Source organism: Ochotona princeps, chromosome 16, assembly GCF_030435755.1.
Source record: "Ochotona princeps isolate mOchPri1 chromosome 16, mOchPri1.hap1, whole genome shotgun sequence".
Classification (NCBI taxonomy): Eukaryota; Metazoa; Chordata; class Mammalia; order Lagomorpha; family Ochotonidae; genus Ochotona; species Ochotona princeps.
Window position 1 is genome coordinate 53264372 of NC_080847.1, and position 117147 is coordinate 53381518.

The 117147-nt window shown below is 50.0% G+C and overlaps 2 protein-coding genes across 2 annotated transcripts; one reads left to right on the forward strand and one right to left on the reverse strand.

The window, feature by feature from the left end:
* Nucleotides 1-1544: 1544 nt before the first annotated feature.
* On the reverse strand, nucleotides 1545-37975 carry IGFL4 (IGF like family member 4). The gene is made up of 4 exons (XM_058673941.1): nucleotides 37862-37975; nucleotides 17617-17749; nucleotides 17268-17527; nucleotides 1545-1664 (listed from the first exon to the last, which is right to left on the reverse strand). Exons 1-4 carry the CDS (start codon nucleotides 37973-37975, stop codon nucleotides 1545-1547), a joined length of 627 nt encoding a protein of 208 aa, XP_058529924.1.
* Nucleotides 37976-38263: 288 nt separating this feature from the next.
* On the forward strand, nucleotides 38264-50672 carry LOC105942444 (insulin growth factor-like family member 3). Its single transcript, XM_012930330.2, has 3 exons — nucleotides 38264-38312; nucleotides 50274-50324; nucleotides 50416-50672. Exons 1-3 carry the CDS (start codon nucleotides 38264-38266, stop codon nucleotides 50670-50672), a joined length of 357 nt encoding a protein of 118 aa, XP_012785784.2.
* The last annotated feature ends 66475 nt before the right edge of the window (nucleotides 50673-117147 follow it).

The following is a 117147-nucleotide window of genomic DNA, read 5'->3' on the forward strand; positions in this document are numbered from 1 at the left end:
GCCCCAAAAGCAGGAAACTGGCAACGCATGTTTTTTCTTTATTTTTGACAATCTTTACATAGTTGATTAGGGCACAAAAGGTCAAGGGTTACAGGAAAGGGGGTAAGACCATTGTTTCTACATTATTGTTTTTTCCTCCCTCCCCGTATCTGGGGTAAAGAAGGAGATAAAGGGAGAAGCCCCACCCAGTCTCCCACCCATCCCAGGTTCCCGATGTGGGGCATGCTCTGAGGGTCCTGCTCAAGTGGTTTTGATAACTCAACAGTTCTGAATTGCTGCCAATCTCGCCATGCCAAGCACGATGAACTCTCTCCAGAATCCACTGGCTGACATAATCCACCTTAGAGTCTCCGTTTGTCCAGATATTTACTGCCAACACATGGCTGGGATAGTTGATAGATTCCTTCTGTCCTCCGTCCTCTGTTGTGGTACCAGGTGTCCTCTGCAGGTTCCGATGCACTGCCATATCCTCCGTGTGCACCTGGATATGCTGTCCACTCTTCTGTCTGAGCCTCTAAGGAGGCTCAGCTTAGGCAAGGCATTTTGCACAGAAGCATCAAGAGCAGGTTAGCAAACTTATGCAGGCCTGAGCCAAAGTGACTCTATTTCACACTTGCTTCTAGGGAGCCCTGGCCTGCTGAGTGGGGAGCAAATGTGAATTCTACTGCATGTGGTTTGCTGTGCCCCACCTTCCTTCTTTCCTTCCTTTTTTTTCTTTCTTCCTCTTTTTCTTTCTTTCTTTTTTAAAGGTTCATTTTATTGCAAAGTCAGATATACAGAGAGTAGGAGAGACAGAGAGGAAGATCTTCCATCCAATGGTTCACTCCCCAAGTGACTGCAGCTGCTGGAGCTGAGCCGATCCAAAGACAGGAGCCCGAAACTTCCTGTGGGTCTCCCATGCGGGTGCAGGGTCCCAAGGCTTTGGGCCGTCCTCGACTGCTTTCCCAGGCCACAAGCAGGGAGCTGGATGGGAAGTGAGGCTGCCGGGATTAGAACCAGCACCATGTGGAATCCCAGTGTGTTCAAGGCGAGGAGTTTAGCTGCTAGGCCACAGCTCTGGGACCCTTTTTTTTTTTTTTTTTGTTTTTTGTTAAAGCTAATATACAGAGGAGGAGTGATAGGAAAATCTTCCATCCACTGATTCATTTCCCAAGTGGCCACAATGGCTGGAGCTGAGCTGATCTGAAGCCAGGAGCCAGGACTTCCAGGTCTCCCACGCAGGTATAGGGTTCCAAGGCTTTAGGCTATCCTTAACTGTTTTTCCAGGCCACAAACAGGGAGCTGGATGGGAGATGGGGCAACCGGGATTAGAACCAGCACCCCTATGGGACCCCAGTGCGTGCAAGGCAAGAACTTGAGCCACTAAGCTATCGTGCCGGACCCTGCTCCTCACCTTTCTCTGCAGATCCAGGCTATTATGGAAACGACCCAAAATTTTCTGCGTCACGTGAGGGACAGACACGGCTGAGTAGCCGCTCTCCTCTTCCCAAGATCTGGACTTGGCCTTGGTCTGGGCGCGAAGACGCCTCTCGCTCCCGGCATTCTCAGTTCCCGCCGCCAGAGGGCGCGCCGTCCCCGGGAACGCGCAGCAGGTGCTTCTCAGCCTGGCGGGGGTCGCGACCTGAGGCTTCCCTGAGCACCTGCTGCTTTCGTTGCAAACAAACCTGAGGAACGAAACAAAGAGCGAGCAAGTCTGACCCTGACGTGCAAAGTCAACTGGGCGTCGCTCCACAACTCTGCCCAACTCTGCAGGTGCGGGGAGTGCGGGGGTGGTCCCGCAGCAGCTTCCCGTGACAGCAGAGGCAGGAGAAGGGTGGAGCTGGCGGCAGGTGTGGAGAACCAGGGCTGTGTGTGTGGAACGGCGGAGGCTGAGCAGACCAGCAGGGGGTCAGGTCACTTGGGGATCCGAGGTGGGGCGCAGTGAACAACAGGCGGGCTCTTCAGGATGATGCATTTTGGGGAGTTCTCACCTAAGAATCAACGCGCTGGGGCCGGCTTGGAGGTGTAGCCTGTGCCACCCGCATCCCATATGAACACTAGTTCATGTTCCAGTTGCTCCGCTTCCCATCCAATTCCCTGCTTGTGGCCTGGGAAAGCAGTGGAGGACGGCCCCGAACTTGGGTCCCTGAATCCACGTGGGAGACCCAGAGGAGTCCTGGTTTCAGCCTGGCCCAGTTCTGGCCATTGTGGCTATTTCAGGAGTGGATCAGCAGATGGGAGATCACTCTTGGAATATGTCTTTCTCTTTCTGTCTGCAAATCTGCCTTCCAGGACCCAACGCGGTAGCCTAGTGGCTAAAGTCCTCATCATGCATGCGTCAGGATCCCATGTGGCCACCAGTTCGTGTTCCAGCTGCCCTGCTTCCCTTCCAGCTCCCTGCTTGTGGCCTGGGAAAGCAGTAGAGGACATCCCAAAGCTTTAGGACCCTGTACTCACGTGGGAGATCTGGAAGAAGCTCCTGGCTTCATATCGGCTCAGCTACAGCTCTTGTGGTCATTTGGGGAGTGAACCAGAGGATGGAAGATCTTTTTCTCCTCCTCTCTGTAAATCTGACTTTCCAATAGATAAATCTATCCAAAAAGCAAAGCACTGGGCCTGGCACGATGGCTCAGTGGTTAAATCCTTGCTTTCTATGTGCCAGAATCCCATATGGGTGTCAGTGAATGGAAGAGCTTTTGTTTTAAATTTTGTTTTGATGATTACATACTTGCGAAGGGTGCATGCCCATTGGGACCACTGATGAGGGTGGGAAAGGTTGAGGAATAGGAGAGGGTGAGTGAGATCATTGTTTCCAATTTTATTTTTCTTCTTCCTGTACTGGGGGAAGGGTGGAGAGAAGGGGAGAAGCCGTACCCAGCCTCCCAAGCTCCTCAGTACCCGGGGGTGGGGGACGGCCACCCTGCGTCATCCCAGGGTCTCCGATGTGGAGCGTGTCCTGAGAGTTCAAGTTTACCTTGCTGGTCCCTGGTGAGGAGAGAAACCAAAAAGAATGGGGACTGTGGAGGGTGGGCAGTGCTCTCTTGGGCAAGTGAAAAGTTCATTTCCAGGGTTCCAGTTTATATACATTCAGCAAAGCAACAGTTCAAACACAATCCAGCTCAGTTCAAACATGGCTTGCAATGATCGGGTTAGATATACAACACGTGTCACATGTGTGTGAGCAGGGAGTTCCAGGACAGCTGGCAAGGCACCATTGGTGAGAGACATTGATAAAGAGCGCTGCTTTGATCTGGGATAGTTGGCTAATTAAGCACAGATGTTCGCCGTATATCAGGGAAACATGAAAGCGCATCCAAGGACTCACTGTGGGTGGGACGCCCTCGGAGCCTCTGCTCAACACACAGGCCTCTGCTGGCCCAGCTGCCCTGTTGGATGGATTCCGACAGAGAGTGCTGCTTAAGTGGTCTTAATAATTCTGAAATGCTGTTGATTTCATTGCTCCAAGGATGAGAAACCCTTCCAAGGTTCATTGGCTGACTTAGTCCACCTTGGAGTCTCCATTTGCCCGGATACTTGCTGTCAAAGCTGGTGCTGGGAGAGCTGTCCAATTTGTTCTGCCCTCCATCCTCTGCTATGGTACTAATTGTCCTCTGCAGGCATCAATGAACTGGTTGTCATGCCCCCCACATGCATCTGGGCGTGCTGTCGACCTCAGCAACTGAGGAGACCCAGTTCTGATGCCTGTATGCCCCGGTCAGATCACACATTCTGTGATTTTCCCTGTGGTTGGAGTTCTGAGTCCAGCAGTTCAGTTGGGAGGGTACCCAAAGAAATCTCACCAGAGGTGAGCCCAGACCTGACCCCTGTGTGCCAGCCAGTGTGGGTTCTGGCTCGCCCATCACCCACATCAGCCTGCACACACACCGGTAGTTGCAGCTGTTGGGTCAGTTCTGTCTCCAGCCTCATCTCACACACCAACCAATGGATAACTGCCGCCCAGCCTAACCTTGCCCACAACACACTTGGCCCTCATGCACACCAGCGAGAACTGAAGCCCACCAGGGGGGAACCAACAGTTTCCCTGCCAGGCCCACTCCCAGCCCTGGATCTCACACTTTCCGGGTGGTTCTGTAGTTTAGCTGGGCAGGAGTTGCTTGCATTCCCAGCCCTTGCCAGCTGATGCCAGTCTGCATTTACTCTGGCTCAGGCATGCATCGGTGGATACAATCACTTAGCCTGCCCTGCCTCTCCTCCCCCTAACCCAGTTCATACACGAATGGCTTTGGTAGCCCTGCCCAGCCTGGTCTGCCCCTGGTCCCAGTTCTTATACTTAACAGCAAGAGCAGTGGCCCAGCAAGATTCACAGGCCGCCTACCAGACTTGCCTTCTCCCCTCATTCTTACGTGTGCTACAGCCCAGACTGGCAATGGCCCACCTCACCTTGGCATTTGTTGGTGGGTGCTGCAGCCTGGCCCACATGGCCTGCTCCCAGTTCCAGCTCATGCTGGTGGGTGCTGTAACTTAGCCCAGCCTGGACTTCCCCCAGTCCCGGCCCTAAAGTGAACTGGCTGGCATTGCAGCCAACCTGGCCTGTCCTACACCCACTGCTGGTTCCCAAATCTGCCAGTGGGTGGTACAAACTGGCCCAGCCTGGGCCGCCCTGAGACCTGACCGGCGGGTACTGTAATCTGGCTTGGTCTGGACTGCTCTCTGTTACAGGGACCGTGTCCTGACAGAGGAGTTAGAAGATCTTTCTTTCTGTCTCTCCTTCTCTCTGTAAATCTGCTTTTTCAATAAAAACTTTTTTTTTTAAAAAAAGCAAAACGTTGAGCAGAACATAAAGGCAAACAGGTTTCTGAAATATAAATGGGGCTTGATGCTGGGCTCCGCTGCTGGTAAAAGTCCCTGGAAAAGTCTGAATGTTTATTTCCAATCCCTAATCCCACACACAGCCCACCAACACGCACGCAGGCTGAAACTGGCTCAGCCATATCTGAGAGTTCCCACGGGGCCTGGGAATGCCCTCACATTTGCACTGCTCCCTCTGTGTTCTTTAATTTCCCTGTGGTGCCACTGGGGAGCTGGCTTCCAGGCACGGCCAGAGAGAGCAGCCTCGCCACAGGCACTGGTCAGTCCTGACCCAGTGGTGTCGAGGTGAGCCAGGATGTGGGCACGATCACACCTTGCCTCCGTGCCACACATGTGGGAGACCAGTTGCAAATACGCCAGGGACTTCCCGCTGTTGAAACTAGCTCCTACATGAAGGAAGGCTGGGCCTTGGGAGAAGGATGGGTAGGAGGAAGAAGCACCTGCAGCTCCCACAGGGTTTACCAGAGTTGCTGGTGGAGTGATGGGCAACATCTTCCCTCTTATGCCAGTTAGCTTCAGACACTGTCTCAGTGAGCCCTGTCAGGTGGGCCTGCGTCAGCATCGAGCACTCCTGGAGGAGAAGGGGGCATCCAGGATGACCTGTTTATATATCTGTACCGGTGGTGGGAGTTTGAAATCAGCGAATACTTGGGTCATAAAAAAAAAAGTATTGCCTTGGAGAAAGTTCCAGATCAATCATTGAAATAAACATATGCAAGAATTGGACAAGGTGAGCAACTTTTCTACTACTTTCCAAGGGTTGTCATTTTTAGCACACTATTTTCTTCATTATTTTTGAGACAATCCCTTTTAAGTCTGCGTTATAGTTAAAAGTCAAACACACCGCTAAGTAGAACTCATCAAATCAAATGCAAGGAGGCGCCAGTTCAGCTATCAGCAATAAGCAAGTATCCAATACTGAATAGTCATATACAGCAAGGTGGTCAATGTAAGGAGAGCAGAGCAGGTTGGACAGCTCTCCTGGCCAAGCTTTAGCAGCAAATGTCTAGGTGAGTGGACGCACTGGGGTGGACTCTGTCAGCCAGTGGACCTTGGAAGGATTTTCTCAACCTTGGAGCAACAAAACCAACACCATCAGAACTATCAAGATCAGTCAAGTAATACTCTTGGAACATCCTTTTCTACATTGGGGTTTCTAAGACGACATCAAGTGGACATACCCATTCCCCGGGTACTGATGTAATTTGGTGCTGGGAGCAGCCCCATCTCTTTCCTTGCTCCTCCTCCATCCCCCACCACACACAGCAGAAGAGTGAAGAAGCGGGAACTTGGAAGCATTTGCTCCCTTACCTTCCCCCGTACCTTGGTCCTCCCCACCCTGATCGGTGATCCTCATGGACATGCATCCTGGTCAACTATGTAAACAACATCAAAAATAAAATAAAATAAAATAAAATAAAAATGTAAAAAAGGATTGGGATGTCAACAGATGAACTTTCTTCTTATTTTTTTTAGTGCAAATATTCAGTCCATATTTACCCTGAAACCTCTTGAATTCTCTGTAGTCTTGAGTGTACTCCACACACACACACACACACACACACACACACGTAGTTCTGTGTCCAGATGTAGTGGCACTTACCATGTGGCTGATTGTGACAGCCCTGGCTCTTCTTTTTCCTCCTGCTGTTTCCAGGCATCTTGTCTGTGATGGTTTCCCCCAGGAGTCTGGGAGAGGGCAGAAACCAGAGATTTATCGCATCCGAGCCTTTGGAAATGCAGACCTAACCACTTAAGGAAAGGTGTTTAATGCCAGGTTTGATGAAGAACAGACAGATGTTGAGTGTGGTTGGATAACGAAGAATGACCTAACTGTGATGGTGGACTGGACGAAGCAGGCCCTGACTGTTCAGATGTGTCTGGGTGACATGCACAGCTTACCTTCCTCCCTGACTATAGCCAGGGCCCCCTCTTTGAATGAGAGTCCCCTGGCCTAACCTCCAAGAGCTTCTTTGTGGCTTTTACCCAGAGGAGAAGAGCCACAAGTCTGAGTAGCACTGCAGGCTTTTTTTCTTTTTCTTTTTTTGAGATTTATTTATTTGTATTGAAAGGCAAATTTACACAAAGAAAGAGAGGGAGAGACGCAGAGAGACATTCTGTCCACTTCAGAGCTGAGCCGATCTGAAGCCAGGAGCTTCTTCTGGGTCTCCCATGTGGGTGCAAGAGCCCAAGCACTTGGGCCACGCTTTGCTGGTTTCCCAGGTGCATTAGTAGAGAGCTGGATCAGAGGTGGAACATTTGGAACTTGAACTGGTATCCACATGGGACGGTGGCACCACAAGTGAAGGCTTAGCCTATTATGCCACAGCGCCAGCCCTTATTGTTGGGTTTCTGAGTGGTTATGGAAGAACTTGAGAGGGAGAGCAGGATGGATAGAGGGTAAGAATGGAGAAGAGGAGGCTGAAACATGGAAAATCTCCTACTGTTCACCACTGCAGTGACAGAAGTCATTTGGGTGGCAGATCATTTGGAGATCCAATTGAGTTGTTGTCTAATTTGTGTTGAGTCCAAGCCGCATCTCAGAAGAAAATTACTTGTGTGGCTGCAGGTTTGAGAGTGACAGGGTGTTAAGATTTAGGGGAGTCAGGCAAGTGGCGATTCTGTAGGGGGCTTGAACTCTCCAGCCTGGCTGGGATGGCCAGAGGCCAAGGTGGTGAAATTTGTGCAGCCTCTGATTTTCTTTTTTTTTTTTAATTTTACTTCCTCTTATTATCATTTTGGTGTACAGTTCCATAGGCTCTGGGATTTCCCTTATCCCCTCTCCAATTCTCTCCTCCTTCACTGAGTTCCCTATATCATAACTATAGGATAGTTCTTTATACAGTTATATGTCCATTATTTGTGAGCATGGAAAACGGCAGAGAGTCCAGCATCCGATTGTCAAGATACAGTAGACAGTTTCATTGGGAGTCCATCTTTGTCTGGAAGTAGAGATGCAAACTGCATTGTAGCCTCACATCTGGATATGATAGTCTCCATTACACAGTTACTATACATCCCCATAAGTGAAAAGCCATGAAACAAAATCAACAACAGGAAGAAAAAAAGAAATTTACAAGCTGAGAAGTTAAATAACATGCTGCTAGATATGGTAGTCTCCATTACACAGTTACTATACATCCCTTAAATGAAAAGCCACAAAGCAAACTCAACAACAGGAAAAAAAAAAAGAAATTAGCAACACCATGAAGTTAAATAACATGCTACTTAATGACTAATGTGTCACTGGAGAATCAAAAACAAAATCAAGAACGATCCTTCATGAAGAAAATGATGCTACTATATGGTCTATGAGTCATTGAAGAATTTAATGAGGGGCCCGAGCGTGGCCTAGTGGCTAAAGTCCTCGCCTTGAATGCACCGGGATCCCAGTGGGCTCCGGCTCTAATCCAGGCAGCTCCCCTTCCCATCCAGCTCCCTGCTTGTGGCCTGGGAAAGTAGTGGAGGACAGTCCAAAGCCTTGGGACCCTGCACCCCTAGAAGAAGTTCCTGGTTCCTGGCTTCGGATCTACATAGCACTGGCCGTTGCGCTCACTTGGGGAGGGAATCATCGGACAGAAGATCTTCCTCTCTGTTTCTTCTCCTCTCCGTATATCTGACTTTGTAATGAAAAGAAAATAAATCTTTAAAGAAAAAAAGAATTCAATGAGAACAAAGTGTTTTGAAGAGGTGAAACTAACAAAAAAATAAAAATTCATAAGATACAGTTTGTGCTGCGGATCTGGACCTCCTCAGCGCGCCATGTGGCTGGAGTGGGGGAGGAGCTCCCGCGCGGTTTCCAGATTGCCGGAATCCTGGTTTGATGGCCCTCTTTTGGGAGTGGGAGGGTTGTCCCGGGACTCTGAGAAGCAGATCTGGGCCTCCTCAGCGCTCCATGCGGCTGGAGTGGGGGAGGAGCTAGGAGGATCCGGGCGGAGGCCTGAGCGTCTCAAACCTCGGGCAGCCATGCTGCCCGGGGTGCTCGGGTGCCCTGCCACGAGTCCAGCCTAGCACAGCCAGGCTTACCACCATGTACGTAAGTACATGGGGTGAGCCGCTCCTCGCGGGCGGCCAGTGCGCCACATGGCACCAGGCTGCGCCTGCTGGCCGCCCAGCCAGGAAATTCTGGAATTTGATTCCTTTGATATGCTACAGGAGTCACTCCATGCTGAACCCACAGTTCTCTGAGAATGTGTATCAGTCCTTAAGAGTCTCACTAGCAGTAAATCTTCCTCTGAAGAACCTGTAGTCACTTTATAGTGCAGATTACCAACATTAGTCCCTTCAAAAGCAAAATTCTGGGCTTGTCCAGCAGGATACCCCATTACCTGATAGGAGGAGGGATCAGCAGAGTGGTCACAGAAGGCAAGACTATGACATTGTCTGGCATTTGAGAACCATACTCAGGGCTAGAATGTGTCAGGTATGGGTAGACCAATCCCTGTGCAAACTCTGACCCCACTGGATGGTTTAGAAGGGCCGGAGGAGTTTATGCAGGAGGCATGACAGTTTATGGGGCACGCTGGGCTGACCCAGAGCAACCTCTGGCATACTTAACACTGGCTGGGAACAGGCCTGGTTGGGGAGCTTGGGGAAGGCCTTGGCTGGGCGGAGGTTACCAGTAAGGGGCGCAGGTACTGGAAGGGGGCTGAGTTCTGGTCGGGTCACAGTTGTACTCCCTTGGCACAAACATGTATTCGGACTTGACGCACCATGCTGGGTTAGACCGCAACACAGTTTGGTGCTCTGGAGGACCAGGGTAGATGTGGGACGGACTCGGCTAGGTTTCAACCCCAACTGAGCCATATATGAGCTATATGTGGGTATGGACGAGCCGTGGCTGGGCTGAAACTCTCAACAGCAGGAACCAGAATGGGTTGAAGAGTGGTGCTGGCCCATGGACCTGCTGGTATGCATGAAACCTGACACCAGGAAGGGGTCTGATGGAGGAATCTGAACAGTTCCTCTGACAGGACAATGACCCTAGAAATAAACGCAGGAAGTATGGAGGGAAACAACCCAGAAGAGGCTTTGGAAAGTGACCCACTGGCATATATTTGGCTCAGGTTGGGGGCAGACCAGGCTGAGTCGGTTCACGTCATCCACTGGCAAATCCAAGTGCTGGAACTGTGAGGGGACCTGGCCAGGTTTGGTTGCGATAACAACAGTACAAAACACCAAATGCCAAGGTGAAATGGCCTGTGCCAATAGGGAATGCAGCACCCAACCAGCACACCTCCCACTGATTTAGGTGAGGGTTGAGCGTGTGATGGGCAGAGCCGGGAAGAGCTGCAATACTGATTGGTTCTGATGGAGGTCGGGGCTCAGAATAGAACCAACCCAGGGATTACAACCACCAGCTGATCGGAGTGATGGACTGTGGCGGGCACTGTGCTTACTAGTAGTGTATTTAGGAGCCTGGACTGGGAACACCTCAAAGTTTCTTTGGGGATTCCCCTGAACAAAATGGAGGAATCAAAACATTAACCAAGAAAAGATAGAAGATGGAGTAGATCAATCAACCACCTCAGCTATATGTTTGCAGCGAAAAACTGGACAAGGGGAAACTCTAAGATGGACTATGTCAATAAGTGGACTCTGCACCAGTCTCATCGTACCTGGATTGTTGCTGATCTAATTGATCGAGGTGATGCTCTGCTGGCTCTGCCCTCAAACCTGAGAGGGCCTCCCTAAGAGGCCGTTGAACTTGACTGGACAAGTGGGATGCTGGACTCTGTATGGTGTGAGCTTTTAATTAGGGAGTCTCGGTGGAATTTGGGCTGTGGTTATGCATCAAGGTGGGGGGACTCACCATGGGGGAGGGGTTTGGGGTGAAGTGGGGAGAATCCCAGTACCTATGAAATTGTGTCATGTAATACACTGTAATTAATGAATAAATGAATAGAAAAAAAAAGATACAGTTTGTGCTGATCTTTGTTGGTAAGGTGTGTCTCCTGTAGGCAACAAATAGATGGCTTTGTTTTTTTAATCCAGTCTACTAATCTGTGATGTTTGATTTATGAGTTTAAGCCATTTACATTCAGAATTAATATGAATGAGCAGTAATTTGGTCCTGTCATTTTAGCAATGGGTTGTTCATTGGTTTAGTCTTCTGTTGTCATTTTCCTGGAATGTTCTTCCCATTTGCCTTTGGTTTTGGTGGTCGCTATTCCTTTTCCCTGTCAAGGGAACATCTTTAAGTATCATTTGTAGGGCAGGCTTGTAAGAGGCATATTCTTTTTTTTTTTTTTTAAGACTTTATTTATTTTATTACAAAGTCAGATATACAGAGAGGAGGAGAGACAGAGAGGAAGATCCTCCATCCGATGAGCCACTCCCCAAGTGAGTCGCAACGGGCCGGTGCGCGCCGATCCAAAGCCAGGAACCAGGAACCTCCTCCAGGTCTCCCACACGGGTGCAGGGTCCCAATGCATTGGGCCGTCCTCAACTGCTTTCCCAGGCCAGAAGCAGGGAGCTGGATGGGAAGTGGAGCTGCCGGGATTAGAACCGGCACCCATATGGGCTCCCGGGGCTTTCAAAGCGAGGACTTAAGCCGCTAGGCCATGCCGCTGGGCCCGAGGCATATTCTTTTAACTTTTCTTTAGTGTGGAAGAATTTTATTCCATTTTCAAAGACAAAGGAAAGCTTTGCTGGGCATGTTATCCTGGACCAACCATTTTTTGCTTTTAGAATCTGGAATATGTTGCTCCATTCTCTTCTGGCATGTAGAGTTTCATGTGAGAGGTCTCCTGTGGGTTTAATTGGCATTCTTTATATGTCAGTTGGTTTTTATCATGTGCTCATTAAAGGATCTTTTCTGTCACCACCTTGCAGCGACATTAAAATGGCGAGGAATTTTGAGGGCCTAGAAAAAAACAGGAACCGCCACCGCAACTGGCACACACACCGCACGAACACACAATCGGCCAAACCAAGAAAGCAAAGGCCAACGAAAAGGGGTAGCAGAAGGAAAAAAGGAAACAGCTCTTTATTGCCGAAAGCGGGCTGCTTATATATCACTCTTCCCCAATCACCTTTTTCCCGTGGGCCCACTGGGTGCTACCTGATTGGCCAGGCCCTGAAGAGGAGGCAAATCTGCCTCACCTGCGACCTCCAGGCCAGGCCTTGGAGAGGAGGCAAACTTGCCTCACCTGCGACCTTCTGTCTTCCTGCTGCCTCCTGGCCTTGAGCCAGCCGCCATCTAGAGGTCCCTCATATACGTGGGTGGTCAGCTCCTGGGTCACTGCTCCCCACACTTTTCCTTATGCTCAATTGAAGAGAGCTTGATTATCATGTGTCATGGTGAAGATCGCTTTTGGTCAAGCCTGTTGGGAGTTCTGTGCCGCTCCTGGATGTTGTTTCAATTCTTTCTCTAGATTAGGGAAATTTTCCCTTATTATTTCATTAAATCTATTTGTAAACCCAGCATCTCTTCTGCACCTTCTGTGACTCCCATAACTCTTCTATTTGGCCTTTTAATAGTGTGTTTCAATTCTTGAATACTCTTTTTTTGGCCTGATCCAGCTCTGCTTTCAGCTTTTTGTTTGTTTCCCACTGGTGACAGGAAATATCTTCTGATTTTCAGATCCTTTCTTCTGCCTCCTTCATTTTATTTTGGAGACTCTCCACTGTACTTTTGCTCCACTGTAATCTTTGTTTCTGACATATCAGCTTTCATTTGATTCATTTTCAGTGTGACATATTCCTTGAATGCCTGCTTTACGTGCTTCTTGGTGTTGATAAGAAGTTTTACCACTAGTGTTTTGAATTCTGTATCCCCCATTTTCTCAGTGTCTTCTTCAGTTAACTCTGAAGTTGGCAAAGGCTTTTGCTCCTTTGCAGGGGAGTCTTCAGTAACATTCATTGTGCCTCTGTCTCTTATTTTGTTCTTGGTCATTGTATTTCTCATTATCACAGTCTTCTCCTTGGGGCAGGCTTCTAAGCTCTGTCACTCACAGGTCTTCAGTTCTATTTCACTAATTGCAGTTGGTACACGGCTCTTTGTTTGCAGTCACTTGTGCCACTCCCTCCAGTGAGTTCCAGGTCTGGCTTCTTATGTTAAATTTCCACCATGGTCTCCATAGCCCCAGCTCCTGGCTCACCAGTCCCCACCTCCTTTGATACCGTGCTGAGGCTGCCCAATTGTCTGTACAACCTTTCTCCCACTTGTGGTTACAGTAGGTCCCAGGATTAGGGAGACACCAGGTGTTCTAGATACCTAGGCTGTTTGTGGTGCTGATCTTGCCAGAACCTGTTGGCCATTATGTCTGAGGGCCACATGGACCTACTTTGACCCATACAATGCTATAGTCAGTATTAGTTTCCTGTGGGACCAGTGCAATGTACTGACCTCAGTGAGTTCTCGCCAAGCTCAGCACATGTGCAGCTCACTGTTGTCCCCTGCAGTCTTAAATTCTTTGCCACACTGTAAGAAATGGCGCCTGATGTGCCACTATCAGAGTTCTCGATCTGCTGGTCGTCAGGTCTGAGGGCTACCCAGACCTATCTTGGGTGGAACCTGCAGGATGCACGTTGTTGCAGTTTGCTGAGTCAGAAATTAGTTCAGTCCTAGCTCCATGTATGCACAGTCCTGCCCCATAGCCTTTGCCTGCTTAAACAAAATGGTGCCTAATTTAGCTCTAGGAGGTGGACTGGGCTGTGAAATCCACCCTGTTCCCGCACTGCCCGTCTGGGACCTGCCACTCTGTCTCTGTTCCTGGTCAAATCAAACAGGCAAGCAGGATGAGCAGTTCTTTGTCTGGGTTCGTCTCCGGAGCTCCCGGTAACCACCCCTTTCCACCTAGTAGAGTTGCTAGTAGAGTTCCAGCTGCCAGTGGAGTTCAGATTGCTACTCACTGAATGCCATTGGGGTATCAGTCACTACAACATCACACCGTTTTGTCCTCTGCTTTCCTGTGTCTGTCAGTCTCCAGGTACCCCTCTGCTGTCTGTCCTCTACGATTTTCTGGAATGTGCCCTCTTTGCTTCACACTGGCTAATATTTCTCCATCTGTTTAAACGTGTCCTTACCCTATTCCACCATCTTTATTCCCCTGTGTCTCTGAATTTCATAGTGGGCAAAGCTCAAGAATCAAAATGTGGAGAGGAACCTGTTGACAGGGGGAGATTTTACACTCATCCATCACCCTCAATGATTAGTAGGCTGTCATTGATCTGATTAGAGTAGCACATTGGGTCAGCAATGGTTGAGAGACTATGAGAGGATTCTATCACAAGCCTTTTGGGTAGTGATCTGAGGAATTGATTGTGTGAACCCAGACAAAGAAGAAAGAACTGCTCATGCTGCTGGCCTGTTTGATTTGAACAGATCCCCCCATGGGAAGAGCAAACAAGAGACCTTCTTTACACAGAGAGAAATGAAAGGGAAGAGAGAGAGGAAAAAGGCAAGACGGCAGGGAGGGAAAAAGACAAGATGGTGGAGAGGGTTCTTCACATGGAGATAGCCTGGCTGGTGCTTTTCCCAGGTGGGTAGAAGAGTCTACAGAGGCTGGGAGTTTGACACTCATCCTGTGGTCCTCACCTTTGAATTGCATACAAAGAGAACTTGTAGGCAGAAAAAGAACTCAGAGTAGAAGATGGATTCCTGAGGGTGAGAAATACTTGGGTTGGTGAGCAGGCAGAACAAAGAGAGGGTTTCTATCAGAGATAGAAGAAAGCCTGGGCATCTTTTCCATTTCTTAAGTGCAGAAATTGAGGAGATCTTGTAGGTTAGTGAGCTCCGCTGTGCCAATAAGCAGCTATTTGGGAGAATTATCCAAAATATTGAGGGTAAATTTGATTACATGTGGGTGCAGTGTCCCAAGGCTTTGGGCCGTCCTCAACTGCTTTCCCAGGCCACAAGCAGGGAGCTGGTTGGGAAGTGGAGCTGCCGGGATTAGAACCGGCGCCCATATGGGATCCCAGTGCGTGCAAGTGGCCCCAACGGCTGGAGCTGCGCCAATCCGAAGCCAGGAGCTTCTTCTGGGTCTCCCACGTGGGTGCAGGATCCCAAAGCTTTGGCTGTCCTCCACTGCTTTTCCAGGCCACAAGCAGGGAGCTGGATGGGAAGTGGGGCCACCGGGATTAGAACCAGCACCCATATGGGAATCCAGCACGTTCAAAGTGAGGACTTTAACCACTACGCTATCGCACCAAGCCTGATCTGAGGTTTTCTACAGGAAGCTAGGATGAAGGTAATGCTCTGACTCTGCCACCCTCCCTATCAGTCCTCACAGGAATTCTGGTAGTGTGATCTCCGTAGTAGGGATTCTGGAAAAGAAAATGAAAGAAACATATAGTCTTTTTTTTTTTTTTTAAGATTTACTTATTTTATTACAGCCAGATATACAGAAAGGAGGAGAGACAGAGAGGAAGATCTTCCGTCCGATGATTCACTCCCCAAGTGAGCCGCAACGGGCCGGTGCGCGCCGATCCGATGCCGGGAACCTGGAACCTCTTCCGGGTCTCCCACACGGGTGCAGTGTCCCAATGCATTGGGCCGTCCTCAACTGCTTTCCCAGGCCACAAGCAGGGAGCTGGATGGGAAGTGGAGCTCCCGGGTTTAGAACCGGCGCCCATATGGGATCCCGGCACGTCCAAGGCGAGGACTTTAGCCGCTAGGCCACGCCACCGGGCCCGAAACATATAGTCTTTATGAACTATATTTCTGTACTCTCCTTGATAACATCAACCCTACAAGAGCTAGAAATAAGCTAGTGCCATTTCAGCAGAGATGTTTTCTGGAGTCTCTTTAGTGGGGATTTTAAAGATGAAAGTCATGTTTACAGCTGCCTCAGTCTACATCATGTTGCTGTCACAAAGTCCCCCAGATGGAGTCACATGTCAGCAGGGGACAGGACTGGTCATTGTGGGTGTGAAGACCTGAAGATCCCCACCATATGGGACTCAATACTATTTGAGAATTTGCTTCCCTAGGGTGGTTTTCGTAAGCTTCACACACTCTTCAAGTTTAAATTTTGTTTTTGATTTATTTATTTTATTTTTATTAGAAAGGCAGATATACAGAGAAGGGAGACAGAAAGGAAGATCTTTCATCTGTTGTTTCACTCCCCAAGTGGCTGAAACAGCTGGAGCTGAGCCAATCCAAAGTCAAGACCAGGAGCTTCCTCCAGATCTCCTACATGGGTGCAGGGTCCCAAGCCTTTGGGCCATCCTCCACTGCTTTCCCAGGCCACAGGCAGGGAAGCAGGACTGCTGGGATAAGAACTGGCGGCCATATGGGATCCCAGTGCATGTAAGGTGAGGACTTTAGGGCCCAGCAGCGTGGCCTAGCAGCTAGAGTCCTCGCCTTGAAAGTGCCAGGATCCCATATGGGCGCCGGTTCTAATCCCAGCGGCTCCGCTTCCCATCCAGCTCCCTGTTTGTGGCCTGGGAAAGCAGTCGAGGACAGCCCAATGCCTTGGGACCCTGCACCCGCGTGGGAGACCCGGAGGACGAGGACGTTCTTGGTTCCCGGCTTCGGATCGGCACAGCACGGGCCGTTGCGGTCACTTGGGGAGTGGCTCATTGGACGGAAGATCTTCCTCTCTGTCTCTCCTCCTCTCTGTATATCTGACTTTGTAATGAAATAAATAAATCTTTAAAAAGAAAAAGGTGAGGACTTTAGCCACTAGGCTATGATGCTGGGCTCCAGGCTCAAATTTTGTTGTCTGCCAATCTACTATAATTTCTTAACTCTGTTTCACCAATCCGCTGTAATCTCATGGTGCCTTACTAACAGCCCTCTCCACCAACTCCTCGAGGCTCCTCCTCCAAATCTCCACAACACCTGCTAATTCCCTGTGACTCTAACAATCCTATCCACCAATCCCTCACAGCCCTGTAACACCTGCCCTTGGACACGAAACATGCACACTCCTGCAGACATGTTCCTTTTTGCATGCTGCCCCTTCCCCTGCTCATCTCCTGTCTCCTTTATTTTGCTCCACTTTCTTTCCTTTCCCTTGCAATCCCCTCCTGCCACCATGGCAGGAGACATCCCCCTTCCTTCTCTCTCTTCCTGCCTCTGCTCCTGTTCCATGGCCCCTATCCTTTTGGAGTAAAGAACCCTACGTGTCTCGCTGCATCTGTTGTTTTGGCTTATTGTGGCAAACTTATCCTGAAGAGAGAGTTTAGCTGTGTGAAAGGACTAACAGTGGCACAGTGGGTTAAGCTGCATCCTGCACTCCAGGCATCTGAGGCATGCCCTTAAAGCGCAGCAAATCAACCCAATAGACCCTCAACTATCAGATGTGGGGTGACCTGGGTCTGTGTTCTCTAGAATAGTCTAGATGACATCAGATGTGGCAGAAACCTGGCTGGACGATTTTCCTGCAGAGAAATGGGGTGGGGTGGAGGGAAGTTGGGGTGGAGAGAGACAGGAGGATGAGAGCTGGTTCCCCCGAGATGGGGAGGTGGGGTATGCACACCTGTCCTCTGCTCACCTCCGGGACCCTCACCTGGGCACAGACCCTGGAGAGCAGGGACGACCTGCAGTCGGACTTGGTGCCGGGGACCTTGAACCTCACCATCCTCCGCTCGTGTGAGCCCTGCGATTCCAGGCAGCAGAGTTGGAAGCAGGGCCAGTAGGGGCAGTGGGGGCCGCAGAGGCGGGTCTGGTTGAGCGGCAGGATGGTGTCATTGTCACAGCAGTGCTCCAGGGGGTTGTAGGCCTGGTCCCCACACCTAGGTGCCGGTTGGCACATCCACAGGCCAGAACCTGCCAGAGCCAGATGGGTGGGCTTCAGGAAAGCCACCAAGACCAGCTCCACCCCATCCCATATCCCTCCTCACCACACCTGTTCTCACCTGGGACTCCTTCCAAAGCCGAAGCGAGGGAGGCAAGAAGCAGCACAGCAGCTGTGGGGCAGAAGCGGTGAGGGTGATGGTGGGACCAGGGGTTCAGGCACGAGGTGGCGGGAGGGAGCTGCCTGATGGCTGCCTGCAGTCAGGGTGGATCTGAGCTGACATGGGTGTGGGTCCTGGGGTGTGGACAGGCAGGTGAGGATGTTTCCGGAGGGGAAGGAGAGGGCTCCAGGGGGAATAAGGATCAGAGCCTGCAGGTTGGGAGGCTGAATATAAAGCAGTCAAAGATGCAGTGGTTGTGGTTATGAGAAGAAGGCTGAGAACTGACAGGGAAGAGAGAGTTAGGCCAGTTTCACCAAGAGAGAGTGGTACAGTGGGTTAACCTGCTGCTTGCAACACTGGCATCCTGAATGAGCACAAGTTCTGGTTCTGGCTGCTCCACTTCTAATCCAGCTGTCTGCTAATGCACCTGTAAAAGCAGCCGAGGATGGCTAAGTGCCTGGGCCCCTGTACCCAAATAGGAGAACAGATAGAAATTGCTGGCTCCTGGCTTTGGCCCAGCCTGAGCCTGGCTGTAGGAGCCATTTGAAAGGTGAGCCAGAAAATGAAGGATCTCTCTCTATGTTCCTCTTTTCTCTTTCTTCTCTCTTTATGTAACCCTGGCTTCCAAATAAACAAACCTTTTAAAGCAAAAACAGCGTTAGTTTTCCAGCCCAGCAGTGATTAGGGCCGCAAGAACAGCCTCCTCCCAGGAGCTCCTGGGAGTCTTCTTACCCCGGATGCTGGGCAGCATGGTTCTGATCTGGTCACAGGGCATTGGGAGGCAGAGCAGCAGCACCTGGTGTGGGGACCAACTGGGCTCTGTGTGGTTTATATACACCTGTGCACAGCTCATATCTAGGGAGGGCCCCTGCCAGGCATGCTGCAACACAGGTCTCAGGGGTGGGAGAGGTGGGGCTTAAGGTGCAGAACCAAGTGTGACAAGAACCCACACATCAATGATTGAGAAATGTGTGCCTGCATCAGGTCCAACAGCTGCCGCCTTCTCAGCTCCTCCTGAGCCCCTCCCCAAGCAGCCTTCCCAGCTGAGTCTGGCCTGAGCCTTCCCTCTGGCAGACACTCCTGCTCCTCCCTCCACAGCCGAGCTCCCCTTCACCTCCCCTCCCCCCACCACCCTCCAAGCAGCTGTGCCCAGGCTCCTGGTGCTGCTTTGTCCCTGGAGGTTCCCAGGGACCTGTCTGTCCCCTCTGTGCCATCCCCAGACCTGTACAGTTCTCACTTTTGTGGAGTCACACTTAGAAATTGGCTATTGAGGAACAGTGGACCTGGAGGGTCTGGAGGGTCCGGGCTACAGACCATCAGCTGGGGAGATGCTGGGGACAGTGACCAGGCCGACCCTGGGGGCCACAGGGCACATGGCAGGCAGAGCCTTTTCATTATTTGTGGGGTCCCTAGCACTGTTCCACCCACACCTTCCACTACTGTCTGACTGTCCCCAGCAGATCATGTGACCACAGGACATGGGGAGTGGGTGGTTTCCTGATCTGTGCTGTTGGCTCTCTGCCTGGGCCGGGGTGCAGGGGCTGGGAGGGTCCTAGAGAGGTGGGGCATGACTTCAGGGTGCTGTAAAGGCACATTGATGGCATGAGGGAGCCCCTGTCTCAGATCTGAGGTGCCACACTTCCTTCACGTGGTCTCAGACTTGCCTCCCTCTCCCATCCTGCAGCTGTGGGTTGGCGACCCAGGTCCCCACCTGCCCCCCCTCTTGTGCATCCCACATGGACATTGTTTTAGGCCTGGTTGCTCCACTTTCCATCCAGTTCCCTGCTTGTGGCCTGGGAAAGCAGTCGAGGATGGCCCAAAGCCTTGGGTCCCTGCACCCGTGTGGGGGACCTGGAAGAAGCTCCTGGCTCTCATTACACTGGGTCAGCTTTGTCTGTTGTGATCATTTTGGAGAGTGAACCAATAGATGGAAATTCTCTCTCTCCTGACTTTCAAGTAAAAATAAATCAACATTTAAGGATGAAAGAGAAGTCCCATGGGGAGCAGAGAAACTCCTGAAGGTGGAGGACCATCATCAGCCAGGCTCCTGGAACTTATCGGTGCATCATTAACTCGTCTATGTAGGAACTCGCTGGGCCCTGCCGAGGAGCGAGAGGCAAGGCTGGGAGATAGACTTGGCACAGACTGAGCCTTTAACGTGTAGACTGTTCACTGCCGTCATGAAGAGAGGAGGCTACTGCAGGTGCCAGACACCTGTGTCCCTTGACACCAGTGACACTGAGACTAAAGCAGGCAGGTGACTGAGCAAGAATGACAGAGCACTCGGGGAAGACCTTTGGTACCACAGGTAACATGCTGCTTGGGACCCCTGCATCCCACACCAGGTGCCTGGGCTGAGATCCCAGCTCCACTCCTGGCTCCACCTCCCTGCTAACACTAACACTGGGAGATGTGAATAGAGCTTCTTGTTTCTCTTCAGCTGGGCTCAGCCTTGGCTGTAGGCATGTGGGGAGTGATCCAGAAGGTGGCTGTTCTTTCTGCCTCTGCCTCAGAAAACAATCAGTTAAAAATGATAAAACCCTAGAAGAGTTTACAGCTTCCCCTCTGTTGTGAAATACTCTGCAATAAATCTAATGACCATGAATAGGGTGTGTGTATAGGTGAGGAGCAAACATCTCAGAGACTTGGCAGAACACGAGGGACATTTGCCTCCGTGGAGGGCAAAGAAGTCCACACAGAGCTGCTCATGTTATTACCCTTAGGGAGCTTGACAAGGAGGACACACTGGGATACAACTTAGTGTGGAGGCCATGGTAAGGTCATTTGCAACAGGCACAAGCAAAAACACCAGTGGCAAGGCAAAGTGGCTCAGGGTTCTTGAAATTACCTTGGCATTTGTGAAAGAAATCACAGCTTCCTTTACCCTGTGACCTTGCACTGTGACCACTGGCCATTCACCCAGAAAGGGCAGGAAAAAAATGAAAGAAAGAAAGCTTAAGTGTTCCAGTATTCTTATTTGCAATAATGGGGAACTGGAAATATCCCATGCGCTGCTCATGATACAAGCTGAGGGGCTAGCAAGGTGGTACATAAAGCCACCACCTGCAGCACTGGCATTCCCATATGGCACCAGTTCAAGTCCCAGCTGCTCCACTTCTGACCCAGATCTCTGCTAATGGCCTGGGAAAGCAGCAGAAGATGGCCCAAGTGCTGAGATCCCTGTATCCACATGGGAGACCAGAAGGAACTCCTGGCTCCTGGCTTTGAATCAGTCTAGCTCTGGCTGCTGTGGCCATTCAGGGAGTAAACCAGCAGATGCAAGACATTCTCTCAATCTCTGCCTTTCTCTAGCTCTTCCAAATAAAAAATCCCTTCTTCCAAAAAAGAGAAGCTGAGCTGTCTTTGGCCTCCCTGAGGGACTTGCAGACATTTGGGAGGAAGAGAGAGAGAAAGAGAAAGAGAGAGAGATAATATTCTCTGGTTTACTCTGCCAGGCCCAGGTAAGGCCAGAAGCAGATGCCTGGAACATGATCCAGTCGCTCATGTGGGTGACAGGGACCCAGCTGCTTGAGCTGCCACCTGCTTCCTCTCCCAAATGCATCACCAGGGAGCTGGATTTGAAGCAGAGACTGGACTTGGCCCAGCTCCTCTGGCATGAGCTGTGGGCATCCCAGGCAGTAGTTTGGTCCGCTCCCCCATCCCATCTGGTGTATTCCATGAGCATAACATTTCCAGAAAGGTCTACTGTGAAGGTTGAGTGCAGACTGGATTTCTAAGTTAGTGGGCAGTAGGGGTATGTGACCTCAAAGGGACGTTAACGAGGGGTATGGTGGAGACAGATGCTCTGTGAAGATCACGCCTCCAGAGCCCACAAGTAGGGCAGGCTTCAGAAACATGGGTTTAATTACTGCCACCAATGCCCGTCTCTGCCAAAAGAAACTTTTTTTTTTTCCCACAAAAAGGTGGGAGTGGAGATATGAAGTCTTATGCAAAAAAGAAAAGGTCCAGTTGTTAGGAAAATATAGAGACTATGAGAGCACAGCAGAGAGATTATGAAACATAGAATTAAGAGATCAAATTTTAAAAGGCTGAACTTCCTTTCTCGACATAAGCTTAGTCAAGTTTAAGACCCAGTGTTATTGGTTCCAGTGGAAGACAGGGCTGGAAATAGAACCAACCCAGCAATTGCAACCACCAGCTGATCAGGGCAATGGACTGTGCCGGGCCCTGTACTTGCTAGTAAATATAAGAATCTGGTCTGGGAACACCTCAGACAAAGTATCTTTGGGGATCTCCCCAATCGAACTGCCGGACTCAGAGCCCTAACCATGAAAAGACAGAGGACAGAACAAGTCAATCAACCACCTTAGCTCTATGCTGGCAGTGAAAAACGGGGCAAACGGAGACTCTATGAAGGACTATGTCGATCAGTGGATTCTTCAACGACCTCATAGTGCTTGGAGTGGCGAGACTGGCAGTGATTCATAACTGTTGAACTATCAAAACACTTGAGCAAGACCCTTGGAGCTTGCCCCACATCAGGGACCTGGGGTGGGTGGGAGACTGGGTGGGGCTTCTTCCTTAAAATCCCCCTTTATTTCAGATATATGAAGGAAACAATATGGAAATAATAGTCTTACCCATTTTCCTGTAGCCTTTGAACCTTTTTACCCTAATTAATTATGTAAATATTGTCTAAAAAATGGAAAAAAAGAGAAAAAAGGACCCAATGTTAGTGTTAATATCAGATATTTAGTATAGTGCTAAAGAAAGGAGGTTTTTTGAGATTTAACCAAGATGCTGCCATCTTGTATTAATAAGCTCAAGAGAAAAATGAGCTTCCTCCAGACAATACTTCACTGTGTCTTATTTCAAAGGCAGAGACAGGGGGAACCAGAGAGACATTCTGTCTGCTGGTTCATTCTCAAACACCAGCAACAGCTGTGGCTGTGCCAGGCCCAAGGCAGCAACAGGAACCCAGGCTGGGACTCCCATGTGGGTACTGGTGACCCAGCCCCTGGGCCATCGTCTACTCCCTCCCAGGTTGTGAATTAACAGGGCTTTGGGATCTATAATGCACCCAACCCAGTGTGTAGCTTTCTGGTGTTCTTTTTAAGGTGTAATTTTATTTTATATGAAGGTAGATTGACAGATCTCTCTCTCTCTCTCTCTCATATCCAGTGTTATCACTACAGAACCAATGATGAGATCAGCAACACCCAGTTATGAGTGGAGATGGGGGTGCCTGGAGGTTCAGTGTCCTGCACCTGGGGGAGGCATCGATAGGTTTGCCTTGCTTGCCTCCATTGGCACAATCACTGAAACCTGCCTGTTGTGGCTGGAACACAGACTCATTTTTAATTTCAATAAAAAAAGAAAAGATTTACAGAGGGAAGAAGAGACAGGCAGAGAGATCTTCCATTGTCCGGTTCACTTTCTGAAAGGTCACAATGGCCAGAGCTGCGGCGATTTGACGCCGGGAACTACTTCTGGGTCTCTCGCGTAGGTACAGGGCTTCAAGGACTTGGGCCATCCTGTGCTGTGTCCAAGGCCTTTAGCAGGGAGCTGGATGGGAAGTGGAGCAGCTGGGAAACTTACTGGTGGATCATATGGATGCTGGCACAGCTGTGGCTTAACCTATCACACTGTAACACTGGCCTGGAGAAACATTTCTAGAGTAAAAACTCACCACATTCCTGACTCTGGCTCTGAGAGAAGGACCCGGCTGGGGTTTGCAGCTGGATCAGGAGGAGCAGGGAAAGCACAGTGAAGCATTTTGGTATCTGGAAATTCTTAGCATCACAACATTAATTCCCAGCAAATCAAGGTCAAAGATTCCAGTCACCGCTTCTAGCGCACAGGGTGAGCCTGCAGCCGATGGGTCACGGTGGATACCAGCTCTGCCTGGCCAGGGAGCCTGGGTGCTCAGGGCATCACTGTCAGTCATAGGAAACCTTCTGGAGGACCCATGGATACCACCAAATATTCCTCTTTCCCTTTGCAAAAGGAAACACACTGACATGCATGGGACAAGCCCAGGGACACACATACACTCACTTATGTCATGGACCTCTATCCTCATTCCTGTCCTCACCTCAGTTCCAACAGCACCTCCTGGGGTGGACATTCAGCCCAGTGGCCAAGAGGCTGCTCAGGACTCGGGCGTCCCTGCTGCAGTGCCTGGCTTTAAGTTCTGGTAAGCCCTTGACTCCAGCCTCCTGCCCATGCGCACACTGGGGAGAGAGGCAGGGCAGCACCAATGGCTCAAGTAGTTGGATCCGGCTACCCACCACGGTGTAAGAGCAGGATGGGCTCTGGGCTCCTGGCTGTTGCAGGCATTTGGGGAGTCAAAGGATGAATGGGAGCTCTTTCCTTCTGTTGGGGTGTTTACCTCTTAAATAACGAAAATATCTTTTCAGAAAGTCTCAGTCCCCATCCCCATAGAGGCCGTCTCCCATCCCAGTTTTTCTTATTTACAACTACCCTTGCTGTAACCAGCTCTGGGTCCTCGGGAGGTTTGTGGGAGTGTGGCTGCAGATGCAGAGAGAATCCTGACTTAATCGAACCACAAGGAACAGCAACCCCCCCTAAACAGTGATTCACCAAATGGAAGCATAGGAGACCTCAGCGGGCACAGCCTCATTCACTGCTGAGAGAAATGAAAGAATATAAAACTGAGTGCTGAGAGATCCCAGGCTGGGGGTACGGATGTCCACATACACTTCTTCCCACTGGTAACTAACATTTGAATCTTACTGATGAGAGCCTGAACAAACCCCCGCAGTGACCCTGCGCTCGCCCCACAGCGCACCTTGTCCTGGAGAGCACTGCTGTGTTCTGGAACCCTGGTTTCCCACCCAGCACCATCACAGACAGCCCTCTGCACTGGACCACCGCTGGCAAAACCCAGGACCTGAGCAGAGGTGAACTCTCTGGAATCTCAGAGGATCTTGCTTCAACTTTAGGAACACGGGGAGCTGAAGTGAACGGATAAGACATTCAGGGAATGAAGTTGTGGTTGCTCTGGGAGACAAAGCCAGGAGGGTGGGGGCTACAAAGACAGGAGCCATGGCTCAGACCCTTCCCCACCCCTGCTGGTGCTCCCCTGAAGCTGCACCTTGAAGAAGGGAACCCCAATCCCTCACCCGTCACTGCCAACAGCTAGCATTGCAGCCTCCACATCACGTTCAGCCCAGGGCCCTCACCCCCATCTTCCTGGCCCTGCATGCCCTCAGCCCCAGTGACAGCTGGGAGCCACCATCCCTTCCCTTCACCCTGGAATCATACACAATGCTGGGCCTCACCTTCCCACCCTAGCCCCAGGCCTGTTCCCAGGGACGCCACCTGTGCTGATGAGCCAGAACCCAAAGATTCAGCCAGGAGACTGTGTGATGTGGCTGGATAAGTTGCCTGCAGCACCAGCATTTCTTGCACATCCTTGTTTCAGTCAGCAGTTACTCTTTCATTCCAACTCGCTGCTAATGTGTTTGGGGCCTGGCACCCACATGGGAGACCTTGAAGAAGCTCCTGGCTTTGGCCTAGTCCAGCCCTGCCTGGTGTAGCCATTTGGGGAGGGAACCAGCACATGGAAGACCTCTCTCCCTCTTTCTGTATTTCTGTCCCTCTCTCTCTCTGTGCAATTATTTATTTATTTATTTATTTGAAAAACAGAGAGAGTGAGAAAGAGAGGGATCTTACGCTCACCGAATAACTCTCCAAATGGCTATAACAATCAAGGCTGGGCCAGGGAAGGCCGAGACACAGGAACTACTTCTAGGTCTCCCACATGGGTGCAGGGCCCAAGGACCTGGGCCATCCTCTGCTGCTTTCCCAGGTGTACTCGCAGGTGGCTGGATTACAAATGGAGCAGCCAAAACTTGATTCAGTACCCATAAGGGATCCCGGCATTGCAGTCAGTGGCTTAATTTGTCACACTACATTGCTGGCACTATCTTTCAAATAATTAACGTAAATTCTTTTTTTTAAATATATTTTTATTTTGAATTTTGAATAGTGTGGTACAATTTTGTATAGGCTGGGATTACACCCAAACTCCTACCCACTGAAGTAAATTCCTTAACAAGCATCGATCTCAAACTACCTCTGAGTTTCTGACAAAAGCAAAACCAATCCACGCCATCCCGAGGCAGGGCAAGAGAATGTAAGTCACTTCTAACCCCACTCTCCCATAGGCCTCTCTGTTCTGCTCAACTCAGGACCAACCCAGAGGGCGGTTCCTGGTTGGGGGGAGGGGTGGGAAGGGAGATGGATGGAATGATTGTGACGGTTCCGACTTGACCCAGATTGGAGGCAAGGTTTTCTTTTATCTTTCCTGACACTCCCACCCAGCCTATTCCCCAGGACAGAGCCAGGCAGCCCCCAGGGGAGGGAAGTTGGTCTAGGACAGGGCCAGCTGTTGCATGGAGTGCCCATGGAACCTTTGCCCACCTATGGAAGCCAGGGAGGCTGTTTCCTGCTCTGAATTATTCAGACGCTGGAAAGGGCCTGAGGTGACCTGTGACTATCTGTGTTTTCCCAGCATCAGGGAAGAGCAAGAGGGAAGTTACGCCCAGCGGAGGGGTGTGCACAGATCAGCAGGGAGGGAGTGTCCAAGCCAGTCCCCAGTCTTCCCCAGCAGCTCTGTGTCTGCATCTCTGAACCGAATAGCTAGCCTCTGTTTCTTTCTCTGCAGAAGCAGAGCAAACCCGTCCTGGCAACCAGAGCTGCTCTCACTGGCTGCAGCATCGAGGGAAGTGGGTGTGCTGCACCCGGGTGGGTGGGCACATACATGAGTGGAAAACCCAATACTGATGTCTGCTCTGACCCCCATGGCATTCAGCACCGAGCAGCTGGGGTGCAGGCTCCCAGGATGCAGAACAAAATGGGCTTCCTCTTCTGTTGACGACTGTATCTGCCAATTTAGGGAACATTGGCTCAATTTTAGCTTGTCCTTTCCTTGTTGTTCCACAAGGGTTCAGGGTTCAAGAAGACTCAAGGGTTTCCAAACCTGTGAAGGGTGTGGGGCACCCACCTGCAGAATTACCCTCTACTACTCTTCTAAGATACCCAACCCACATCCTCGTCCCACAGAGGAATTCTTGGGCACTGCAACAGGCAAATGACTATGCAGTGGAAAACCACTCTCAGGAGCAGGTTGAGTGTTTGCCTTCCTACACTCAGGGGAGCAAGTGCCTCACCCGTGTGTGCCCCACCTCCGCGTCAGGCCTGGCCCCTCCACTCTGAGCCCTGGGGTGCTGCAGCTTTTTGCCCAGCTGACTTCTGCCAGGACTGAGATGAGGGGTCAGGTCAGGGGGCCCAGTTGTCCAGTGTCTGGGAGTCTCCTGTAGGGCCTTGCTGAGGGCAGGCTCTGGGGCTGCAGGTAGCACCCCTAAGAGCTGTCCAGTCAACACTGTGCAGAGCAGAGGAATCCTACACACAGGACTGACCAAACCCAGACAAGCGGGGCACCATGGGACTTGTCTCCAGGGCCACCCCAGGCTGCACACTGCCCATGACAGGAGCAGAATCTCACCTGCCCCTCGCCGCCTCCCCTCTATCTGGACTTCCTATTGCTGAGAGCACCTGCTCTGCCTTCCTCAACCCCAACTCCCATCCTGTCCCTCCCACTCTCCAGCTAGTTCAAGGTTCCCAGTCTCAGGCATCACTAGAGTCACAGCAGGTGGTGGATGCGAGTGTTTCATGGAGTCCTGCTCAGAGGTGGATCCCTGGAGAGCATCATGTTTGGGCCTCACCTTCAACTCACTTCCTCCTCTCCCCTGCAGGGGAAGGTGCATACCCTGTATGGTCTGTCTTTTCCCATGAAGCCCACACAGATGTCCATGTAGACATACAGGTGTGCCTGGGGTCTGTCTTCTCACTGCTTACAAACAGGTTAATATCAAGCCCAAGCCCTGAAGCAGTGGACGTTGAGTGCTGTTGAGATCTCCATTCTGGGCTACATGGGGATGTATTTCATGTGTCTCTGCATGTGTTCCCAACGTTTGTCCCTGTCCTGAGCACTGCAGTACATGTCTGCCGGAGTCCAGCTCCAGCCGAGAGTTCGGAGCTCAAGAAGGGTGCGTGAGATAGGCGTAGAGAGAAGAAGAGAGAAAGAAAGGAGAAACGGACCACTAGGATTCCTTGATGATTGTGGACATTGCGAGAAAGCTGTCCGCTTTATTTATACAGAAGCAGTACAAAGTTTTCTTTTAGGGGCATTTTGACATAGCTTCAGGGGGGCACAATTTACAACTTCTTGAGAAATGATTGAGGAAGGATCCCACATTCCTTGCTTATCTTGGTTTGCCAGTCTTCAACCGCTCTCCTCTGGTCTGGGCTCTAACCTTGGCGCCACCTGTGACAACCAGACCCCTACCTTGAATTATGTATGGGTTAGTAAGTCTGGGGTCTTGGTGTATGGGGATTACGGGCCATTGGCACTAAAGGCCATTAGGTCAGCAAGCTCACACAGTTTGTTAACTGAACAAGTAAAGCAAGAGTTATAACGGCGGAAAGAATTGTAATTAGCAATGAGCCAAGTTTACTCCATTTAAGTTTCAGTTCTACAATGGACAAGTGAGTGTTTCCAAAGACAATTCTACAAATGTTTCACCTTAAGACAGGGCATTATCCATTCCAACGTTGCAGCCAAGAATTTCTCAGTAGGCAACACATCTTATTCAGTAATACACTCTTGCTACAATTCTTATTCTACAACTTAACCATCACTTAATGTGAGGAATACATCAAAAGAGAAAAAAACAAAGATCTAAGACAAAAGGTTCCAAACATTAAGTTCCTCTACAACTGCAGGTTCTACAGCCTCATAAGTGATCAAACAATAATCAAAAGTATATCTTTGTGATATTAGTGAAATCAGCCTATATTTCCTCTAGTTAGAAATTATGAAAGCAGCTAAAGCAACTACAGTTTCTACGTTCTAAAGAGTTGCAAGGACAGGCTAACCCTTAAGGTCACAGTAACTATATTTTTTGCCTTAGCAGGATAGCCTTTAGGGTCCCAGTAACAGGATAGCTTTTAGGGTCCCAGTAGCTATATTTTTTGTCATGGCAGTTTTAACCCATACTCCCATCATTTCCATTAGTATGTAAAATTCTTATCAAGCCATTTCCCAGAAAGCATGCTAAATGTCCAGGCCAGATTTTGTGGCAATGGGTAGGTACACAATAAGGTGTCTGGAAACAGCATGGGCTTGATTGTACTCCTGTGTGCAGTTAAAGGCCCACTCACCAGGACATTATCAGTAACATTAACTATTAAGCTCATGTTGGTTGTAAAAGCCATCTCACAGGGGCAGACAATGCCTCAATACAAAATTCTTAGTGGGGTGGTTGAGTGCCCATGCGAAAGGGAGTGAAAACTACGTCAAGGTGGTCAGAGATGAATCCGCTAGGCTCTGCCAAGTAGCTGGAAGCTCCCTGGGCCCTGCCATGCAGGGAGCTGTTCTCTTCACACCTTTATGTTATTCACACCTACTGCATGGACCCCAGCACATGTCTCTGTACCTGTGTCCCTGGGCCTGTGTCAGTGTCCTGTCAGCACCTGTACCTTGGAAAATAGAGAACACACTATGCAGACAGGAAAGTCTACGTCACATGTAAGTAAACAAGTAAAAGTGCTTGATGAGTATCTTGATCAGCGTAACCATGACAGTCAAGCAAGGGCAGGTCCTGGTTTCAGTTCTGAGGATATTTGTGGACTTGTGCCATTGCTAGCAGGGTGTGCACTGACTCAAACACCCACATGCGCAGGTACACTTAGGGCTGCTGCCCATGGCCGTGAATTCTGCAGGTGAGTGAATTGGTGCCTGGTCTCCCACCCCCTGTGCAGAGAAGAAGATCCCAGCACAGGGCTGTCTAGCAGACGCGTGCTCCCTGGCTCTCCATGTCTGAGTCCCTTGCACCTGCTCCCAAGCAACATCATCTTGCTCTTCTCAAAAACGGATGCCCAAGTTAGGGATCTGGGACTTCCTGCCTCTTCTCCTCCCTCATGGTGCTCCTGGTGTGAGGAATGTGAGGAAAAACTACCTGTTTCTTTTGCAAAGCCAGATGTTTAAATGTGGGGTGAAACGAGCTAGTGCAACAGCCAGACCTCATGCCAGGACACACTGAGAAAGGGGCTGCCGGCTGGGCAGTGAGCAGCTTGCTGTGAACCAGCAGGGGAGTGAGCAGGGCATGGAGGCTTTTCTCTCCCTGTCTCTCTGTAACTGTTTTCCAAATAAATAAATCTTTTAAAAACGTATTTATATTTGAAAGAGAGAGTTACAGAAAGAGATGGAAGGAGATTTTCCATCTGTTGGTTCACTTCTCAAATGGCTAAAACAGCTGGAGTTGGGCTAGTTCAACTCCAGGATCCAGCAATCTCCCAAGTGGATGCAGGGGCCCAAGCACTTGAGCCATTTGCTGCTGCTTTCCCAGGCATGTCAGCAGGGAGCTGGATCAGAAGCAGAGCAGCCGGGACTCAAACTGGCACCCCTATGAAATGCCACTGCCAGAGATGGTGGCTTTACCTGCGCTGGTCTCAAAATAACTTTGAAGAAAGAGAATGCTGACAATTGCTTTAGAGAGGTGAAGTGAGCTCAGGGGCCTGTGCTGTCCCAGCACCCCTGGCAGCAGCAGTGGGGGCTGCTGTTAAAGGCACAGAGAAGGTTCCAGGCAAGGCAGCTGTGGGTGCCTGCTGCAGTGGCCTCCTACACCACAGGAGAAGACTTTCCTGCCTGGAGCCATGAGGGCCACAACTGGGCCAAAGGGGCCCAGGTAGCCTGCATTTCTCACCGGCAGGAGCAGGAGGCAGGACTGTGAGTAGAGGCCGTGGCCGGTCAGTAGAACCAGGCTGAACCTGACTAGAAGTAGCATCAGGACCGTGAGAGTGACATTTAAATATGGAATCAGCACACCTCCTGCTCATGCATGAACATCAAGCCCCAGTACTTCTGCTCCCTCAGTGCTGTGTATCCAGAGCACCTGGGCGTTGGTGTGGCCTGGGAACACTGTGTTGGATCACATTCAGAAATACGTGCATCTCTAGCGATAGTCTGTATGTTTGTTTATCAATTATCTATCTATCCATCCATCCCACATAACTCTGACCACAGCCCAGTCACCATGTCAACTTCTTTTATAGATTTAAAAGATATCCAAGTGTATTGGATGACTGGAAACATTTTCTACTCTCAGAGACACATTACTGTGACATTAAAATGGAGCCATTGTCCCCCCCACCCCCAGCCTGATTCCCCGATCCTGGTTTCACAGCATCTTCCTCCTTTGTCAGCAGCTCTCTGTCCCTTTCCTCACACGCATCTCACAGACTCAGGACTGGGGAAGACAGAGGGGAAAGGGGAGATCATCCCTGCTCACAGCTTGGAGTTGGAGATTGCAAGGGACCTTGGGGAGGAGATTCCAGAAATCTCCATGGCAGGATGGGCTGGGGGCTCAGCACATGCCCTGGTGAGGGGCCTCTCCCCTGGGATCCTCCCAGCCCTGCAGCTGAGCACCATCAGCCCAATTCTTTTATTTATTTTTTAAGATTTAGTTTATTTTTATTGAAAAGGCAAATATACAGAGAAGAGAAACAGGGAGGAAGTTCTTCCGTCCAGTGGTTCACTCCCTAAGTGACTGCAATGGCTGGAGCTGAACCAATCCAAAGTCAGTAGCCAGGAGCTTCTTCCGGGTTTTCCACGTGGGTGCAGGGTCCCAAGGCTTTGGGCTGTCCTTGACTACATTCCCAGGCCACAGGCAGGGAGCTGGCTGGGAAGCGGGGCTGCCGGGATTAGAACTGGCACATATATGGGATCCTGGCACATTCTAGGTGAGGACTTTAGCTGCTACGCATTATGCCAAGCCCCATTGGCCCAATTCTTACCAAATATCCTGAGTGAGGAAATCCTGTTGCTGACATGGAAGCAGCGTCAGTTTCACCACATTCTACTAGTCGGGGTCACCAGGAAGGCAGGACACGATTTAGGAGGAGGGCAGCAGAGTCTTTTAATGAGAATAAAAAGAATTTCTGGCTATTTTAAAAAGATTTATTCATTACTGGAAATGCAGATATACAGATTTACAGATTTACAAATTGAAGGAGAGACAGTGAGAAAGATCTTTCATCCACTGCTTCACTCCACAAGTGGCTGCAATGGTCTGAACTGAGCCAATCTGAAGCTAGGAGCCAGGAGCTTCTGGGTCTCCTATAGGGGTGCAGGGTCCCAGTGCTTTGGGCCATCCTCTACTGCTTTCCAGGCCACAAGCAGGGAGCTGGATGGGAAGTGGAGCTGCCGGGATTAGAACCGGCGCCCATATGGGATCCCAGTGCATGCAAGGTAAGGATTTAGCCACTGGACCATTGCACTGGGGACATCCTCTCTCCCCCACATTTTTTTAAAAAGTTTTGTTTATTTGAAAGGCAGAATTACAGAGAGTGAGTGAGAGACATTGAAATCTTGCATCTGCTGGCTCACTCCTATTTATGAATAACCACCACCACTGCTGGGGCTGGGCCAACCTGGAGTCTCACCTGGTCCTGTCCCCATCTGCCAGAGGCAGGGGCCTGAGGACTTGCCCTGTCTTCCTCCATGGACTTCCCAAGTGCATTAACAGGGATCTGAATTAGAAGTGGGGTGCTGGCTTCACTGGGGGATTCATTTATCTGCTACACTACAATGTGGTTGTCTTGATCACCTATATAGTTCTTAAAATATTTACGTATATTGATTATATAATATCGAGTTAGTTTCCTGGTTTCAGAAACTGTTCTAGATTATGTCAATGTGCCCATACAGGAACTGATTTGAATGACAGATAGGAAAGCTACAACCTGCAAAATTGTTCCCGTTATTGTGAAACTAATTTAAAAATTTTTTAGTTATCTTTATTGCAAAGTTAGATATATAGAGAGAGGAGGAGACAGAGAGAAATATCTTCCATCTGATGATTCACTCCCCAAGCGACCACAACAGCCGGTGCTGCGCTGATCCAAAGCCAGGAGCCAGGAGCTCTTCTGAGTCTCCCACATGGGTGCAGGGTCCCAAGGCTTTGAGCCGTCCTCCACTGCTTTCCCAGGCCACAAGCAAAGAGCTGGATGGGAAGTGGGCCGTCAGGATTAGAACTGGTGTCCATATGGGATCCCAGTGCGTTCAAGGCGAGGATTTTATCTGCTAAGCTACTGCACTGGGCTGTGAAACTAATCTTTAAAATTAGCATTAGGTTTAAAGAAATTTGAGAAGTTGCTACTATTTATATACCATGAACTACTCCTACTATTAGTAGTTATTTCTTATATCGTTGTGGGGCATTTGTTATTAATTTTTTTTAAGATTTATTTTTATTACAAAGTCAGATATACAGAGAGAAGGAGAGACAAGAGGAAGATCTTCCATCCGATGATTCATTCCCCAAGTGAGCTGCAATGGCCCGGTGTGCGCTGATCCGAAGCCAGGAACCAGGAACCTCCTCCAGGTCTCCCACGCGGGTGCAGGGTCCCAATGCATTGGGCCGTCCTCAACTGCTTTCCCAGGCCACAAGCAGGGAGCTGGAAGGGAAGTGGAGCTGCCGGGATTAGAACCAGCGCCCATATGGGATCCCGGGGCGTTCAAGGCGAGTACTTTAGCCGCTAGGCCACGCCGCCGGGCCGGCATTTGTTATTATTAACCCAACAGTGTCTAGCAGTACTGTTACTAACTAGAGATCACAGTTCTATTAACATTCCCTTCCTTTCACTTAACATTCCCTCAGAGGTCCAGCATCCTCACTGTGGTTAGTGTCTTCAGCCTCCTGTGTTAGAGGAGCATTGGTTTTTCTTTTTCATGTTGTTTGATATGTGTGGGGAGGAGAAACTAGAGAAACTTCTTCTGTCACTTCTGTCCCCAGTTACTCACAGCATCCAGGACTGGCAGTGTGAACGGGAATAGAGACTTCACCAGGTCTCCCACACGGGTGGCAGGGACCCAGGTATTCCAGTCAAAAGTTGCCCTATTAGGGTTTGTTCCCAGGCAAGAGGAGCCTGCCATGGAACCAGCACCCCCACACCAGCTGTGGCTAAGCCAGGTCACACCAGCAGGTGTCCTAGTTGATGTCCCAAATCCCCACCCCATCCCCAACCTCCTCTGGACTCTGATGGTTTCTCAAACTTCCTGCTAGTGTTGACTTAGCAGCTTTGAGGAACACTGTCAAAGTGTTTTGCAGCCTGTCTCTACTGGGAGTTGCAGGGTTCTCTTGGGGTTAACCTGGGGTCCTGAGCAGTTGAGAGGAAGACCATGGAGATGAAGAGAAGGTTCTATGACGTTATACCAGGGACACCTGTCAGGATGATTTATTTCGGGGAGCGCGACCCTGTGACTGCTGGTGCAGTCTGTCTCAGGGTTCTGTAGGGTGAAGTCGCCGCCTCCCTCCCCTTTCTAACCCCTCTTTCTAATCCCATTCCTTGAACCCAGGCATCATTAGGTGCATGGAGTTTCCCTCTTTTTCTCTGTGGGTTTGGCAGCCACACCAACTGGGAGTCTACTGCCTTGGAGAACTGCCAATTTCCTTCCCAATTATTTGTCCCTATTGGCCTTGCCCTCCAGGGGCTTACATGAAACCCGGTGCTGTCCTAGCTCATCCCCACTACACTAAGATACCGGCCAGAGGGTCATTTGTAAACATCAGAAACTCGCTTCTCACAGCGCTGGGGGAGAGATCATTCAAGGTCAAGTCAGTAGTTGACACAGACTGCAGGAAGGGCTGCTGTCCCCGCCCTTCACCCTCACCCCATGGGCGTGGAACAAGGAAACAGGGTCCTGGGAACTCCTGGGAACCAAATAATAATAGGGAATTCCCATGAACTAATCATGACTGCATGTGGGCTAGGTTTTAGCACGAAATGTGGAAGGAACACAAGCCTTCCCATTAAGGCAATTTTTCCCCTTCTATTTTATTTTAAACTTTATGATACAGTTCCACAGGTTCTGGGATTTCCCTTTCCCCTCCCCACCATTAAGGCAGTTTCTAAACATCCTGCCTGAAGTGTCCACTGCAGTGGCCCCAGCTGTGGCCCTCGGGGCTCTCCCACTTGCCACCTGTCCTCCTCTGACATATTCTGATGTGGGGTTTATTGTCACTGAGTCTTCACTGAACTCAATGCTTAACTTCTGGCTGAAGATGATCCGGGGCGATCTGGTGTATTTCCTGTCCTTGATAGCTCTGCCATTTGTCACTTGTACTTTTTTTTTTTGGAGGAGGGGTGGTGAGTTTTACAGCTCTTTTGGTTTTTCAAATTTATTTCCTAGTTCTTGTTCCTTCTTGTCTGGGCAATAGTGGCTCTCATCATATAATTCTCTGGGGTCATTCTTTTTTTCAGATTTTTAAAAAATTTATAAAAGTACTAATTTATAGGAAATAAAGAGTTATAGAGGGAGAGAATTGGGTGGGCTTCCATTCACCGGTTCACTCTGCAGATGATGCAACAGCCAAAACTAGGAGCTTCTTCTAGTTCTGCCGTGTGGGTGCAGGGGCCTATGTATTTGTGACATTTCTGCTGCTTTCCCAGGTCTTAACATAATTAATTAGGGTAAAAAGGTTCAAGGGCTACAGGAAAGTGGGTAAGACTATTATTTCCATATTGTTTCCTTCATATATCTGAGATAAAGGGGGATATTGAGGGAGAAGCCCCACCTAGCCTCCCACCCATCCCAGGTCCCTGATGTGTGGCATGCTCCGAGGGTCTTGCTCAAGTGGTTTTGATAGTTCACCAGTTATGAATCGCTGCCAATCTCGCCACTCCAAGCACAATGAGGTCGTTGAAGATCCACTGATCGACATAGTCCTTCATAGTCTCCGTTTGCCCCGTTTTTCACTGCCAACATGTGGCTGAGGTGGTTGATTGACTTGTCCTGTCCTCTGTCTTTTCTTGGCTAGCGTTCTGAGTCGGGCATTTCGATTGGGGAGATCTCCAAAGAAACTTTGTCTGAGGTGATCCCAGAACAGATTCTTGTATGTACTAGCAAGCACAGGGCCTGGCACAGTCCATCGACCTGGTTGCAATTGCTGGGTTGGTTCTGTTTCCAGCCCTGTCACCCATGGGAACCAATGGGTGTTTGCAGTCCAGCCTGGTTCTGCCCAGCACACACTTGTCCCTTACATAAACCAGTGGGGGCTGCAGCCTAGTTGGAGCGACCCACAATAACCCCCACCAGGCTTGCCCTCTACCCTGGTTTGCCAGTATGTGTAGCAGACTAGTCCAGTCTGTCCCACATCCCATTTGGCTCTCATACATGTCAATGGGTATTAAAGCCTAGTTCCATCTAACCAGCTCAACTATGCGGCCCACACGGATGTTGTTGAGTGCCTCTCTGTCTAGCCACTCCAGACCCTGTCCAAGTTTTCGTGCCTGCCCGTGGGAGTGGTAACCCAAGAGGGAGGAGCCCACTATTTCCCTCCCAGGCCATTCCTACTCCTGGATTATGCACTCTCCAGGTGGTTCTGTGGTTTGACTTGACAGAATTAGCCCCCAGTGCCAGCTTTTGCCACCTGATGCTGCAGCTAAGCCCAAACAACCCTCACCCGCTCTAATTTTGTTTGCACAGGAGGAACAATCAGCCCATGCTGTCTTTTCCCTGATCTAGTCCACATGAGGGGCACAGGTGTTGTAGCCCTGCTTGGTCTGGTCTGCCCCCATCCCAGCCCACACTCTCCAGTGGGAGTAGCTGTCCAGCAGGGGAACCACCCCTTATTCCCCTGTCGGCTCTGTCCCTCCCTTCTTGGTTCTCATGCGTGCTGGATGGGTGCTGCAGTCACATCCAGTACAGGCAACCTCACCTTGGCATTCCATATTGTGCATTGGTTTTTGTCACGACCAAACCTGGCTTGACCCACACTCTGTTCTGGTGCTCAGATTTGCCAGTGGGTGATATCAACTGATTCAGCTTGGTCTGCCCCCAACCCATGCCAAATGTATGCCAGTGGGAAACTTTCCGTGGCCTGTTCTGGGCTGTTTCCTATTGTGCTTCTTGCGCTTACCTGCCGGGACTGTGTCCTGCCAGAGGAGTTGCCCAGGCTCCTCCATCAGAACCCCTCCCAATGCCAGATTTTGCGCATACCAGTGGGTCCATGAGCCAGCCCTACTCAGTTCACCTCCTGTCCTAGCAGGAACAGTGGCCTTTCCTGACTGGCCTTCAACCCAATCTGGTTCTTACTGTTGGATGTTTCAGCCCAGCTACAGTTCGCCCATATCCACACACAGCTCACACATGGCTCAGTAGGGGCTGAGACCTAGCCTAGTCCATCCCACATCTACCCTGGTCTTCCTGAGCACCAGATGGTGTTGGGGTCTGGCACGGCTTGGCACGTCCAGTCTCAGTCCACACTTGTGCCAAGGGAGACTGCAACCGTTTCCTGGGTAGAACGCAGCCCCCATTCCAGCCCACGTGCCCCTTGGTGAAAACCTCAACCAAGCTAGGATGTCCCCTTAGCTCCCCAACCGGGCCTCTTCCCAGCCGTAGATCACGTGCAGGTCAGTGGTTACTCTGACTCAGCTTGGCATAACTCCTCACCTATCCCAACCCAGATTTACTCATTTCTAGTGCAAAGTCAGATATATATACAGTGAGGAGGAGAGACAGAGAGGAAGATCTTCCATCTGATGTTTCACTCCCCAACTGGCCATAATGGCTGGAGCTGAGCCAATCTGGAGCAGGAGCCAGGAACCTCTTCCAGGTCTCCCATGAGGGTTTAGGGTCCCAAACTTTGGGCCGTCCTCAACTGCTTTCCCAGGCCACAAGAAGGGAGCTGGATGGGCAGCAAGGCTGCCAATATTAGAACCAGCGCCCATATGGGATCCCGGCTCATTCAACGCACAACTTTAGCCGCCAGGCCACGGCATCAGGCCTGCAGGTTATTCTTATTTTACGTATTTCCTTGTGAATTAACTTACAAGGTCCCATAAATACGTAAACATGAAATGATAATCTTTATATAGGCTCACTCCTCCTTTCCTGCGAACCCGAAAGCAGGACCTGGGAGGCAGGCCTCTTCTCACCAACTGCGCAGCCAGTGCTTCCGTCCCTGCATCTTCTCCACAGCTCAACCGGTTTCAGTTTATTAGGGCCCTGAGCCTTGCACCATGCCGCGCCCAGACCTGTGGGCACCATGGGAACACCCCTTCGCCTCAAGATGCCAGGAGCTCACGTAGAAACTTCAATGCGGCTCGGACAGAAACGCATCTCTACTATTTCTGGGTGCGCCCTCTCGCCCACTCTGAAGCGCCACTGCCCAAGCCCGCAGGCAGGTGCTCCACGGGCCTGGCACAGGCGCAGGTGCAGCTGAACCCACAGCCTCGCCACACGCTGGACCCCGGGCACTCCGGCCATGACCAGCGTCTGGCTGAGGGGCCACGGAAGCCCCTCTGAGCACCCCCAGCCTAGCGCCTGACTCGCGTCTCCGCGCCTAAGGAGTTTTCGGCGCCGTCTCCAACCCACCAGGCCCACGCGCCTGCCATCACTTGTACCTGCGACAAAACAGGCGCTAGACCGGGCGTGAGAGTTCAGGCTCCACGTGGGCGCGGGCACCGCCACAGCTGACGCCCCAGGGAGCCGGGAGCCCACTGCGCTCTGCCAGTCGCTCCATCATTCACTAGGCGACGTCAGAGCCCAGCGCCCATGCGCCTGCGCGAGCTCTGCCAGAGGCGCCTGCGCTGTGAGGGCCGACGTTGGTCTCCCTTCTCGGGGCAGGACCCTGTCGCCCCCTAGTGGTGTCCTCTGGGATGCCAGGCTTGGAGCTCCATGGGGAGATGAGGTGATTCAGAGACCTTGAGTGCAGGTGGGAACTCGAGTAGGGAAGAAGATACACTGTGATACAGCCATACAGAAGAACACTGCACATCCCTGAGAAGGATGAGGTCTTGAACGCTCTAACTTGAATGACATCATGTTATATGGAATCAGGGAGTCATAAGGGAGTTTCACTACGTTATACATAATGCTAGATGATATAAGGTCGACATCGGTTATGGTTACATGTGGGCAGTGACCCTCAGGTGAATGTATTCATCTCTCTCCATGTCACTCCCCTATTACCTCCCACAGGTTCCAGTCTTAAATTTAGTCTCCATGTAACTGCTTTTTTAAAAAATGTTTTTAATCATGTTCATTTTGCTTATTTGCTTTACTTACCGGCCAAATTACAGGGGGAAGCAGGAGAGACACAGAGAACCTTCCAACAAGTTTGATGGGAAGTGCAACTCAAACTCAAACTGGCGTTCTTACAGGATGCCAAGTTGCAGGCAGAGCGATAGCACAGGCACTTTAATGCACTCCCCAAAGGTTGGTCCTTATCTTTCATTGTTGTACAACATATTAGAGCCCTTTTCGTACAACTGAGAATTTTTTCTTAATAAACATCTCTGAGAGCTCCACATTTATTTGTACTCATGCACACAAATATACAGTATCTCCAAATGACCACTCGAGACAAACTTCCACGGAGAAGAACAAAGCCTCGTGAACCCTTCCATCCTTTCCTCCAAACACTTCCATAGACAGATTTACAAGTTGAATGCAAGCTATACAGCTTTTATCATCAGAAGGGGAGCTAACAGAACTAGAACCTGTGTTCATGTAGGATACTGATGCTTGCAAGTGGAAGGTTAGTCACCAATGTTGATCCACCGCGACTTTCCGTGAATTTTTTAGACACTGTTATAAAATCGGCCAACCGTGTGGTGATGGCACGCTTACAGTGCACCTCAAATGAGGCAGCACTTGGCGTTCCCACCTGCACTCAAGGTCTCTGAATCACCTCATCTCCCCATGGAGCTCCAAGCCGGCATCCCAGAGGACACCACTAGGGGGCGACAGGGCACTGCCCCGAGAAGGGAGACCAACGCCGGCCCTCACAGCGCAGGAGTCTCTGGCAGAGCTCGCGCAGGCGCATGGGCGCTATTGCGTCGCCTAGTGAATGATGGAGCGACTGGCAGAGCGCAGTGGGTGCCCTGCTGCCTGGGGCGTCAGCTCTGGCTTTGCCCGCGCGCACGTGGCGCCTGAACTCTCACGCCTGGCCTAGAGCCTGTTTTGTCGCAGGTACAAGTGATGGCAGGCGCGTGGGCCTGGTGGGTTGGAGACGGCCCCAAGTATCATATAAGCTCCTGGAAGGCAAGACAACAGGCAAATAATTGAGAAGGTAATCGACAGTTCTCCAAGGCAGCTGACTCCCAGTTGGTGTGGCTGCCATACCCTGAGACAAAAGGGAGAGAAACTCCTTGCACCTGGGAAGGGGCTCATGATGCCTGGGTCCAAGAAGTGGGGTTTAGAAAGGGACATTAGGTGGCAACTTCACCCTACAGAACCCTGAGACATACTGCACCAGCAGTCACAGGGTCACGCTCCACCAAGATAAATCATCCTGACAGGTGTCCCTGGTTTGACATCATAGAGCCTTCCCTTCATCTCCATGGTTTTCCTCTCAACTGCTCAGGACCCCAGGCTAACCCCAAGAGAACCCTGCAAATCCCAATAGAGACAGGCTGCAAAACACCTTGACAGTGTTCCTTAAAGCTGCTAAGGTCAACACTAGCACGAAGTTTGAGAAACCATCAGAGTCCAGAGGAGGTTGGGGATGGGTGGGGATTTGGGACATCAACTAGGACACCTGCTGGTGTGGCCTGGCTTAGCCACAGCTGGTGTGGGGGTGCTGGTTCCATGGCAGGCTCCTCTTGCCTGGGAACACAAACCCTCAAAGGGAACAGGTTGTGACTTCTGGGTGCCTGCCACCCATGTGGGAAACCTGATGAAGTCTCTTTTCCCACTCACCCTGATCAGCCCTGGATAGCCCTGCATGCTGTAACTGCAGAGGGAAGTGACAGAAGAAGTTTCTCTAGTTCTTTTTCTTACATGTATCAAGTCACATGAAAAAGAAAAACTGATGCTCCTCTAACACAGGAGGCTGAAGACACTAACCACAGTGAGGATGCTGGACCTCTGAGGGAATGTTAATAGAACTATGATCTCTAGTCAGTAACAGTACTGATAGACAGTTTAACATAACAAATGTCCTACAACAATGTAAGAAATGATTACTAATATTAGAAGCAGTTCACCATATAGAAATAGTAGCAACTTCTCACATTTCTATAAACCTAATGCTAATTTTAAAAATTACTTTCACAATAACAGGAACAGCTTTGCAGGCTGTAGCCTTCCTATCTGTCATTCAGATCAGTTCCCGTGTGGGCACATCGACATAATCCTAGAACAGTTTCTGAAACCAGGAAACTAACTCAATATTATGCAATCAATATACCTACATATTTTAAGAACTATATAGATTATCAAGATATCCATATTGTGGTGTAGCAGACAAATAAATCACTGGTAAAGCCAGCATCCCACTTGTGATTCAGATCCCTGTTAATGCACTGGGAAGTCCATGGAAGACAGGGCAAGTCCTCAGGCCCCTGCCTCTGGCATGGGGGGTGGGGGCGGGAACAGATGAAGCTCCTGGCTCCTGGCTGGCCCAGCCCCAGCAGTGATGGTTATTCATAAATAGGAGTGAGTCAGCAAATGAAATATTTCATGGTCTCTCCCTCAGTCTCTGTAATTCTGCCTTTCAAATAAACAAATCTTAGAAAAGGTGGGGGGTCCAGGGTTATCCCCAGCACAATGGTCTAGTGGCTATATCCTCACCTTGCATGCACTGGGATCCCGTATGGGCACTGGTTCATGTCCTGACTACTCCACTTCCCATCCAGCTTCCTGCTTGTGGCCTGGAAAGCAGCAGAGGATGGCTCAAAACTTTCGGACATTTCACTCACATGGGAGGCCTGGAAGAGGCTCCTGGCTCCTGGCTTGGGATTGGTTCAGTTTCAGACCGTTGCAGCCACTTGGGGAGTGAAGCAATGGATGGAAGATCTTTCTCACTGTCTTTCCTTCTGTTCATAAATACATATATCTACCTTTCCAATCACAAATAAATAAATCTTTAAAATATAGCCAGAAATTCTTTCTATTTTCATTGGACTCTGCTGCCCTCCTCCTAAATCCTGGCCTGCCTTCCTGGTGACCCTGACTAGTAGAATGTGGTGAAACTGACGCTGCTTCCATGTCAGCAACAGGATTTCCTCAGTCAATGATTAGTTTTCAGAGATTCAGTAAGAATCGGGGTGATGGCGCTCAGCTGCCAGGCTGGGAGGTTCCCAGGGTAGAGGCCCCTCACTAGGGCCTGTGCTGAGCCCCCAGCCCCTCTAACACAGCAGATTTCTGGAAGTTCTTCCCCCAAGGTCCCTTGCAATCTCCAACTCCATGCTGTGAGCAGGGCCGACCTCCCCTTTCCCCTCTCTCTTCCCCAGTGCTGAGTCTGTGAGATGCGTGTGAGGAAAGGGACAGAGAGCTGTTGACAGAGGAAGATGCTGTGAAACCAGGATTGGGGGATCAGGCTGGGGGTTAGAGGACAATGGCTCCATTTTAATGTCACAGTAATGTGTCTCTGAGAGTAGAAAATGTTTCCAGTCATCCAATACACTTGGGTACCTTTTAAATCTATAAAAGAAGTTGACATGGTGACTGGGCTGTGGTCAGAGTTATGTGGGATGGATGGATAGATAGATAATTGATAAACAAACATACAGACTATCGCTAGAGATGCACGTATTTCTGAATGTGATCCAACACAGTGTTCCCAGGCCACACCAACGCCCAGGTGCTCTGGATACACAGCACTGAGGGAGCAGAAGTACTGGGGCTTGATGTTCATGCATGAGCAGGAGGTGTGCTGATTCCATATTTAAATGTCACTCTCACGGTCCTGATGCTACTTCTAGTCAGGTTCAGCCTGGTTCTACTGACCGGCCACGGCCTCTACTCACAGTCCTGCCTCCTGCTCCTGCCGGTGAGAAATGCAGGCTACCTGGGCCCCCCTTTGGCCCAGTTGTGGCCCTCATGGCTCCAGGCAGGAAAGTCTTCTCCCGTGGTGTAGGAGGCCACTGCAGCAGGCACCCACAGCTGCCTTGCCTGCAACCTTCTCTGTGCCTTTAACAGCAGCCCCACTGCTGCTGCCAGGGGAGGGAGTGTGGGGCCAGCACAGACCCCTGAGTTCACTTCACCTCTCTAAAGCAATTGTCAGCATTCTCTTTCTTCAAAGTTATTTTGAGGCCAGCGCAGGTAAAGCCACCGTCTCTGGCAGTGGCATTTCATAGGGGTGCCAGTTCGAGTCCCGGCTGCTCTGCTTCTGATCCAGCTCCCTGCTGACATGCCTGGGAAAGCAGCAGAAAATGGCCCAAGTGCTTGGGCCCCTGCACCCACTTGGGAGACTGCTGGATCCTGGAGATGAACTAGCCCAACTCCAGCTGTTTTAGCCATTTGAGAAGTGAACCAACAGATGGAAAATCTCCTTCCATCTCTTTCTGTAACTCTCTCTTTCAAATATAAATACGTTTTTAAAAGATTTATTTATTTGGAAAACAGTTACAGAGAGACAGGGAGAGAAAAGCCTCCATGCCCTGCTCACTACCCTGCTGGTTCACAGCAAGCTGCTCACTGCCCAGCCGGCAGCCCCTCCCTCAGTGTGTCCTGGCTGACGTGGGTGGGGTTGCTGTCATCTGCCCATGAGCTTCAGCCACTGGGTCACTCACATCCCAAGAACCTTCAGGAGCATGAGGTCTGGCTGTTACACTAGCTCGTTTCACCTCACATTTAAACATCTGGTTTTGCAAAAGAAACAGGTAGTTTTTCCTCACACTCCTCACACCAGGAGCACCATGAGGGAGGAGAAGAGGCAGGAAGTCCCAGATCCCTAACTTGGGCATCCGTTTTTGAGAAGAGCAAGATGATGTTGGTTGGGAGCAGGTGCAAGGGACTCAGACATGGAGAGCCAGGGAGCGCGCGTCTGCTAGACAGCCTGTGCTGGGACCTTCTTCTCTGCACAGGGGGTGGGAGACCAGGCACCAATTCACTCACCTGCAGAATTCACGGCCATGGGCAGCATGTGGGCGCATGTGGGTGTTTGAATCAGTGCACACCCTGCTGGCAATGGCACAAGTCCACAAATATCCTCAGAACTGAAACCAGGACCTGCCCTTGCTTGACTGTCACGTTACGCTGATCAAGATACTCATCAAGGGCCCGGCAGCGTGGCCTAGCAGCTAAAGTCCTCGCCTTGAAAGCCCCGGGATCCCATATGGGCGCCGGTTCTAATCCCGGCACCTCCACTTCCCATCCAACTCCCTGCTTGTGGCCTGAGAAAGCAGTTGAGGGCGGCCCAGTGCATTGGGACACTGCACCGGCGTGGGAGACCAGGAAGAGGTTCCAGGTTCCTGGCTTCGGATCGGTGCGCATCAGCCCATTGCAGCTCACTTGGGGAGTGAATCATTGGATGGAAGATCTTCCTCTCTGTCTCTCCTCTGTGTATATCTGGCTGTAATAAAATGAATAAATCTTTATTAAAAAAAAAGATACTCATCAAGCACTTTTACTTGTTTACTTACATGTGACGTAGACTTTCCTGTCTGCATAGTGTGTTCTCTACTTTCCAAGGTACAGGTGCTGACAGGACACTGACACAGGCCCAGGGACACAGGTACAGAGACATGCACTGCAGTGTGCTCAGGACAGGGACAAATATTGGGAACACCTGGAGAGACACATGAAATACATCCCCATGTAGCCCAGAATGGAGATCTGGGCAGCACTCAACGTCCACTGCTTCAGGACTTGGGCTTGATATTAATCTGTTTGTAAGCAGTGAGAAGACAAACCCCAGGCACACCTGTATGTCTACATGGACATCTGTGTGGGCTTCATGGGAGAAAACAGACCATATAGCGTACACACCGTTACCTGCAGGGGAGAGGAGGAAGTGAGTTGAAGGTGAGGCCCAAACATGATGCTCTCCAGGGCTCACCTCTGAGTAGGATTCCATAGAACACTTGCATCCACCATCTGCCATGACTCTAGTGATGCCAGAGACTGGGGAACTTGGAATAGCTCGAGAATGGGAGGGACAGGATGGGAGTTGAGGTTGAGAGAGGCAGAGCTGGTGCCCTCAGCAATAGGAAGTCCAGACAGAGGGGAGGCGGCGAGGGGCAGGCGAGATTCTGCTCCTGTCATGGGCAGTGTGCAGCCTGGGGTGGCCCTGGTGCCCTGTTTTTGGGGAAATGGTCATTCTTGTTGTAGGATTCCTCTGCTCTGGGCAGTGCAGACTAGACAGCTCTTCTGAATGCTACCTGTGCCCCAGAGCCTGCCCTCAGCAAGGCCCTGCAGGGAGGACTCCCAGACACTGGACTACTGGGCCCCCTGACCTGACCCCTCATCCCAGCCCTGACAGGAAGTCAGCTGGGCAAAAAGCTGCAGCACCCCAGGGCTCAGAGTGGAGGGGCCAGGCCTGATGCGGAGGTGGGGCACACACGGGTGAGGCACCTGCTCCCCTGAGTGTAGGAAGGCAAACACTCAACCTGCTCCTGAGAGTGGTTTTCCACTGCATAGTCATTTGCCTGTTGCTGTGCTCAAGAATTCCTCTGTGGGAAGAGGATGTGGGTTGGGTGTCTTAGAAGAGTAGCAGAGGGTAATTCTGCAGGTGGGTGCCCCACACCCTTCACAGGTTTGGAAACCCTTGAGTCTTCTTGAACCCTGAACCCTTGTGGAACAACAAGGAAGGGAAGAACCAAAATCAAACATATGTTCCCCAAATTGGCAGACACAGTCGTCAACAGAAGAGGAGCCCCATTTGGTTCTGCATCCTGGGAGCCTGCACCCCAGCTGCTTGATGCTGAATGCCATGGGGGCCAGAGCAGACATCAGGACTGGGTTTTCCACACATGTAAGTGCCCACCTACCCGGGTGCAGCACACCCACTTCACTTGGTGCTGCAGCCAGTGAGAGCAGCTCTGGCTGCAATGCCGGGATCCCTATGGGTGCTGAAACAAGTTCTGGCTTCTCCACTTATAATCCGGCCACCTGCTAGTGCACCTGGGAAAGCAGCAGAGGATGGCCCAGGTCTTTGAATCCCTGCACCCATGTAGGAGACCCGGAAGTAGATCCTGTGTCCTGGCCTTTCTTGGACCAGCCTTTCTTATTACAGCCATTTGGAGAGTTATTCAGTGAGTATAAGACCCTTCTCTCTCTCTTTCTCACTCTCTCTTACTCTGTTTTCAAATAAAGTAATAAATCTTACAAAAAAAATAGAGTTGCACAGTGAGGGAGGGAGAGAGGGATAGGAATACAGAGAGAAAGAGGGAGAGAGGTCTTCCATGTGCTGGTTCCCTCCTCAAACGGTTGCACCAGGCAGGGCTGGGCTAGGCCAAAGCTAGGAGCTTCTTCAAGGTCTCCCACATGGGTATCAGGCCCCAAACAGTTGGGCCATCCTCCACTGCTTTCCCATGCACATTAGCAGAGAGTTGGAATGAAAGAGTAACTGCTGGGCCCAGTGTGGTGGCCTAGCAGCTAAAGTCCTCGCCTTGAACACACCAGGATCCCATATGGGCGCCGGTTCTAACCCCCACAGCCTCGCTTCCCATCCAGCTCCCTGCTTGTGGCCTAGGAAAGCTGTCAAGGACAGCCCAAAGCTTTGGGATCCTGCATCCATGTGGGAGACCTGGAACAGACCCCTGGCTTCAGATTAGCTGAGCTCCAGCTGTTGGAGTCACTTGAGGAGTGAATCATCAGATGGAAGATCTTCCTCTCTATCTTTCCTCCTCTCTGTATGTCTGACTTGGCAATAAGAATAAGTAAACCTTAAAAAACAAAAAAAGAATATTGGAACGCTCAAGCTTTCTTTTGTTTTTTTTCCTGGTCTTTCTGGGTGAATGGCCAGTGGTTACAGTGCAATGTCACAGATAAACAAAGGGTAAAGGAAGCTGTAATTTTCTCAGAGAGGCCAAGGTGATTTCCAGAACCCTGTGCCACTTTTTTTGCCACCGGTGATTTTGCTTGTGCCCATTCTAAGTGACCTCACCGTAGCCTCCTCACTGGGTTGTATCCTAGTGCAGTCCTGCATGTCCAGTTCCCTAAGGGTAATGGCATGAGCAGCTCTGTGTGGACTTCTTTGCTGTCCTCAGCAGCAAATGTCCCTCATGTTCTGCCAAGTCTCTGACCAAGGTGTTTACTCCTCACCTATATGCACACCCTGTTCATGGTAATTGGACTGATTGTAGAGTATTTCACAGTGGAGGGGAGGCTGTAAAGGATTCTAGGATTAATCATTAATTGTTTTCTAAGGCAGAGAGACAGAAAGAACACCCACCTGCTGGATCACTTCCCACATGCTTGCAGCAGCCAGTGCTGACCCAGGCTGAAGTCAGGAGCAAGGAACTCTAGTCATGGGCCCATGGCTTAACAGCTTAAGTCTTCGCCTTGGATGCACCAGGATCCCATATGGGCATTGGTTCTGATCCCGGCAGCTCCACTTCCCATCCAGCTCCCTGCCTGTGGCCTGGGACAGCAGTTGAGGACTGCCCAAAGCCTTGGGACCCTGCACCCGTGTGGGAGACCTGGAGGAGGATCCTGGCTCCTGGTTTTGGATCAGCACAGCACTGGCCGTTGCAGTCACTTGGGGAGTGAATCATGAGACACAATATCTTCCTCTCTGTCTCTCCTCCTCTCTCTGTATATCTGATTTTGCAATAAAAAAAAAAAAAAAAGAAAGAAAGAAAAAGAAACTCTAGTCACATCTCCCAGGTGGTTGCAGGGACCCATGTCCTTGAGTCATTGCCTGCTGTCTCCCAACATGTACATTAATAGGGAGCTGGAGCTGGGGTCCTTGCCCAGGCACCTGGTGTGGGATACAGGGGTCCCAAGCAGCGTGTTACCTGTGGTACCAAAGGTCTTCCCCGAGTGCTCTGTCATTCTTGCTCAGTCACCTGCCTGCTTTAGTCTCAGTGCCACTGGTGTCAAGGCACACGGGTGTGTGGCACCTGCAGTAGCCTCCTCTCTTCATGTTGGCAGTGGACAGTCTACACATTAAAGGCTCAGTCTGTGCCAAGTCTATCTCCCTGCCTCTCGCTCCTCAGTGAGGCCCAGGGAGTTCCTACATAGACGAGTTAATGATGCACAGATGAACTCCAAGAGCCTGGCTGATGATGGTCCTCCACCTTTAGGAGTTTCTCTGCTTCCCATGGGACTTCTCTTTCATCCTTTTAAATGCTGGTTTATTTTTACTTGAAAGTCAGAAGAGAGAATCTCCATCTATTGGTTCATTCTCCAAAATGATCACAACAGACAAAGCTGACCCAGTCTATCGGGAGCCAGGAGCTTCTTCCAGGTCTCCCACACGGGAGCAGGGTCCCAAGGCTTTGGGCTGTCCTCGACTGCTTTCCCAGGCCACAAGCAGGGAGCTGGATGGGAAGTGGAGCTGCCGGGCCACCAACAGTGCCCATGTGGGATGCACAGGAAGGGGGGCAGGTGGGGACCTGGGTCGCCAACCTCCACAGCTGCAGGATGGGAGAGGGGTCGAGTCTGAGACCATGCAGAGGAAGTGTGGCACCTCAGATCTGAGTCAGGGGCTCCCTCACGCCATCAATGTGCCTTTACAGCACCCTGAAGTTATGCCTCAACACCCGGGACCCTCCTAAGCCCCTGCAGCCAGGCCCAGGCAGGGAGCCAACGGTACAAACCAGGAAACCACCCACTCCCCATGTCCTGTGGTCACATTTTTTTTTTAAAGATTTATTCCATTTTTATTATAAAGTCAGATATACTGAGAAGAGGAGAGACAGAGGAAGTGGAGCTGCCGGGATTAGAACCAGAGGCCATATGGGATCAAGGCGAGGACCTTAGCCACTAGGCCACGCTGCCGAGCCCCCTGTGGTCACATTTTGTGATGGTGATGGTCAGACAGTAGTTGGAAGAATCGGTTAAGCAGTGCTGTCAGGAGCCGTGCACTATAGCCACACTGAAGCCATTTTGAATATAGACCTATGGGACAGTGGAAACCCCCGGTTGGCTAGATGCTTGGGAAAGAAGTTATGAAACTAATCACACGCTTAGCTTCAATTGTTCCTAGCAACTGTTTCAGAATGTGATTGATGCTGTACTTACCAACATCTTGTTACTGATTACCTACGCTATTGTCGATATGTTGGTTACTATTGTTGATATGGTGGCTGCTCAAGAACAATCGGTCTTGAGACCATGGCTTGCGTCCCAGCTTCTCTTTCCCTGAGCCTTAGTTACTGAAGAATATAAAAACCCTCAGTTGAAATCAATAAACTGACAGCTTGATCAGACCTACTGTCTTGCTGTCCATTCTTCGTGTCTCTTGTCCCTTCATTCTCTCCTAGGTGACTGCGACCCCGTTGACTGTCCTGCTGGGCAGGACACAGTGCTAGGGACCTCACAAATAGTGAGAAGGCTGTGTCTGCCATGTGCCCTGTGACCTCTACCAAATCTCCCTGGTTACTGTCCCCAGCATCTCCCCAGCAGGGAGTCTGTAGTCTGGACCCTCCAGAACCACTGTCCCTAAATAGCCAACTTCCAAGTGTGACTCCACAAAAGTGAGAACGGTGCAGGTCTGGGGATGGCACAGAGGGTACAGACAGGTCCCTGGGAACCTCCATGGGCAGAGCAGCATGGGGAGCCTGGGCACAGCTGCTTGGGGGGAAGGGGAGGAGAGAGGAGGGAGCCTGCAGAAGGGAGGAGCAGGGAGCATCTCCCAGAGGGAAGGCTCAGGCCAGACTCAGCTGGGAAGGCTACAGGGGGAGGGGCTCAGGAGGGGCTGAGAAGCCGGCAGCTGCTGGACCTGATGCAGGCACACACTTCTCAAGCACTGATGTGTGGGCTCTTGTCACACTTGGTTCTACACCTTAAGCCCCACCTCTCCCACCCCTGAGGCCTGTGTTGCAGCATGCCTGGCAGGGGCCCTCCCTAGCCATGAGATGTGCACAGGTGTGTATATAAACCACAGAGCCCAGTTGGTCCCCACACCGAGGTACAGCTGCTCTGTCTCCCAGCACCCTGTGGCCAGATCAGAACCATGCTGCTCAGCCTCCCTGGTGAGGAGACACCAACCCTTGGGGGGTGGGGGGAGGCTGTTCCTGCGGCCTTAATCACTGCTGGGCTGGAAAACTAACGCTGTTTTTGCTTTAAAAGGCTTGTTTATTTGGAAGTCAGAGTTACATAGAGAGAGAAGAAAGAGAAAAGAGGAACATAGAGAGAGATCCTTCATTTTCTGGCTCACCTCTCAAATGGCTCCTACAGCCAGGCTCAGGCTGGGCCAAAGCCAGGAGCCAGGAATTTCTATCTGTTCTCCTATTTGGGTACAGGGGCCCAGGCACTTGGCCATCCTCGGCTGCTTTCTCAGGTGCATTAGCAGAGTGCTGGATTAGAAGTGGAGCAGATGGAATTAGAACTTGTGCTCATTCAGGATGCTGAAGTCATCAGCACCAAAACCCTGGCTTAACTCTCTTCCCTATCAGTTCTCAGCCTCCTCCTCATAACCACTCTCGCCGCATTTCTGACAGCTTTACAATCAGCCTCACCATCTGCAGATTCTGATTCTTATTCCTCCTAGAGCCCTCTCCCTCCCCTCTGGGCACGTCCTCACCTGCCTGTCCACACCCCAGGACCCACACCCTGTGTCAGCTCAGATCCACTCTGAGCTGTGTGCAGCCATAGGACAGCTCCCTCCCCCCACCTCATGCCTGGACCACCTGGTCTCACCATCACCCTCACCCCTTCTGCCCCACAGCTGCTGTGCTGCTTCTTGCATCCCTTGCTTTTGCCTCGGAAGGAGTCCCAGGTGAGACTAGGTGTGGTGAACAGGGAGATGGGATGGGGTGGAGCTGGTCTTGGTGGCTTTCCTGAAGCCTACCCAGCTCTGGCTCTGGCAGGTTCTGGCCTCTGGATGTGCCAGCCAGCACCCAGATGCGGGGACCAGGTCTACAACCCCCTGGAGCAGTGCTGTGATGACTATACCGTCCTGCCACTCAACCGGATCCGCCACTGTGGTCCCCACTGCCCCTACTGGCCCTGCTTCGAACTCTGCTGTCCGGAGTCTTTTGGCCGTCCGAGATTCGTTGTGAGGCTGAAAGTGCTGGGTGTCAATTCCCAGTGCCACTCCTCCCCCACCTCCAGGATCTGTGGCTAGTGAGGACCCCTGGACCCAGGTTGTGAGACTCGGGTAGGGTGGGAGATGGAAAGGGAGTCAGAGTGTCCACCCCACTGTTTGAGGAACTGTGACTCCAGTCTAATTTCATGTAGCCGATCTTTTCTTCTGATCTGTGCATGGTAATTTCTTGGTTTCTCTTTGCCTTGGAAACACATTTTCCTTGAGATGAGAAAAAGAAATCACCCTCTAAGGCAGCAGGGGTAAGCTTCAGATTAAGTGTAATAGCTGGGAGCAGCATAGTGGTGTAGTAGGCTAATTCTCCTCTCATTGCACTGACATCCCATATGGGCACCAGTTCATGTCCCAGGTGCTCCAGTTGCAATCCAGTTCCCTGATAATGGCCTGAGAAGACAGCCTTAGTCTCCTCCACCCATGTGAGTGAATTGCTATGCAGCTTCTGGCTTCAGACCAGCTCAACTCTGGCCAACGCAGCAGTTGGAAGATCCTGCTGCGTGTCCCTCCTTCTCTCTTTCTCTGGGTCTGGCTATCAAATAAAATAAATGTTAGCCCAGAGGACCAGGGGGCAGACAAAAAGCCTGTAGGTGGTGCCAAAAGTTCCTGCTGAGAATAGCCACCCTAGACTCATTTAAGTGGAGCTGACCAATCAGAAAACAACATATACCTTTACATCAAGCCCTGTCACTACTGCTACTTAACAAATGCAAGGCTTAGTGCAGGTGCAACTTCACCAGCACGCGAACCTCAGCTACCTCACAGACCAATGAACCTTGCCCAGGAGCAGGTTTCAATAAACCTGGTTTTACCATCATTGTGATTTCAGTAGTCCTGCTATTTTGGCGCAGTTTTGTTTTCTAACATATGATGCATTGGCCGGGAAGGGGTGCAAGAGCTCCCTCAATTGATTTGAGATTTTCCCCTTCCTCTTCTGACCTGTGGACTGCTGACTTGTGCTGCCATTTCCAGACTACTGACCTGTGCTGCCCTTTCCTGCCACAGTAGGATAAACCATGAGGTAAGCCTCTGTGCCCATCTCCTCTTTTCCCAAAAAGTCCTCCAAACCTCCTCCGGACCTTCCAAACTGGCCATGTAAGGTCCTGCTATCCTGAGCCCTCAGCGAGGTGGGAGATGCGCCCCCTTGCTGACCCACTCCATCCCAGAACCAGGTGCCCTTCAGATCTGAACTCTGAAGTTGTGGTGCTGCCTTTGCATTTGGACTTGACATGAGGTGCTTTTGTCAGGACAGGATGGTTAGTGTCAAACTGCAGGTGGAAGACACTTTTTCACTTTAAAATCCTCACAGAGTTGGGCAATTTTCTTTTCACCACAACAGCAAGAAGTCTAAGCTTTTGAAATCTTCTCCTGCCTCTCCCTTATTCCATCTACTCCCATCCTTGACTTTGTTCCTCTTTTTCCCCACTGTGCAGAGGATCCTTGCCACTGCAGCCTCACAGAGGGTCCCTGTCCTTGCCCAAGGACCTCTCTGACCCCTCTACCTCCCATTTTCCTTGGTTCCCCTCCCCCTTCAGAACCTTCTTTCCCTATATCCTCAATTCTTGCGCAGATGTCATGTTCCCAAGGCCCTTTTCTCCACTTCCTGCTGACACAATGTTCCCAGGTGGCCTCCTCTTCTCCACGGTGGGATTCTGCTTGCCATCATGTCTTTCTCCTCCATGTGATAGGATCCTGTCCGCCATCTTGTCTTTCTCCACTCCTACCTCCACCCTCTGCCGAACCTGCTCTTCCTCGTGGGTTCTTTTGACTTAATTCCAATAATGCCTGTTTCCCTGCTGCTGCTGTCAACCCCACACCCAACCCTTAGCTAAGAGGGGTGGCGTAAGAGATAAGCTAATTAACGTCTTTTTTTTTTTTTTTTTAAGAAAAACCTGTTACTTACCAAGCTTGTTTTGTAGTTTAACATTTGTATATCAGGACAAGTGCCACTCCTCACAGTGTGGCGGCTGTGGGGGGTGCCCCTGCCAGGTCGGACCCAATGCTGGGCGCTCACGCCAAAGACACTGCCACAAGGCAGTGAACGAGTCCTCGGCCTCACCCAGGGCGGCCAGTGCACCATGTGGTGCCAGGCTTTGCCTGCTGGCCGCCTGGCCACCTGCTCTGGGGTTTTTTAAGATATGTTCGCTGCCTGGGGACACCCATGACTAAGTCCAATTTTAGTGTAAGTGAGTACTGAATCTTGGGTGATTCCCAGTGACAGGGTCGTAGAAGTTTTAGGCATGCGTGGGGACTGAGACCTGGTGGTTTGGAGGGAAGTACCCAGGAGACAATTACGGTTAGTCAGATACACCAACCCAATTCGGAATACAGAAATGGCCTGTTTGCCTAGAACATCACTGATCGTCACACACCAGCCCACACCAATACTATGGATGGGGGCCTCTTTGGCAGTGATGGGTACCATTACCCAACTGTTTGGTGGTGTGGTGGAGTGGTCACATTTGGCAGGGTCAAGACTGTATCCAGCACGCGAGAGAACTTGGTCTGGGGGTAGACTCTATGGGGTTGTTTGGGACCAACCCTGTGGAAATACAAGTTCCCCTAGTTGGACACTCTAACAAGGTTGAGGTTCCCACCAAGGGGCGCGTGTGCTGGAATGGGGGCTGTGTTCTATCTAGGAAACAGTTGCAGTCACCCGAGGCACTAGTGTGGGCTGCGATTGGATGCACCAGGCCAGTTCAGATCTAACACCATCTGGTGTCATGGAGAACCAGGGTAGATGTGGGACTGACTAGTCTGGGTCTCAACCCCCTACTGAGCCATGTGTGAGCTGTATGTGGGTATGGACAAGCCATGGCTGGGCTGAAACATCCAACAACAAGAACCAGAATGGGGTGAAAGCCAGCCGGGAAAAGCTACTGTTCCTGCTAGGACAGGAGGTGAACTGAGTAGGGTTGGCTCAAGGACCCCCTGGTATGCACAAAATCTGGCATTGGGAGAGGTTCTGATGGAGGAGCCTGGGCAACTCCTCTGGCAGGACACAGTCCCTGCAGGTAAACGCAAGAAGCATGATAGGAAACAGCCTAGAATAGGCCATGGAAAGTTTCCCACTGGCACACATTTAGCATGGGTTGGGGGCAGACCAGGCTGAGTCAGTTCATGTCATCCACTGGCAAATCTGAACACCAGAGCAGAGTGTGGGTTGAGCCGGGTTTGGTTGCAACAAAACCAGTACACATTATGGAATGCCAAGGTGAGGTTGCCTGTACTGGATTTGACTGCAGCACCCAACCAGCACGCGTGAGATCCAGGAAGGGAGGGACAGAGCTGGCAGGGGAATTAAGGGGCTGGTCCCCTCGCCGGACAGCTACTCCCACTGGAGAGCATGGGCTGGGATGAGGACAAACCAGACTAAGCAAGGCTGCAACACCTGTGCGCTGCATGTGGACTAGATCAGGGAAAAGCCAGGCTGGGCTGATTATTCCTGTGGGTGCAAGCATAAATTAGAGCGGGTGAGGGTTGTTTGGGCTTGGCCACAGCATCAGGTGGCAAAAGCTGGCACTGGGGACTAATTCTGTCAAGTCAAATCACAGAACCACCTGGAGAGTGCATAAACTGGGACTGAGAGACCTGGAAGGGAAGAAGTGGGTTCCCCTTCCTGGGTCACTAGTCCCACGGGAGGGCATGAAAACTCGGACAGGGTCTGGGGTGGCTAGACAGAGAGGCACTCAACAACATCCGTGAGGGCTGGATGGTTGAGTTGGTTAGATGGAACTAAGCTTTAATACCCATTGACAAGTACAAGAGCCAAATGGGATGGGGGACAGACTGGTCTACTACTACACATACTGGCAAACCAGGGTAGGGGGTGGGCCTGATGGGGCTTATTGTGGGTCGCCCCGACTAGGCTTCAGCTCCCACTGGTTGATATAAGGGCCGAGTGTGTGCTGGGCAGAACCAGACTGGACTGCAACACCCTTTGGTTCCAGTGCAACTTGGGACTGAAAAACAGAATCCACCCAGCAATTGCAACCACCAGCTGATCGGGGTGATGGACTGTGCCGGGCCCTGTGCTTGCTGGAACATACAAGAATCTGGTCTGGGAATGTGAGAGGAGTTAGACTGGGTGGTAGGCAGTTAGGGTATTCTGGGTCCCCAAGTCATTTTTCTTCCCAAATATAAAGGGGTATTTTCCCCACCATGTCTTGGATTCACCAGAACACGTCTCTCCCAAGACAAATGCATATTTTATCAGGAGTGCTTCCCCCAGGAGACAAGGGTGACATTAACATATCTATTCCCCACCTGAAGCCTCCACCCAATTCTGTCTCCAGCCATTGCCAAGGGGGAGGGCTTCAGACTGGCCTCTTTATCATTAGAAAGGGACCAAGGAAGTTGGCCAGTGACACCTTTCTGGCCTTTTGTCCCAAGGCCAGGTACCATGGAAACCAGGAATTTCCTTTGTTTATGGAGAAACATCTTTGAGGGGAACCTTTAAAAGATGCTTTCTCCACCATTAATATGGGTTTTTCTCTCTTGCCTTTGCCCCTGCCACTATGGCAGAGGATCTCGAGGCCCCCTCCCATCACTAGGATGGGAGTCTACTTTCTCAACTATTTCTAATAAATCTTACTTTAAAACTAAACTGTGTCCGCATGAAAATTCTTCTTTCCTGCGAGACAAGAATTTGAGGTTGCTGCAGTATTCGGGGTTCAAAAACCCTACAACAGTTTTGGTGCCGTGACTCGGATCCTACCAGTGAAATTTCTCCAGCCAGCCTGCAAACATCCATCTCGTCGGACGGTGAGCAAAGCGGACTTTCTATCCTGTGTTTCGGAGACACTAGTTCTCCACAATTAGTAACTCTTGGAAAAAGAAACACCGGGTCCCTGACGGCCAAGTAAATGTGTCTAGCGCGGCCGCCGGTCTTAAGACTCAGGGGCGAGGCTTGCTGAGTTTGGCTAAATTGATCCCCTGGAGCTGGGACACTTTTCTGATCTTTTCTTGCTGCCCGCTTCCCGTGGATCTGCGCCACAGGAAGGACAGGGAAAGCCTGGACAAGTAGGGGTCCTGGCCAGGGCACTCCCTGGTGTTCCCCGAAAGCTCAACGGCTAACCCTGGTCCCCACAAATGCCCGGTGGGCTAGGCGCTGGGAAACGGCTCCTCTCGCTTCCGTGGATCGGCGCCGCAGGGAGGGCAGGCCTGGACGACTAGGGGGTCTGGCCAGGGCACTCCCTGGCGTCCCCTGAAAGCCCATCAGCTGACCTCAGTCCCCAAGAAGCCCAGTGGGCACGGCGCCATGAAATGCCACCCTGGCGGGTTGGCCCTTGGTGATGTGGGAGAAGGCTTGGACGAATAGGAGATCTGGCCAGGGCACTCCCTGGCGTTCCCCTAAAGCCCGTCTGCCTGACCCTAGACCTCTAGCGAGCAGAGGACCGTGAAGCCCTTCCTGATGGGAAAGGTACCTGGGCGCTCAGTCTAAGGAAGCTGGGATTCTACCTTTCTCTCTCCTCAGCTCCAGGAATGTCGGTTTTGTTCAAACTCAGTTTCCTTTTCGCGGACTAAGCCCGTCACGCGAGACTGTGGGGAAGTCTTAGGGTGCCTCAGAAATTGTGGTCAGGGCCACTCCCTGATGTTTTTCGAAAGGCCTCTGGACTGTACCCCGGACTCCGACAGCCCGTCAGGGTGTCGGGCTGAAATCTGCACTGTTTCCTTCCTTCCGCGGGGACTCTGTTGTCAGTAAGAATGGGCGCAACCCACGGCGAGGCCAAGAGCCCTGTGCTGCGTGCCTCAATTCCCAAACTGCCCCAGACACTGACAAGTCCGCCGCTTCCTTTTCTGTTAGGATCTCCTCAAAAGCTTTTCCTCACTAAGTCTCCTCACTTCTTATGGATTCAGGCTTTGGGTTTTGCTTTACTGGTCAGTATGTGCTAAAGGTCAATTGGACTGTGATAGGGAAAAGGGAAAAGCCATGCAGGGCTTCTTTCTAGGCCCCTCTATCAGTAAGATGAGCAATGGAGATAGACTTGAGGGAAGAATGCGTCACACCTTTAATCCCTTCGCGAGGCAGGCAGCAGAGACAGTTCCTCCAGGATCGTTCTTAACAAGTGTAGTCGCTAATGTGAGCAGAAAGCTAGAGTCAACACATTCTTCCCTAGCCTTAGTTAAGGACACAGACTTATAGAATCAGGCCGAAGTTTGAGGTCAGGCTTGTCAACTTGAGGTTAGAACAAATTTCAAGGGAGAGCATATTTGTCCGGCAGAAGTCCCAGATGCAGCATGGCGCAGGGGTTGGCACATGCTGTTTCTGACTTGTATGTTCTCCAAGACATTGGAATATATTGGACCAGGCAGAGGCCTAGGTCTAGCATGGCGCAGGGAACAGGAGCGGATTGTTCACTCCTGGCACATGCTGTTCTGAGACACATCCCACAAGGCGTGGAAGGTCGAGCGACGTGAGTCAAGTGTACTGACTTCACTCCCACCTTCCTCCCTTCTTCTGTGGTCTTCAGTAGCGCACACCTGGACACCACGGGCGAGCTATAGGAGTCTTAAGAGACGTCTTACGAGTATGTCTAGGTGCAACTTGTACTGGCAGGAGTCCCAGAGCTAACATGGTCACAGGAATGGAGGGCTGAACGGAGATACCCCTTGAGGTGCCTCCACAAATACAGGGATGCCACAGCCTGGCTGCCAGCTTTGAGCTTTAGAGTAGAGTTAGTCTGAATGGGCCTTTTTGCATAACTATGCTGCTGTGCTGGCTCCATCACCACGTGGAGCACACAACTGGTTTTTACCTTGGCTCCTCCCAGTTCTGCCTTTTAGTCAAGTCTCCTGACTGCACCCTTTATTGTAAGATATCTAACAGGAGGTAGAAGTTCATTTTGTCTCTCCTTGGTCACTGATATCAGAAAGGAATGGGTATTTTGCTAGTTAACAAAGGATCAGACCCCAGACTCCCGCACCCCAGGAGAGAACTTAGAATCCATTAACTCTTTCTAGCCTGAGATTCTTTCCCTTTGCAGTTCCCTCTGCCCCAGACTAGGAGTATTTCATTCAATGCGCCTTTTGTTTCATGATGTATCTCACTGTTAATGCTGTGTTCATGTGCTAAATCAAGTTTTTTTCTGTGTTATTGGAACTAACTTCAGTGATAAACTCTCAGTGTTTTACAATGTTTTCCGCTACTTTTGTTGCTTTTTGGTCTTGAAGTTTTAACTATCTACTGGTTTATAGTGCCATCCCAGCTCTGATCAGATCTGGCCTACAATGTTTACACCTAGAGCAGTGCTTGCTAAAGTTTCAAAAGCTGCTAATGCATATACTGGTGCTTATGTTTATTGGTCAATTTGTCTTTTAATTGTGAAGTTGTACCAAGCTGTGAAATTATTTGTGTTCCTGCATTGTCGATTATTTATGTTCTAACTTGCAAAGAGCATCATTTGTGAGATTTTGTCTTACAGGAAGACAGCAAGTTCTTAAAGGATGTATGGTATGATTGAACATATTGTGTGCAACATATTCTAAATGTTCATCTTTGGTACAATGGAATTGAAATCTGACTCTTTGTCAAAGCGATGTTTTCTTAACTTATTTTCATCTTAATGGCGACTAAATCTGCTAGCTAGCTCCAGCATAATTATGAAATATTAACAGACTGCTATTGGTACAAATGAGAAAACCTCACTAAAGTCTAATAATCTTATTGCATTATTGTTTACAGCTGTTATCCTGGTGAAAAAGGCCTAGAGGCCTAAACAGTACAAGTGTGTGTGTGAGTCTTACAGGTGGTTCCACAATGTGCCCTGTACAGTAAATAGATGTTTACATTTGTTATTTTAAAATTCTAACAATGAATGCTTCATCTTCTAGTTTCAACAGATGCTATTGCATCCATTGCAGATAGCGCTAAAGCTAAACAGTAAGCTACAGGTTCCAACTAAAAGAGTCTTTAACTAGTGTTACTAAGAGCAAGATATAATTCTAAATAACTGGTAACTTTAACACAAAAGATTTTTTCAAAAAACTGTTACAAAAGCTATTTGTTCTTATAATGTATGTTATCTGGTATACATGTACATGTTTATGTGGCAAGCTATGTAGTCTATTTCAATTGACTCATAAAGTGTTCGTAAATGAGAATTTCTAAACAGGATCTTTTGATTTAAACAAATCTCTGAGATTAAGAGCCACAGAGATCTCCAAGCTTCTTAACATGCTTGAGGAGTAACTTTCAGTATATTCCATTAGATTCTATGTAGAACAGAATAGGTGACAGATTCTTAACTGAAGCTCAGAAAAGAAGTTTTTCTAGGGAAAAGTCAGCCTGTAACTACTCAGTCTGCAGCACTGACCAGGCTCCCGACCGGCATGTTTGCCATCTCCCTCTTCAGTTTTTACTAGACTTCACCGGATAGGACACCCTCACTATTCTGAGGCAGGGTTCATGTCTTCCTCATTTACTAAATTATTGGGGATTTCTCTGTCCGTCTATTTAAGACTCTTGCATTCTCCAATTGTCAACATGGCTTGTAGCAACTATAGGACTAGTTCATTGCTTGCCTTTGCCCCCTAATGTGTGAAGTCTTGTGAATTCTTACTAGATTGCCATCAACTCCTGGGTTATTGTAACTCACAACTAACTTAATCTCTTGCCATCTATGCTATGATCCAGATAAGTCTTGTAATGAAATGTTTTAAGTGTCATGCTTTATGCTCTAGGCTCAATGTCTTCTGATACTCTTAGAGTTTCCAGCAACTGGTAAAGTACAATTTTGTTTTTTTTAAACCACCACTTCTATATAAAGCAACTGTAGTATTCTCAAAAGCCAAGTAAGTTTAAATCTTAATTCAGAATTGTCATTGCTAGACGAAATTATAACTCCATGGAGACTTAACGTTTACATGCCCTGCATGGGTTCATGTCCTATTGCCACATGTTAGTCTTGTCATTGTCTCTATGTTCTAATGGACCTAGATAACAATTTCATATAGCTCAGTTTCATGTGTTGTGTTCACTGAGTTTGTTTCCAAACTTGAGCTTAAAAGGAATTATTTCAAACTAAAAAAATCTAATCCATAACCTTAAGCTAAACTGCTCAAGTCCAATGTTAAACAAAATGTTTCTCATATCTAAGTTCTAAAATGCAAACATTCAAATTAGTGTTTCCAACTGATCCCATTACACACTAGGTTGGGAAAGATTATAATTGTCTTTGTTTTGTCATCTAGACTTCAACAAGAAAAAACACTCGAGCCCAGACAACCCACCAGGCACCTCCGATGACTTCTGCATTCTACTGGGGACCCTTAGACCGGCCCCCAGAGGAGTACCTAACTGCTGCCCTTGAACTACGTCCTCTGTCAGCGGGAAGCAGTTAAGAACGAACGACGTCCCTGTTCCCCCTTAACAGCAGTTAAGGTCACTTCTTCTGGGGGGCGGAATGTGAGAGGAGTTAGACTGGGTGGTAGGCAGTTAGGGTATTCTGGGTCCCCAAGTCATTTTTCTTCCCAAATATAAAGGGGTATTTTCCCCACCATGTCTTGGATTCACCAGAACACGTCTCTCCCAAGACAAATGCATATTTTATCAGGAGTGCTTCCCCCAGGAGACAAGGGTGACATTAACATATCTATTCCCCACCTGAAGCCTCCACCCAATTCTGTCTCCAGCCATTGCCAAGGGGGAGGGCTTCAGACTGGCCTCTTTATCATTAGAAAGGGACCAAGGAAGTTGGCCAGTGACACCTTTCTGGCCTTTTGTCCCAAGGCCAGGTACCATGGAAACCAGGAATTTCCTTTGTTTATGGAGAAACATCTTTGAGGGGAACCTTTAAAAGATGCTTTCTCCACCATTAATATGGGTTTTTCTCTCTTGCCTTTGCCCCTGCCACTATGGCAGAGGATCTCGAGGCCCCCTCCCATCACTAGGATGGGAGTCTACTTTCTCAACTATTTCTAATAAATCTTACTTTAAAACTAAACTGTGTCCGCATGAAAATTCTTCTTTCCTGCGAGACAAGAATTTGAGGTTGCTGCAGTATTCGGGGTTCAAAAACCCTACAACAGGAATACCTCAAGGTTTCTTTGGAGATCTCCCCAATCGAACTGCTGGACTCAGAACTCTAACCAAGAAAAGACAGAAGACAGAACAGGTCAATCATTCATCTCAGCTATATGTTGGCAGCGAAATATGGGGCAAACGGGGACTTTATGATGGACCATATTGTGAGAGGAGTTAGACTGGGTGGTAGGCAGTTAGGGTATTCTGGGTCCCCAAGTCATTTTTCCTCCCAAATATAAAGGGGTATTTTCCCCACCATGTCTTGGATTCACCAGAACACGTCTCTCCCAAGACAAATGCATAATTTATCAGGAGTGCTTCCCCCAGGAGACAAGGGTGACATTAACATATCTATTCCCCACCTGAAGCTTCTGCCCAATTCTGTCTCCAGCCATTGCCAAGGCAGAGGGCTTCAGACTGGCCTCTTTATCATTAGAAAGGGACCAAGGAAGTTGGTCAGTGACACCTTTCTGGCCTTTTGTCCCAAGGCCAGGTACCATGGAAACCAGGAATTTCCTTTGTTTATGGAGAAACATCTTTGAGGGGAACCTTTAAAAGATGCTTTCTCCACCATTAATACGGGTTTTTCTCTTTAGCTTTTCCTCCTGCCACCATGGCAGGGGACTAGGGTTTTTCTCTCTAGCTTTTCCTCCTGCCACGATGGCAGGGGATAAGGGTCTTTTCTATCTCAGAACCCCCTCTCGTCACTAGGACGGGAGTCTCCTTTCTTAGCTTTTCTAATAAATCTTACTTTAAAACTAAACTGCGTCCGCATGAAAATTCTTCTTTCCTGCGAGATAAGAATTTGAGGTTGCTGCAGTATTCGGGGTTCAAAAACCCTACAACAATATCAATCAGTGGACAACCTCATCGAGCGAAACTGGCAGCGATTCATAACTGGAGAACTATTAAAACCACTTGAGCGTGGGGGGGAATAAACAAACAAACAAACAAACAAACAAACAAACAAAAAACCACTTGAGCAAATATCTCAGAGCATGCCCCACATCCGGGAATTGGGATGGGCGGGAAACCGGGTGGGGCTTCTCCCTCAATATCCCCCTTTACCTCAGATACATGATGGAAACAATATGGACATAATAGTATTAGCCACTTCCCTATACCCCCTGAAACTTTTTTTTTTAAATATTTATTTTATTTTTATTACAAAGTCAGATATACTGAGAGGAGGAGAGACAGAGAGGAGGTGGAGCTGCCGGGATTAGAACCAGCGGCCATATGGGACCAAGGCAAGGACCTTAGCCACTAGGCCACGCTGCCGATCCCATGAACCTTTTTTTTTAATCGCAATTAACCATGTAAAGATTGTCAACAACAATACAATACAATAAAAAAAATTTGTATATCAAAATAATCCAGTTTAGAGTTGCTCTAATCCACTGCTAACTTTTTCCAAAGCATGAGAGAAATACATGTGCTCTTACCAAATTTTTTTTTTAAAGATTTATTCATTTTATTACAGCCAGATATACACAGAGGAGGAGAGACAGAGAGGAAGATCTTCCGTCCGATGATTCACTCCCCAAGTGAGCCACAACGGGCCGGTGCGCGCCGATCCGAAGCTGGGAACCAGGAACCTCTTCCAGGTCTCCCACGCGGGTGCAGGGTCCCAGTGCATTGGGTCGTCCTTGACTGCTCTCCCAGGCCACAGGCAGGGAGCTGGATGGGAAGTGGAGCTGCCAGGATTAGAACCGGCGCCCATATGGGATCCCGGGGCTTTCAAGGCGAGGACTTTAGCCACTAGGCCACACCGCTGGGCCCATCTTACCAAATTTTTTTAAAGCTTTATTTATTTTTATTGGAAAGGCAGATATACAGATATATACAGATATAACCGAGAGGAGGAGAGATAGAGAGGAAGATCTTCTGTCCCCAAGTGACTACAACAACTGGAGCTGAGCTCATCTGAAGCCAGGAGCCAGGAGCCTCTTCCGGGTCTCCCACGCAAGTACAGGGTCCCAAGGCTTTGGGCCATCCTTGACTGTATTCCCAGGCCACAGGCAGGGAGCTGGATAAGAAGCGGGGCTGCCAGGATTAGAACCAGCGCCTATATGTGAACCCGGTGCATTCAAGGCAAGGACTTTAACTGCTACATTATCATGCGGGGCCCCTCACCAATTGTTTTACAAGATATTTCCAGGGTAGTATGAGGAGTTATTTGAATATCCCACCGTGGACCCTACGCCATTTCCTCTTTCTCAAGCTCATGAAATTCCTGCCCCGCTGGAATAAACCTCCTAACATACCTCGTTGCATCTGGTGTTTTCAGCTCATAGTTAAGAACGAGGTTACAGGAATTAGCTGTGCATAATAATATAACATTGTATGAACTAACCTTTTTAAAATAACTAACATTTGGTGCCGTGACTTGTCGGTTGCACCCGGTACTTGACCATGCGGCCTTAGGGCCTTTGGACATTGGGCCACTACCAGGATCCGAACCATGAGAACTGCGATCCATCTGTAACTGTCTTCATCTGTGCCACTGAGACTCATTAGCAGCCATCAGAATCCAGCTGTAGCCGCCCGCTGGTTCATGAATTTATCTCCAAAGGCCTGTTCCTGATTTCGCCTTCTTTGCCTGCCAGTTCCAGAAATCTCTACCTCCTCGTGACCCGTTCCTGAATTCATCTTACTTGACCATGCTAGCATCTGTCTCCATCCAGCAACGACATAGCCCAGATGCTTGCTCCTGGTACTCCATTGAAGAACTTAGATGTTTTCTGCTTTTGTGATTCTACCTTAATTGCTTGGCTGGGGGCTATGTGAACTCTAGACCTGATCATCTATGTGACACCCGGCAGGACACCTGGCAGGACACCTGGCAGGTCATAGTTCACGTAGGCAGACCACTCCTCAGGAAGAAGGTACCTGGTGTTTGATAAGATCCATTGCCCTATAGCTCATCAATTTGTACCTTTTGAAAGTTGCTTGCTTCAAACCCACCAATAGAAACCTGCTAAATCATGACTATAATTAATAGCCTGAAATGTATAAGAACCGCTGGGAAGTTCAACGGGGTAGGGGGTTCTCTCATTCTTTTCTGTCCTCCCTGCTGGGCTGGGGGAGGTGGCTGGGAGACCTAGGCTAACCTGAATAAACTATCATTATGCCTTAGCACCAACTTCAAACTTGATGATTTTCTGGGGATATCAAAATCCGGCACAACACCATCTCCACGTGGAGCACAAGAGGTATTCCCCATTTTTCTGAATGCCAAGTTGTTGCATGAATACACTGTTACAGGTAGGGTTCCCTCTCTTAGCCCTTGGATTTCTGGGTGTGGCTTGGCACATTTGTGCTCCTCCAACTAGGTCTAATTTTTTACTTTTGGGAGCTTTTAGGAGATTGGTTCTGTAAACTTGTAAACTCTAGCCAGGTGCCGTGTCTCTTAGCCACTGTGCTGGAAGTCCCCTGACCACTGGGTCACTGTGGGGGCCCCCTGTACCTTCAGTTTTTGCTAGATTGCACTGAGGTAGACTCTGAGAACAGCTGTCAGTCACCTGTGCGGCCAGTGCCTGGATTTTTCCCTAGGAGGCGGTAGGAGACCACAGACATTGCACTGGTGTCAGGGCAATGGGACACTGGTGCGGTTAAGATGCAGGGACAGAGTGCTGGATGTGCAGATGGCAGAAAGGCACCCACGTCCTCCGTGCTGGCTAGGGCTGGCAGAAAAGAAGAGGGAGCCTAGATTAAGATGATCATTTTGTTTTTACTTGCAAAAGGCCAATAGGAGGGAGGCAGCAAGCAGGCGCAGTTTTGGTAGTAAGCTGCTATGGGCTCCAGAGTGCACAGGCACCACCCCCGCAGGGGAGAGAAAAAGGAGACAAACAGGCTCCTGGGAACACCTGTAGGAGGAACTAAACTTACTTACTGAGCAGAATCTCCTCTAATCCCCTTCCAGTAGGATTGCATGTGGGTTGGGACTTAGCATAAAATGTGGAAGGGACACAAGCCTTCCCATTAAGGCAATTTTTTTCCTTCTGTTTTATTTTTAATTTTATGATACAATTCCATAGGCTCTGGGATTTTCCTTACCTCCTCCCCACCGTTAAGGCAGTTTCTAAACATCCTGCCTGAAGTGTCCAGTGCAGTGGCCCCAGCTGTGGCTCTCAGGGCTCTCCCACTTGCCGTCTGTCCACCTCTGACATATCCTGATGTAGGCCTTATTGTTTCTGCGACTTTATTGCCTATTTGTAGAGCAAATGATCCAGGACCATCCAGTGTATTTCCTACCACCGGCATAGATTTACCACTTCTCCAAGGACCCTGTAGTTTCTACCTGTTGGGGGTAGGAGGAGGGGGAAGGGTTGGGCAAAGGTTGGTAGTTTATCTCTTTCTTTCAAATTCATGTTGTTCTAACTCCTTCCTGTTTGGACCACATTGAATTCCATCCTACGAGTTTATCAAGTTTATCATGTCACTTTTATTTCAGGGAAATCCTTGTGTGATTAGCTTAAAAGGTCCCAAGAATGCATAAAAGCAAAACAATAATTTTGATTTAGGTTTCCTCCTCCTTTTCTGCGAGCCTAAAGCCAGGACGAGCGAGATCGGCGCCTTTCTCAATATCTGAACATCCAGCGTGTCTGACCAGGCATCCTCTAGGCTACTCAATCGGCTTCCCTTTGTGCGGGACCCTGAGCTGCCCCGTCCAGCACCTCCGAGGGTCCCGGGGGCTCCCACACTTGCTAATGCTGACCCGGAAGTTAGTGTGCCTGGACTCTGTCTGCGCGTGTCTGTCACTGGCTCACTGCAAAGCGCGGGCAGGTTCCTCGGTGAACCAAGTGCAGGCGCGGGCACAGGTTCAGCTGAACTGCGCAGGTGCCTCCGGTAGACTCTCACAGGCGCATGGGCGCTGGGTTCTGAAGTTGCAAAGAAAACCACAGAGAGAGCGGCCAGAATGCAGTGGGTGCTGCGGCTGCCTCTAGCAGTGCCTGCGCCCACAATGGAGAATGAGGACTCGGACCAAGACTCGAGCTATGAGATGCCAGTGCTGTAGGAGACAGCTTTACCTTCTGTGTCACAGCACTGGCCCCATCTGCAGAGGACACCTGGTACCACAACAGAGGACAGAGGACAGAACAAATCAACTACCCCAATCACGTGATGGTAGTGAAAATCTGGACAAAACGGAGACTCTAAGGTGGGCTATGTCAACCAGTGGAATTCTGGAGAAAGTTCATCATGCTTGGAATGGCAAGATTGGCAGCGATTCTGAACTGTTGAATCATCAAAATCACTTGAGCAGGACCCTCGGAGCATGCCCCACATTGGGGACCCTGGTGTGGGTGGGAGGCTGGGTGGCGCTTCTCCCTTTATCTCTCCCCTTACCCCAGATACAGAAAAAAAAATATGGAAACAATGATCTTACCCACTTGCCTGTAGCCCTTGACCCTTTGTGGCCTAATTAACTATGTAAAGATTATAAAAATAAAATAATTACAACAAAAAAAAACACTGGTCCCATCAAAAACTTTTGCACTAAAATAAACTCATCCCATCTCTGTAACAGGTATGTACAGGACCTGACTGGAGGCTCTGGGAAGGAAAGTACATTAATTAGATAAGAGTCTCTAGTAGTGGCACTGGTTTTCCATGAGGGCATTGGTAAAGGCCCCATTTCCAAAGCAACTCCCTGCTTATTCCCTGGGATGGCCCAAACTCTTGGGATCTTGCACTCATGTGGGAGACCAGAAAGAAGCTCCTGGCTTCTGAATTTGGACTTGTCCAAATCTGCCCACTGTGGTCATGTGGGGAGTGAACCAGTGAATGAAAAAATCTCTCTCTGTTTCTCCTTGTACAAGTCTGCTTCGCAAATAAAAATAAAAAATCTTTAAAAAAGAGAAAAATCCCTACAGGATGATATGAACTCTGTTAAAGCTGAAATGGCAGCAAAGACCAGGTTTATGTGAAGCCAAGGTGGGGGGGAAGGGGATGGTGAACTCACTGTGGCTTTATGAAACTCACAGGCATAGCACCTGCAGAGAACTCAGTAGACCAAAATGAATCATTCCTCCGGGATGAGATTGGCTGGGTTGAAGTTCACAGTGACAGCCCAAACCCATGACAACTCTGGCAAAAATCTCATTTGTGCTCTAACTGAAGGAGTCAAAGGATTCACAGCACAGATACCATCACAGCACTGCTTCAGCACACCCAGTCCTCACCGGGATGAAATGAGGGTGAACTTGCTGTTCCAGGGAAATGAACATCAGTAACACCCAGAGGAGATGCAGATAAGACCGCTGTGTTCAGTGAAAACTTTAAACTAGTGGTGTTAGTGTTAACTGTCTGATATGATCAGTGGGCGCCATGTACCAGGGTTGAAATATTGCACTGCATTAAGAAATTTGCAAATGGCACGTGGATTAATAAAAACTTCAAAATGAAATTTTCCCAAAGTGGTGTCGAGATCTTCAAGCTCTGCTTTGAAGAACCGAAGCAGGAGATGCAGCGTTGGCTTTCCCAGCATAATCCAGAGAGTGGCAAACAGCAGGTGGACATGAGCCAGGCAAAGCACACGTGGACCAGTCAGTTGCCAAGTTCACAGCGAGAGATATTGTGGAAGCCCAAGGGGTTTTGTTGATTAAGTTTCTAGAGGGTGGCACACAACAATGGCAGCTGCTTACAGGGAGAATATGGCGAGGAGTCAGGCCAACACTGCAGCAAAGAAAGATCTGGAGAAGCTTCATCAGAGGTTGCTGTGACATCAGCGCCGTGCCCCTTCCTGCCCCTTTCTCTCACTAAACAAGGATGACCATGTGAGAATTTACATAGGAAAGGGTCAGACATTGCCATCAACTAGTAATTTGTTATTTGCCTTCCAATCTTTAGAGTGGATTTCTGGCATGGTGTTTTCACAGCTGCTTGGGACATCCATCTCCCACATTGGGGTACCTGGGTTGGGTGGATGGTGGTCCTGAACCCCTGATAATTCACAACCTGGGAAGTAGTAGACGATGGCCCAGGGGCTGGGTCACCAGTACCCATGTGGGAGTCCCAGCCTGGGTTCCTCGTTCCTGGCTTGGGCCTGGATCTGTATCAGCTGTTGCAGGCCTTTGGGAATGAACCAGTATATGGGGGGAGGACTGTCTGTTTCCTCCCATCTCTGTCTTTGAAATGAAGCAATTTTACAGAGTAAAGAACTGTTTGAGAAAGGAAGTTCAGATTTTTTACTTTGATCTCTTAATTCTGTTTCATATTTTCTTCATTGTCCCCTCATGTTCGCTATATTTTCCTAATAACCTTTTTTTTGGAAGATTTATTTACTTTATTGAAAGGCAGATGTTCAGAGGAGGAGAGACAGAGAGGAAAATCTTCCACCCAATGATTCACTCCCCAAATGACCACTACGGCAAGTCTTGTGCCAATCCGAAGCCAGGAGCCAGGAACCTCTTCCGGGTCTCCCACACAAGTTCAGGGTCCCAAGGCTTTGGGCCATCCTCAACTGCTTTCCTAGGCCACAAGCAGGGAGCTGGATGGGAAGTGGAGCTGCCGAAATTAGAACTGGTGTCCATATAGGATCCCGGCGTGTTCAAGGTAGGGACCTTAACCATTACGCTATCACGCCCAAAGAACTCATACCTTTACTTCCACTATTTTTTGTGTGATTAAAATAAGCTTCTGTAGGCCTGGTGCAATGGCCTCCTGGCTTAAGTCCTCACCTTGAATGCCCGGGATCCCATATGGGCGCCGGTTCTAATCCCAACTGCCATGGAGACCACGGGGAACTGGAGCGCCTTCAGAGGCCAAGAACTCTGAGGTCATCCACCCATTTGGATCTCCCACATGGGATGGAAGAAGCCCAAATCCTTCCTCGCAGGAGCCAATGTCATCGGAACAACAGCCAGGAGCCCTGAGTGGTCTGCAGAAACAGAGGAACAATAAGCTTCCTTCGGGACTAGGGAGAGGAGCTTTCTCTGTTCCTTGCCTGGTTCCAACTTTGGATCCCCACCCTCTCTTGCAATGACCATCAGGGTCGCTCCGGAGCCCCCCACCCCAAAACACACACACGCACGCACACACACGAATTGGAATAGATAGAGAGAGAACAACAAGGAAAGCTCAGTACCAGACAGGAAATGGTCAGCGTGGACTGACACATGTCTTACTAGGTAGGACACAGAGATATAGTTACTCCTCACTAAGGTATTAAAGATTTCTCTGCACACCCCTCCTAAAACTGTTCTGCACTTCAACTGTTAACATATGCTTTGTTAGAGTTACAAGCCAGTTTAGACTATCCCAAAATCTGCCAAGTTCAACAAAATTAAGCTTTAACACTATAAACTGCTGAATGCTAAAATAAAAATAGTCATGAGACAGCTGAATAGTACCCTATAGCCATTTTAAGGTATATAGCAGCCAGTTGTGTATAAACTGAAATTGAAATGTCAATGAAGTAGTCACAGGATGTGGTTAAGAACTTGAATTTTTAAACATATTTGTTACTCAGTACCATGTCAATTAATTCCATAATGTTGTAAATTGATGTTGATGTTTGTTGTGGCTTTTAATTGATTGGGATGATATTCTGCCAGCTCTGCTTTTAGACCAGAGATGGTCTCCCCAAGAAACCATTGAATTTATCGGACGATAAGATGCTGGACTCTATGCTTGCAATGAAAGAAGCTTGACTGAATTTGAACTGTAATACTGCAATAAGGTGGAGGAATCCACCACAAGGGGAGGATACGAGGAGGGGTTGTGGGAATCCCAGAGCCTATGAGACAGTGTCACATAATGCAATGTAATCAATAAAAAATAATATATTAAAAAAAAAACCTCTATGACATAGCACTCTGCCCAGACATGTCCTTAGCTGACGCTGTGAACTTACTTAGGACTCACCATTCCAAGGTTATCACAGGTGTCACTCAACCAAACTTCTAGTTAGAGTACAGTGAGTTAATCTCTTCTCAGATGCCAAGTCCATTGTCCTTCGTTCTTGTAGCTTTCACCAAAACCAAAATGAGGGGGCCCAGCAGTGTGGCCTAGCGGCTAAAGTCCTCGCCTTGAAAGCCCCGGGATCCCATATGGGTGCCGGTTCAATCCCGGCAGCTCCACTTCTCATCCAGCTCCCTGCTTGTGGCCTGGGAAAGCAGTCAAGGACGGCCCAATGCACTGGGACCCTGCACCCGCGTGGGAGACCTGGAAGAGGTTCCTGGTTCCAGGCTTCGGATCGGTGCGCACCGGCCCGTTGCGGCTCACTTGGGGAGTGAATCATCGGACGGAAGATCTTCCTCTCTGTCTCTCCTCCTCTCTGTATATCTGACTTTGTAATAAAATATAAATAAAATCTTAAAAAAACAAAAAAAACCAAAATGAGGCCCTTCTAACCTTTGAGAACTTTCTGCAAAACCTGTCCCCAATTCAGACCCGAACCAAAGCTGCATGTTACAGCAACTGCTCAAGCACTCACTAATCTCTTCATTAAAAAGAAACAAACATGCCACAGCACTGTGTTATCTTATATAATAATATGTTATAGATGTTGTGCAACATAATAACCACATTGTGTTATTTCTATTTGTTCTGTGCATCAACAGTGAAAGAGGAGCTTGGTGCTATGGCACGGAGGGCTGAGCCACCACTTGCAGCACTGGCATCCCATATTGGTACTGGTTTGAGTCTGGGAAGTTTTGCTTCAGCTCCAGCTCCCTGTTGCTGTGCTTCAGAAAGCAGCGGGATGTGTGTAAGAAGCAGTGCTAGGACAGAACCCAACAAACACCCAAAAAGTGCTGCCTGCAACGTGTCCTATGGCCCTCGCGGGTGTCTGAGTCATTATCCCAGCGTTTCCCCAGCAAAGTAGCCCCAGAGCCTCCACACTTGCTGCCAGCCTCACCTTCCCTCCCTCCTGCCCCCTGCCCTGTGGGTGACTCCACAGAAGCGGGAAGCGTGTGGATTTGGAGATGGCCCAGTGCGGGCAGGTGGAGCCCTGGAAACCTCCGGGGTGAGAAGCATGAGGATCCTGGTCACAGCCACTGTGGGTAGGGAAGCAAGCCTACAGAGGGAAGGTCAGGGAGTGTCTCCCAGAGGGGAGGCTCAGGCCAGATTTAGCTGGGAAGGCTCCAGGGGGAGGGGCTCAGGAGGGGCTGAGAAGGCGGCAGTGGCTGCTGGACTGGATCCAGATTTGCACTTCTCAATGACTGATGTGTGGGTTCTTGTCACACTTGATTCTGCACCTTCAGCCCCACCTCTCCTCCCACTGCAGCCTGTATTGGAATATGCATGTAGTGGCCCTCTCTTGACAGATATATGTATGCATTAGTTGTTCCTGACTCAGAAAGGTCACTACTCTTCCTTCCAGCATCCTATGACCGGATCAGAAGCATGCTGCAAAGCTTCCCAGGTGAGAAAACCCCGGCCCTGGGTGGAGGCTGTTCCTGTCGCCCTAATCACTGCTGGGATGGAAACCTAACACTCTTCCTTTTCAGGCTTTCTTTCATATCCCTGAAAGGCAGAGACAGAACGAGAGAGAGAGAGAGATCTTCAATTCTCTGGTTCATTCCCTTAATGGCTATAATGGCACTGCTTGGCCAGGCCAGAGACAAAACAGGAGCTTCATTTGATTATCCCACATGCGTGCAGGGGCCCAAGCACTTGGCCATCCTCTACTGCTTTTCCGGATACATTAGGAAAAATGCTGAATCAGAAGTAGAACAGCCAGGACTAGAACCTGCATTGCAGGTACCAGAAGGTTAATCCACTAAGGTAAAAAGCTCGCCCAACCATCTCTTTCCTATCAGTTCTCAGCTTCCCTCATCAAAACCATGCACACTGCATCTTTGACAGCTTTGCAATTGGCCTCACAACCTGCAGGCTCCGGGTCATAGATCCTACCCGAACACTTTCCCTACATATTGGGCACATTCTCACCTGCCTGTCCACACCCCAGGACCCACACCCATGTCAGCTCAGATCCACCCTGAGCTGTGTGCAGCCATAGGACAGCTCCCTCCCGCCACCTCATGCCTGGACCACCTGGTCTCACCATCACCCTCACCCCTTCTGCCCCACAGCTGCTGTGCTGCTTCTTGCATCCCTTGCTTTTGCCTCGGAAGGAGTCCCAGGTAAGATCAGTTGTGGTGAGCAGGGAGATGGGATGGGGGTGGGTCTAATCATGGTGGCTTCCTAGGAGGCCCTGCAACTTCTGCTCTCCCAGGTCCTGGCTTGTGGATGTGCCAGCCGGTGCCCAGATGTGGGGACCAGGTCTACAACCCCCTGGAGCAGTGCTGTGATGACTACACGGTCCTGTCACTCAACCGGACCCGCCTCTGTGGTCCCCGCTGCACCTACTGGCCTGCTTTGAACTCTGCTGTCCAGAGTTTTTCACCCTTCCAAGATTCGTTGTGAGGCTGAAAGTGCTGGGTGTCAATTCCCAGTGCCACTTTTCCCCGGTATCTAGGATCTGTGACAGGTGAGGAACCTTGGATCCTGGTTGTGAGACTGGGATGGGATGGGAGATGGGGAGTGGAATCCAAATGTCCACATCCCTATTTTGAAAGACTGAAAAAACATGATCCCCCACATGGCTGATCTTTTCTTCTTGCGTGTGTATTATTTCTTGGTTTCTCTTTGCCTTGGAAACAAATTTCCTTGAGAGATACAAAGAAATCACCCTTCCTCTAAAGCAGCAGGAGTAAGCTTTAGACTATGTGTAATAGCTGGGAGCAGTATAGTGGTGTATTAAGCTAATCCTTCTCCTGTGGCACTGGCAGCCAATAAGGGTGAATGATTGTGTCCCAGCTGCTCCACTTTCAATCCAGTTCCCCGATAATGGCCTGAGAAGCCAGTAGAGGACCCAAAAGCCTTAGACTCCTGCAGCTATATGAGAAAATTGATATGCAGCTCCTGACTTCAGACCAACTCAACTCTGTCCATTGCAGCCGTTGGGGAGTAAATAGCAGATGGAAGATCCTTCTCTCTCTCTCTCTCTCTCTGTCTCTCTCTCTCTCTCTCTCTTTCTCGGTCTGGCTATCAGCTGTAAGTTAATAAGGTTTTTTTTTTCAACTTGTTTTAAAGATTTATTTATTTTATTGGAAAGTCAGATTTATATAGAGAAAGATCCTCCATCCACTGATTCACTCCCCAAGTGGCTGCAACAGACAGAGCTGAGCTGATCTGAAGCCAGGAACCAGAGCTTCCTCTGTGTCTCCCACGTGGGTGCAGGGTCCCAAGGCTTTGGGCTATCCTCCACTGCTTTCCCAGGCCACAAGCAGGGAGGGAAGTGGAGCAGCCAAGACACAAACCAGCTCCCATATGGGATCCTAGCATATGCAAGGCAAGGATTTTAGCACCTAGGCTGCTGTGCCAAGCACTAAGTAAGTCTCTCCTTAAAACACTTTAATTGATGTTTACATAGTCGATCAGGGTGGGATGGATCTAGGGTTAGGGAGAAGTGGATGTGATAATTGTTTCCAAGCTTTCTATTACTTCTTCCCATTTCTGGGGGGAGGTGTGAGATGGGGGATAGGTCATACCCAGCCTCCCAATCATCCCAGTACGCAAGGATGAGGAAGGCCCACCCAATATCAACTCAGAGTCACAATGGCACATGCTCTGAAGGTTCTGCCCAGGTGGATGCAATAATTTCGAAATGCTGTTTATCTCACCAATCTATGGATGAGGAATCCCTTCCAATGTCCATTGGCTGAGACCATCAACCATATAGTCTACAATCACCCAGATATTAGTTAGTCATCATTTGTCTAGGGTAGTTGTCCATATGTTCTGTTCTCAAGTGTCTGCTATGGTACCAAATGTACTCTGCAGCACTCAATGAGCTACCATGTCTTCCATGTACACCATGGTCTGCCATCCAGAACTCAATCCTCTAAACGGAGGAGGACCAGTTGTCCTAAGTGGGCTCATGGACTTGAGCCAGGTGACCAGGACTCATGGACCTGGTCCTCACCACACAGACAGGCTCAGTAACCTGGACCAGGAGACCCAGGCCCATCCGGCCTCCCCACCTCTGGGGCACATAGATTCAGCACCCACTGCACAGGCAGGGCCTAGGTTCTGAGCCAGATACCCAGGACCCCCCCATTCCCAGGGCTCACGGACTCGACACCCATTATGTAGCTGGGCCCTGGAAGCTGGGCCAGGGCCAAACCGGACTCCTCACCCCTGGGGTTCATGGACCTGACACCCACCACCTCCAGACTGACATGGCTCATCTTTCCTCAGTATCCACCAGTAGGTACTTCAGCTGCAGAGTCAGCCCCCAATCTTAGCTTGAGTGTGACCTGGCTGATGATGCGGCCTGACTTGGTCCCTCCTGTACCCCATCCTGGTTCTTAGATCTGCCAGTAGATGTTATGAACTGACCTGGCCTAGCCCGTCTTATGACCTGATCCACATGTATGCCAGCAGGTACTGTAACCTGGTCTAGGTTGGGCTGCTCCCTGACTCGGTTCTTGCGCTAATCTTCAGGGACTACACCCTGACAAAGGAGTTCACCAAACTCCTCTGTCCAGTCTTCTCCTGGGGCAGATCTTATACATACCAGTGGGTCCCTGGCCCAGGTTGACTCTGTCTACCTGTTGTTCTGGCAGGAATAGTTTCCTTGTTCAAACAGCCCAAACCCTTTCCAGTTCTTATTGTTGGGTGTGTCAGCCCAGCAACACTTGGTCCACACCCAGACACAGCTCTCACATGGTTCAGTGGGAGCTGAGGCTAGCCAAGCCCAGCCCCCCTCAAACCCAGGTTGCACCTGTGCTGAGAGAGAGTACAGCCATGTTTAGCCCAGGACAATGCACTAGTTCTGACACTTGTGTTCACCAATGGAATTCCAGGCCAACCTGGGTGTCCCCTTAGCTCCCCAATCAGACCTATTCCCAGCCACAGTACTTGTGCGTGCCAAAAGATATTGCTGTTTCACATGGGTGAACCTACATATCGCCCTTCAGATTCTACTCCCAAACCTGATTCACTCACCTATTTGTCAATTTCATGGCCCAGCCTCACAAACCTTTTCTGACACTGTCTGGTGAATTCCATGTTGTAGCCTTTCAAATACGGTGGTCTTGCCCATGGAAGTTCCAGAGAAGACATACCTCATCTGGATCTGGACCTGATGAAAGGGTTAATTGTAAAGGTGACTATACTCCTGGAAGTCTGGGATCTAAAGCTCCTGTTCCTGAAACACCAGAAGGAAGATAAGGAAAATCTTGTAGTTTTTAGATTTACAGGAAAAACAGCTACCTTTGAGACATGCTATTTTATTACTGTCTACATTGAAGTGATATGATCAGGACCTCCAACCTATACATTGTAAATTCCTATTGCATGCTTTCTGCATGTACTTGCTCACTGTCACATAGCTTTTGATTCTCTGATAGATAATTACTATAAAAACCCCACGATTATTTCATTTGATGCACTCTTACTTATGACAAGAAGTTGCCCCTTGACTAGAAACTAAAATAATTTCACTCGCCTTGGAGTCTCACTTGGATGCATTGAACCCCAACAACTGGCGCCCAGTGTGGGGCTTCCTGAAAGACACTGAAACCAAAAGGAAATTGGAACACTCAAGGTATGCAAACTTTCGTGATTTTATTTAAGAAGAGGAATTCTAGATAAAGGCAGTGAAACCAAAAAGGAAAAAGAATGCTCAAAGTAAGCAAACTTTTGGGCAAGGGAAATTCTAGTTCAGTCTGGGAACAGTATGTTAGAACTACTCCAGGGTTTGCTACAGGGAACTGGAGTCAAGGTAAAGAAGAGTCAATATAACGCTTTGTTTTCTTTAATTACTAAGCAGTGTTATTGGTATAAATCTATTGGTAAAGGTGTGTTAAGTTATAAAGTATGGAAAGAGATATTAAGAGTTCTCAGAAGAGCACAGAAAAAAAATAACAAGAAGAAGAAGAAGAGCACAGCAGCAACGAGAAAAAAAATTTTCTGTAAAAGTTTATGTTCCTCATTTCATCAGCCTTTCAGCCACTGAAATCAGATTCAGAGGTTTTCTGAGAGATATTGTCAGAAATGGAGTCTTCTCTGAAAAGGAAAAGTTTTGCCTGCTTTCAAAAATTTCTAGGGTAAAGTAAAGCCTAACGATAATGGAATATGAACAAAGAAGCAGTAAAAGGTGAATGTTTGCAATTTTGTTCATGTGTCTAGGTTTTCAATGTATGTCTCTCAGGAATATTTTATAATGCTGAGGAAGCTGGAAAACAGGTCTTGAGGTTAATGGATGGATTCTCGGTAATGACCATTTTTTCCTCTCAAGGTTTTGGTTCAGACTGGGTTATCATGGTGACTTTTCTTTTGATAATTTCTAGTGGACCATGCCATCACCAATGTTAGTTATTAAAAACTCCTTAAGAAATCCTAGGTTTGTCGGGCATGGTTTTACTCATGCCCTGCAACATTTTGGAGGCCCCAGTCAGAGGACAGTGACCATTCTGAGCACCAGAACCTGACTTGGTATTCTGGGGAGGCCATTGTGGTGATTGACACGGCCCCAGCAACCACGCCAGAAAACCTGGCTTGCAGGATTTGCACTGACCTTTATTCAAAGGTGCCATCTAATTAGTTTATTAGAACTCACATAGGACCCAAGAAGATTGGATGCTCTTGAGTCAGAGTGCATGAGGGCCCATCAGATTTCTGGATTGTGTGTAGTGGCTGCTTGTCTGGATTGTGTGTATTTGTCATTTATCTGTCTTTTTGTTAAAACTGATTCTACATGTGTGGCACACAGATGAAACTTCTAATCAGAGCTCTATATTGATAGTTCCCTGGGGTGAATATATATTTTGCGTAAAAAGAGACGTAATTTTCAGTAACATTGTTTCGTTTCAATGCCTCATGAGATTGAGCAAGGAATGCTCTTTCAGTAAATTTTAGGCTTATACCACTCTTCCAGCTAAAGTTATTTTAGGAAAAATCTCAAAAATTGTTACTATGGGAGTCCTGCATGATAGTGTAGCAGTTAAAGTCCTCGCTTTGAATGAGCCAGGACCCCATAAGGGTGCCAGTTCTAATCCCTGCAGCTCCACTTCCCATCCAGCTCTCTGCTTGTGGCCTGGGAAAGCAGTCAAGGACGGCCCAAAGCCTTGGGACCCTGTACCTGCATAGAGACCTGAAGGAGGTTCCTTGGTCCTGGCTTCGGATTGACTCAGCTCCAGCCATTGTGGGGTGTGAATCATCGGACGGAAGATCTTCCTCTCTATCTCTCCTCCTCTCTGTATATCTGCCTTTCCAATAAAAATAAATAAATCTTTTTAAAAAATTGTTGCTATGTTACTATCTGTGTTTGCTGGTAAGGAAAGGTTAGACTTTCTGTTTGTTGTGAACTAGTTTTTTGAGTTTCCTGTCACAGAAAAAGTATTTAAAAAGGTAAATGTGCTGGTTTGTATGATCCATAAGTCATCTTAGCACAATTAATAAGTTCAGATTGGGCAAAAATAAAAGGCTATTTGGGTTTTTTGAGTAACAGGTGGCTCTTCTTGTTGATTTAAGGTTCCAGCCACAATTGTTTGAGATTTGATGTGTTAAACCTTTCTTGTAATCGATGTATTTGAGCATCAACATTTTAATATAGATACTTTCAAAGAACTCAAAAAAGCTATAGCTTCATATGGAATGCATTCCACCTTTACCAGAGGACTACTAGAACAATTGGCTACTCAAAACTGCATGATTCCATATAACTGGAAAAATTTAGCCAAAATAGTTTTAGAACGAAATTTGTTTTTACAATTTAGAGGTTGGTGGCAGGATGAGACTCAGCAACAAAAAAGGAGAAACCATAACACTGATCTACATGTTGATGCCTCCACTGCACAGCGTGTAGGCCAGGGAAAATTCTTGGGAATGCAAGCTCAACTCCAATATAATGATGAAGCAATCACTCAGGTTCAGAGATGTGACTTTAGGGCCTGGGAAGGGTAAAGGATTCAGAGAAACCTCACCAATCCTTTTCGAAAATTCGTCAAGGCATTAATGAGGCCTACACAGATTTCATAACCCAATAGACTGAAGCTATCCCCCTTGCCATTTCACAAACAGATGGCACGAGAAATGTTTTCCCAAACTTTGGCTTATGAAAATGCTAATAGAGACTGCCAAAAGGCCCTATGCCCTACCCAAGCAGCATGGGTCAACCTTAATGATTATATTAAAACTTGTGCTGATATTGGATCAGAAACTTACAAAGCCAATTTATTAGCTGCTGCTCTAAATTTAGAAATGAAACAAAACTGTCTTAAATGTCATAGTTGTGGAATGTTGGGACATGAATGCTGTAGTTGTCGAAAGGACGAAACGTCTAACTCTTCCATGCTGGTCTGCTGAGATCCAGCTCCAGCTGAGTTCAGAACTCATGAAGGGTGTGTGGAGTAGGTGTAGAGAAAAGAAACAGACCACTATAATTTCAGGATCATAATGGACAATGCAAGAAAGCTGTCTGCTTTATTTATACAAAAGTAGTCACAAGCTCTGGCACAGACTTTTTATGTCATGGTCAAGTGGGTGTTTCCAAGGATAATTCTGCCATTTGTTTCACCTAAAAATTCTCAATAGATGGTGCGTATCAATCAGTAACATATTCCTACCACAATCCTCATTCTACAACTCAATCTTGAATCAGTTAAGGGAAGAAATGTATCACAAAGAAAAGAAGAACCTAAAAATCAAGGAAAGAATGAAACCCTAAACATAGGTCCCTTGATTAGCATAAGGTCGATGGGGACAGCCAAGACAGCATGAATAATAAAAGGCCCTTTTGCAAAACATTATTAGCAACATTAACCTCCAAGCTCACATTCATAGTAAAAAGCCAACTCCACAGCAGCAAACAAGGCCTGAATGGATTACAGAATTCTTCTGCAGGATAGTCCAATGTCCATGCAAAGGAAGGTGGAGCTGCATTCAGGTGGTTGTAGAGACATTGACTGGGCCCTGCCATACAGCAGGAAATTCCTTGTGGCCCTGCCTGCAATGGAACAATACTCTTCACACCTTCGTGTCCCCCACATCCACTGCATGGACCCCAGCACTGATCTCTAACATAGCAAGCTCTGATCCTCCTCTGGGGCCTTGGCCAGTGTGTAAGTAAGGATTTCACTGGGCTAATGATTGTTGCTCTCACTATGACTCTACTGGAAATCCCCTTTCAGAAAATGGACAACAGGGGCTAAGGGTTCGGAGACCCCTCTATGAATAAAACCAGACTAATCTCGTTCAAAAACTCCATGTGAGCAATGAGATCAGGCATGCCAGAGAAACCCACCTGTCAGTACAGTAGTCTTCTTGTTCCATTTCTGACCTCACCTTGAGGCTGAGAACACTGCCACCTCTATGCCTGATATAAAAGAGGAGGCCAGGCCAGTATGGTGGTGTGTAGCAGGCAACCTGTTGTGCTGGCATCCCATTTGGACAGTGGTCTGATTCCTGGCTGTTGCACTTCTAATACAACTCTGCTAATGTGCATGGGAAAGCAGTGGAAGAAGGCCTGAGAGTGTGAGCCCTTACCATCCATGTGGGAAACTGCAGTGAAGTTCCTGGCTGCCAGCTTCAACCTGGCCCTGTCCTGGCAGATGCAGCTATTTGTGGAGCAAATCAACAGTGGAAGATCTTCTGTCCACTAGCTTACTCCTCAAGTGACTGCAACAGCCAGAGTTGAGCCAAACTGAAGCCAGGAGCCAGGAGCTTCCCCTGGGTCTCCCACGTGGGTACGGGAACCTGAAGCTTTGGGCCATTCTCTGTTGTTTCTCCAGTCCACAAGCAGGGAGCTGAGTGGGAAGATGAACAGGTGGGACATGAACCACCACCCATACGGGATCCCAGCTCACTCGAGGCGAAGATTTAGCCACTGAGCCATCACACCGGGCCCATACAACATGGCCTGTTTCATTACCTGCTTCCTTGGAATGGGATGTGGAGTAGGTCAAGTTCATGTATAACAAATCCTCCTTCAAGGATAGATGTAAATGCAAGAGAATAATTGCCCCACTTACCATATGAAGGAGCAAATCACAGGTTATTATTAGTTTAGAATTTTCATTTCATTTGAGAGAGAATTTTCCACCCCTCCTGCTTACTTGGCTGCAATGGCTAGGACTGGGGCAATCTGAAGCCGGGAGCCAAACACTTTCTCTGGTTCTGCTATGTGGGTTCAGGGTCCTAAGGCTTTGGGCCGTCCTCGACTGCTTTCCCAGGTCACAAGTAGAGAGCTGGATGGCAAGTAGAGCAGCTGGGTCACGAACCAACACCCATATGGAAAGGTGGTGCCACAGAAGGAGAATCAGTTTGCTGCACCACCTTCCAGCACCTTCCAGTTTTGATTATCAGAACCTAGAGCTTTTACTCACATTCTAGGAGATGCTCAGTTGTCAGATGGGCCTATATGACCCCAAAGGCCTTGCTACTCTGCACCTGCTGGCTGCTGTACAACTCCTAGAGGACAAAGGCCCTTGACACTGCCCTGCCTAGTATTCTTTATGACTACAATTTCATGCAAGTCTCTGTGGAAACATGGCTTGCCCACCTGTCCAAACTGTTGTCCTTGAAGTTTCTCAGAAGGAAGTTAAAAGCCTGAAACTTAGGCCTGGGTCAAACACATGGCACCTACAGCTCAAGCAGAGAGCAAGAGATACCAAGAGAAGGGACCCAAGCAAGGAGGTTGATCTCCACTGCTTCACCAAGTAAGGAGCTGGATCAGAAGTGGAGCAGCTGGGACTGGACCAGTTCCTATAAGAATGCCAGTACCACAGGTGGTGTGGTGCACTACATCACAGTACATGCATGGTGTCAAAACTTCCCTCTTGCCCCATGACTCCAGACAGCAGAGCTGGAAGCAGGGCCAGTGGGGGCAGCAAGGGCTGCAGAGGCAGATCCGACTGTTGTAGGCCTAGTCCTCGCACCTGGGTGCTGGCTGGAATATCCACAGGCCAAGACCCACCAGAGCAAGAACTGGATGGGCTACCAGGAAGCATCCAAAACAAGCACTACCCCCAATCCCATTGCCAACCCCATCTCCCTCCTCACCACACCTGTTCTCATCTGGGACTCCTTCTGAGGCTTAAGCAAGGGATACAAAAAAAGAGTACAACAGCTTTAGGGCAAAAAGAGATGAGGGTGATGCTGGACCTAGGGGTACAGCACAAGGTGGTATGGGGGGGTGCTGCCTGATGGCTACACACAGCTCAGGGCGGAGGAGCTAAGCATCAGAGCTTACAGGTTGTGAGGCCAGTTGCAAAGCCGTCAGAGATGAAGTAAGCGTGGTTATGAGGAGGGAAGCTGAGAACTGATAAAGAAGAGAGGATTAGACCAGGGTTGTGGTGCAGTGGCTTAACCTACTGCTTGCAACACTGACATCCTGAATGAGCACAGGCTGCTCTACTCCTAATGGAGGATGGCTTAAGCGATTGGGCACCAGGAACTCATGTGGGAGGCCTGGATCCAATTCTTTGCTCTTGGCTCTGGCCTGGTCCAACCATGGCCATTGCAGTCACTTGAGGTGTGGATCATGGATGCAAGATCTCTCTGTGTCTCTTTTTCAGTCACTCTTGATTTCTCCTCTGTGTAATTCTAACTTCCAAACAAATAAATTTTTCAGAGCAAAAAGAGCATTAGGTTCCCATCCCAACAGTGATTAGGGCTTCAGGATCAGCCTCCCCACCTCCCTCCCCGCCCCCCCGCCCGCGGGGCCCAGGATCTCCTCACCAGGGAGGCTAGGCAGCATGCATATGATCCAGTAGCAGGGCACTGGGAGGCAGAGCAGCAGCATCTCTGGATCGGGACCAACTGGGCTCTGTGGTTTATATATACCTGTACACACCTTATGCCTACGGAGGGCCCCTACATGCATATGCAACTCAAACTGCAGTGGTAGGAGAGGTGGGGCTGAAGGGGCAGAGTAATGTGACAAGAACCCACACATCATTAATTGATATGTTTGTGCCTGGATCTGGTCCATCAGCTTCCGCCTTCTCAGCTCCCCCTACCATATCTCCCCGACCAGAACATTCCCAGCTTAGTTTGGCCTGAGCCTCCATTGGGAGACACTCCCTGCCCCTCTTTCTGCAGGCCCACTTCCAGTCCCACCTCAGCCATGTTCAGATTCCCCACACTCCTTTCCTCCTCCCCTCACCCCCTCAAGGTTTCCAGGGCCTCATCTGCCTCCATTGGAGCATACACAGACCTGTGCAGTTACCACTTCTGTGGAGTCACCCATGGGGTGGTGGGTGTGGAGGCTCTGGGACTACAGAACTCCTGTTGGAGAGACCCACAGGGGCCACAGGGCATGTGGCAGGCAGCGCCTTTCATTATTTGTGAGATTTGTGTCCTAGCAACACTCCATCCACCCTTCCCTCTGCTGTTTAATCATCAGCATCACTATCCATGTGACCACAGGACACGGGGAGTTGCTGGTTTCCTGTTGTGTGCTGTGGCTCCCTGCCTGAGCCCTGGTACAGGTGCTAGGAGGGTCCCTGGGGCTGGGACAGAAGCCTCAGGGTGCTGTAAAGGCACATGGATGGCGTGAGGGAGCCCCTGTCTCAGATCTGGGGTGCCACACTTCCTCTGCGTGGTCGCAGACTGGCCCCTGTCTCATCCTGCAACTGTGGATGTTAGCTCCCAGGTCCCCACCTGACCCCTCCTTCCTGTGCATCCCATAGGGGTGCTGGTTTGAGTCCCATCTGCTCCACTTCCCAGCTTGTACACATAAGACCTTCCAGTTGAAGTTTTATAGAGTGCTTCCTAACTCGACCACTGTGCTTGAGCCCCTGACCTCAGGGAAAATCACATAGACATGAAGGCCAACCCCGGAGCACATGTTGCAGAACTGGGCCACATCAGTTGTTGACCCTCATGCAAGAATGGGGAACATACAAATGAATACAAAAGACAAGACAGCCAGCTCAACTAAGTCAACAGAAGGCTCCAAACATGAAAAACAGGATAAGTTTTAGACCAGGCTCTATAATAAGCACCTAGGTCTGGGGGCACGCTGAGGTAAACAAGGATAGCCACTACTCCTAGAACGAATTTCTCACCTCTGGTTAACAAAACCTACAGAATATCAAAACAACCAAAGCCACTCAAATTAAATCCCCAGGAGCATTCTTTTCCCATATCAGGGCCTCAAAGAGTACATCAAACAATGCTTTCCGTCCCTGGGCACTGATGTGTAAGGAGTGGCGCACTTTCTCTGCCTCCCCAGCACACTTTCCCCTATTCCAGCTGCAGACACAGCAGGGAAAACTGAAGCATTTATCTTAACCATCTTCTCCCCCTCCCCAATGCTCTGCATGCTAATCCGAGGCCCACTTGGGTCCGTAATCCCCTCACCTCTGTAATACATATTACAATAACTTTTTAAAATTAATAACTAAAAAAAACAAAGAAAGAAAGGGGTGAGCATTGTGTGCAGTGGGAGAAGCTGGTGCCTAAGACGCCGGCCTCCGTGTGAGTGCAGCCCCCAGCCCTGGCTGCTCCGTATCTGATCCAGCACCCTGTCAACAAGCCTGAGAAAGTGATGGTAGATGGTCAAAGTGCTTGGGTCCCTGTGACCATGTGGGAAACCTGGATGGAAGGCTTCACTGGCCTGGCCCTGATCAGTTTGACCATTTGAGGAGTGAACCAGTAAATTAAAGATCTCTCTCACTCTCTCCACTTCTCTGTAACTTTTTCAAAATAAACACATCTTTTAAAAAAAATGTGCTGAAGGAACAAATGAATAAATAAGTAGAAACTTGCATAAAAACTGTGATTGAAAGACACAAGTATAGTGATGTGTCAGTATATGCGAGTACAGGAGAAGTGCTCAGAACAGTGAGGAGCAAACATCTCAGAGACTTGGCAGAACACAAGGGAGATTTGCCCCCCCAAGGACAGCAAAGAAGTCCATACAGAGCAGCTGTTCATGCCGTTACCTTTAGGGAACTTGACAAGGAGGACCAAACTGGGATACAACTCAGTATGGAGGCCACAGTGAGGTCAGTCAAAATGGGCACAAGTGAAAACGTTGGAGGCAAGGCAGAGTGGTCCAGGGTTCTGGAAAATGCCTCAGCACTTGTGAGGAAATCAAAACTTTGTTTACTTGTGTCTTAGTGCTGGCCACCTACCTAGAGACAAAACAAACAAAAACAAAAAAATCTATGAATGGTCAAAAGAGTCTTATTTGCAATAACAGAACTGGAATAACAGCACATGTGTCCCTCCCGAGGCAAACTGAGGGCAAGTGGTGTGGTGAGTAAGGTTGCCACCTGCGGTGCAGGCAGTCCACAGGCGAGTCAGTTCAGGTCTCAGCTGCTCCCTTTCTGATCCAGCTCCCTGTTGTGGCCTGGGAAAGCAACGGAGGATGATCCAAGTGCTTGTGCCCTGCACTCCTGTGGGAAATCTGGAAGAACTCCTGGCTTTCAGATGTTGGCCATTTGGTGAGTAAAACAGTGGATGGAGGATATTCTCTCAATCTCTCTCTTTCAACTGAATAAATAATGTTCTTCAACATAGGTAAACTGAACTTCTTTGGTACCCTTAAAATTTTTGCATCGTTCGAAGGAGAAGAGAATGTAAACAGCAAGATCTTTAAATTTTTTAGCATTGTTTACTAAGTTGAGAGGGATGCATACCCACGTGGGCCTCTGATTATAATAGAAAGGTCAGGTCTGAAGAAGGTGGGTGGTACATATGCTCCAGTCTTTTTTTTCACCTGCATCCACAGGGAGGAGAGGGGGGCTGCTTCTTATCAAACCACATCAGCACCTGGGGACAGGGGACGGTCCTTTGATGACACCCGGGAGATCCTGATGTGGGGAAGAGTGTTGTGAGAGTGACAGGGACCCAGCTGCTAGAGCTGCCCTGTGCTGCCTCTCCCACAATGCATCACCAGGAAGCTGCATTTGATGCACAGCCTGAACTTGTCCCAGATCCAAAAGGGAGAGAAACTCCATGCACCTGGGGAGGGGCTCATGATGCCTGGGTCCAAGAAGTGGGGTTTAGAAAGGGACATTAGGTGGCAACTTCACCCTACAGAACCCTGAGACATACTGCACCAGCAGTCACAGGGTCACGCTCCACCAAGATAAATCATCCTGACAGGTGTCCCTGGTTTGACATCATAGAGCCTTCCCTTCATCTCCATGGTTTTCCTCTCAACTGCTCAGGACCCCAGGCTAACCCCAAGAGAACCCTGCAAATCCCAATAGAGACAGGCTGCAAAACACCTTGACAGTGTTCCTTAAAGCTGCTAAGGTCAACACTAGCACGAAGTTTGAGAAACCATCAGAGTCCAGAGGAGGTTGGGGATGGGTGGGGATTTGGGACATCAACTAGGACACCTGCTGGTGTGGCCTGGCTTAGCCACAGCTGGTGTGGGGGTGCTGGTTCCATGGCAGGCTCCTCTTGCCTGGGAACACAAACCCTCAGAGGGAACAGGTTGTGACTTCTGGGTGCCTGCCACCCATGTGGGAAACCTGATGAAGTCTCTTTTCCCACTCACCCTGATCAGCCCTGGATAGCCCTGCATGCTGTAACTGCAGAGGGAAGTGACAGAAGAAGTTTCTCTAGTTCTTTTTCTTACATGTATCAAGTCACATGAAAAAGAAAAACCAATGCTCCTCTAACACAGGAGGCTGAAGACACTAACCACAGTGAGGATGCTGGACCTCTGAGGGAATGTTAATAGAACTATGATCTCTAGTCAGTAACAGTACTGATAGACAGTTTAACATAACAAATGTCCTACAACAATGTAAGAAATGACTACTAATATTAGAAGCAGTTCACCATATAGAAATAGTAGCAACTTCTCACATTTCTATAAACCTAATGCTAATTTTAAAAATTACTTTCACAATAACAGGAACAGCTTTGCAGGCTGTAGCCTTCCTATCTGTCATTCAGATCAGTTCCCGTGTGGGCACATCGACATAATCCTAGAACAGTTTCTGAAACCAGGAAACTAACTCAATATTATGCAATCAATATACCTACATATTTTAAGAACTATATAGATTATCAAAATATCCATATTGTGGTGTAGCAGACAAATAAATCGCTGGTAAAGCCAGCATCCCACTTGTGATTCAGATCCCTGTTAATGCACTGGGAAGCCCATGGAAGACAGGGCAGGTCCTCAGGCCCCTGCCTCTGGCATGGGGGGTGGGGGCGGGAACAGGTGAAGCTCCTGGCTCCTGGCTGGCCCAGCCCCAGCAGTGATGGTTATTCATAAATAGGAGTGAGTCAGCAAATGAAATATTTCATGGTCTCTCCCTCAGTCTCTGTAATTCTGCCTTTCAAATAAACAAATCTTAGAAAAGGTGGGGGGTCCAGGGTTATCCCCAGCACAATGGTCTAGTGGCTATATCCTCACCTTGCATGCACTGGGATCCCGTATGGGCACTGGTTCATGTCCTGACTACTCCACTTCCCATCCAGCTTCCTGCTTGTGGCCTGGAAAGCAGCAGAGGATGGCTCAAAACTTTCGGACATTTCACTCACATGGGAGGCCTAGAAGAGGCTCCTGGCTCCTGGCTTGGGATTGGTTCAGTTTCAGACCGTTGCAGCCACTTGGGGAGTGAAGCAATGGATGGAAGATCTTTCTCACTGTCTTTCCTTCTCTTCATAAATACATATATCTACCTTTCCAATCACAAATAAATAAATCTTTAAAATATAGCCAGAAATTCTTTCTATTTTCATTGGACTCTGCTGCCCTCCTCCTACATCCTGGCCTGCCTTCCTGGTGACCCCGACTAGTAGAATGTGGTGAAACTGACGCTGCTTCCATGTCAGCAACAGGATTTCCTCATTCAGTGACTGGGTTTTCAGAGATTCAGTAAGAATCGGGGTGATGGCGCTCAGCTGCCAGGCTGGGAGGATCCCAGGGTAGAGGCCCCTCACCTGGGCATGTGCTGAGCCCCCAGCCCCTCTAACACAGCAGATTTCTGGAAGTTCTTCCCCCAAGGTCCCTTGCAATCTCCAACTCCATGCTGTGAGCAGGGCCGACCTCCCCTTTCCCCTCTCTCTTCCCCAGTCCTGAGTCTGTGAGATGCGTGTGAGGAAAGGGACAGAGAGCTGCTGACAAAGGAGGAAGATGCTGTGAAATCAGGATTGGGGGATCAGGCTGGGGGTGGGGGGACAATGACTCCATTTTAATGTCACAGTAGTGTGTCTCTAAGTGTAGAAAATGCTTCCAGTCATCCAACACACTTGGGTACCTTTTAAATCTATGAAAGAAGTTGATGTGGTGACTGGGCTGTGGTCAGAGTTATGTGGGATGGATGGATAGATAGATAATTGATAAACAAACATACAGACTATTGCTAGAGATGCACGTATTTCTGAATGTGATCCAACACAGTGCTCCCAGGCCACACCAACGCCCAGGTGCCCTGGATACACAGCACTGAGGGGGCAGAAGTACTGGGGCTTGATGTTCATGCATGAGCAGGAGGTGTGCCGATTCCATATTTAAGAGTGTCACTCTCACAGTTCTGATGCTACTTCTAGATGGATATGTAAAATGTTTCCCAGTGTACTGTGTGAAAGAGTATGAAACTTGACAGTGTTGGAAGACTACAGTCAATCATCCAACTCAGTTTTCCCTGTAATTCAGTCACCCTATGGTCACCCTACAGTCACTGGCACCATAAACATGACATCAATGGTTACCTGGGAATCAATCCTTCCCTAATGTCATTGCTTGTCTGGCTCCAGACCCCAAACCATAAACAAGATCGCCCCACCTTACCATGACAGCTCTGTGCCCTGCCAGCTTGGAGGGGATTCCATGTGTCCCTGGACTCTCTGTCCCTCAGGTGTCCTTCAGTAACCATGCCTAACTGATGTTTTAAGTTCTTTACATCCTCAGCAACCATCATTCTAATGGCCATGTATCCCTGCCCCAAATCAACCCCCTGTCTCATGCAGCCCCTCTGGCCTGCTGCTGTCCTTCAAACCACGTGTCCAGCCAGATCTCCTACTCTGTTTGGCCTTTCTCACAGAGAAGTCAACAAACTTTCCTCTCCCCTGCTACTGTTTCTGACCAGCCTGGGTGCTTCCCCCACAAGTCCACCGTGATACACTGGGTTCCCCTTTTCAGGAAGCTCAGTGCTGCTGGGCTTTGCTGTCCTACCTCTGCTGGGTCTCCCTCACAACTCAACAGAGGAGAATCCTGCAGGTTGAAAGCATCACACTTTTGCCTGAACCTCTGCTCTGATTGGCTGCCATAGCCCTGTCCATGAGTGTGGGGCCAAGGCAGCCATCAACAGACAGCTCTGATAAGCCCTGCCTCTTATTCAGTAGAGTCAGGATTAGCCTGGTTCTACTGACTGGGCTGTCCACTTTGCCCCCAGTCCTGCCTCCTGCTTCTCCTGGGTGAGGTACCCAGGGTGCCTAGAGATCCCTTGGGTTTGCAGGGAACTGGATCTGGCCCAGTTGTGGCCCTCATGGCTCCAGGCAGGAAAGTCTTCTCCCGTGGTGTAGGAGGCCACTGCAGCAGGCACCCACAGCTGCTTTGCCTGCAACCCTCTCAGTGCCTTCAGCAGCAGCCCCCACTGCTGCCAGGGGAGGGAGTGCGGGGCTAGCACAGGCCCCTGAACTCACCTCACCTCTCAAAAGCAATCATCAATATTCTCTTTTCTTAAAAGTTTATTTTGAGGCCAGCGCAGGTAAAGCCACCGTCTCTGGCAGTGGCATTTCATAGGGGTGCCAGTTCGAGTCCCGGCTGCTCCACTTCCGATCCAGCTCTCTGCTGACATGCCTGGGAATGCAGCAGAAAATGGCCCAAATGCTTGGGCCACTGCACCCACTTGGGAGACCTAGAGAAACTCCTGGATCCTGGAGTTGAACTAGACCAACTCCAGTTGGTTACAGTCAGCTGAGAAGTGAACCAACAGATGGAAAATCTACTCTATCTTTCTCTTTCTATAACTCTATCTTTTAAATAAATAAGTTTTCAGAGGATTTATATTTTGGGATAATAGTTACAGACAGACGGGGAGAGAGAAGGCTCCACCCTCTGCTCACTCCGCTCCTGGTTCACATCAAGTCTCCTGGTTGATGTTGATGGGGTTGCTGTCATCTGCCTATGAGCTTCAGCCACTAGGTCACTCACATCCCAAGAACTTTCAGGTGCGTGAGGTCTGGCTGTTACACTAGCTAGTTCTCACCCACATTTAAACATCTAGCTTTGCAAAAAAAAAGCCAAGTGGTTACTCCTCACATTCCTCACACCCCTCACATCAGGAGCACCATGAGTGAGGAGAAGAGGCAGGAAGTCCTAGGTTCCTAACCTGGGTGTCTGTTTTTGAGGGGACTTGAAGTTGACCCAATGTGGGGGAGTTTGGGAGCCTGTGCAAGGGACTCAGGCATGGAGAGCCAGGGAGGGCGCTTCTGCTAGATTGCCCTGTGCTAGGACCTTCTTCCCTGTACAGGAATTAACATCGAGGCCTGGGGGTGCGACACTAGGTACCAGTACACACACTTGCAGAATTCACAGCCATGGGCAGCAGCCCTAAGTGCTGGCAATGGAAAAAAAACAAATATTCACAAAACTGAAGCCGGGACCTGTCCTTGCATGACTGTCATGGTTACGCTGATCAAGATAGTCATCAAGCACTTTAACTTGTTTATTCACATGTGACGTAGACTTTCCTGTCTGCATAGTGTGTTCTCTACTTTCCAAGGTACAGGTGCTGACAGGACACTGACACAGGCCCAGGGACACAGGTACAGAGACATGTGCTGCAGTGTGCTCAGAACAGGGACAAATATTGGGAACACCTGGAGAGACACATGAAATACATCCCCATGTAGCCCAGAATGGAGATCTGACCAGTGCTCAGCATTTGCAGTTTTGCGGTGGGCTTGATATTAACCTTTTGTAAGCAGGGAGAAGACAGACCCCAGGCACACCTGTATGTCTATATGGGCATCTGTATGGGCTTCATGGAAGAAAACAGACCATACAGGGCATGCACTTTCACCTGCAGGGGAGAGGAGGAAGTGAGTTGAAGGTGAGGCCCAAACATGATGCTCTCCAGGGCTCCACCTCTGAGCAGGACTCCATGAAACACTCGCATCCACCACCTGCTGTGATTCAACTGATGTCTGAGACTGGGGAGCTTGGAATAACTGGAGGGGTGGGAGGGACAGGATGAGAGTAGGGCCTGAGAGAGGCAGAGCAGGTGTCCTCAGCAACAAGAACTCCAGATGGAGGGCTGCGGGTAGGGGAGGATCGAGATTCTACTCCTGGCATGGGCAGTGTGCACCTGGAGCCAGGCATCATGGTACCATCTTGTCTGGGGAAGATCTGTCCTGTGTGTAGGCTTCCTCTGCTCTGGGCAGTGCTGACTGGACAGTTCCTAGGGGTGCTACCTGTGCCCCAGAGCCTGCCCTCAGCAAAGCCTCATGGGAGGACTCCCAGACACAGGACAACCAGGCCCCCTGAACTGACTCCTCATCCCTGTCCTGACAAGAAGTCAGCTGGGCAAAGAGCTGCTGCACCCCGGGGCTCAGAGTGAAGGGGCCAGGCCAGTGGTGGGGCACACACAGGTGAGGTACCTGCTCCCCTGAGTGTAAGAAGACAAACACTCAACCTGCTCCTGAGAGTGGTTTTCCATTGCATGGTCATTTGCCAGTTGTTGTGCCCAAGAATTTCTCTGTGGGAAGAGGATGTGGTTTGGGTATCTTAGAAAAGTAGTAGAGGGTAATTCTGCTGGTGGATGCCCCATACCCTTCACAGGCTTGAAAACCCTCAAGTCTCTTCTTGAACCCTGAACCCTTGCAGAGCTAAAATCAAGCCAATGTTCCCTAAATTGGCAGACACAGTCTTCAACAGGAGGGGATAATCATTTGATTCTGTATCCCGGGAGCCTACACCCCAACTGCTCGGTGCTGAATCCCACAGGAGCCAGAGTAGACATCAGTAATAGGTTTTTCACTTATGTAAGTGCCCACCCACCCAGATGCAGCACAGGCACTTTTTTTCCAGGCTGCAGCCAGTGAGAGCAGCTCTGACTGCCGGGAGGAGTTTTCTCTGCCTCTGGGGAGAGAGGAACAGAGACTAGCGATTCGGATCAGAGACATGGACGCAGAGCTTGGGAGAAAGGATGTGGGAGGGCGAGCAGGAGCCCCAGGGAATACCTGGGCTTGGATGCTCCCTCACTGCTGGTCTGTGCACACCCCTCCCCTGGCCTGCAGCAGGGGGTGACTTCCTTCCTGGCCTTCCCTAATGCTGGGAAAAACCAGTCACAGGTAACCCCAGGCCCCGTCCAGGGTCTGAATAATTCAGAGCAGATCACAGCCACCCTGGTTCCACGTGTGGACATTCCACGCAGCATTCCACAGGTGGACATTCCTGGCATTCCATGCAGCAGCTGGCCTTGTCCGAGACCAGCTTCCCTCCCCTGGGGGCTGCCTGGCCTCTGTCCTGGGGGATGGGCCAGGTATGGGTGCAGAGACCAGTGCCAGAGTCCAGCTCCAGCTGAGTTCGGAGCTCGGGAAGGGTGCGTGGAGTCGGCGATAAAGAAAGACACAGACACTGTCACTTCATGCGCCCTTGCAACAGCTCAAGAGGAAGCTGTCTTTTTTTATTTACTCAGACACCTCACAAGCTTCTATACAAACAACTAATGGTTCTATTTTTACTTCAAGACTAAGGGGACATGTACAGATATTTGGTCATTCTGTCTGACTTCAGGGTTAAGCAGGTGCCCCTAAAGATAATTCTGTGAAATACTGTATTCATATTCTTCAAAGCAAACCATTGTTCATTCTTCAATAGCAGCCATGGAGCGACAGCCAGGACTCCAAGGCCAAGGCACATGCGACTACCTGCTATTCAGTAGTACATTCCTACCACATTTCTATTTCTACAATTTACCCGTTGTTTAATAGGAAAATAGGTTACAAGGGAAAAAGCATAAAATCCAAGACAGAAGTTTCAAATGTTAAATCCCCCTACAGCTATAGGCTCTACAACCCCATAAACAATGAAACAATAATTAAAAGTGTATTTCTATAATAAAAGTATCTTTAATTCCTCTAGCTAAAAATTATAAAAGCTAAGTTACATTTTCTATGCTCCAAAAAAAAATTGTGAAGACAGGTTAGCCTTTGAGATAACAATAACTATATTTATTGCCATAGCAGTTTCAGCCCTCACTCCCATCACTTGCATTAATATTTAGGATATTTTCAAACCCTTTCCCAGAAGGAGTGCTACATGTCTAGGCCAGATTCTGAGGCGATGGTTAAGTACCCAATAAGGTGTCCAAAAATGGCCTGGGCTTAATTGTGTTCCTGTGTGTAAAATGTCAAAGGCCCACTCACCAAGACATTATCAGTGGGCTCGGCGGCATAGCCTAGTGGCTAAAGTCCTCGCCTTGAACACGCCGGGATCCCATATGGGCGCCGGTTCTAATCCCGGCAGCTCCACTTCCCATCCAGCTCCCTGCTTGTGGCCTGGGAAAGCAGTTGAGGACGGCCCAATGCATTGGGACCCTGCACCCACGTGGGAGACCTGGAAGAGGTTCCAGGTTCCAGGTTCCCAGCTTCGGATCGGCGTGCACCGGCCGTTGCGGCTCACTTGGGGAGCGAAACATCGGACGGAAGATCTTCCTCTCTGTCTCTCCTCTGTATATCTGACTTTGTAATAAAATGAATAAATCTTTAAAAAAAAAAAAAAAGACATTATCAGTGACATTGACTCTCAAGCACACATCGGTTGCAAAAGACTTCGCACAAAGGCAAACAAAAATGCCTCAATAGATTACAGAATTCTTAGTGGGTTGCTCAAGTGTCCATGCAACCCGGGGGCTGAAACAGATTCAGGGTGGTCAGAGAGAAATCCACCGGGCCTTGCCAAACAGCTGGAAGCTCCCCTGGGCCTTGCCAAACATGGGGGCTGTTCTCTTCACACTTTAGTGTCATCCACACCTACTGCAGGGGCCCAGGCAGAGACCAGAAGAACTGGCCTCCAATCTGGGTCATGTGGGAGCTCTGCACCACAACCCTCACAATCATTCCATCCATCTCCCTTCCCACCCCTCCCCCACAGAGGCACCTCCCTCTGGGTTGGCCCCAAGTTGAGAGGACAGAAAGCCTGCGGGAGGAATGGGGTTAGAAGTGATTTACATTCTCTGGTCCTGCCTCGGGATGGTCTCAACCGGTTTGGTTTTGTCAGAAACTCAGAGATAGTTTGCAATTGATGCTTGTTAAGGAATTTACGTCAATTATTTGAAAGATAGTTAGTGCCAGCAATGTAGTATGACAAATTAAGCCACTGACTGCAATGCCGGGATCCCTATGGGTGCTGAATCAAGTTCTGGCTTCTCCACTTGTAATCCGGCCACCTGCTAGTGCACCTGGGAAAGCAGCAGAGGATGGCCCAGGTCTTTGAATCCCTGCACCCATGTAGGAGACCCGGAAGTAGATCCTGTGTCCTGGCCTTTCTTGGCACAACCTTGATTGTTACAGCCATTTGGAGAGTTATTCAGTGAGTTTAAGATCCTTCTCTCTCTCTCTTACACTGTTTTCCAAATAAAGTAAATAAATCTTTTTTAAAAAATAGAGAGTTGCACAGAGAGAGGGAGAGAATGACAGGAATACAGAGAGAAAGAGGGAGGAGAAGGTCTTCCACGTGCTGGTTCCCTCCTCAAACGGTTGCACCAGGCAGGGCTGGGCTAGGCCAAAGCCAGGAGCTTCTTCAAGGTCTCCCATGTGGGTTCAGGCCCCAAACACTTGGGTCATCCTCCGCTGCTTTCCCATGCACATTAGCAGAGAGTTGGAATGAAAGTGTAACTGCTGACTGAAACAAGGATGTGCAAGAAATGCTGGGGCTGCAGGCAACTTATCCAGCCACACCACACAGTCTCCTGGCTGATTCTTTGGGTTCTGGCTCATCAGCACAGGTGGAGTCCCTGGGAACAGGCCTGGGGCTGTTTAAGGTGGGAAGGTGAGGCCTGGCTATGTGTGAGGATCCAGTCTGAAGGGAAGGGATGGTGGCTCCCAGCTGTCACTGGTGCTGGGGCTGAGGGCCTGCAGGGCCAGGAAGATGGGGGTAAGGGCACTGGGTTGAACATGATGCGAAGGCCGCAGAGAGGAAGATCTTCCCTCCGATGATTCACTCCCCAAGTGACCACAACAGCAGGAGTTGAGCTGAAGCAAAGCCAGGAGCCAGGAACTTCTTCCAGGTCTCCCAAGCGGGTGCAGGAATCCAAGCCTTGGGGCTGTCCTCCACTGCTTTCCCAGGCCACAGGCAGAGAGCTGGATTGGAAGCGTGACTGCCTGGATTAGAAACAGTGTCCATATGGGATTCTGGCTTGTGCAAAGTTGGACTTTAGCTACTAGGCCACCGCGCCAGGGCCCTGCTGCACTTAAATGATCCCATGGTCAGGGCTGAATAGATGCAGCCAGGAGACTACATTTCTTTTTTTGTTTGTTTTTACAAGATTGTTAAATTTTGATTAGAAAGGTAGATTTACAGAGCAAAGGGGCGGGGGGGGGGGCAAACAGAAAGATCTTCCATCTGCTGGTTTACTCCCCAAGTGACCACTGGGTGGAAAGTGGAGCAGCCAGAACACCAACTAGCTTTGTGATACGGGATATTGGCATTGCTGCCATGTTTATGCTTTTAATCAAACTTTAAAATTCAGCAGTTTCTGGGGTCCAGCTGCGTGGCCTAGCGGCTAAAGTCCTCGCCTTGAAAGCCCCGGGATCCCATATGGGCGCCGGTTCTAATCCCGGCAGCTCCACTTCCCATCCAGCTCCCTGCTTGTGGCCTGGGAAAGCAGTTGAGGACGGCCCAATGCATTGGAACCCTGCACCCGCATGGGAGACCCGGGGAAAGAGGTTCCAGGTTCCCGGCTTCAGATTGGTGCAGCACCAGCCATTGCGGCTCACTTGGGGAGTGAATCATCGGACGGAAAATCTTCCTCTCTGTCTCTCCTCCTCTCTGTATATCTGACTTTGTAGTAAAATAAATAAATAAATAAAATTTCAGCAATTTCTGGACCTAGCACAATGGTTCAAATGGCTAATCCTATTCCTTCAACCACTGGGATCCTTTATGAGTACCTGTGTGTCCTGGCGGCTCCACTTCCCATCCAGCTCCCTGCTTGTGGCCTGGGAAAGCAGTGGAAGGTGGCCCAAAGACTTGGGACTCTGCACCCATGTGGGAGACCTGGAAGAAGTTCCTGGCTTCTGGGTTCAGATTGGCTCAGCTCTGCCCATTGTGGCCTCTTGGGCAGTGAATGATCCAATGTATGAACTCTCTTTCTGTCTCTTCTTCTCTCTGTTAATCTGCCTTTACAGTAAAAATAAGTAAACGTATATTTTTAATTGGCAACTTCTTATACTTTGCCATGGTTACTTCATATGTAACTATTGTATACACACACACTATTTTTTTTGAAAGCATGGATACATTTGCGAGTTTTTCTAAGACCAGTGAACTGTAACAAATTCAACAGAGAAGCTTTGCCTATTGGTAAAGCCTGGGGTCACACGTGCAGACTTGATAGTAAACTGACATGCTCTGTGGGTGTCATGGTGTCTGACAGAACCTGGCAAGAACCTGCTGGGCTGCATTCCAGCAGGTGCCTTCCTGATCTTCATGCAGTGGAACAAAGAAGCCCAAAGCCAAGAGCAAACCTGAGAGCGCGCAGGAGGCATCCCAGGTGACTGTCATTTCTGAGTCCCTAGGGAGGCAGATAGACCCTGGGTCTGTGCTCCAGCCACAACAGGCAGGTTTCAGTGACTGTGCCAATGAAGGCAAGCAAGGCAAACCTATCAATGCCTCCCCCAGCTGCAGGACACTGAACCTCCAGGCACCCCCCCATCTCCACTCACAACTGGGTGTTGCTGATCTCATCATTGGTTCTGTAGTGATAACACTGGGTATTAGAGAGAGAGAGAGAGAGAGAGAAAGAGAGATCTTTCAATCTACCTTCATATAAAATAAAAATACATTTTAAGAAGAACATCAGAAAGCTACACACTGTGTTGGGTGCATGGTAGATCCCAAAGCCCTGTTAATTCACAACCTGGAAGGCAGTAGATGATGGCCCAGGGGCTGGGTCACCAGTACCCACGTGGGAGTCCCAGCCTGGGTTTCTGTTGCTGCCTTGGGCCTGGCACAGCAACAGCTGTTGCTGGTGTTTGGGAATGACCCAGTAGACGGAATGCCTCTCTATTTCCTCCCTCTGTCTCTGCCTTTGAAATAAGACAAAGTGAAGAATTGTCTGGAGGAAGCTCATGTTTCTCCTGAGCTTATCAATACAAGATGGTAGCATCTTGGTTAAGTCTCAAGAAACCTCCATTCATTAGCACTGTACTAAATATCTGATATTAACACTAATAAGGGGTCTTAAATTTAACTGAACTTATGTTGAGAAAGGAAGTTCAGCCTTTTAAAATTTGATCTCTCTGGGCTCGGCAGTGTCGCCTAGTGGCTAAGGTCCTTGCCTTGATCCCATATGGCCGCTGGTTCTAATCCCAGCAGCTCCACTTCCTCTCTATCTCTCCTCCTCTCAGTATATCTGACTTTGTAATAAAAATAAAATAAATCTTAAAAAAAAATTTGATCTCTCAATTCCATGTTTCATAATCTCTCTGCTGTCCTGTTATAGTCTCTATATCTTCCTAATAACTGGACCTTTTCTTTTTTTGTATAAGACTTCATATCTCCACTCCCACCTTTTTGTGGGGAAAAAAAGCTTCTTTTGACAGGGACGGGCATTGGTGGCAGTAGTTAAACCCACGTTTCTGAAGCCTGCCCTATTTGTGGACTCTGGAGGCGTGATCTTCACAGAGCATCTGTCTCCACCATACCTCTCCTTAATGTCCCTTTGAGGTCACATACCCCTACTGCCCACTAATTTAGAAATCCAGTCTGCACTCCACCCTCACAGTAGACCTTTCTGGAAATGTTATGCTCATGGAATACATCAGATGGGATGGGGGAGCAGCCCAAACCACTACCTGGGATGTCCACAGCTCATGCCAGAGGAGCTGGGCCAAGTCCAGGCTCTGCTTCAAATCCAGCTCCCTGGTGATGCATTTGGGAGAGGAAGCAGGTGGCAGCTCAAGCAGCTGGGTCCCTGTCACCCACATGAGCGACTGGATCATGTTCCAGGCATCTGCTTCTGGCCTTACCTGGGCCTGGCAGAGTAAACCAGAGAATATTATTCTCTTCTCTTCTCTTCTCTTCTCTTCTCTTCTCTTCTCTTCTCTTCTCTTCTCTTCTCTTCTCTTCCTCCCAAATGTCTGCAAGTCCCTCAGGGAGGCCAAAGAAAGCTCAGTTTCCCTTTTTTGGAAGAAAAGATTATTATGTGGAAGAGCTAGAGAAAGGCAGAGATTGAGAGAATGTCTTGCATCTGCAAAGATTGAGAGAATGTCTTGCATCTGCTGGTTTACTCCCTGAATGGCCACAGCAGCCAGGGCTGGACTGACTCAAAGCCAGGAGCCAGGAGTTCCTTCTGGTCTCCCATGTGGATACAGGGACCTCAGCACTTGGGCCATCTTCTATTGCTTTCCCAGGCCATTAGCAGAGATCTGGATCAGAAGTGGAGCATCTGGAACTTGAACTGGTGCCCATATGGGAATGCCAGTGCTGCTCTTGGTGGCTTTATCTACCACCTTGCTAGTCCCTCAGCTTGTATCATGAGCAGTACATGGGATATTTCAAGTTTCCCATTATGGCAAATAAGAATACTGGAACACTCAAGCTTCCTTTCCTTTCCTTTCCTTTCATTTTTTTCCTGGCCTTTCTGGGTGAATGGCCAGTGGTCACAGTGCAAAGTCACAGGGTAAAGGAAGCTGTGATTTACTCACAAAGACCGAGTTGGTTTTCAGAAGCCTGTGCCACTTTGCCTTGCTACCAGTGTTTTGCTTGTGTCCATTCTAACTGACCTCACCGTAGCCTCCTCACTGGATTGTATCCCAGTGTGATCCTCCTTGTCGGGCACCCTAAGGGTAATGGCATGAGCAGCTCTGTGTGGGCTTCTTTGCTGTCCTTGGGGGCAAATGTCCCTGGTGTTCTGCCAAGTCTCTGACTGAGATGTTTGCTCCTCACCTATACGCACACCCTGTTCATGGTCATTAGATTTATTGCAGAGTATTTCACAACAGAGGGGAAGCTGTAAAGGATTCTAGGTTTTTATCATTTTTAACTGATTGTTTTCTGAGGCAGAGGCAGAAAGAACACCCACATGCTGGATCACTCCCCACATGCCTGCAACAGCTGGTGCTGGGCCAGGCTGAAGTCAGGGACTAGAAGCTCTGTTCACATCTCTTAGCTGGTGGCAGGGATCCATGGCCTTGAGTCATTGCTGCCTCCCAGTGTTTGTGTTAGCAGGGAGGTGGAGCCGGGAGTGGAGCTGGGATCAGAGTCTAGGCATCTGGTGTGGGATGCAGGGGTCCCAAGCAGCGAGTTACCTGTGGTACCGAAGGCCTGCCCCGAGTGCTCTGTTGTTCTTGCTCAGTCACCTGCCTGCTTTAGTCTCAGTGTCACTGGTTTCAAGGGACATGGGTGTCTGGCACCTCAGTAGCCTCCTCTCTTCATGTTGGCAGTGAACAGTCTACACGTTAAAGGCTAAGTCTGTGCCGAGTCTATCTCCCTGCCTTGGCTCTGACTCATCTGCAGGGCCCAGGGAGTTCCTACATAGACAAGTCAATGATGCACCGATAAGCTCCAGGAGCCTGGCTGATGATGGTCCTCCACCTTCAGGAGTTTCTCTGCTCCCCATGGGACTTTTCTTTCATCCTTTCAAATGTTGGTTTATTTTTACTTGAAAGTCAGGAGAGAGAGAATTTCTATCTGTTGGTTCACTCTCCAAAATGATCACAACAGACAAAGCTGACCCAGTCTAATGGGAGCCAGGAGCTTCTTCTGGGTCTCCCACACAGGTGCAGGGTCCCAAGGCTTTGGGTCATCCTCGACTGCTTTCCCAGGCCACAAGCAGGGAGCTGGATGGGAAGTGGAGCTGCCAGGCCGCCAACAGTGCCCATGTGGGATGCACAGGAAGCGGGGGCAAGTGGGGATCTGGGTTGCCAACCTCCACAGCTGCAGGATGGGAGAGGGGACAAGTCTGAGACCACGCAGAGGAAGTGTGACACCTCAGATCTGAGACAGAGGCTCCCTCATGCCATCAATGTGCCTTTACTGCACCCTGAATTTATACCCCATCCCTCTAGGACCCTCCCATCTCCTACACCCGGGCCAGGCAGAAAGCCAACAGCACAGATTAGGAAACCATCTACTGCCCATGTCCTGTGTTCACACGATGTGATGATGACAGTCATCAGTAGTGGGAGTTATTGGTGAAGCAGTGCTAGGGATCCCACAAATAGTGAAAAGGCTCTGCCTGTCACGTGCCCTGTGGCCCCTACCGGGTCTCCCTGGTCACTGTCTCCAGCATCTCCCCAGTTGAGGGTCTGTAGCCCTGGCCACTGTTCCTAAATAGCCAACTTCCAAGGGTAACTCCACAAAAATGAGAACAGTGCAGGTCTGGGGATGGCGCAGAGGGGACAGTCAGGTCCCTGGGAACCTCCGGGGACAGAGCAGCACCGGGAGCCTGGGCATAGCTAGTTGGGAGGAAAGGGGAGGGGAGCAAATCTTCAGATGGAGGGGTAGGGAATGTCTCCCAGAGGGGAGGCTCAGGCCAAACTCCTGGGAAGACACGAGGGAGAGTGGCTGAGAAGGCGGCAGCTGCTGGACCTGATCCAGGCACACATTTGTCAATAACTGATGTGTGGGTTCTTGTCACACTTGATTCGGCACCTTAAAGTCCCATCTCTCCAACCACAGTGGCCTATGTTGCAACACACATGCACAGGAGTATATATACCACAGAGCCCAGTTGGTCCCCACACAGAGGTGCTGCTGCTCTGCCACCCAGCATCCTGTAGCAGGACCAGAATCATGCTGCTCAGCCTCCCTGGTGAGGAGACCTCGGCCCTGGGGGGAGGCTGTTGCTGTGGTCCTAATTATTACTGCTGGGCTGGAAAACTAATGCTCTTTTTGCTTTGAAAGGTTTATTTGTTTATTTGGAAGCCAGGGTTACATAGAGAGAGAAGAAAGAGAAAGAGAGGAACATAGAGAGAGATCCTTCATTTTCTGGCTCACCTCTCAAATGGCTGCTACAGCCAGGCTCAGGCTGGGCCAAAGCCAGGAGCCAGGAATTTCTATCTGTACCCATTTGGGTACAGGGGCTCAGGCACTTGGCTATCCTCTACTGCTTTCCCGGGTGCATTAGTAGAGAGTTGGATTAGAAGTGGAGGAGCTGGAATTAGAATTTGTGCTCTTTGGCCTGGCGGCGTGAACGCATCAGGATCCCATATGGGCTCAGGTTCTAATCCCGGCAGTCCTGCTTCCCATCCATCCTCCTGCTTGTGGCCTGGGAAAACAGTTGAGGACAGCCCACATCCTTGGGACTCTGAACCCGCTTGGGAAACCTGGAAGAAGTTCCTGGCTCCTGGCTTCGGATCGACGCAGCACTGGCCATCGTGCTCACTTGGGAAGTGAATCATCTCATGAAAGATCTTTCTCTCTGTCTCTCCTCCTCTCTGTCTCCTCTCTCTGTCTCTCCTCCTCCTCCTCTCCTCTCTGACTTTCAAATAAAATAAATCTTGAAAAAAAAAAAAAGAAAAGAATTCCGCGCTCTTGCATGATGCCAGCGTCACTGGTGGGAAGTTAACAGCACTAAAATCCTGGCTTAACTCTCTTCCCTGTCAGTTCTCAGCCTCCTCCTCATAGCCACACCCATTACATGTCTGACTGCTTTGCAATCAGCCTCACAACCTGCAGGCTTTGATCCTTATTCCTCCTGGAGCCTTCTCCCTCCCCTCTGGGCACATCCTCATCTGACTGCCCACACCCCAGGACCCACACCCATGTCAGCTCAGATCCACCCTGACTGTGTGCAGCCACAGGACAGCTTCCTCCTGCCACCTTGTGCCTGGACCGCCTGGTCCCACCATCACCCTCACCCCTTCTGCCCCACAGCTGCTGTGCTCCTTCTTGCCTCCCTCGCTTCGGCCTTGGAAGGAGTCCCAGGTGAGACTAGGTGTGATAAAGAGGGATATGGGATGGGGGTGGAGCTGGTCTTGGTGGCTTTCCTGAAGCCCACCCATCTGGCCCTGGCAGGTGCTGGCCTGTGGATGTGCCAGCCGGCACCCAGATGTGGGGACCAGGTCTACAACCCCCTGGAGCAGTGCTGTGATGACTACACAGTCCTGCCACTCAACCGGACCCGCCTCTGTGGTCCCCACTGCACCTACTGGCCCTGCTTTGAACTCTGCTGTCCGGAGTTTTTCACCCTTCCAAGATTCGTTGTGAGGCTGAAAGTGCTGGGTGTCAATTCCCAGTGCCACACCTCCCCCATCTCTAGGATCTGTGTCTGGTGAGGAGCCCTGGCCCCTGGTTGTGAGACTCAGGTGGGGTGGGAGATTGGAAGGGAGTTGGAATATCCACCCCACTGTTTGAGAAACTGTGACTCCACAGTCTAATTTCACGTGGCCGATCTTTTCTTCTGATCTGTGGATGGTAATTTCTTGGTTTCTCTTTTCCTTTGAAACACATTTTCCTTGAGATGAGACAAAGAAATATTCCTCTAAGGCAGCAGGGGTAAGCTTTAGACTATGTGTAATAGCTGGGAGCATCATAGTAGTGTAGTAGGCTAATCCTCCTCTTATTGCACTGACATCCTATATGGGCACCAGTTCGTGTGCCAGGTGCTCCAGTTGCAATCCAGCACCCTGATAATGGCCTGAGAAGCCAGCAGAGGAAGAGCCTTAGGCTCCTTCACCCATGTGAGAGAATTGTTTTGCAGCTTCTGGCTTCAGACCAGCTCAACTCTGGCCATTGCAGCCACTGGGGAGTAAATAGCAGTTGGAAGATCCTGCTGCGTGTCCCTCCTTCTCTCTTTCTCTGGGTCTGGCTATCAAGTAAAATAAATGTTAGCCTGGAGGACCGGGGGCAGACAAAAAGCTCGTAGGTGATGCCAAAAGTTCCCGCTGAGAATAGCCACCCCAGACTCATTTAAGTGGAGCCGACCAATCAGAAAACAACACATACCTTTACATCAAGCCCTGTCACCACTGCTACTTAACAAATGCAAGGCTTAGTGCAGGTGCAACTTCACCGGCAAGCAAACCTCAGCTACCTCACAGACCAATGAACCTTGCCCAGAGGCAGTTTCAATAAGCCTGGTTTTACCATCATTCTGGTCTCAGTACTCCCGCTATTTCAGTGCAGTTTTGTATCTAACATATGATGCATTGGCCGGGAAGGGGTGCAAGAACTCCCTTAATTAATTTGAGCCCCTCCTTTTCCTCTTCTGACCTGTGGACTGCTGACTTGTGCTGCCATTTCCAGACTACTGACCTGTGCTGCCCTTTCCTGCCACAGTAGGATAAACCATGAGGTAAGCCTCTCTGCCCACCTCCTCCTGTCCCAAAAAGTCCTCCAAACCTCCTCCGGACCTTCCAAACTGGCCATGTAAGGTCGTGCTATCCTGAGCCCTCAGCGAGATGGGAGATGCGCCCATCCCAGAACCAGGTGCCCTTCAGATCCGAACTCTGAAGTTGGGGTGCCGCCTTTGCATTTGAACTTGCCGTGAGGTGCTTTTGTCGGGACAGGATGGTTAGTGTCAAACTGCAGGTGGAAGACACTTTTTCACTTTAAAATCCTCACAGAGTTGGGCAATTTTCTTTTCACCACAGCAGCAAGAAGTCTAGGCTGTTGGAATCTCCTCCTGCCCCTCCCTTATTCCATCTACTCCCATCCTTGACTTTGTTCCTCTTTTTCCCCACTGTGCAGAGGATCCTTGCCACTGCAGCCTCACAGAGGGTCCCTGTCCTTGCCCAAGGACCTCTCTGACCTCTCTACCTCCCATTTTCCTTGGTTCCCATCCCCCTTCAGAACCTTCTTTCCCTATATCCTTCAATTCCTGCGCAGATGTCATGTTCCCAAGGCCCTTTTCTCCACTTCCTGCTGACACGATGTTCCCAGGTGCCCTCCCCTTCTCCACAGTGGAATTCTGCTTGCCATCATGTCTTTCTCCTCCATGTGACGGGATCCTGTCCGCCATCTTGTCTTTCTCCACTCCTACCTCCACCCTCTGCCGAACCTGCTCTTCTTCGTGGGTTCTTTTGACTTAATTCCAATAATGCCTGTTTCCCTGCTGCTGCTGCAGTGGCTAGTTTTAACTGTTTTCCTGTTGTCAACCCCACACCCAACCCTTAGCTAACAGGGGTGGGGTAAGAGATAAGCTAATTAATGTCTTTTTTTGTTTTTAAAGAGAAACCTGTTACTTACCAAGCCTGTTCTGTAGCTTAACATTTGTATATCAAAATAATCCAGTATAGAGTTGCTCTAATCCACTGCTAACTTTTTCCAAAGCATGAGGGAAATATATATGCTCTTACCAAATTTTTTTTAAACATTCTTTTATTTGTATTGGAAAGGCGGATATACAGATGTGTGAGGAGTTAGACTGGGTAGTAGACAATTAGGGCATTCTGGGTCCCCGAGCCATCTTTTTTTCTCAAATATAAAAGGAAATTTTTCAACCATGTCTTAGATTCCCTTCTTCCAAGGGACAAGGGCGATATTAGCATATCAATTCCCCACCTGAAGCACCAGCTATTATCTCTGGCCATTGTGTGGGAGGGCCTCAGGCTGATCTCCTTATTATTGAAAGGAGGGCAGAAGGATGTAATGCTCATATGCCCAAGTCTGGAATGTCCTATGTCTGACACCTCTCTGTTCTTTTGCCCCAAAGCCAGATACCAAGGGACCAGGAAATTCCTTTGTCCTTGGAAAACTCCCTTTGAAATAAAGCTTTAAAAGATCCCCACACCCCCTATGCACGGGTCCTTTTTATCTCAGAGCCCCCTCCCGTCACTAGGATGGGAGTCTCCTTTCTCAACTTTTCTAATAAATCTTGTTTTAAAACTAAACTGTGTCCGGACAAAAATTCTTCTTTCCTGTGAGACAGGAATTGAGGTTGTTGCCATATTCAGGGTCAAAAAAACCCTACAACAGTTTTGGTGCCATGACTTGGATTCTACCAGTGAGATTTGAGTTCATCTCCAGCCAGCCTCCAGACATCCATCTCGTCAGACGGTGAGCAAAGTGGGCTTTCTATCATGTCTTTCAGAGACACTAGTTCTTCACAATTAGTAACTCTCGGAAAAAGAAACACAGGTGCAGGGCCCGGTCTCCCAAGGGTTAACTTCATAGCTTAGCTTGTTTCTCAAGGGGTAACAGGATGTGCAATCTTGGCCTGATACATTTAGCCCCTGGCTTGACCATAAATTCCTGCTTCCCTGCTTCCCATTTATCAAGATGCTCCCAGGGGGATCTTAGGAGTTGCTTGAGCATTGGAAAAATACTGGGAGGAACTAGGCAGAGTATAAAAAGGCAGGCTGAAGTTCAACAAAGTGGCATTCTCTTTACAAGAATGACCCACTGTGTGTTGTCTTCTTTGTAACCATAGGCCCTCCGTTCAGCTCGGGGTACACGGTGATGCTGGCGTTGCTGACAGATGGAGGTCCCACCAAGATCAAGAAAGAGAGGATTTGATGAAGGGTTGTCCTGGGAGGCTGGCCAGCTGATTAAGGTAAGTGGGACGTATTGTAAGCCTTTCCTAAACTGGTAGGAGAGGGAGATTTATTTTGAAGTATAGTTAGGTCTTGGTGGTTAATTTATCCTGCCTTCTCCCAGGATAAATTGGTCACCAAGCTTGAAGAACTTCTACATCAAATGGGGAACGCTGTTGGTCAGAAGAGGCTGACCAGAGAATTAAGCAATTCAAGCAAGGTTTATTTAAAAAAAAAAAAAAAAGAGTAAATAAATAAAATTAAATAAAAAAGAGAGAAACGTGTTCTGTAATTTAATGTAATGAAAATAATCTGATATAAAGTGGTCCAGATCCACTGTTACATTAACCTAAAGCATGAGATGAACCTAAGTACTTGTTTTACAAAATATCTCCAGGTTAAAGTATGTCGAAGAAGAGATTGAAAATCGCAAAAAGGTTAAGAGTTATATGTGTTAGTTATTTAAAAAGATGGGAGAGTTCTAGTTCATAGGATATTATATTATTACACGCAGCTAATTCCCGCAACCTGGTTCTTTACCGTGAGCTGAAACACACCAGAAGCAATGAGGTATCTTAGGAGGTTTATTCCAACGGGGCAGGAACAGGGTAGAGGTGGTGAAGATCAGGAAAGAAGAGGAGAGAAGAGAGAGAAGAGAGAGAAGAGAGAGGAGAGACCAGAGAGGGAGCCGCACCTGGGGGGGCCTTTTTGTCAGCCAGGTGTGGGGGGTGGGGATTGGGAGGGATTGAGGCCAGGCAGAGGGGAATGAGACCCCATATACAAAGTGGGCTCCCTCCCCTGGTTCAGGTGGGGTCGAGCACCATGGAGACCTTGGAGGTTCTGGGCTCAGGATCTATTCCTGGCCTGCAGGGTCCTGGGCTCAGGATCTGTTGTTGAGTCTGCTGACAGGGCATGGAAATGTTGTGAGGAGGAATGAAGGCTGTGACATGGTTGAGGTTTAATGAATCTGAGTGAGACTCCAAGGCGATTAAGATGATTTTATTGTCTAGTCCAAGGGGCAACCTCTTGCCATAAGCAAAAAGCACCCTGAATGAAATAATTATGGGTTTTTTTAATAGTAAAAGAATCAAAAGCTACGTGACAGTGTGCAAGTACATGATTGGGGGCTAGCAGAAAGCATGTGACAGGAATTTAGAGCATATAGGCTTGGGGGTCCTGATCATATCATTTCAATGCAGACAGTAATAAAATCACATGCCTCAAAGGTAGCTGTCTTTCCCACAAATCCAAAAACGCCAAGATTCTCCCTATCTCTTGCCTGCCTCCTGGTCTTTCATGAAACAGGAGCTTTGTTATAACAGGATGCAGGTGTCTCTTTGGAGATTCCAGACTTACAGGAATACAGGGTGTTGAGTGAAGAATCCAGACAGGAGGCTCCCTGTGAGGTGTCGCTGTCTAGATGTGCTCTGTCACTCACACACACACACACACACACACACACACACCCTAACCATCTCAGTCATGGAGTGAGAAGAAGGGGCACAGCCAGGAGGAGCTGTCCACGGCCCTGGTGCTGAACCACCTGTTCACATGCCACAGAACACAAAACCCTGCACCAATCAGACCACCAGAGGACAACTTCCCTCCTGGATCAAATCCACAGCAGCCCCTGAGGCCCAGTGTGGGCACCACAGCAAAACCACTCAGACCAGCCATAAGAGCTGGGCAGGTGCAGGATGAACAGGTGTCTGACCATGGCCTTGCCTACACGCGGGAAAACAGGGGGTGAGGAGTGAGATTGAGACTGCAGTGTGAAGGATGCAGAGTGGTGCGGTGAATGGGAGAGGCCGAGGGACTTAGGGATGTAATGTGGGGGGTGAAGGGGAGCCATGGGGTGTGCAGGGCAGGGTGGGTGGCACTTGAGACATCCCCTTCAGGGCCTTCCTGTCTACAAAGGCTGGAAGCCTCAGCTTGTGTCTCCCAGAGGGCCTTGCAGCCAGGGTCCTGGATGGACGGCAGCTCTCAGTAGCCTAGCTGTGGTGTGACAGGGTGTTTCTACAGAGTGTCATATCGCGTCCACGTTCTGGTTCTGACCACTGAGAGGCCACAGGAGCTGCAGGAGTGTCACTTGGATCCTGGGTCACAGTCCAGTGGGTTCCTTGGCTCACTCCTGAAGGCAAGGCCCCTGTGTGATGTGGTGGCCTCTCCTCCCTGTATTGGAGGAGGACACAACCAGGGCGGGGCTCAGCTTGAAACCAGACTGTGCAGGGAGCAGGCTCAAGTGCTGAGATCTCACTTTGAGGCCCCTCCCCTCACATACCTGACATTCTCAGGTACATTCCTGCCTGGGCCCTGGGCGGGGCTCCCTGGGCGGGACTCCCTGGGCGGGGCTCCCTGGGCGGGGCTCCCTGGGCCAGCAGGAGTCCCAGCCCTGCTGGAAATGACCGTGTAGAGACAGGACATGCCTGTGTCGTACCCAGGGTTCACTCCCCGGGCCGGGAAACTCCCACCTGGGTCTCCTCCACGGCTGTCAGTGGGCAGGGCTCTCCTGAGCAGCTGTTGGATGCCCCTAGATGGCAGCTCAGGACCCCGGGTGTTAGTTATTCAAAAAGATTGCAGAGTTCTAGTTCATACGATATTACGATATTATGATATTATTACGCGCAGCTAATTCCCACAACCTGGTTCTTTACCGTGAGCTGAAACACACCAGACGCAACGAGGTATCTTAGAAGGTTTACTCCAATGGAGCAGGAACAAGGTAGGGGTGGTGAAGATCAGGAAAGAAGAAGACAGAAGAGAGAGGGAGAGAGAAGGGACCAGAGAGGGAGAGATAAGAGAGAGAGCCGCACCTGGGGGGGGGGCCTTTTTGTCAGCCAGGTGTAGGGGGTGGGGATTGGGAGGGATTGAGGCCAGGCCCCCAGGGGATTGGCGCCTGCCTGCAGGTGAATGCCTAGGGATGATTGGCTAGTGGGCGGAGTTGGGGAGGGGGCTGGAAGATTGGGGTGGGATTCAGGTGGAATGCCAGGTTACATCTGATTGGTGGACGGCTGGACCTGCGCGAACTTCATGAGCTGTGAGGAAGAAGGAATGGCGCCGGGTCCAGGGAAGGATATTGGAATAACTCCGTACACCGGAGACTCTGAAACAACTGGACCCACTGAGCAGCGTGGGGACCTTGGCCTAGTCTGGGTTACATTCAGAGCTGGAGAATTACATCCAAAGGTATTTACAGTTGGGTTCTCACATCTCCTTTTTAGAAACATAATTTTTAAAAACAAAACTTATTTTTATTGCAAAGTCAGATACACAGAGAGGAGAGACAGAGAGGAAGATCTTCCATCCGATGAGCCGCTCCCCAAGTTACCGCAACAGCCGGTGCTGCGCCAATCCAAAGCTGGGAGCCAGGAACTTCCTCCAGGTCTCCCACTCGGGTGCAGGGTCCCAAGGCTTTGGGCCATCCTTGACTGCTTTCCCAGGCCACAAGCAGGGAGCTGGATGGGGAACGGAGCTACCGGGGATTAGAACCGGTGCCCAACTGGGATCCCAGTGCATCCAAGGCGAGGACCTCAGCCACCAGGCCACCATTTTGGGGCCAGAAGCATAACTCTTTTAGAGGTGATTGACCAGTGTCAGCTGCTGTTGTGGGCTGAGCACTCAGGAATCGGGCCTATGGCAGTTGCACCTGGCCTTTGCAGACTCATTGGCGTCCTATTGTCCTGGGCTTGGGGGGAAGAGGATATAATATGGTAATAAAGAGGCTTAGGGCAGACGGCTCCCACCACTTCTAACACCATCATGGTCTCCGTGTGTCGGTGCTTTTCGCTCGGACATTCGCCGTGCCTACTATGCCGGCTCAGCTAGCCGCGACAAGCTGCAGCAAGTGAAACTGGGGGCTTTGTCTCAGGCCAGTCTCTCACATGGAAGCCAGTCTGCTCCCCCTTAATTGACACCAGAGGCGGCCACAGAGGGGCAAGGAGTGGTACTGGACAGTGCTGGGTCCAAAGGCTTTGTAGCACCATGAGAATGGTTAGGGGCAGGACTGGAATTAGGATCTTCTGACCCCCAAACCTCCTGCAGCTGAGTTGGGGCTCTTGGGGTTTAGGGAGGCCTGGCCTGGGCCTCCTATTCCCTCACCCCTGCCTCCTGCCCCCAAGACTCCCTGTCCTCAGCAAGAGGGACCCTGGGTTTCCCTCCACTTCCTCGCCCTAGTGTGATAGGTATGACTCAGCAGCCCTGGTACAGTACAGGAGCCCTGGGGTGGTGGCTGGCTCTGCCCTATCAGCTGGGCCAAGGGCGTCTCTCTCTCTCTCTCCCCCTCTCCCCACAAGGCTTTGTCAGGCCCAGCCTTGCCCTGTTATCATTTGCAGAGGTGGCAGGCCCTGGCCAGGACCCCAGGCAAGAGCCTCAAATCTGCCTGGGACCAAGAGCCTGAGAACAGAAACCTTCCTGGGGAGACGTGATGGGGCAGCTGTGCCTTGGCTCTTGGCCGTGGAGGCAGATTCCACAGCCTTGCAGAGTCCCAAGTGCATGGGCTGTGCCTTGGGGTGAGAAAGTCGAGATGACATCAGTACGAGCCCTGGGGTGACATGCAGGTGACATCACTGTCTTGGGTGCAGGAAGTCCCATTCTCTGCTGAGCTCTTCCTCAACCTGCACAGTCAGCTCCCCCTTTGCCAGTGATGTGGGGAACCCTGCTGCTGGAGTGCCCCATGCCTGGCTGTGTGGTGGTTCTCTGAGATTCCCTGAGCTGTGTGATGACTGTTGGTCCTGCATGCAGGGCCTCCCGTGTGCAGACTCATCTCCATTCAGTGGGAAGGGACCCAGGGGTCAGCAAGGCACAGCCACCTCCCCAGGGTCACCCAGCCATGACCTGCCAGAGCTGGCCTTGACCCTGGTCTGTGTGGGTACAGAGCTGGGCTCTCATCCGGCCCTGGTGATCAGCTCTGAGCCAGGATGCTCATTCCTCTGCAATTTTCTCAGACACTGTCACCTGACAGATGACAGGTGACCGGAGTAGGACCCCTGTGTTAGCTATGTGTGGGTAGAGGGCAGGTGCGGTGCCCTGCATGGGCCACAGAGGGGGTTATCAGTAGCCATGGGGGCCGTGATTCCTGCATTCACTGCCATCCTTAAGTCTGGCTGGGAACAGCGCGCCCTGGAACCCACACCATGGACACCCTGGAGTGACCCCAAATGTGTTGTTGAACCTTGGCTTCTGCTGATCTGGCTCCTGCCATGGCTCCCTCATACCAGGATGGGCCTGCTCTGTTCCTGCTGCCCTGGTCAGGGACACTGCTTTGATGCCTGCCATGGGACAGGTCACTGAGCAGCCTGGTGCTGGGCCTCGGCTCTGGATGGGATGGGAGGGCCAGGATGTCAGGGTTGAGGGTCCCCTTTAGGAATGGAGACATAGAGCAGGGACTCCTTGGGATAGTATCGAGAAACTGGGGTGCCTCCAGGGTCCCCTTGCTTAACCCTGCTGAGTCCAGTTGGTGAGCCTGTGAACTTCCAGTTCTAGCAGGTTCTGAGACAGTCCCCCTAGCCCTCCCTGCACTGAGTGACCCCAAATGCCATGCGCTTTCTCCCTCATCCTAGTACTCAGTGGCTAGGAGCAAATACCCCAGAGCCCCTCAGGATGGTGGAGGTTGTTATGTCCCCCACCTTGACCTTCTCTAACTTCCAGGTGATGATGATGATGAACTGGAAAAGCAGATCAGATGTATGGACAAAAGGAGAGACAGACAGAAGGATCACGCATCCGCTGGTTCATTCCCCAAATGACCACAACAGCCGGAGCTAAGCCGATCCAAAGCCAGAAACTGGGAGTTTCTTCCAGGTCTTCCCTCTGTGCAGGGTGCCAAGGACTTGGGCAGTCCTTCACTGATTTCCCAGGCCACAAGCAGGAGACTGGGAAGGAAGTGGAACAAGCAGGACATGAACCGGTTTCCATACGGGATGCCAGCACTTGCAAGGGGAGGAGTAACCAATGGAGCCATCACACCGGCTCCCTAATTCCCAGGTGCTTCACTCTGAGCCCAAGGAATGGTGGGAGTACGTGGATGACAGTCTGGCTCAGCGTGTACCTGACTCAACCACATACCCTGACACAGCAGCTACAGGAGACTCGGTGCCACGGGTCTACCAGACGGCGCTTCCCGCCCTCCCTGTGAGGCTGGGGGACGTCTAGGGTCCCTGGACACAGCCCCTCTCCTGCCACCCCTCCAATGCCCTTGTCCAGAGTGGCAGCGACCCAGGTCGCCTTGACTTCCAGGACCTCACAGAGGGCAGAGCGGAGGGGCTGGGCAGGGAGCCTTCTCTAGCTCCCTGCCCATGAGGCCAGAGTGAGGGGCAGAAGCAGCTGTGACGTCACCATGGGGCCACTCGGGGTGGTGACCAGGCAGAGGGGAAAGAGGTCCCTCCTGCCCGATGGGTGCTACCAAGCACCATTCCCTGGCACAGGCAGGGTCCAGCACACGGAGATGTCACGTTCCTGTGGCCTGAAGGGTCCTGGGCTCAGGATCTGTTGTTGACTCTGCTGGTGGGTGTGACAGCGATGGAGTTGCTTTTGCTCTGGAAGCCCCAGACTGGAACCAAGTGGGAGAGGGAGTGGCCTCCCAAGAGCCGGGCTTGGTCTTCCAGTTTCCCATTTATCTTATCCTCCCCTTCACCCTGCCCTCTGCTGAATGGGCACTGCAGGGTGTGCTCCCGCCCATCAGCACCAGGGGGCGACGGAGGCCCTGACCGCAGGTGTCTTGGGGGAGGTTGTGGTCCAGGGAAGAAATTGGGTGATCAGTCATGCCCCTCTGACTCTCATAAAAGAGACTGAAGGTCTGGAAGATGGTTCAATTGGCTAATCTTCCGCCTTCAAGCTCCAGCACCCCATAAGGGAGCCAGTTCTAATCCCGGTGGCCCCACTTCCCATCCAGCTACCTGCTTGTGGCCTGGGAAAGCAGTCGAGGAAAGCCCAAAGCCTTGGGACCCTGCACCCACGTGGGACAACCAGAAGAAGTTTCTGGCTCCTGGACTCGGATCAGCTCAGCTCCAGCCACTGTCGTCACTTGGGGAGTGAACCAGCAGAAGGAAGATCTTTCTTCCCTTCTCTCTGTAAAACTGCCTTTCTGATAAAAATTCAATCTTAAAAAAAGAGAAGGAGGAGGAAGGGACCTTGCACACTGGTCATGCACACAGGCACACTCGCTCCCTTCAAGCAAGGATGGCAGCCAGCCCCTTCAGTCCTGGGCAACAGGGGGCAGAGGGATCAAGATCCTGTCCAGGGAGGGCAGGCTGGACCCCTGCCTGCCCGGGAAGCTGTGGGCGCTCCTGTCCTGGCCTGCATCTTACCCCAGCTTTTGGCAGGCATGACACCTGGACCCATCCCACCTGAAGCTGTCCCCTGGACACGCCCGAATGCCTGAAACTGGGGCCAGGGGAGAGGCAGCCTATTTCTGGGAGACATGTCAGGGCAGCTAAGCCAGGAGCGCAGCTTGAGGGAGAGGGCAGCCTGTGCCCGTGCCTGGGCCCTCCTCCTTGCTCCTGGCTTATTGGCAGATCCCTAGGAACAACTCAAGAGGATTTCATCCATAGAAAGTTAAAAAAAGAAATGAGAAAGATGACTTCATCCTGATATGTTACTGTTGAAGTTCAGCAAGGCGTATCTGATATGAGTGACAGGGCGGGGCACACGCCACACGTTCGGATTTTTCAATGAGAATCTTCACGATTACAAGCAACTCAGGGATGCCTGTGAGTGAAGTTGGACGCCAGGCACACCCAGGAGGCGTCCTGGCCACGGCAGCAGGGCTACAGGCCGGCTGTGGCATTACCTGTCGTGCTTGGGCGACCTCTGCGATGTTTACACTGGGTGGTACCCATTCTTCCTGTGTTCTGTGCACAAAATTAAAAGTGCCCCAGGTGCTATGGTTCTTTTTTATTATTGTTGGAAAGGCAGATACACAGAGCGAAAGAGACACAAAGAGAAAGATCTTTCATCTGCTGGCTCACTCTCCAAGTAGCCACAACTGCCGGAGCTGAGCCAATCCGAAGCCAGGAGCCAGAAGCTTCTTCGGGGTCTCCTACGCGGGTGCAAGGTCCCAAGGCTTTGGGCCGTGCTTGACTGCTTTCCCAGGCCACAGGCAGGTAGCTGGATGGGAAGTGGAGCAGCTGGGATATGAACTGGCACACATATGGGATTCCAGGGCATGCAAGCCAAGGACTTGAGCCACTAGGCTGCCGCGCCAGGCCCAGTAGCTTCGTTTTTTTGCTCCCAGCATAAAGTACCTGGAGACTCGGTCAGCACCTGGTCCTTCACTAAGCACTGAGTCTCAGTCCTGCTTGTTTTATTGGCTGCTGTTCCCTCAGCTGTCACTGTGTGGAGCTTTAGGTCCGAACCAGTCACCATGACTTTGCAAGTGGGAGACCCCTGAGACCCTGTGTTGGGAGCTTGCAGGGAGCAGGTGGCGCACAGAGCTCCTGCTGCACCCAGTTCCAACAGGGAGATGCCGCTCTGACGTGTAGGGGACCCTGCCCATCCTCTCCCACTCCCCCAAGTCCTGCATAGCTAACATCCTTGGCATTCCTGACATTCTTCCTGAAACCCTGAAATTTCATCACACACCCGCAAGGTCGAAAGTGCTCCTGCTGGGATCAGAAGGAGGGTCCGCCCTCGCTGGCTCCTGGGGCACAGGGGAAGCCCCACTGCTTTCCCGGCTCTCTCTCTGTGGAGCCCAGAGGCGTGGAAAGTCTTACCTGGGGCTGCCCCGAAAGTGCCTGAGTTCAAGCCCTGATCACCACGTCTGGCGTCGGGTCTTGCAAGGCTGGAAGCCGGGGTGTCTGACTGCAGTCCCCATGACCTGCAGTGGCCCCGGGCCAGGTCCTGCTCTGCCTTTCACCCAGGGACAGAGGGCAAATTTCCTATTATTTCCCAAGAGACCTGGAGTTGGGGACGGGGGTCTTGTAGCTGTCTCCTTCGATAATAGGGGCAAAGCTGGGCCTGATGAAGCCCAGGGTGGATGGGGGGTAAGAGAGGCACCCCTGGCCTCAGACAGGCTCCTGGCCCCAGAGGATGGAGTCAGACACCGCCCAAGGCAGACCAAAGGCCAGAAAGTGGAGAGAGACCCAGGGTCCCTCCTGCCAAGGGCAGAGGGTCTCAGGCAGGGGAGCAGGGGGCAGGGATGGGGACCCAGTCCAGGCATCCCTGCACCCTAAGAGCCCCCAGCTCAGCCACAGGAGGCTTTGTGGACAGGGGGACCCACCCTCCTTCAGCTGCCACTCAGGAGTCTCTATGCCTGACTGTAGCTAAACCAGAAGTGTGAGACCCCAACCTCACTTCCGGGGTCCAGGCAAGACGCTGGCCGAGGGTTCCCTGCTAACGGGAAGTGGGGCTGCCAGGATTAGAACCGACACCCAGATGGAATCCCAGGCGCATGCAAGGCAAGGACTTTAGCCACTAGACTACCGCACTGGGCCCAGCATAACCGTTCTTTAAGTTCCTATTTTCCTGGACACCAAAGGGTTCATATTGTTACTATTCCTGAAAGGGTCAAATACTTCAGTCACAGGTTGGAACACAATTGCATCGCGGCGCAGAGGGCCTGGGTGGGAATCCTCGCCTCCATTTTCCATCCAGCTTTCTGCTCATGGGCACCGGGGAAGCAGCAGGGAAGAGCTCAAGTACGCAGCCGACATCCACCTTCAGGTGCACACCTACCCACCCCACAGACTCAGGTCAGAGCCATTCTAACACTGACCACCAGAGGGCGCGCCAGGCTTGCCTAGAGCTGAACAGGTTCTGCATTTCGGTCCTTCAATTCCTGCCAATTTCCAGGGAGCAGGGGTTGAGCACAAAGGCGTTTGTTCAATGGTGTTCTGCTGAAACGACTCTGCGTGTGCAGAAAAAAAAAAAACCCTCATAGAGCACGGACCCATGTCCACGGTCCTAACAAACCGCCACGGCCTGTTTTAGGCTATTGGGCAAATCCCAATTTTAATACTTTGGCTTTCCCCAGCTGGGAAGGGATGACCCAGTCATGGCCATCTATGCGTGTGTATCTGCCTTACAGACACTGGCACCAGGACAATGTAAGATGCATTTGTCCATTTCAAAATGGCAGGGCCTGGCGTTTTGGCATAGTGAGTTAAGCCATTGCCTGCAACAACACCAGCATCTCATGTGGACGTCAGTTCAAATCCTGGCTGCTCCACAGCCAACCCGGCTGCCTGCTGGTGCACCTGGGTGGGCAACGGAGGATGGCTCAAGTTCTTGAGCCCCTGCCACCCACGTAGGAGACCCGAATGAAGCTCCTGGCTCCTGGCTGTGGCCTGGCCCAGACCCAGGATTGGTGGCCATTTGAGGAATGACTTGACAGGTGGGTCTCTCTATATCTCCCTCTTTCTCGGTAACTTTGCCTTTCAGATAAGTAAAGAAATCTTTTTAAAAGGACAGTAAAAAATCAGTTACACGTGTGCAGATGAGTAGTAACAGCAGTATACAGCTGATAAGCTGATTCCACAGCAGGAGAGCAAGGCAAACATCTTAATATTTTAATTAAAATAGCCTTAACCTTGTGCTCAAACTCCCTAAAAGGACCTCAGACCTCCCTAACTCCGCCCACCTGGGACCTGAAGCATTCAGCTCTTCTCAACCCGATACACCCCTTCATACAAGTATTTTAAATGTCGAACAACAGGCACAGCTGCCTAGTGGTGAAAGTCCTTGCCTTGCGTCCGTCGGGATCCCATGAGGACGCCAGTTCATGTCCCTGCTGCCCCACTTCCCATCCAGCTCACTGCTTGTGGCCTGGGAAAGCAGTCGAGGACGGCCCAAAGCCTTGGGACCCTGCACCCATGTGGGAGACCCGGAAGAAGCTCCTGGCTTGGCATTGGCTCAGCTCTGGCCATTGCAGCCACTTGGGGAGAGAACCAGTGGATGGAAGATCTTTCTGTCTCTCCTTCTCTCTGTAAAATTTGACTTTCCAATAAAAATGAAAAAACAAAAACTAAAAAATGTTTTAATAGAATAAATAAGTGAAGGAAATTTTACCTGGAAAAACAATAGTGGACATCAGCATTTAATAACATTCCTCTATCACAGCATAATTTACACATAGAAGCCCTGATTTGAAAATCATTTTAAAAAAAGAAAAGAAGGGCCCGGCGCGGTGGCCTAGCGGCTAAAGTTCTCGCCTTGAACACGGCCGGGATCTCATATGGTCGCCGGTTCTAGTCCCAGCAGCTCCACTTCCCATCCAGCTCCCTGCTTGTGACCTGGGAAAGCAGTCGAGGACGGCCCAAAGCCTTGGGACCCTGCACCCGTGTGGGAGACCCAGAGGAGGTTCCTGGTTCCCGGCTTCGGATTGGCGCAGCACCAGCCGTTGCACTCACCTGGGGAGTGAATAAGTGGACGGAAGATCTTCCTCTCTGTCTCTCCTCCTCTCTGTATATCTGACTTTGTAATAAAATAAATAAATCTTTAAAAAAAAAAAAAGAAAGAAAAGAATTTCAATGTGTTACCTGTGACCAGCCAGGCAGAGTCACCTTAGCCTTACTTGACTCCCTGCGTAGTTGAGGGATTTGGGGTACCTTGGTGTGACGCCGCCGTGTGGTTCGGAGTGGCACCTGCAGCCACACACAACCTGCTGCCCAAGAACTCTGGTCTCACAGTGGGCTCACTGCCCATCCCCAGACAGCCTTGTGTCAGCATGGGGGCTTTGTAGTGTTGTTGGTTCTTATGTATTTATTTGAGAAGCAGAGAGAAATAAAGCTCCCATGCATTGGCTCACCCCTCCCACCACACTGCCCTAAACATCCACAATGGCCAGAGGGCAGGGCCGGGCAAAGCTGGAACCAACGCCAACAGCCAAGAACTCCACGCAGACCTCGCAGGTGGGTGGTAGGTGCTTAACCACTCGGGCCATCACTGCCACCTGGCATGGGATCTGAACCACTGGTCTCTGACCTGGATAGTCTTCCTGGTGCTAACAGTGGTGTCCGAACGGGCTGTGGGCTTCCCTTGACCCTCCAGTGGTGGGCAGTGCCCGACCACTCAGAGTCAGCCAAGGACTTTTGCTTCAAGGGGCACTGCTGTACTGAGGACCCGTCCAGGCCACAGTGTGTGTTCCAGGAACCGTGACCTGGCTGAGATCTTGCACATGCGTGGCCATAGACACGCACAGGAATACCATGTGTGTGCAGGAGTCCTCGGTCGGCACAGTCTCCCCTGACATGTGCCGAAGGGAGAGACCTGTGTCTGGGTGCTGTGGGGGACTTGTTCTGTCTCCGAATCATCCTCACAGGCTGGCCCCGGTCACGTGTGATCTCTGTATGTGTGACAGGCACATGCAGACACGTGGGCAGTGGAATTGCTTTCCAGAGGCCCTGGGTGATCTGGGCCAGTCCCCTCAATGTGTGTGTCCCCGTAGCTGGCAGGGAATTGTGGCTGCATCGTAAATGCTTGATTAATGGGGAGACAAGAACAACACGGGCTTAGGACACCTGCCCCCCATCGGTGTTCCAGTCCAGCTCCCCTTCTGATTCCAGCTTCCTGCTCACGGACACTCTGGGAGGTAGCAGGGGGAGGGGGGTGAAGAGAGGTAGTGATCCAATTATTGGGTCCCTGACCCCATATGGGAGACCCGGATGAAGTCCCACACTCCTGGCCCAGCCCCACTATTGCAGGCATTTGGGAAGCAAACCAACTGATGGAAGATTCTCTCCTGCAACCTTTCCCCCACCAAAGATGAACCATCCCAGATGAGCCCGAGGCCTGGTCTCAACAATTCAGACTTTCTCGTGCCGGCTCACTGGCTGTGGGCAGGTCACATGATGCCTTCCCAGAGCCAATCACTGAGGCCAGTGGGCCAGAAGGCATTAATGGACTAGACGGAGGTCCTATGTGTGTCCCCAGAGTTGGTGAGGGCCAGGGGTAGGAACAGCC

What these genes read in the sequence shown, in the direction of transcription:
- IGFL4 (XM_058673941.1), bottom strand. Translation starts at nt 37,975, where the DNA reads ATGGCCGGAGTGCCCGGGGTCCAGCGTGTGGCGAGGCTGTGGGTTCAG. An exon ending in TTGGGCAGTGGCGCTTCAGA is followed by an intron (nt 17,750 to 37,861) that starts GTGGGCGAGAGG and finishes CCCTGACTGCAG; the next exon opens with GCAGCCATCAGGCAGCTCCC. An exon ending in TCTCCAGGGTCTGTGCCCAG is followed by an intron (nt 1,665 to 17,267) that starts GTGAGGGTCCCG and finishes TTCGTTCCTCAG; the next exon opens with GTTTGTTTGCAACGAAAGCA.
- LOC105942444 (XM_012930330.2), top strand. Translation starts at nt 38,264, where the DNA reads ATGCGCCTGCGCGAGCTCTGCCAGAGGCGCCTGCGCTGTGAGGGCCGA. An exon ending in CCTGCGCTGTGAGGGCCGAC is followed by an intron (nt 38,313 to 50,273) that starts GTTGGTCTCCCT and finishes TCTGCCCCACAG; the next exon opens with CTGCTGTGCTGCTTCTTGCA. An exon ending in TGCCTCGGAAGGAGTCCCAG is followed by an intron (nt 50,325 to 50,415) that starts GTGAGACTAGGT and finishes TGGCTCTGGCAG; the next exon opens with GTTCTGGCCTCTGGATGTGC.